Here is a 137,547-nt window from a genome sequence, read left to right as displayed (position 1 = left end):
GATTAAGTTTAGAGCAGGACACAGTGAATCCAAACACAGGACAGCAGTGGGGAATGTTGTTGGTATACAACATCCCATAATCTCATACCTAGGGAGGCCTGGATGTAAACTTAGTTTTCTATTACTGTTACTGTTACTTTAGCTGACTTTGATACTGTTTCTGTTGGCTAAGTTAATTTGCATATTCTGCCTATGTGGCTGAATATCATTGGTTAGTTACATCAACCTACTAAATAAAAGGGGATTGAACAGGCTGCTCTCCTGCAGGCCATAACACAAAAACCTCCGGAGACAGTCATGTGATCCTCCCCCCAAATGTATGTTTCTTCTGTGAGTGAAATGCCTTGGACTGTCAAGTAAAACTGCAACATTGTTGCAACAGCTAACAGGATCAGAAGCATGGCCCAGGGGATGAGGATATTAAAGGACCTGAGCGTATGGGACCAGCGGGCCTCAAATTCCACCTCTAGGAGAAGATCGAAAGAATCCAAAGATTAAGTTTAGAACAGGACACAGTGAATCAAACACAGGAAAACAGTGGGGAATGTTAAGAAAACCCAAATCATGTTCTTGCAAAGGAATGAAACAGATATCCCTTAAATCAGGATTTCTGGAAAATTTCCGTGACCCCCCCAAAAAAAATCAAAGGTTTATTTTTTTTTTTTAGAGCAAAACATGAAAAAAGCCTTGATGACTGAATAAGACTTTGGTTATTATTATACAAGTCCAAAGACACAATTCCCTTGGATTTAATTAAAGTTGAAAACTTCTGCTCTTCACTTTTAAGATCACAAGGTCTGCAATGGAGTAAGACACTTGCCCGCCTTAGAGTGCCACCCCAAGGCAAAGAAAAGGTCATTGCCTTTTCAATGATAGCAGTACTTTGCAAATAGTTTTTCTTAAGTAGAGAACAAAGAAATGGTGCGGGTCTGCTGCACCAGTGATGGCCTCTGGGGAAGCTCAGCTTGTACCGAAATTTCTTAGCTTGTACTGCCACCCTCATTCCCTCCCTCCGGTCTAATTTGTCACCACTCTTCCACTGCAGGTACAGAAGCTCCCTATTCGCCAACCCCAACCCCCAGTTCACTCTCCCAGCGCCATCCTGGCGTACTATTCCATGTGCTTACAACCGATTCTCAGATATTCCTATAAGTAGCTGCCTAGTTTACGAAAATACCAGCGACTTCTGGATTGTACTTTTTTTTTTTTTTGCTTTTTGGGTCACACCCGGCGATGTATAGGGGTTAGTCCTGGCTCTGCACTCAGGAATTACTCCTGGCGGTGCTGGGGGGACCAAATGGGATGCTGGGAATCGAACCCAGGTGAGCCGCGTGCAAGGCAAATGCCCTCCCCGCTGCGTTATCACTCCAGCCCTTGGATTGTACCTTTTGTCAGTGTAATAAAGTGTCCTGAGTCAGGGGCCAGGCATCGCGTTTTAACAAAAATTATTGTAATATTTTCTTATTTTTAGGGACCACAGCCACAGCCCACTGAGCTCATGGGCTGCTCTCAGCTGTGCTGAGGTGCGGTGGAGGTGGTGTTCCTGGTGACGCTTGGGGGTTAAGTGACTCTGGGGATCAATCTTGGATTCTTGCATTCAAAACGTGTGCTCAGCTCTTTGTTAAGAGCTGTTAACTGTTAAGCATCAATATTTTTTAATTGGGATTTTTTTTTTTTGTACCACATCAGAGCTACTCCTGGCCCTGGGCTCAGGGAGCACTCTAGGCAGTGCTTGGGGCACTGTAAGTGGTGCAGGAGATCTTAGGGGGTGTGGGGGAGGGGAGGGCACTGCTGCAAGGCAAACGTCTTCACCTCTGTATTCTCTGGCTCCTCAGAATTTTAAAAAAAGAATCCAAGGTGCACAATATTTGGGAGCCACTGACTTAATAGACGCCTTTTCTTCCTGTGTTTAGGGTGCCGAATAAATGCCAACCTTTATCCTGGACACGGGTCCTTTTTCTACGGGGTGTTTTCCAAAGGTAAAACTAACAGGGTTGGCCTATTATAATCGGAATCAAGGGCGCGCCAGAGAAGAGTTGGCCAATGGCGCCCCCTGGTGGTGTTATGAGAATGCAAAAACAATCCGATTGGAGGGAGAAAGCTAGCAAGAGGGGGCAAGGTGTCACCGCCCCTTTCCCACCCTCTGTCCCTCTCACGCACACACGGTCTGTCCCGAGATCACAGCAGAATCACTGTTCATTGCAACTGAAACTTAGCTGCTCCTCCAACTTCCCCTTTCTCCCAGGCGCATTCTCCTCCCCCAGACCAGCCTCTGGTCACAGCTTCCCTTACGGCGACCCCGAGTCTACACCAAGGGTGTCCAGCCTGTGTCCAGCATGACCCTCAATTCCCCAAAACAGCCAAGCAACTAACTCCAATCGGAAGCAGCTTGTATACGATTTCTCCTCGGAGTAGAAGGCACAGAATTAGCAAAATCTGAACATGAGTTTGGGTTCATTTTTCTGGCTAAAGAAAATCAGACCCATTTCACAGATGGGGAGAATCAGGCCCAATGACAGGTATTGCCTAGACCAGCGTTTCTCAAGCAGGTAGGGACACTCAGGATATTCCGAGGGGATCAGGAGCCCAAGCTTAGGACTGGGGGATACGGGAAGAGAAGAGGTCTGAGGGGCTGCGGAAGGGTGAGGAAGGGCCCTAGACAAACCGTCTCCTCAAGCCCTTTCTCCTTGTCCTGAATCTCAGGAGCCTCGTGTGGGTGGAAACAGGCCCCAGCGCACAATTGCCCTCTCGGTGCAGCTTCGCAAAAGCCCGTGGTTACCCCGCACCCCCGAGCTCAGGAAGCACTAGCGCCGAGCCACTCCGTCGAACTCAGGGAACACTAGCCCTGAGACTCCCCGGGACTCAGGCAGCACTGGCCCTGAGACACTCCCCCAGACTCAGGGAGCACTGCCACTGAAACACTCCCCAGACTCAGGGAGCACTGACACTGAGACACTCCCCCAAACTCAGGGATCACTACCACTGAGACACTCCCCAGACTCAGGGAGCACTGTCCCTGATAAGCTCCCCAGTCTCAGGGAGCACTAACGTTGAGACACTCCCCAGACTCAGGGATGACTGGCGCTGAGATGCTCCCCAGACTCATGGAGCACTGGTGCTGAGAAACTCCCCGGACTCGGGGAGCACTAACGTTGAGACGCTCCCCGGACTCAGGGAGCACTGGCGCTGAGACACTCCCCGGACTCAGGGAGCACTGGCGCTGAGACGCTCCCCGGACTCAGGGAGCACTGGCGCTGAGACGCTCCCCGGACTCAGGGAGCACTGGCGCTGAGACGCTCCCCGGACTCAGGGAGCACTGGCGCTGAGACGCTCCCCGGACTCAGGGAGCACTGGCGCTGAGACACTCCCCTGTGCCGCTTTTCCCGCATGGAGGGGCGGGGCAGGGCACGGGACATCGGGCTGGAAGAAACAGCTCAGACATCGGCGCCCTTCCCCGCCGATGACCCGGGCCAGGCGCCTCCCCGGGTCCCTGTCACGTGCCTCCGCCAGGCACGAGGCGGGATGGGACCGAGCCCCTGCGCCCCGCCACCGTCGCCGCCACCGTCGCTACCACCGTCCGGGCTTTCGCGGACAGCGAAGCGGCCCCGAGGCCACATGCCCGTTAACCTCTGTCTCCACGCTCCGGGAGAAGAAACGCATCCCGGGCGCTGCAAGGCCTTCTGGGAAATGTAGTCCCGAGCGGAGAGGCGGGGGGGGTCTCGGAAATTGGGTGGGGGCGGGGATTTGAGCGACACAAGCCCAGCCCGCTTGACGCTGATCTCGCGAGAAGGTGGCACGTGCGGAAGGGCAGGCGGGGAGGTTTGACGCCCAGCGGGTGTCCCTCCTTTCCAGGGCTGCTTCCGGAGCTCCCCGTCCAGAAACCGCAGCCAGCGACCCAGCGCCACTGGGCAGGAAGACGTGTGTTTCCGTGGCTGCCCTGGGAGCGGGGCGAGGGTGGGAAGGCTGGGAGAGTGACTGAGTAGGAGGGGGATGGCCGGGTGGGCAGGCAGGGCCGGGGCCCAGCAGAGGGACGGACAGTCATTGGTCCAGAGAAGAGAGTGGAAATAGGTTCAATCACGATCACGAAATCCAGTTGTTCATGGAATTTCTCGAGCGGGCTCAGTAACGTCTCCATTTGTTCTATCCCTGAGATCTTAGAAGCCTCTCTCTACTCGGCCTTCCCAATGATGCCACATTGGAGGCTCTTTCAGGGTCAGGGGAATGAGACCCAGCTGGTTACTGGCTTTGGCATATGGATACACCAGGGGAAGCTTGGGAGGCTGTCCCATGTGAGCAGGAAACTCTCAGTAGCTTGCAAGTTTCTCCCAGAGGGAAAAGTAGGTTCTAAGATATCACGCGGCCCCAAAGTGCTACACGCTTCTGGGAGCTTGCTTTTAAGTCTCTGGATGTTGGCCGTTGACAGGATTACACACACCTGGGTTCCTCTGCCAGTACCTTCAGGCATGAGGCCTGTCCGAACGTGTGGAGAGAGGCCTCGAGCATGGCTGTGGCTAGGTTCTGGTGGTCTTTGGCCACCAGGAGCACTGCTCAGAGAAGGAAGGGTAGCTGGAGCCCATCCCCTCCAAGGGGCCCTGGGGAAGATAGCCAGGCGTGTGGGCAAGAAATAATCAATAGAACAGAGAAAAAGGTAAGAGGACAGCCACAGGGGTGCGGGGCGGGGGGTGCGGTGGGAAGGCGACCACTGCTGCAAGACTGAGCAGTGTGGATGGGACCCCCAGGACAGGTGGAGGTGTTTGCACCCCCCGCCGGAGGCCTTACCTGATTCCAATTGGATTCTAGAGACACGGACTCATTGTGGAGTCATGGTAGGGTCAGGCGAAGCCAGGAATTCCTGGAAAGGAACAGTAGTGGCCTAGGCTGGAGGGGGAACCGTGAGGACAGGGCATGCAAAAATGACGCTGAGAGATGCCGGTGATAGATTGAAGGGGGCTGCAGGCTTGATGGTACGCTTCTCTGGTGAGGGAAATACTCACCTGTGTAGCATTCTGTGCAAGCTGCTGTTATTGCATTTATACTAAACCTCTGTCCCGAACTGAAGGAAATTCCCAGCCATACGTACAACCTATACAGGTAGACTCATGCTCTGCAGTTCACAGCTACACACAAGCATTGATGCAGGGTTAGACTGGAAGGAATCCAAGTTGGCCCCTGCCCTGGGATCTGGACTCCTCACCCTTCCCATTCGACTCACAAGGGCCGTTCCCTAATAACTTCTCTAGGTTTTGGATTCCAGAAACCACCAGCTTAGAGGAACTTTGCGATGAGGATGTGAAATGGTAAGCCTGGAAGTGGTAGGCGATTTCTAGTTTCTGACTTCTAAAACTAGCTACAGCTCACATGCCTTTTCAGAAGAGAGCAGCCCACATGAAGGAGAGGGCCAGGGAGGGAGTTCAAGCAGCCGGGGCACAGGCTTTGCGTGTAGGAATCCTGGGTTCCATCCCCAGCACTGCTTGGAGTGATACCCAAGCACCGAGCCTGGAGTAGCCTTGAAGCACTGTAGGGTTTAGCCCCGAAACAAAAATAAAACAGGGAGCTGGAGAGAGAACTCAATAAGCTCAGTAAGCTGAGTACTTTTATTTTTTTTGCTTTTTGGGTCACACCTGGTGATGCACAGGGGTTACTCCTGGCTCTGCACTCAGGAATTACCCCTGGTGGTGCTCAGGGGACCATATGGGATGCTGGGAATTGAATCCGGGTTGGCTGTGTGCAAGGCAAACGCCCTCCCCGCTGTGCTATCGCTCCAGCCCCAGCTGAGCACATATTCTGCATACAGGAGACTGAGTTTGATCTGGCCAGCAGGGGGTCCTTGGGCTCTGCCTGGAGCATCACTGCCTGAGCATCACTACTATGGCCCCCCAAACAAAAACAAATCGAACTGAAGAAAGAGAAAAGTAGAGGGAGGTTCTGAAGTCACACATCTTCCAGGCTTTGAAATATGGAAGTGTGTGTGTGTGTGTGTGTGTGTGTGTGTGTGTGTGTGTGTGTTGACTTAGCTCAATGGAGATTGTGGTGGACAAATCAAACAAAGAAACGAATAGCCTTTTCTAAATAGGAAATTGTAGCATCCACATTTTAGCTGGGGGGCAGTTTCGGGTGTGGCGGGGAGATCAAGATGCCATTTTGTCCTGGAGCTCTCCCAAGGAAACTGGGGCCTCTGGCCAGGCCGGGGTTCCCTTGCGGGCAGATACCCCTTGTCCAGGCTGAGAAGCTGCTGCAGGCTGCGTGGCACATGCTCTTGGCAGGTGGAAGGTAGGAGGAACCACGAGTGCCACAGGGAGAGAGAGAGAAGTGTAAAGCCGGCGTATGGTTTTGTTTCACTGGAAAGCAGAGGAAACTGCAGAGGAGAGCTGTCCCTTGGTGGCAGTGACGAGAGAGGAATGGATTTTTCTGGGGAGGTTTTGTAGCTATAAATTCCTGAAGAAAACGCTTTCACAAATAGCCGGGGCTGTATAGAACAACCGGCAAGGTTCTTATCTTACATGCAGCCAATCCTACTTTGATCCCAGTACCACCAGGAATGATCTGTGAGCACAGAGCCAGAGTCAGCCCTGAGCACAGCAGGGTGTGCTTCCCCCCGCCCGCCCCACAACAATAATGGAAATTCACATTGGCCATCCATTATACCTCATATCAGGTATCTTTAGAATGGGATGTCAGCATCATATTTTTCATTTTCTTTTTTATAAATTTATTTATTGGATCACCATGACAGCACTTACAAAGCTTTCGGGTTTAAGTCTCGGTCATACAATGATGAAACGCCCGTCCCTTCACCAGTGCACATTCTCCACCTCCAAAAACGCCAGTATCCCCCCCATCACATACCCTCCCCCTACCCGTGTGGCAGGTGATTTCCACATTACTCTCTCTCTACTTTGATTACATTCAATATTTCGACATCAGACCCACTACTATTACTTGGTATTTTACCCAAACACTAAGATCTGCTGAAAAGGCAACACTAGACAATTTGTTTTCTATTGCTGATTATGAATAGCATTTCATGTCACACGGCCACAGTAGTGGCCATGCGATTTTGGAATTTTGAAATTTTAATTATTAAATCTGGAGGGATTTCTGCTGAAAGTCACTGGGTTCCAAGATTTGTTTCTGAATCTCTGGGATCATGGCTGTAAAGCAGCTTGATCAGTAGCCAGGGGGGTCAGCATCGTTTCTTATCATTTCTTCCTTTCATCTGCTCAGATTTTTCAGACATCCATGTTAGAAGATAAAAATAGAGTAGTATTGAGTGCCCATTTTAAGAATGGGATCAGTTTTTAATGGGAAGAAAGCAAAATGAACTTTGGATCTAAATTCTCAAAATGTCGTCTCAATTTTCTTTACACAAGAAGATCCTGTGACGCTTTCAAGTCTAAGGACTTATTGTTGCGAGGTGAGCTTATATGCGAAATTTCCATGTTACATAAAGAGTTTCATTTCATGGGCTAGAGTGATAGCACAGCAGGTAGGGCATTTGCCTTGCCCGCAGCCGACCCGGGTTTGATTTTCAGCATCCCATATGGTCCCCCAGCACTGCCTGGAATTATTCCTGAGTGCAGAGCCAGGAGTAACCCCTGTGCATTGCCAGGTGTGACCCGAAAAGAAAAAAATAATTAAAAAAAAAAGTTTCATTTCAGGACAACTAAAAAAGCCCGTGGGAACTTAGAAGTATTCATAGCACCCACCGTTAAATCTAAAAATGGCTGGAAAGTGATTATAGTTGGACGTAAGAGAAATGTGTAAATTCTAAGTGCGAAGGCTAAGAACTGGCAGAAAGTGGACACAGGAAGGATGTTCATTGGGACACTAACTGGCTTTGGGGTGGGAAAGGGGGTGTGATTTATTGCAGATGTTCCTGGTGATTGTTCTTCTCTATGCTTAGAGTTTTTTTCACTGTCATCAGATGTTATGGCTGTTTTCTTTAAAATTTAAAAATACTGGGGCTGGAGCCATAGCACAGCGGGTAGGGCTGTTTGCCTTGCACGCGGCCGACCCGGGTTGATTCCCAGCATCCCACATGGTTCCCTGAGCACCTCCAGGAGTTAATATCTGAGTGCAGAGCCAGGAGTAATGCTTGTGCATCATTGGGTGTGACCCAAACAGCAAAAAAAAAAAAAAAAGAAAAATACTTTGTAAAAAATTATAACGAAATACCCATTTGGAAGCAGGAATGATTTGGGTAGGTTGAGATAGTTGCGAAACATTTTTCAGTAAGTTTTTGAGTTTTGTGTGGAATGATTGGCTTTTAGCTCTAATGTTGTCAGAAATTACAAGAGAGCACCTTTTATGGAAGACTATAAATAGAATAACTTTTTTTTTAGTCAGCCAGAGGCTTTGCCACTAAACCACAGCCTAACTCTTTTTGTTTTTAATGTTTTGTTTTTGTTTTTTCAGTTTCAAAGCTAAACCTTGTTATGCTCATATGACTCCTGGCTCTGTGCTCAGGGATCACTCCTGATGGTACTCAGGGTACCTGTGGAATAAGGACCTTAAACCCGGGTCTTTGGCTTGTGAAGTATGCACTTGGCCAAATTGTAAAATTGGAGTTTTAAATGATCCTTCCCAGGGCTGGAGCAGTAGCACAGCGAGTAGGGCATTTGCCTTGCACGCGGCCGACCCGGGTTCAAATCCCAGCATCCCATATGGTCCCCTAAGCACCGCCAGGAGTAATTCCTGAGTGCAGAGCCAGGATTAACCCCTGTGCATCGCAGGGTGTGACCCAAAAAAGAAAAAAAAAAGATCCTTCCTCCAGCCCTTTGGTTTGGGCACTGTGTCCCACAGTGCTTGGGAGCCACTTCCAGCTCTGTGCTCTGGGATCCTTCCAGGCGGAGTGCGGGACCAGGTGGTGCTGGGGATCGAACTGGCATTGGCCGCATGCAAGGCAGGGTCCTTAACCCCTATACCATCTCCTGGCCCAAAGTGATTATTTTTATGAAGTATAGTAGATGCAAGGAAAGGCAGTGTACTTCTCATATTCACAACAAGCATTGACAGTCTAGATTCTTCTGGAGCACTGCGGGATCAGCTGTGAGCAGTAAGTAGTCTTGTGATGCTATGGTCAGTAATTAAGAGAAGAGAGATGGTTGTGCCGTGAGCTCTAAGCCCTAAGACGCTGTCGCAGGATAAAGTGATGGAGAAGGGATGCTCAAAGTGGGGCCCGAGTCTTAGTTTGTGGGAGCACAGCCACCTCCATTCATTTACGCGTTGCCTGTGGTTGCTTTCCTGTGACTGTGCAGAGTTGTGTAGCCAAAGTGAAACAGAATGAAGCAAAGCCAAATATCCTTTACTTTCTGGCACTTTAAAGAACAGGTTTGCAGGCAGACTGGAATCCAGGCTTTGCAGCCAAGATTCTGGGTGTGACACCCTCCAGCAGTACCAGGAGTGACCCCTGAGCACTGCTGGGTGTGACATACCCTCTTCCCTAATGACAGCTTGATGGCCTCTGGGTTTATAGGATAACATAAGGATGAATAACTTAATATTTTTTTAAAATTCCTTTCCTTAAATTATGTATTGTACCTTAATATATAATTTTGAGTTTTTCAGAATTATATATAATGTTGCAGTAATATGCATATAGCAGTTTTCTCTCTCAAAGTATTTTTTAGGCTAGCTTCCCCAAATTAGACTTGCTGAGTCCAAAGTGTGACAGTATTAAAGCTTTATGTGTTTATTTTCTTAAAGTACTGGTTTTTTTTCTTTCTTTCTTTTTTTTTTTTTTTCTGGGCAGCCTCCATGCTTCTGCCACTCCTTTCTTGCCTATTCTCCCTAGCTAGACTAGACTTTTTAAAGACCTTTGACGACCCCACACAGTGTCTTGAAAGGTGAATAAAAATCAGTTTTGTAGGTCTCTTTTGCATCTCTGATGAGTCAGGACTAGCCGATCAAGAAGAAATTCAGAACCGGTGTGGATCATTGTATTGGCAGTCCTAGGTGTTTCTAGACAGAGCTGTGCTTTTTCCCCAGAATAAAGATTACCACTGGAGAAAGGCAGGCAGGCTGTCAGAGAGAATGTCTCAGGATGGAAGAATCATAGTGGAGGAGCTGGAGCAATAGCACAGTGGGTAGGGCATTTGCCTTGCTTGCAGCCAACCCGGGTTCGATTCCCAGCATCCCATATGGTCCCTTGAGCACCGCCAGGAGTAATTCCTGAGTGCAAAGCCAGGAGTAACCCCTGTGCATTGCCAGGTGTGACCCAAAAAGCAAAAAAAAAAAAAAAAAAAGAATTATAGTGGAATAGTGGGCCAAATGGAGGCCTCGGCCGACATATAGGCACAGCATGAAAAGCTGCAGAAGTTGAGGGATCTGCATTGCCACAGGACTCCACAATCCCGCGCCGGTGAAGCATGTGTGAGCCACACAGCCAAGGGAATTGGCTCGAAATGTACAGATTCAGCACGAGGCAGTGTCATACGCATCATTCTTTTGGGGACTGGGCTTGGGCCACACCCCACAGCAGTGCTCTGGAAACCACACCTGATGCCTGGGTTGGAACCAGGGTCAACTGCATGCAAAACAGATGCCCTACTCACTGGACCGTCTCTCTGGCCGTGCAGTCATTAAACGACTGCGGAAACCCTCGGTTCTCTCTGTCGCCTGTATTCGGTGGTCTTGAGCCACTTCCCCACTAGGGACGGCAGATGCCATGGGTGGAAGGAGGAGGAAACGAGGGCTAACTGGTCGGTGATCAGTTGCTGTTTATTCCATTCTCCCACGCGCCTGTTACAGTCTCACGAAGCCCCTCATTCTAGTCTCACACTGCCCCTCATTCCTGTTTCCTCCAGTCTCTCTTCTCATCTCTACACGCTCCTGCTCCTGGTCGCAGCTTTGGTCTCTCTCTAGTCTCTCTCAACTCTCAGCATTGGGGGAAGCGGCCACACCCAATAGCTCAATCAACATATGAAAGCCCTTCTTCTGCTCAAGGGTAAAAGACCACTTAGGGGTATTTCTTCTCTCCTTAGTCCAATAACTTAATTAACATCTTAATTAACATCTTAATTGTACTTCTTAATATGTTATTTTGTATGGACACAGTAAGAGATACATTAAGCTTGTAGGGTGGTTCTCCTGGGGACATCTCGCTATAGATCTCAGACTACAGTGCTCAGGACAGCTTAATCTTTCCTAACCCAAGCAGGCTCCTAATCGAGCTGTTACTTTTTGGAGCATGACAGAATTTGTCCATGGCCATGCTCCTAACTTATAGTTAAGTATCATGGCACATTGGCCTGGCCCATTTCAATGTCAGGGCAATTCATAGCTTGCCCTGGGTCTATCCAGTCCTTTGTCGGGACCCTGCTTTTGGGGTGCTAGGAAGTGAGGGCAACTGGGGTTTAAGTCGAGAAAACAGATGCCCAGGAATGAATATTATTCAGAGTCAGTTAACTCCCAAGTTACAAAAGCACAGCATTAACTGTGTCTTCTTGTGTCTATACAAAAAGGACATTGCTCTGAATTAACTATGCAAAGGACTTAAGGAGAAAAGAAAAGCGATATTTACAAGTTAACAGAGTCTGATTAGGAGATAAAGGTGATTCACCAGTTGGCGAAGCAGAACACAAAGAAAGAGGTTACAAATAAACACAGAGGAATGGGAGCACTGAGATGGGAGTAACCCAATAAACCTAAGCTCCCTCTGGCAAGGCAGAAAGAACAAACCAGTGTTATCCTACACTGAGGATATGATGTTTCATCCGAAGACTTAGCCTAAGTGTGACATGATTTCAATTCTAGGTTCCAACCTAAAATTTATACTTTTTTCTTTATTTTTTTTTTGCATGGTGGGAGGCAGATTGCACATTTGCCAGTGCTTGCTCAAGGCTTAGTCTTGGTTCTGCTCAGGGATCATTCCAGAAAGGCTTGGGAGACCATCTGAGCTGCCAGAGATTGGACCCAGTTTGGCCACCCTGCCCCCTTGGGCCTCTTGCCCTGTTCGCATAAAAAGAGTTTCTCTCAAGTACTCTCAAAAACACCTAGTTTTGAGAAAAGCAAGCACAGTCACGTCTTAAACTAAATTTAGTCAGTTAGTGCAGTGCCACTTCTGGGTTCCTTTGGATTTTTTTACCTTAGGATATTTATTCGACTTAGTCTCTGTGTATTTTCATCTGTGAGATTAAGCTGCATGCCCTAAGGGAGAACATCATGCTAATCTGAATTAGAAATGGGGATTGAGATTACTGACCTTCTGGAAAAATTAATCTTCAGTTATTTTTATTTATTTATTTTTTTGAACAGGGGACTTCTACCTCACAGAAAATAGCAATAGCAGTAATGCATCCCAATGCTCCACAGGACTGTTTTGGACATAGAAAGAGGACAGCAGCACCCTAGCCGCGCCATAGTATTGTCATAGGTTCTTTGGGTTTTAAGGACATTTGTTCTTCGTCTGCTGTGTAGCGGTAGGAGAAATTCTAGCTTGGGACACAGATCAGTTTGAGGGGGTTCAGATTTGGGGTGTCGCCTTTAGAGTTTTGTGGGGGATGATTCTGTTTGCTTTGTGTTTTGTTTTAGTTTCTATTTCTTGGGGACAGTAAATAGCAGTTAAGGAAGATTTTTTTTCTTTAGGTTAGTGTGACCTTAACTCCAAGGGATGGTGGGTGGGTATAGGACAGCCAACAGGAGGGCCCCTTGGTTAATTAACTTGCCAAGCCCGAGTGATTAGAAGACTGACCCTCTGCGATTTTTGTAGGCCACTTAGATTCTACATTGAACTGATTTGGGTAAATGCTGGGTTGTATTTCTTCCTGGCTTTAGTTGGATGAGATTTTCATGTCCCTGTTTTGTCTTATTTCCTCAGACTCTACTTGGCCACGAAGCCTCTGCACAATATTTCCCAGTTCCCAGAGACCCCCGATGTCATCTGTGTTGGCCTTAGGCTGATCTCTTGCACCTTCCTGATTATTGTCTCTTGCTGCTTTGTTAGTTCGTCCAAGACTTGAACTATTTTCCTCTGTCTATTTAGAAACCTGTTTCTTATCTTTTATACTTGGTTAATGCCTGCCCACCTGCTTTCTTTCTTTCTTTCTTTCTTTCTTTCTTTCTTTCTTTCTTTCTTTCTTTCTTTCTTTCTTTCTTTCTTTCTTTCTTTCTTTCTTTCTTTCTTTCTTTCTTTCTTTCTTTCTTTCTTTCTTTCTTTCTTTCTTTCTTTCTTTCTTTCTTTCTTCCTCTACTCCTCTCTCCATATCCTGGCTCTGTGCTCAGGGGTCACTCCTAGTTGTGCTTGTGGAACCATGTCGTGTGGGGTGAGATAGGGCTGCAGCGTGTTGGACAAGCACCTTAACTCCTGTACTGTCTCTCTGGCCCTCTTTTTTTAAAAAAATTTTTTTACGAATAGATACAGCATCTGGAACATCAACTATTTTCCAGGCTGAAGCCAGGAAATTGATACTGCATGTGGAACATCAACTATTGTAATTTCCAGGCTGAAGCCAGGAATCATGGGTTAACCTATTTTGTGTGTGAAGAAAAAAAAACAACCTTAAAATATTCTCTGTTAATTCAAAAGTATAGGTCTAGTGTATTAAGAAGTAAAGCAAAGGGATAGACAGTGTAGGAAGATGACAAATCCCTGGACCTTGACTATGAAACTGAGGGTACCAGCCAAGCCCCACCAGGAGTAGTCGTGAGTGTAGACCCAGGTCTAAGCTTTGAGCACTGCTTGGTGTGGCCCCTCCCCCAACATCACCCCCAAACAAAACAGGATACTGTGTGGTGGGGAAAGGAGGTTAGAGGGGTGAAGGGAGAGGTGAACTAGAGGTGCCTGAAACAAGGGTAGCAGTGCTGGGTATTGGACAGTTGATGTTGGTGAAGCTGCAATAACGGTTCATCATAAGCATAAATATTGACACAATTGTCACCATTACTCAAAGTGTAATTAAAAAGAAACATTTTAAAGTATATGTTTGGCAAAGCTTCTAAAAATTACTTTTACTCTATAATGTATCATCTTGAGTTTGTTCAGACTAATTAGAAACTCTTAAAACTTTAATGTTGGGCCAGAGTGATAGTACGAGGGTTAGGAAGTTGCATATGGTAGACCCTGGTTCAATCTCTGACAGTGCTTATGAATCCCAGAGCACTGCCAGGTGTGGCCTGTGAGCATCACTGAATGTGGCTCCAACTCTCTCCCCCAATTAAACTAATTAAAACTTGAATTATTTGGTGTTTTTTTGGAAAATACTGAGAGTTAGTCTCTTTGGTACTTAGTAAAATAAAAGGCTTAAAAATATCCTTGTACCAATTAATACTATTTCTTCCCCATTTTCAATTTTTGAATAAAGTACAAGTACATGGTGATTTATCTTTCACTAGAAGTACTTGAAAGAGCCCCTCAGCATCAGATTATGTTTCTCATGTTTTTAAAAGATCTACAGAGTCTCTTGCCCCACACCTGGCTGTCTTCACCGGGTCCCTCGAAGAGGGTGGGTTGAGTTTCCCTCCCCGCCCCAAGCAGAGCCCTGGCAGCCAAAGACCTCTGGAACCCAGCCACAGCCATGCTCAAGGCCCCTCTCCACACCTTCGGACAAGCCTCACACATGAAGGAACCAGCAGAAGAACCCAGGTGTGTGAGACCTGGGGCTGGTATCTCCAAGCCTGCATGGATCGGAACTGGGCCTCTTCCACCCAGATCCCCCATTTTCCAGAAGCTAGGCAGTCACAACCCAGAAACTGCCCCCGGGGACCATGTAATCCCATCAGTGGCCAACATTGAGAGACTATAAAATCAAGCTCCTGGAAATGCGCAGCTGCATCGCACCTGATAGCCTAGTTCTCCCTCTTGGAGAACCTGGCAAGCTACTGAGAGTTTACTCCCTGCACAGCAGAGCCTGGCAAGCTACCTGTGGCGTATTCGATATGCCCCAAACAGTAACAAGTCTCACAATGGAGACGTTACTAGTGCCTGCTCGAGCAAATCGATGAGCAACAGGATGACAGTGACAGTGACAGGCCTAATGGAGACGTTACTGGGCCTGCTCGAGGAAATTGAGGATCAACGGGATGATAGTGATAGTGAGAGTAAATAGTTTTATGGGTAAAAGTCTTGTTCATTTCATTGTTTTTCTTTTTCATACATCCATAATGTGGCCAGCTATTCCTATTTCTTGATAAGCTGAATCTTCTGAATATAAATAGGCAGCTGTGTTAACTGTTAGTCTGCTAACTTAAATCATCAATGCTTTCATGATCATCTTGGGGTACATCTTGCCTGATTTCTCTTTGACTCAGCATTGTACCTGAAAGTACTTGGGAGTTGAAATTTATTTGTAAAATTACAAAATTATCATTTCAACACAAATAAGAATATATCCTGGCTCTAAAATTTTGTTTAGCAACTTCATCATTTCTAACTCTATTAGATCTAAAGATAAATTCACTAAAAATCTTTCCGAGTTTTTTTCCCTTGGAGAAACACGTGTGTGGCTTTTTTTTTTTTTCAGTTTTCAAGAAGAAATATCTGAAGGGTTATTTGAAATGACAATTTAAACTTTGATTTTAGGATCGTCACATATGAAAAATACTGTTTTTGATTCTATCAAAAGTAAAGTTTTGGTTTTTTATTAATATTTCAGCCAAAAGGAGGCACAAATATATCTCCAGTCGTTGCAATACTCATTAAAATAAAAACGACTGAAAAGGACTCAGGGTGAGGGAGACAGAACCCTGGCTTTCATCCCCAGTGCTGCCTGGCATCCTGCTATGGCATTGGAGGTGCCCAGCCTACAGAACTCAAGGAGCACCATACTGCTCCTACCTTGAACTGCCAGCTCAGTTGGCTGAGTATGTGTAGGAGTGGCCCCTGACCACAGCTTGGGAGTCTATGCCCCCCTACTTTCCTTTTTTAACAAAAAGGAATTTGATCACAACTACTATACCGACCCTAAATAAAATCCTGACCCAGAAGCCGAGGAAACGTTCCTGGGGCAAGAACTGGAGGGAGGGGCAGGCGGAGGTGAGGGAGGGCCCACAGGGAACTCTCCTCTTCTACCACTTGGCACTCTTGGTGAGCCTTTAGATCTTGGTCCTCTAAAGGGGAGGCAACAGTATCTTCTGCAAAAGGCCTCCTGGCTGGGACACCACACATTCTGTGAGTGGTAGTTCCGATCAGTGCCTCTGAGTTCTTGAAACAAATGGGTGTTTCCAGGGCAAGGGTTTGGGAGTTCTGAAAACAATCACCTGGGTATTTAGGAGAAACCTCAGCTTCAATGAGGTTTCTCGTTAAGAGCTCTTAGGCTCATTAATAAATTCAGTGAGTTATTCTGTCACTGTATCACTGTCATCCCATCGTTCATCCATTTGCTCGAATGGGCACCAGTAATGTCTCCATTCGTCCCAGCCTTGAGATTTTAGCAGCCTCTCCTTACTCATCATTCCCAATGATTGGAGGCTCTTTCAGGGTCAGGGGAATGAGACCTGTTATTGTTACTGTATTTGACATATCGAATACACCACAGGGAGCTTGCCAGGCTCTTCCGTGACTGCAAATAAATAAATGAAATCACAGAATACTATATAACTGATTTACAAAGTTCACATGGGGGTATGGTGCTGCCAGCAGGTCAACCAGTATTTGCGGGGCGAGTACACCAGCAGCCTGATGGTGGCTCCAGGCTTCCTGATATCCCCAAACTGCCACTGTACCTCTGGCCAGACCCCAACAACTCGTGACCAAGTTTCCCATGAAATAAGATGGCCAAAAGTTAGGTATATGGGAGCCATACCCACAAACTACCTCCAGCTCAGCTACGTAAGCTTATTTATCGACCTTGCTTCAGAAACTCATAAATGTCAAAAGAGATCAAAAGCCACAGTTGACCATGTAAGACTGAAGAGACCAGGGTAAATCGAAGGGGGGCAGGTCAGCAACAATAATAGCAATAATAGAACACTACTTGAGTGCAAGCATTTGTGTATTGTTTATTTTTATTTTTTTTGGCCATTCCTGCTGTACTCAGGGCTAATATTTTGGAGGCCTCAGGGGATCACAGAGGCCGCAGGAGATCACATCCGTGTTGGGCGAGTGCAAAGACAGCACTTTCCAGTTGTACTGTCTCTCCTCCCAATTAGTGTATTATTTAATAAAGTTTTCTTGGCGTTCATTTACATTACTTCCACTGCCTTATTAGTTATACCCAGGAATCTTCACCAGGACCTGAAAGAATGCTAATTAAGTGTAAGAAAATCCAGCTGTTATTAACAAAGACACAATTTTTTTATTTTTTTGCTTTTTGGGTCACACCCGGCAATGCACAGGGGTTACTCCTGGCTCTGCACTCAGGAATTGCTCCTGGCGGTGCTCAGGGGATCATATAGGATGCTGGGAATCTAACCCGGGTTGGCGCGTGCAAGGCAAACGCCCTACCTGCTGTGCTATCACTCCAGCCCCCACAATTTTTATTATTTTGACCACTTCCTGTTTTGTTCTTTTTGATTGTTAAAAACAGCTCAAAAAGAGTACTACACCAGTGCTTATTTTCTCATACCAAAAAATGTCACATAGTTTCAAAATAGAGAACACTGTATATACTCTTAAGTGTGTACTGATTTCAGTCACTGCAAATATAATGTTTTTTATTTATTGAAATTTGTCTTAAGCCTTAGGTTTGCTTAAAGAAGGTCACTTCATAAATAGCTACTAGATAGTTAGATCATTTAAATAAACTTTTGGGGGGATTTTAATCATCCCTTGGAGATGGAGATAACTCAGTGGACTATGGGACTATGTTTAGTGCAGGAGGCCCAGGTTTGATCCTCATCTTGAGCGGCAACCCCCATCAAACAAAGCTGGGAATAGCCCCCTGAGCACAATTCAGGGGTGGAGAGATAGCTTAACAGACTAGCTATGCATTTTGCATGCAGGAGACTCAGGTTTGATCCCTGGTTCTGCATGATCCCTTAGCATGGCTGGTGTGACCCCCAATTACCCCCGAAATAGTTGATTCAGATTTCAAATTCAGCCCTCCTTATTTACCTGTTAGGAGCATCTCTTTTGCACTTCATCTTCTTTTTTCTTTTCTTTTTGGGTCACACCCGGCGATGCACAGGGGTTACTCCTGGCTCTGCACTCAGGAATTACCGCTGGCGGTGCTCAGGGGACCATATGGGGTGCTGGGAATCGAACTCCGGTCGGCCACTTGCAAGGCGAACGCCCTACCCGCTGTGCTATTGCTCCAGCCCCCTGCACTTCATCTTCTGCAGGCACCACTGCTGATGTAGCTTGTCCCAACTCATTTTAGGGTGCCCACTTTCTGCTTCTCTGCCAGAACTTTTTTTTTGCTTTTTGGGTCACACCTGGCGATGCACAGGGGTTACTCCTGGCTCTGCACTCAGGAATGACTCCTGGCGGTGCTCAGGGGACCACATGGGATGCTGGGAATTGAACCTGGGTCGGCCGCGTGCAAGGCAAACGCCCTACCTGCTGTGCTATCGCTCCAGCCCCATCTGCCAGAACCTTTATGTAGGAAAGTCTCCAGGCTTCACAGTGCTGGAGGTTCATGGGGGACTTCAGGACTTCTTGGTCCACTCACAGTTGTTAAGTTTTCTTGTTTTGAAACAGCTCTGGTTTCAGGGTTTTCTCAAAGTTGCTTGCAGAAAGGCTTCTCTTCGAAAACCAGGGTTGTAAAAACAGGCAGAGTGTCTCTTTCTTACGGATTCTCCAGAACCTCTGCCTCTCATCCCTCCTTCCTGGTAGTGGAGCAGACTGATGGCGTTCCAGGCCCTTTCCCTAACCTCCACCCCCAGATTTACTCGAACTTGGATCATGTCATTGCTGAAAAAGTTCTCTTCTGTTGAACTTCGTCTCAACTCCTTTTAGGTAAATGATGTAAACACATACACACTTTGTATGTATTTGGTTTTTGGGACCCACCTGACAGTGCTCCCCTGCAAGGCAAATACCATGCAGATGGTACTCTCTCGCTTGTCCCTTTACCATTTTTATTGAGGTGCACTAATCGTCGTGTCTTGTCGATTAGTAATACTTTTCATACATACATTGACCTAACACCACACTCACAGCGAAAACGTTAGTATTCTTCCACCACCAGGCCTCCTGAGAATTAAAATTGTGGAAATAGTGAAACAAAATTATAATTTAAAATAGAATATCAGAGAAATTTTATTTATGCAATCTGCTTCACAGGCTTTATATCTTTTGTGGGGGGGTGGGGGAGAAGTGAGTCACTTTCAGCAACACTTATGCAGGATCCTCAGCCCAGCCTTGCAGGATGAGGGTCAGACCTGACCCTGACCGTGTTCTCCTTAGTCTCCACCTGAGTGCTGGGATCAGCCAATTGAACTATGCCCCGCCCCCATCCTAGGACCCGAGCATTGGGTTTACCAGTATTTCCCCATTTGCAATCTTATTTTCCGGGCAGTCTCCTAAGTGTGGCTGATTACTGCCCGCCCCCTGCCCCCCGATTTCCTGACCCGTTTCCCCAGCATCCACTTAGAACCGACCCCCCAAACCATGCACACACACCCCTCTCCATCGGGACTCCAAATTTCTCACCCCCCCACCTTCCTCCCTTTTCCACCCGAGCGTCTCCTGGCCCGTTTCCCCAGCACCCGCTTGGCGTCCAGACACCCCAAACCATCTTCCATCTGGGGCCCGACTCTCTCCCCGCCCCCCCCCGCCTTTCCCACGCAGGCGGTTCCTGGCCCGTGTCCCGAGCGCGCTCTCAGCACCCGGACAGCCGGGCTGGGAGAAAGGACCGGGGGGGGGGGGGGCGGGGCGGAGAGGGGACGCGGGACCCTCCCCCCCCGCTGGGCTCGCGACTGCCGAGCACGGCCCCGTGGGGCGACCGTGGCGCCGCCGCGTCGTGTCTTGTCGTGTCGTGGGGGCCCCGGGGGGGGCAGGCCGCTCCGGAGGGGAGCTGTCAAGCGCGCCCCGCGTCCCCGAGCGTCCCGGGGATTCTGGAAGCGTCTCCCGCGGCTCGGCGCGAAAGCGGCTCCCGCGGCCGCGGGGTTCCTCAGGCCGCCGCCAAGTGGGGGCTGCCGGGGCCGGGCCGGGGCCGCCTCGGGCCGCCTCGGCTGGGGGGCGCGGGGGAACGCAGCCCGACCGAGGGGCGCCCCGCCGGGGGTCCCCGGGCTGGGACGCTGCGGGCCGGCCCCGCGCGAAGCGGTGTTTGTCGGGGCCGCGGGCGGGGAGACTGGGGGCGCGGCGAGGGGTCGCGGGCGGCGGCGGCGGCGGCGGGGCTTTCCCGCGCGGCCGCCCGGGGGGGCGGGGAAGAACCCGGATGGAACCGCCCCCGCCGCCGGGACCCCCCGCAGGCTTTGAATCGCGGCGCGGGGCGGAGTCGCCCTCCCCGCCGCGCGCCCATTGGCTCGCCCCTGCCCGCCTCCTCCCGCGATTGGGCGGCGGCGGTGCCCGTCGCCTGGCGTCACTGCCCCCTCCCCCCGCAGCTGGTTGCTAGAAGGCGACGGCGTCGACGTCGGCTCAGACTCGCGGCGTCTCCCCCTCAGCCGGCCGCTCTCCGCCCGCCGCTCGGACCCGGCTCCGGGCTCCTCGGCTCCACGGCCCCCCCGGAGACGCCCGCCGCCGGCCCGCCCACGCGCCCGGGCGCCGCCGCGTCGCCCTCGGCCCCGCGCCCAGCGCCATGTCCTGGATGTTCAAGAGGTGAAGGGGGCGGAGGGGGTGGGGCGCGGGGTAACGGCCCGGCCGTGTCCCCGCCGAGCCCGACCTTCCCCGCGGGCGGGGGGCTGCCGCCCGCCGCCCCCCGCCGCCCCCCGCCGCCCCCCGCCGGCCGCCGCCGCCTCGCCCATTGTTGGCCCGGGCCCGGGGGCGGGGCGGCGGGGCGGACGGGGCCCGCGACCCCGCGGCGCCCGGGCTTCCCGTGCGCGCACTCGGGCGGGCGCGGGCCTGGCGGCGGCCGCGGGACCCGGGGTACGCGGGCTCCGTCCCCGGCTGCTCGGGCCGTGGGCGCGGGGCGCCCTCCGCCACGGGCATCACCTGCTCGGCGCCGCCGCCCCTGCCTTTGTGGGTCCCCGGGAGCGCCCGCGGGGCGGTGGGGGTCGCGCGGGGGATGCGGGGCGGCTGTCTGTCCCCTGGCTCTCCCGGGGGCGCGGACCCGGACACCGTGCAGGGACGGGGGTGTGGGGACCCTCGGGGGGGCTTTCGGGTCTCCTCTGTGTGTGTGCGCGTGTGTGTGCAGGAAGAGATCTGTGCATCTTCAGTGGGGGTGAGTGTGTGTGTGTGTGTGTGTGTGTGTGCATCGTGTGTGTGTGTTGACCTGGAATGGAAACCTTCACACTCGCAGTGGGGGCTTTTGTTTGGAGTGTGTGTGTATATTTGTGTTTGTGTTTGTGTGTGTATTGACCTGGAGTGGAAACCTTCCACACTTGCAGTGCGTGCTTTTGTTTGGGGAGAGAATGTGTGCGCGTGTGCCTGTGCGCCTGCGTGCGTGCGTGCGTGTGTGCGTGTGTGTGTGTGTGTGTGTGTGTGTGTGTTGACCTGGAATGGAAACCTTCCACACTTGCAGTGCGTGCTTTTGTTTGGAGAGAGTGTGTGTGCGTGTGTGCGCGTGCATGTGTGTATGTGCGCGCGCGTGCATGTGTGTGTGTGCGCGTTGTGTGTGTTGACCTGGAATGGAAACCTTCCACACTGGCTCCAGTGCCCGCCTTGGCTAGCGCAGCCCCTGAGGTCCGTTCTCGCCCAGCGTTTATTGAAGCCCGGCAAGAGCAAACAATGGGTCTGTAAATATGTTTGGAGAAATACTCGGTTAAATATTATGTTTGTGTTTTGTCTTTTTTTCCCCCTTTTAAACAGAGATCCTGTTTGGAAGTACCTGCAGACGGTCCAGTATGGAGTCCCTGGGAGTTTCCCACGCCTCTCCTACCCAACTTTCTTCCCTCGTTTTGAATTTCAAGATATTATCCCTCCGGATGACTTCCTAACGAGCGATGAAGAGCTTGACTCAGTTTTGTTTGGGACTTTGAGAGGGCATGTAGTTGGACTACGCTATTACACGGGAGTTGTGAGTGTGACTTTAGATCATAAGTTCAAGTTGGTGTGTGTATAGTGCTTACCTGGAAAGTCGTGCAATGTAGAAGTCATTGTTTTACTGTAATAGCAGTACATGTAGGGCAGAGAGAACAAATACTTCAACTGTTTTGACTTTCTAAAAATTAGTTTTTCTTATTTATTTTTTGGGTTATTTTGTTTGTTTTGTTTTGGTAGGGAGGGAGGGCCACATTCCATGATGCTCAGGGCTAACTCCTTTCTCTGCACTCAGGGATCACCCCTGTCAGTGCTCAGAGGACCATACCGGTTACTGGTCTCTAACCTGGGGCTACCCGCAAGGAAAGCTTCCTGGAGTGTCTCCAGCCCCTGTTTTGACTTTTTTTTTTTTTTTAAGCGGTCACATAATTCTTGTGTTGGAGACACTTTCATTGCTACAATGACTCAACTGTGGGTAGACATCTGTTATCCCCTCAGAGTGCAAAACTCAAGGTTGCATGGTTCAGTGATTTGCCCAAAACAGTGATTGGATTTCAGCCACCATCTATGTCCAGTGGATTGCTCTTTGTGACTTTCAGCACATTTTGTACATCTTACTAGTTTTAACTGTAGGTTAACTTCTATGGAATAAGGGAGTTTTTTATTTTTAGATGTTGTTGTCACCCAACTTTTCCTGTGTCTGGCTCTGTTCTCTGTGGAAGAGACACAGGTAGAGACGATATGATACTCTGTGATGTGTAATTGTATTTGTTATGGTTATGTTGTTTGCCCCTATGTTATCTCTGCATGATATACCTGCAGTTTTTTTTTTTAATTTTATTTTTTTTGTTGTTGTTGTTTTTTGGGTCACACCCAGCGATGCTCAGGGGTTACTCCTGGCTTTGCACTCAGGAATTACTCCTGGCAGTGCTTGGGGGACCATATGGGATGCCAGGGATCGAACCTGGGTGGGCCGCGTGCAAGGCAAACGCCCTACCCGCTGTGCTATCACTCTGGCCCCTATACCTGCAGTTTTTATTTTTTAATTTACAGAAAATTTCAACAGTGCCTAAGTAATAAATTTCCATAGATTGGACAGTTAAACCAATTTTTTTCATTTTGCTTCATTGTTTTATTTTTTGTGTTCTCATGCTAAAAATTCTAAATAACAGCAACATTTCCCTCTTATATAATTCAGTGTGTGTGTGTGTATATATAGAAAGTTTAGATATTTTCTTTCCATTTTAATTAACAAAATAGCAATTTCTTCCCTCACCAATTATTTAGGAACTGTAACTGGCAATTCTAAGAGTTTCAGACATTATAATATTCAGCGTTAGTCTCCTGGCCAGTATCAGCTTGCTTCCACCAATGGCTGCATGCTTCCCCTTCTCAAAGTAGTGACTTATATTACATTTCTTCAATAATCCAAACTCAGCTTTCTTGATTGTTCAAAAGTGTCTTCTTATAGTTGTTCCCCCCTCCTGCCCCATCCAAAAGGAAAAAAAAAAATTCAGTGACAGGAGAGTTAGTACTGGGAGTGTGGCGCCCCACATGCTTGACATCCCAGTTCAGTCCCTGGCCGCTCAGTAGGTTGCTCTTGAACACTAGCCAGGAGCAGGCCCTGAACACTGCCAGATGGGGCCCAGCACCCCCTCTTTCCGGGAGAGAAATGTATTGGTTTTGTTCTGCAGGGGAGGGCGGACTGTGGTGGTGTGAGGACTGCCTGCTGGCTTTGCTGGGGGATCATTCCTGGGGGTCCTCAGTGCTTGGGGCGACTCCTGGCTCTGTGTGTGGGGCCCCGTGCAGGGCCAGGAGTGAGGCGGGGGCCTCCGCACGAACTGGACTCTCAGCCCATTGAGCTAGTCGCTAGTCCCCGTGATTTTATGTTGAAGCTTTGCAGGTTGCTTGTCGGACACGTGTTCCACTGGAGATTCCCTGGGTTTGAATTTCCTGCTCTAGATTTATAGTCTCTAACTTCCTTCATTTTTTTTTTCATACTGTCGCTTCTTGAATCATTTTGTGAGAGTTTGAAATGTATTGTCTAGAATTCGGCTTCTTAAACACTGGGTCATGACTTAAAATTGAATGTGGCAGGGAAGGATCACAAAAAATTGGACATTACGTTAAGAGTTTTGGAACACATAACATCCAGAAATTATTTCAGAATCAACTGATTCATGAATTTGAGGTGTTTTTAGTGGTACTTACCTGTGTTCCATTTTCTGGATTGAAAAGGCGCTGGGAGTGGAAAAAATGTTTACAATGTCCTGGTGTTAAGACGGCAGTGTGCAACTGCCAGTTTCATGGGCTAATGCCTGTCACCAGTGTCGAAAGCCACTTGTTTACTGCAGCGACTCGAGCTGGGTGGTGGTGTTGTGGAGGGAACATACCTGGTGGTGCTCAGGAATCACCGGGCGGGATTTGGGGGCCCTTATGGGGTACCAGGCCATGTTTAAGACAAGTATCTTACTTGTACTCTTGAGCTCTCACGGTGGTACACGGGTACCAGTCCTCAGGAGTAAGAAAGTTGAACACCACCGGTCTTGGGGAGACTCCTCAGGAAGGAACAGTGTGTGCACCAGGGGAGTATTTACACTTGGGGGCAGTTTTACCGAGTGTAAAGTCCACCCATACTTTCCATGGTAGCTTGATTGCTGTTGGATGAAACGTTGCTGGTGACAATTCTTATGTCAGTATGTCTCTTCCATATAAGTGAAATGCAGGTTTTTTGTTTTGCCTGGATAACCAAAGGAAGTTTTTTTCCCCTTATCTTGAAACAGGTTCTGTAGTGTCACTAGGCTGTCTCTTAATGTTAATTTTTCTGTAAGCTTATTTTCTTAGTTTTTGGGGTGTTTGTTTTAGGGCCACACCTGGTGATACTCAGGCTGCTCCTGGCTCTGCACTCAGGGATCACTCCTGCGGGGCTCAGGAGGCCATCTGGGTGCTGGGCATTGAACCTGGCTTGGCCAAGTGCAAGGCAAGCACTACTACCTCTTGGCCCTCTTATTTTTATTTTTATTTTTATATAAACTCCATTACAAAACTTGTTTTTCCTTTTTTAAGACTCCCATTCTGCTCTCTGTTAGGTTTTATGGTCTTCGCCCCCCCCTTTAAAAGGCATATGATTATTCCCTCTGAATTTTTTTAATACAACATTTATTGTTGTGACTGGAGAGAAAAACTATAGTGGAAAAGCCATTTGCCTTGCATGCGGCCGACCCTGGTTTGATGCCCGGCATCCCATGCGGTCCCTAAGCCTGTGCCAGAAATGGTCCCTGAGTGCCCAGCCAGGAGTAAGCCCCGAGCACAGCTGACTATGGCTCCCCCTCGCCGCAGTTCTTCTTTTAATAGTAGTTAATGTGTTTACAATTGTTGGTAAATCAAATTAAAAAAAAACACTGGTTGACATTTATGGTCTGGGTGTGCAGTTCCCTCATCTCAGCACTGCCAGGGTACCAGGACCCTCCACCCCTGCTCTCTTAAATTCCCTTAAATCGGTGTTTTTCACTTGAGAATTTTTCATGGTCTGTTTCCTTGCCATGCTTTTAATAATGTCAGGTTTTATCGTTGTCCTTGTAGGGTTCGTATCTGGTGATTTGGGGTTGGGATGAAGCCCAGGGACGGACCCCCGGCCCCACACAGGCATAGTAGGTCCCTTCTACCGCAGTGCCACATCCTCAGCCCCAAAAGGTCTTTGTACTTTGTGTTCTTTGTACTTACTTGTCTTTTAATTATGTTCTTTTTTTTTTCTCACTGAAAAATTGAGTTTTTATGTTCCATCTGTTCTCTTGCTTTCGTGTTTTGGGTCTTTGAACATAATTTAAAATTTAAATTAAAATTTTCTTGTAGGTGAAATTTCTTAATTACAATTATAGTACTTTTTTCCCTACCCACGAACCATAGTTTCTTGGTTTTTGGCATGTTTTATATTTTTGTTGCTAAAACAATCGTGTTCTTCTCTCTTCTTTCCCATTGTTTGTTGTTGCTGATTTGGAGATTGTTTTCTTAAGTGTTTTGAATTAATGCTGTGAAATGTCTTCTTTCTTATGTGTGGCCACTCAGGTTCCTATACTTGGTTTTTCAGTATTCACCTAATAGTGGCAATAAGATCAGTAAATTTCTTGTTTTTTTACTGAAACTGGATGTGTTTGGGGGCACTTGTTGAATCCATAGGCAGACATTTGAGAACTCTGCCTTAAGCCTTCACTTTCTACTAATTCTGTGCCTTTTGTTCACCTAGAGCTGATAAAGGATTTCACAGGGTATAGCAGTGCCTTGGGCGCAGGGTCTTTTGGAGTAAATGTACTTTGAGCCGACTTGTAGCTTGCATGTAACCTGGATTCCTGCAGCGTATTGTAGCTTTTCAAATCCTCTGTAGACATCTTTTGTATATTCCTCCCTACCTTTAACCTTGTGTGTGAAATTATTTCAATTAACATCTTATTGAATGCTTATCAGAAGAAGACTTTTTGAACTGGGTGAACTCAAGTCATACAGAAAGAGTTTTGCAAGTAGAAGAGCCCCTTAGAAAGTGCTTATGTCCTAGGGAACATTGGCCACATATAGGCCAAGTTATGACAATTGGGGGAGATGAATCATTGCAAGCTAGGCTACACCAAGATCCCAGCGAGTTCACTCTAAAGGGCGTTAGATAGCTAAAAGATGGGACTCGGGCGTTGTCATACTTCAGCATCGCCCGCCATCTGCAAATCAACGTTAGTTTCCAGAGTACTGGAAAAGTGAATTCAGATTGTTTAGTTTTTCTTTTTTGGGCCGTACCTGGAGTGATGCTGGGGACTGTGCTGTGCCAGGGATTAAACCTGGTCCTCCCACATGCAACAGATTATGATTATTTTTGTTTGTTTGTTTGTATTGCTGTTTTTGGTCAGACCCAGCGATGCACAGGGATTACTCCTGGCTCTGCACTCAGGAATTACCCCTGGTGGTGCTTAGGGGACCATATGGGATGCTGGGAATCGAACCCAGGTTGGCCACATTCAAGGCAAACGCCCTTCCCGCTGTGCTATTTCTCCAGCCCCAGATTATGATTATTTTTGTCATTACTTTACTGGAGGAGTGAATCAAGTGGAATCTGAATGGTACAAATAAAATACAGAAATTTTGTTATTCGTTCAGTTTCTGCTTTATAATCTGCCTGTTTTTACTTTTTAAGCTAAACGCTTCAGGTTTAGGAATCATCCTGCTGTGGTTCATATTCTGGCTTTGTAAATACCTTTTGGCATTTTTGTTTGGTTGGTTTGGGGCCACACCCAGCTATGCTGAAGGCTCACTCCTGGCCCTGCATCACTCCTTACGTAAGGAAGACCTTACGGAGGGCTGGGGACCAAGCCTTGGGTGCAAGGCAAGTGCCTTATTCACTCTTCTATCTCTTGGACCCCTCTGAAAACTTCTTTGTGTTTGGGCAGGTTAACTCCTCTGTGGCTTAGTGTCTTTGTCTAAAAATGGGAATAATGATAGTGTATGCCAATAGCAATGTGAGGCTTTGAAAAGTTGACCTGGCGCCAGAGATAGTACAGGGGTTTCGATGCTCACCTTTGATGAGGCTGATTCCAGCTCCATCCCTGCCCTGCACATGACCCCCTGAGCACAGAGCCAGGGGTATGCCCTGAGCTCTGTCAGTTGTGCCCTAAAAGTGAAAAAGTAAAATGTCAGTCTGTGTAATGTATGGTAAGTCTTCACTTAAGGTGGATGAGCAACATAGGCCCTACTGAGTCTAAGAAAATACTGGTTTCTTATATATAATTTCATTCAGAAATCATTAAAACAGTGAATGAAAATTCCAGATAAGTTATGAAGAAGTTACTAAGGCATTTGTATGTTGATTACATCTTTATTATTTTTATTAGGTTAATAATAATGAAATGGTTGCATTACAACGAGAACCCAGTAACCCTTATGATAAAAATGCAATTAAAGTGAACAATGTGAATGGAAATCAGGTTGGCCATTTAAAGAAAGAACTTGCAGCTGCTTTGGCCCATATCATGGACAACAAGCTGGCACAAGTAGAAGGGTAAGGTACTTTCTGCATTTAGTTTTAAAAATTGTGAGTTGTGGTGATACTTGTTTGTTAAAGAATTTATCTAGGTACCTGACAACCACTTTTCTGTAAATGTTTTCATTCTCTTCTCACATGCCCTCACTATTCTAGCCAGCAAATAGCTGCCCCTCACTTTCCTTTTGAATTTGGAGATGAACAGACTTTGGTTCAAGAGTTAAGAAGGGTGCATCGTCTTTCCAAATCTGAGAGTGAAAAAGTGTCATTTAAATAAAAGTTGTCAACAGGTGGCCTGTGACTGGGTGTGTGAGGAAGCTTTATTAAGTCTGCAGCACTTTGAATTTTATTTTCCACATTTGAGTATCGGAATATTCTATATGTCAAACCTAATGTGTTTTCTTTAAATTATAAAAGTTCCTTTCAAGGGGCTGGAGCGATAGCACAGCAGGTAGGGTGTTTGCCTTGCACTCGGCCAACCCGGGTTCGAATCCCAGCATCCCATATGGTCCCCTGAGCACTGCCAGGAGTAATTCCTCAGTGCAAAGCCAGGAGTAACCCCTGTGCATCGTCGGGTGTGACCAAAAAAGCAACAAAAATAAAAGTTCCTTTCAAGTATTTCTTTTGACAAGTGGAAGATCTGGAAATGCAGAATCTCATTTCCACGTGACACTGGTCAGTTGACTGGAGCAAGCTAGCAGCCCTTACTTTAGCTCATGAAGAGAATCCTAGGTCCTGGGATTTCTAAATTTGCCTTTTTTTTTCCCCCTTCTTTTTTAAAAACTCAGTTTCCTCGGTTACCTTTTGTCTTTTAGGGTTTCGTATTTTAAGTATGGGCTGTTTAGGATTTAAATGGGTGAGTTGGGAAGAGAAATGATCAGCGCAACATCTTCTCACTTGTTTTCTTTCTCAGTTCATCAAGTGTTTCAGGTATTGAGAACAAACTTTTAGTGAATTTTGGATAAGAAATCATTTTTGCAAATCATTCATTTTCTCAGAATGGATTGCTCCCCTTCCCCCTGTAAAAGCTCTGCTATCGCAATTAAATGTACTCTTTTACCTGTCTGACAGCCTTGGTTATAGGCTATCCTTGTATTTCAGTCCTGAGTATTTTACCTTTTCAGTTTCTGTGGTATTCTCTTCCCTCAAACCACCTTTTACCTTTGATTATTGATGATCACATACCTTCTCCTTTTCTTTCTTTTTCAGATTCCTTCAGGTTTCTTTCTATATTACTTCATGCAAATTAAATGCTATTTTCAGAACAATTTATTCTTAATGATAGTGAAAACCAAGAAGCATAACATTCCCTCTCTTCCTTCTTAAATAGGGTAGTTCCTTTTGGTGCGAACAATGCTTTTACTATGCCTCTGCATATGACTTTCTGGGGCAAAGAAGAAAATAGAAAAGCGGTTTTAGATCAGTTGAAGAAACATGGATTTAAATTGGGTCCTGCGCCAAAAGGTAAATTCAGCGTTTAACTATTTTGCTCATGTATAGTGTTGCAATTGTGAAATACATGTTCTATCTCTTTTTAAGCATTTATTCTTTTAAGTTTGGGTGATTAAAGTAATTCATGCTGAAGGCGTCAATTTAAAACAGGAGTGTTTTAAAGGAAATCCCTGAATTTCGATTTTACCTCTTTGTTTTGAATTAACTGTAGATGCATAGGAGGTTTGCATGTGCGCAGACACAAACGTGACATGTGATCCTGAATTCCCTCCCCCGCTTTCCGCCAGTGATAGCATCTGAAAATACCTGATTTTAAACATTCTCTTGCTGATAAAGTATAAACAAAAATATCTCCCAATAGGGAATGAAAATTGTGGAATTATTTTAATATATATTTTTAAATTTTATTGAAAAAAATTTTTTAATGAATCACCGTGAGATACATTTATAGATTTACAAACTTCCGTGATTACGTTTTAGTCATACAGTGATGGAGTACCCATCCCTCCACCATGCCCATTCTCCACCACCAGTGTTCCCAGAATCCCCCCGCCGCTGCCTCTGTGGCAGGCACATTGCCTTTTACTCTCTCTTTTTTTGGGTGTTATGGCCATCATGTTCGGTCCATAGCTAGTAATATATTTTGAATGACACAGGAAGAAGCTTTTTAAAATCTTGAATACTAGATATATTCAGAGAATTTAAATGTAGCTTATACAAAAATATTTTGTTAAAATAGTACATATATATATAAACTAAAAATTTGATGGTTTTATTTTAATTTTGTAAATTTAAAGCTTTAGGATTCAGTTTGGAAAGCAGCTGGGGCTCTGGACGAGCTGGACCGAGTTACAGTGTGCCAGTTCATGCTGCAGTGCAGATGACGACGGAGCAGGTGGGCTTCATTTTGCTTTGAAAAGCTAATTCAGGGACCATGGAGAGAGTAGAGTGTGAAGGTGCTGCCTGAACTGAACCTGGCCCACGTGTGACCCCTGAGCGCAGTGCTGGTGTAATCACTTAAGCACGGTCAGGTTGATGCCTGAGCGTATCACTGGTAACACAGATTGCAGCAATAGAACCAATTTGTTAAAAGTGAGATAAATACATATATGCTTAAAAATGTGCGGCTTCATGGCTGAAACAATCGTATTACAGGTAGACTCTTACTTGCCTTGCACGTGCCCGATACGGGTTTGAACCTGGTACCTCATTTAGTCCCCTGAGCACTGCCAGGAGTAATTTCTGATCAGGCATCAGCAAGTGTGGCCCCAAAACAAAAATGTGCAGTTTCTCCTGTGTGCTGGTGGTAGTAATCTTCATTACTAGATGAAGATTACCTCATTACTTCATTATTAGATTTGTTGTTATAGGCACATCAACATTATAGTCTTAGATTGTTTTTTTAAAAAACAATAAAGAACATTGATGGAGAATGTATTTATGTACAAAATCATAAACAGTAAACCAGTAAGTTACATAGTTTTCTATGCAATATTTCTATTGTATATTTATTTTAAAAATATATATGTAACTTATATCTGTTATAATAAAAAATGATTGGAGTTTAAAACCTTTCAGTAAAGTTGCAAATACAGTGTCAAAAATTAATTCCAGATTTTTGACACTAGTGTTAACTTTGTTCAATTTATAATTTGGGATACTGAAATATTGAAATTACGTCAGAATTTTCTCATCCACCCCATAAATGTTAGCGCTCCCTCTCTCTCTCTCTCTCTTTTTTTTTTTTGTTAGGATGTAGCTGAGGGTAAAAGGAGATGGGAAAACCAGATGTGGAAGATGGATTTCCACAGCTTGGGGACTAGCATTCTCACTCCATAGGTGCATCACTAGGGTAACTTGTAAAATACCAAAGTGCCTGAATCTCAGTGATGGGTTTTGATTTTGTTTGATTGGTTTGGGCTGGAGCGATAGCACAGCAGGTAGGATATTTGCCTTGTATGCGGCCAACCCGATTTCGATTCCTCTGTCCCTCTCAGAGAGCCTGGCAAGCTATCAAGAGTATCTCTCCTGCATGACAGAGCCTGGCAAGCTCCCCGTGGCGTATTCGATATGCCAAAAGCAGTAACAACAAGTCTCACAATGGAGACGTTACTGGTGCCCGCTCAAGCAAATCGATGAGCAACCGGATGACAGAGTGACAGTTAGCTCTCTTATATTCTAATTTTTCCATGCTCATTGTTGGAAGAACTTGAGTCTGGTGGCAAATTCCGGATAATATATCAAAAACTTGTAATTTTAAACTGATTTCTTCCTGACTACTGCTGTAATTTGTGTTAATTTACAGACATAATTATAATACATGTACTTTGCTCTAATTCAGAGGCCCCTGAGTTTATCCTACATACCTCCCTCTTCTAAGAAACCACCACTATCACTCAGAGCCTCCTTGGAAACCTACTTTCTTTTAACTGTTCCTTATATACATCTGAAACAGTTACCACCGCCTCCTATCACCCACTTTGGGCAACTGGTCTAATTAGACATATAATTTTGTATATGTTGCTTTGTTTTGAGATTGTGCAGTCAGCCTAGAAGTTTTTGTAGAGCTTGGTTGGGGAGAGGGATTTGCACATCACCCAGTAAGTTCTGGGGGAATTTGGATGCTGGAGAATCAACCTCAGTTGGCCACATGCAAGGCAAGTGTCTGTACTCTCTCTTCACCCCATATAGCGTTTTTTTATTTGTATGTTATTTTTAAACATGGGGGTGAGGGGAGTGCCAGGTGGTGCTTCGGTCATACCCTGTAGTGCTCAAGGACTACTCCTGGCTTTGCCCAGTACTTGGAGTATGCAGTGCTAGAGGACTCCAGCAGGGTTCGCTGCATGCAAAGAAAGCACCTTAACCCCTGTATTGTATCTCTGGTACCCTCTTCCCCGTATCGTAGTAACATGTAGTTGTTTCTTTTGTTTTGCTTTTTGGGTCACACCTGGCAATGCACAGGGGTTACTCCTGGCTCTGCACTCAGGAATTACCCCTGGCCGTGCTCAGGGGACCATATAGGATGCTGGGATTTGAACCCGGGTCGGCCGCCTGCAAGGCAAACGCCCTACCCACTGTGCTATCTCTCCAGCCCCTGTAGTTGTTTCTTTCTTTCTTTCTTTTTTTTTTTTGCCTTTTGGGTCACACCTGGCGATGCACAGGGGTTACTCCTGGCTCTGCACTCAGGAATGACTCCTGGCGGTGCTCAGGGGACCATATGGGATGCTGGGAATCGAACCTGGGTCGGCCGCGTGCAAGGCAAACGCCCTACCCGCTGTGCTATTGCTCCAGCCCCTGTAGTTGTTTCTTGATTGCAACAATAATAAATCCTTTTATTAATGTGAAAAAATCATGTGACTGTGATTCTGTGACTGTGGGTGGATTTGTCTTGGTCATGCTGCACTTGTGAGCCTTTGAGCATCTAGTGTCCTAAGTTCAAGGAATTGTCACACATTCCCAAGGTCTCTGTGACCACTGGATGGCCACAGATGTACTTGGTTGCTTCTCCTAAAATGGTGTAAACACAAGTAAGAGGATCACTGAATTTTTGTCATAATGAACCTTGGGGACATTTTAAATCTAGTTTACTTCTTTTTATTTTTTGTTTATTTACTTTTTTTTGCTTTTTGGGTCACACCCGGAGATGCACAGGGGTTATTTCTGGCTCTACACTCAGGAATTACTCCTGGCGGTGATGGGAATCAAATCCCGGTCATGGAGTGCAAGGCACACGCCCTACCTTCTGGCTATCACTCCGGCCCTTCTAGTTTACTTCTTTTAAAGAATAAGATAAAAGGGCCATAAAGCTTAAGTTTCTTATTCAAAATTATGGACTTCTTTTTTTTTTCTTTATTTTCATAGTGAAGCAATTTTTTTTTTTTTTTTGCTTTTTGGGTCACGCCTGGCAATGCATAGGGGTTACTCCTGGCTCTGCACTCAGGAATTACCCCTGGCCGTGCTCAGGGGACCATATGGGATGCTGGGAATCGAACCCGGGTCGACCGCGTGCAAGGCAAACGCCCTACCCGCTGTGCTATCTCTCCAGCCCCAGCAATTTTGTTTTAAACCAAAGCACATCTATATAATCTTCCATAAATGAATAGTGTGGTATCTCAAGAGTTAATTTATCGGCATTCCACTCTTCTAATTATTATTTGAAGTCTATGAATTAAATTTATTTTAATGGATTTTTATAGTGTTTCTCATTTGTTTTAGCTTAAAACAGAATTTGACAAATTGTTTGAAGATTTAAAAGAAGATGATAAAACTCATGAAATGGAACCAGCAGAGGTACTATTATTCTCTTTTTAAAACATTTTTGGGATTAGGGTCGTAGCTCATTGGTAAAGCACATGTTTCACATGTAGGGGGTTCTGGTTGCTTCCCCAGTCTCCTCCAGAAGTGAACAACTTTACTGTATGTGCTGCTGAAGCAAGTGAACAACTGAATTAAAAAAACTAGGAAGACAAAACAAGTTATTTTGTATACATTTTTATCACAAAAAATGCATGTGGAAAAGGACTTACTGTGTTTCTATTAATAGCTTTCTTTTGTTTTTAGGCTATTGAAACACCATTGCTTCCACATCAGAAACAAGCTCTAGCCTGGATGGTTTCACGAGAAAATAGTAAAGAACTTCCACCATTCTGGGAACAGCGGAATGATTTATACTATAATACAATAACCAACTTTTCTGAGAAGGAGCGACCGGAAAATGTTCATGGAGGAATTTTAGCTGATGACATGGGTTTGGTAATTAGGTTTTTTCCTTCTTGCTAAAATTTTATTTGGTAGTTACATTTTTAGAGCAGTTTTGAGGTAGGTAGAAATATATATTATGCCAGCTTGGGACTAGATTCCGTCAGGGTCCTGGCCAGTAGACCCCGGCAAACTGGAGTATGATCCCCCAGCCACCAGACTTGCTCCTTATGGGAGAGGGGGAGGGAGTGGGAAGGGAAGAAGCCTCTGCCCTGCCCCCCTGCGCACCACGGCCACCCCACCACCGCCACCGAGAAAGAACCACGCAGATCGGGGAAGAGTAGGAGGTCAAGCAATTCTCATTTTATTAGCGCTTACATACTGATATTTAAAGGCAAATTTTCAGTGAGGGAGGAGTGGACACTATGGACACCTGGTTATCAGCTCTGGAGTAAACATTTTGCCGGGCCCTTTACAGATGTTAGCTAGTGATTTATGCCCCCCTCCTCTCAAGGTCAGGTATGCTAGCTCAGACAAGTGGTGACTTTCAAGTTTCATCCCATTATCCCCTCCACCAGGAAGCCTTTCTGGGTAGAGTGCTGGCACGGGGCCTCAGGGCCCTGTTGAAGAGAGCCTGCTTCTAAGGGCAGGGGACTTGGCCAGGGTCTCAGGCTGGCTGCTGAGACACCAACAGATTCTATCTCTATCTAGTGTGGAACAGTTTTTTCCTGTATTTTTTGGCTTAAAATAATTTCTTTAAAAAAATTTTTTTAATTAATTTTTTTTATATAATAGCTTTACTTTTTTTTTTACAGACTTACAAACTTTCGTGCTTACAATTCAGTCATACAGTGATAATAATAAGAAAAATAACTTTGTTAGGTTTAAGGGTTAATGAATTAATAGTTGTTTTCTTTTGAACTTAAAGATAGCTAATTTTTCATTGGTTTTCTTTTCCCCTTTGTTCTGGGTCGGGTGGTGGTGCTGCGCTCTTCGGAGTTAGGGATTTGGGCCCCAGCTGCTGCAGCTCAGGCGCTCTTGGCGTGGTCCTGTGGATCAGACCCGGGCTCGCGCATGCAGCCTAGTCCTTTGAGCTCTCTCTCATTACCTCGCTATATGATCTGGGGAGCTTCCTGATTTCAGTGTAAAAAGTTTTAATCCTTTTTGAGTTGATTTTTTTAAAATTTGGAGTAAGACAGTAGTATACTTTCTTTTGCATGTGACTATCCAAAATATAATTAATTTTTTATTGAGGGGAAAGTGCTTAGGAGATATTTCTGGCTTTGTGCTCTGGAGTAACCCCAGGTGGTGCTTGGAGGACCATTGGCAGTGCAGGTTGGCCACAGTTAAGGCAAGTCATTAACTCCTGTACGATTTCTCTGGCCAAATAGTTTTGGTTTGAGGGTCACACCTGGCTCAGTGCTTGGGGATCACTCCTAGCAATGCTAGGAGAACGTTTGTGGTGCCAGGGAACCAGCCTGGGTCAGCCTCATGTAAGACAGGCACCCTACTCACTTTACTGTCTCTCCAGCCCTTGGAAGAGAGAAAAAGAGGGGGGGGAACGGGGGGGAAGGGAGAGTTAAACTTTAAAATTATTAAACTTGCATTTTTTAAAAATAAAGTGTAGCTTAACTGTTAGTGATATTTTGCTTATGTATGACTTAATAATATTAGACATTGCTCACTTGAATAATATTGGTTTATTGAGTTATGCATATTTGTCAAATTTGATAATTTCATTATGCCATATCAAAATTTTACATTCATTATCACAGTGCTAATTAGAAAGATTTTTACAGTTTAGGAAGCTATAGATTCAGTGTTGGTTACAGATAGTCTTTATCTTGAAAGCTCAAATTTCATCAATAATTGTTTCCTTAAAGATGATAACTTGTTAAATTTTTTTTCTTTTTGTTTTCTTGGGGCCACATTTGTTACTGCTCAGGGGCTCTTTCTGGCTCTCCTCAGGAGTGACTCTTGGGTCTCTAAGTAGAGTTGGCCTATGCAAGGCAAGCCGTGAGCCTCCTGTAGGTATCTTTCAGTCCCTTTTCTGTGTTCACTTTTCAAGAAAATGCCATTCATGACCAGCTGTCAGTCATAATTCCAGTTAAAAAAATGGTTATGAAACGGGGCTGGAGCGATAGCACAGGGGGTAGGGCGTTCGCCTTGCATGCGGCCGGCCCACGTTCGATTCCCAGCATCCCATATGGTCCCCCGAGCACCGCCAGGAGTGATTCCTGAGTGCAGAGCCAGGAGTAATCCCTGTGCATCACCGGGTGTGACCCAAAAAAGAAAGAAAAAAAATGGTTATGAGTGGAAAGTTTATGCTCATATGTGGTGACTACTTAAGCTTGCAATTCATTTTTGCAAGTGATATTTCTATACATAACTTTACTTTTTGTAATCAGCAGATGTATTTTATGTGAAGTACTTATTTTGTTATTTGGAATATTAAAAAGTGTGAACTTGGATGGGCTGGAGCGATAGCACAGCGGGTAGGGCGTTTGCCTTGCACGCGGCCGACCCGGGTTCGATTCCTCCGCCCCTCTCAGAGAGCCCTGCAAGCTACCGAGAGTATCTTGTTCACACGGCAGAGCCTGGCAAGCTATCCATGGCTTAAACGATGTGCCAAATAAAACCAATAACAAGTCTCACAATAGAGACGTTACTGGTGCCCACTCGAGCAAGTTGATGAGCAACGGGATTACAGTGATACAGTGATGAACTTGGATGGTATGTGTAATGTGTATAGAATTATTAAAGTGTGACTGGCGTTTTGTTTTTTCACTTAGAATAGTTATGTGGTAGTAAGAATACGGTGATCCCTGCTGTAATATATTACCAACTTAATTGTTTAATGGTAAGGTACCAGTAGTTTTATTCTCTTTGCTTTTGTGGCATCACTATATAATACCACAAAACTTGAATCAGCCCAAATAAGATTTTATGAAAGTAGTCTTAACTGCATATATCATTACTAAACTGCATATATCATTACTACAGATATCAACACAAATAGGATTTAATAAAAATAGTTTCAATTCCGTATACTGTTGAGAGTCATAAGGACTATTTGCTACAATTTGGTAGTATGTTTTCAAGAACATGAAATGCGGAAATATACAGTCTAAATGCTTTACACTGTTTTTAAATGGCCATATTTAAGTTTCTAATTAGTTAGCTATGGAAAATAATGAAAAACTACATTTAAGAAATACAAAATGATGTCCTTTATTTTTTTATTGCTAAATTATAGCTTTTAAATTTTAGTACTATTTTTAATCAAATTTTAAAAGATAATTATATCGTGTATATATTTGAACTACATATCATTTTACATTTGCTGTGAATTTCATGGCAAACAAATATTGTAGTTTCATGTTAATTACTGACTCAAGTGTAAAAATATTGAATAGTAGATATTTCAAATTACTGGTATGCTTTCACTTTTACTTTTAGAGTAAATAAAGTAGAAATATTAAAAAATTCTAAATAATGCAGTGTTGGAAGGTATTTTCTAACTAAATCAATTCTCTCATATGTCCTTGGAGTGGTATTTGATAATGTGATTTTAAAATTGGTTTGGAGTGTTTTCTGGCCAACTATATTCAGAATCTGACTTATGTTTTTGTTTTAAACTTTTAAAGGGCAAAACTCTTACAGCCATTGCAGTAATTCTTACAAATTTCCATAATGGTAAACCTCTTCCTGTTGAAAGAACTAAAAAAAATCAACTAAAGAAGGTACGGTATTGCATTTTCTCTATAAAGTTTCTGATTTATTATTAAAACCTTTTCATTTTGCACCCAAATTAATACCTGATGTTTTCAGGGATGTGATTAATGACCTCTTTGATGTGTTAATCAGAGTGACCTTGGTAACACACACTTGAAAGTATGATAATATTTTTAAGGCTATTAAGTTTGTTTAATTTTTGATTTAGTAATGCGACTTTAAACAAATGAATGCATTTTTTCCCAAAATAGAAGAACTTTATTTTGAAGACAGGACTTTGAGACATCACATAGGAAAGGTGCTGGTTAAATTATAATATAGCTGTAAAGTTTGATATGTAATTACAAATTCTGTTTTTGAAGTCCACTGATTTTCCTGTTTCTTAGTTAAAAAAAGTCGGCTATGCATTTGCATATAGTATGTCCCATCATTACGTACTTGTGTATTTTAAAGTGTAGTCATACATGCTATATACCATGATGTTAATAGTAATGCTCATATCCTAATGATGAGAATATGGGTAATTCTTGATACTTAATATATGTGTATTGTTGTATATTATAGTATAACATTTATACTGTTCCTAATAAATGAATCTGCTTAGAAGGAAAAATTAGCTATTAAGTAGAACAGTTCTTTTCTGCCAGTAATATAGAGATAACAAAGTAGGAAAGAACTAAGCAGAAAATAATATTCAAGTAGTTTTTGGATTCTGGGGTCTCCGCTCAGCTCCCTGCTTGGAGTTCCGAATGCTGCTCCCGGTGCCGGGAAGAGAGCCCAGGGGTCCAGCATGCAGGACGTGTCCCAGTCAGCCGGTTGCGATCTCTCTGTCCCAAGTAGCATTTTTGAACTCTTAGTATTCCGCTTTCTGAGTTTTTAGAGGCTGCTCACTCCTTAGTGAGTTTTTAAATATTTGTTTCTCTGCTTAATTACATTTCCTACTTTACTGGGAATTTAAACCATTAGCTTCTAAGGTATAGTTACCTACCTTGAATTTGAATAGTTCAAATATTTTGCATCCTATATTTGATTATTAAAATTGGAAAATAGTACTTAAAACTCTTGCAGTTTCATTGTCAGTCATTAGTATAAAAATTGCCAAGTATCACTAATCTTTTCCCTTTTTTCCCTTCAAAGGTAGCCATGAATTTAAGATGTCACTGAGTAGGGAGATTTTCATACAGTGTTAACTTACTTGAAATTGAGGCTGAATGTGTGATTTCCACTTAGGAATTATTGCAAAAATCTCCACTGTTTTTTTTTTTTTTGCTTTTTTTTGGGTCACACCTGGCGATGCACAGGGGTTACTCCTGGCTTTGCACTCAGGAATTACTCCTGGCGGTGCTCAGGGGACCATATGGGATGCTGGGAATCGAACCCAGGTCAGCGGCGTGCAAGGCAAACGCCCTACCCGCTGTGCTATCACTCCAGCCCTCTCCACTGTTTTTAGTAGATTAGATATTCCAAAGTCAGAGTTCACCGGCAAATTTCCATTCGATGCAGAGTAGTCTGATTCGACATGTTGCATGTAGGAGGAAACTTATCACTGAACTCTATAAAGGAAGAGCTTGCTGAACCAAACCAGTTAATTAGAGGAATGTAAAGGGCATCCTTCAGGGATAACCTTTTAGATTTCTTTTGTACACAATTTAATATAAATGGTTGTATTAATAGCTAAAGAAAACTTGGGACTGGAACAATGTTACAGCTGGTAGGGTGCTTGCTGGCATCCCATATGGTCCCCTGAGCACCACAAAGAGTGATTCCTAATTGCAGAGCTGGGGGTATACCCCTGAACGTCTCTGGGTCTGGCCCCAAAACAAAGCAGGAAACTTAGTAGAATGTATTTTTAACATTTTCCCTGGATCTGTAGGTTTTAGAAAGTTAAATATCTAAAGTTGTTAAACATCTTTAAAAATGTTGTATTTTGAACTTCAGAAATTTACTTAGACTTACTCTTAGAAAGGGATGGATCTTTGCAACCATATGTTTAGTAAGACTTAAGTTTAACACTGTCGCTGTATCACTGTCATCCCATTATCAATTTGCTTGAGCGGGTGCCAGTAATGTGTCCATTCGTCCTAGCCCTGAGATTTTAGCAGCCTCTCCTATACTTGAAATTTTATTAGTCCTGGTTTACAGTAAAAACTTAACTTTGTATCCTATCTACCAATCTCAGTCTCTACTATTTTAAATCAGAATATGCTATCACCTAGTCTTTTAAAATTGAACTAGTTAATGTGTTTATATCCAATTTCATTTGTTACTCCTATCTAAAGAATCAGAAGTGAAAAATAAGATTAGAAGAGCCCTGTTACACTTAAAAATAATATCATGAAAAACTATAAAATTTACTTTTATAGAACTTTCTATATTTGTCTACATAGATGCATTTTGAATCAAAACACTACACAAGAAAGAAGAACGCTAGGATTAGCCAGTTAATCCCTGATCAAATAAGAAAGGAAATAGGCAATTAATAGTACCTGTAATATTTGCATGTACCTACGTTGGGAATTCCAGAGAAACAATGGCAGTAGCAACTTTCTAATAATTTGTTAGTTTCCTAAGATAGTTTTGAAAACTTTCAGTCGAAAAATTCTTAAGGGGCCGGAGCAATAGCACAGCGGGTACGGCATTTGCCTTGCACGCGGCCGACCTGGGTTCGATCCCCGGCATCCCATATGGTCCCCCAAGCACTGCCAGGAGTAATTCCTGAGTGCAAAGCCAAGAGTAACCCCTGAGCATCGCTGGGTGTGACCCAAAAAGCAAAAAAAAAAAAGAAAAATTCTTCTTAATTGTAAATTTTATTTTACAAATATTACAGTCGGAGTGGTATTTATAGTTAAGGTTTTCATTTTGTGTTCCTATTGAAAAAGACTAGATTCCAACTTTTTTTGTATCTGGAAAAAAAATTTCTTAGTTGTCCCATAATTCATCTCCACCTGTAGTCCAGAATGGGGCATCAAGTTAGGTTGTTTTATGTTAAGTAGGACATAAATAGTATGCATTTTAAATTGATCTAAAACTAACATTAGTGCTTTGTAAATAATACTCCTTATCTAGGAAAGTAATATTAAGGATGAGTCTGTGAAACTCGGAAGAAACAATTCCAATGAAAAGGCTGATGGATTAGTCAAAGGTAAACTTTAATTTTTGTTTGATATTTTGTTTGTTTCTTATTTGGCCATATCTGCCAGCATCCAGGGCTTACTGCTGGCTCAGTACTCAGGAGTCATTCCTGGTATTGCTTAGGGGACCATATGCGGAGCCAGGATTGAACCAGGGTCAACTTTGTTCAAGTCACACACCTTAACTCCTGTTCTGTTTGGCTCCTGAACTTGAATTTTGAATATGACCCCACATTTGATTTAGATTTTTTAGTTTAGTGATTGAAATCCAGCTATAGTTTTTGTTCTGTAGGAAATGTTTTTGTTTTGATTTCTGAACCACACCCAGCTGTGCCCAGGGTTTATTCTTGGCTCTGTGGTCAGTTATCTCTCCTGACAGTCTCGGGCTCACTTGGGGTGCTGGCGATGGAACCTGGCTCAGACATGTGCAAGGCAAGCACCTTATCCTCTGTGCCCTCAGACCCCCCAAATTTGAATTTCTAAGGAATTGACTTAGAACTGCTGGAAAAATTTCATTATGGAAATAAGCTGAGCTTGACTGGTCGTGCTAGTTCACCACTTAGAGAAGTTGAGGAAGATAATTTTTGATTGAGATGAAAATGTTCCAGTTAAAAAGATGTATTTTTTTGTTTCTGCTTTTCTGTGCCACGCTTAGTGGTGCTCAGGGTATTACTCCTGGCTCTGCACTCGGGAATTACTCCTGGCAGCGTTCAGGGGTACAGACGGGGTGTCGGGGGTCAAACCTGGGTTGGCTGTGTAAATGCAAACACTTCGCCAGCGTACTGTCACTACAACCCTGGAGATGTGTTTTTGAAGGCTTGGTAGCTTTTTGATTTGGTAGGAATTTATATTTAATGAATGTGAAATAATAGCCATAGATAAGGAGAGGGAGATAGATTCAAGCCAAATTTTAAACTTAGGAGAAATAGGGTATCTCTAGTTTAACACTTGTATGACTTGATCTAGCAGTTAGTGACTTAAAAAGTAATTTCTTGATTATTTTCTGCTGATGGAGATAAATTTCAAGTTATGAATGATAGGCGAAATCTTAAAACCATGTGCTACTAGGAATTTGCTAACTTAAGATGAGAAAGATGAGATAGTACGTAGGTTCAGATTCTTGCCTTGCATGCAGCCCTGTTCTATCCCCAGTTACCCTTGTGTTGTCCCCTGAGCAACATCAAGCAGCCCTGAATACTGCGAGCTGTATTACACTGCCCTCCTCACCGCCCCCAGCAAGAGAATGAAGAAGGCTGCAGAATTGAGTACTCTTTTTGGTGGGTTGGGGGCATTTAAGAGAAATCTATGGTAGTAAGAATATGGTGACAATGGGAGAATGCTTTGTAGGCCTGATCAAGAGAATGGATAGTAAGTTGACATTAGAAAGAAAGGAAAAGAAGATGAAAGGAATAGGAAGGCAGGCTAGCTCTAGGAGTTCATAAAAGATGACATCTGATTTTCTTTGTGAAATGCTATAGGTCGTCTGCTTAGAATATAGGTAGTTAACTTAGACTTGGTTGAGTATAAGATGGATTATTCTGGTGAATTGATAAGGAGATTGCATGATGATGTGTAAGAGTTTTCAGGAAGTTAAAAGCCTAAACTTAGGGTCCTGTATGATACGGATTATTCTACTGAGTAGATAAGGGGATTGTATGATGATTTGTAAGTTTGCTAGGCGATAAAGGCAACAACTGAGATTGAAAATGTAAATTTACAGTGTCACCTGCTTCTTGTTCATTTTTATCCAGCAGCTCTCAGCTGCATTAGTTAAGTTTGAAATTCAGCTAGTATTATTACGGAGTATTGAGTACATGACTATATGTAAAAACTGGGCACAAAAATTGAAGGTACTACCAGTGAGAAAATAATCACTTATGAAACAGTAAACTGACTTCACTGAGATAACAGAAATGAAGATGTATTGAGTTGGAAAACCAAGATCTTAATATGCATACTTGAAATCCAGTACTATTTACTAATACTGTTTATTTGTCCTTTTTTTGAAATAGAAGGATCTAGATGTAGTGGAGAATCCAGTATTTCAGATGTGAAAGAAAAAAATAAATATTCTAAATCAGAGTTATCTAGCTCTCGGCCTAAAAGGTAAGCTCCAATTTTATCATATATGTTGTTCAGACTGTATGTTTTCTAGCTATAGGAAATAAATATGACCATTATATCTCAGTTTTGCAGTATTTTCAAATACATTCTTTCACTGAAACAGCTCAAGTCACTGTGACTTCAGGTAAACTGTTTTTACTTCGTAGGTTAATAAAACTGATTATTACTCTTTAACAAGTGAATTTGTAATCAGGGTTTTTCCACTGTCCCATTTTCCTTGTCACCTGGAACTTAGATCTAGCTTCTGAGTTCTTGGTTCTAGTTGAGACTAGAAGAGTTTTATGACTTTAAGGAGATAAAACTGGCAGATACATATTGAATGTTTGACAGAGTGACTAATACACAACTTGATCCTTAATGGAAGCAAGAGAAGATAAGTGATTTATAGAAGTTTTAACAGTATCACTGATCAGAGATCACTGTCATCCCGTTGCTCAACGATTTGTTTAAGCGGGCACCGGTAACGTCTCTCATTGAGAGACTTATTGTTACTGTTTTTGGCATATCCAATACGCCACGTGTAGCTTGTCAGGCTCTGACATCTGGGCGAGATACTCTCAGTAGCTTGCCGGGCTCTCCGAGAGGGGTGGAGGAATCGAACACGGGTCAGCTGTGTGAAAGGCGAACGCCCTACCGCTGTGCTATTGCTCCAGCCCGATATAAATACAAATACTAGATTTTAGTATTTAGATTTTAGTAGATAATAAATACTAGATTTTGTATTTTCTGCCATCAAATTTTGTAGTCTTAAACTGATCTTAATATGCATACTTGAAATCCAATCTTAATATTGGATTATTAGCCAATGAAAAAAGATTTCAAAACTGGGTCTTGTTTTCTATCATAAAATCTTTTACCTCACACCAAAATCTTAAATTTTACATCTTTGAATGAACTAGCCGTAAATTACCTAATTGCCTATATAACAGCATACTATTGTGTAGTTCGTATCAGATTAAAGGACATTGATAATGAATAGGACATAGGAAAAATTAATAATAATCAACAAATACGGCAGCAGCTTATATGCCTACTATACGATAGCCACAAATTTAGGGCCTACTTTAATCTAGTATTATACTTTGTCCGTAAACAGGCTTACATTTTTATCCCAATTTTTCAAATGAGAAAACTGAGGCACATAAAATATTTGGTGACTTGTCTAAAGTCAGATAGCAAATAAATGGCAGAATGGGCATTTGAATCCCACGTCTGTTGCTTTTATGCATTTAGCTGTGCTGCTAATATACATTTTACAAAATTCATGAAATTTTTTTATTGTGAAGAATCAGATTCTTGTTGAAGAATTAGAAGTCATTTTGAAAAAAATTAAATATTAGCTTATTGGAATTTTTGTTTGAGAAATTCTTTTATTGGCTTAACATTTTTATTGAATCATTAAATATTGAACTCATTGAAAGGAAACCTGTTTTAGAATGATTTACTTTTTCATCCTTTCTAATGTAGTGGTACTATTTTTATCATCATCATCATCATCCTGTTGATCATCGATTTTCTCAAGTGGTCTCAGTAATGTCTCCATTAGTCCTAGCCCTGATGAGACCCATCATTGTTACTAGTTTTAACATATGAATATGCCACAGGGAGCTTGCGAGGCTCTCCCATGTGGGCAGGAAACTTGGTAGCTTGCCAGGTTCTCACGAGGGAGAACTAGGCTATAAGATTTTTATTTATTTACTATTTTTATGTAGTAAATAAAAGTCGTGAAAATAAGTCATCTGGAAAAGTTGATGTTAATTTGTTTAAAAGTTTCTCTTGAATATTTCTAAAAATTCACAAGACCAATATTTATATATCGCATTATTGACATATGTGTACATGTACCATAATAAAATGGGTTGATTAAAAAAATTGTGTATATTAAATTTCAGAAGAAAAACTACTGTCCAGTACACTGAAAGCAGCGATTCAGAGGAAATTGAAGCAAGTGAATTGCCACAGAAAATGAAAGGTAAAAATGAAGAAAAGTGAAATTATTTGATTTGGAAATGTGTTCTATCATCTAACTTCTTAGTGTGACTGTTATATTGATTTTGTTTTTAGGCAAACTGAAAAATGTCCAATTGGAGGGTAAAAGCAGAGTAAAAGGTAGGTATATATATATATATACACACATGTACATCTCAATACCAGTAATACACCTTTAAAGATAATTAAAGTAGCAACTTCATCAACTGGTATCTCTATAGCTTGGAATTCTTTTTATTTTCTTCTTTTTGGTTTCTGGTCATACCTGACCCCACGGTGTTGGGAACTATTCCTGGCTTTGTACTTTGGATCATTTCTTACAGTGCTCAGGGGAATCATGTGGTGCCAGGGATCAAACCTGGGTCTCTAGCATGTAGAACATGTGCTCAGCCCGTTGAACTGTCTCTCCAACTCTAGCTTGGAATTCATTAGTAAGAACCTTTTTTTTTTTTTGCTTTTTGGGTCACACCCGACGATGCTCAGGGGTTACTCCTGGGTCTGCACTCAGAAATTACCCCTGGCGGTGCTCGGGACCATATGGGATGCTGGGAATCAAACCTGGGTCGGCCGAGTGCAAGGCAAACACTGTGCTATCACTCCAGCCCAAAAGGAAAAGTTTTTGAAGAAAATTATACTCTTTCAGCGAACACAAGAATGATAAGGAAGCTAAGAAGTTTTATTATTGATGTGAAAAAAGTTTGCATGGTCTGGATAGAAGATCCAACCACCATTGATCTTCTAGTGAAACCCTAGCTAGAACCTGCTATAACTTTTCAGTTCCCCAAAGACTTTCTCTAGGTGAGAAAGCTGCTGAAGCAATATTTAGTTATTAGAGCTTGGTATATGGGTTTGAAGGAAAGAACCAATCTCTTTGTGCAAGGCGAAGCAGCAAGTGATCGTGTACAAGTTAAAAAAAGAAAAAGATGTAGCCGAGGTGGTTGATGAGAGTGGTTATGTGAAAAGGTTAACTTTCATAAATAAGAAACAGCCCTATCTTGGGAAATCAAATCTTGGACTTAGACTCCTGGAGAGAATTCAGTGCCTAGTTTTGAACTTCAAAAGGCTGTTTGATTTTGTTGTTAGGAGCTAATGTAATTAGCTTTGTAATTGTGCAAAATCTGTTTGCATGAACTCTTAAGAGTGAGGCATAAAGCCTGCAGGGTCGCACATCTGTGACATCTTAAGGCTTATGTCTTAAGCCTTCTGCCGAGACCTAATGCCGGGAAAGATTCCTTTCAAAATGGTACTGCTTGACCATGTGCCAGCTACCCAGAGTTCTGAGGATGTCCAAGAGGGTCAGCCTAGTTTTCATGTTTACTAATAGCCGTGATCTCAGGGAGTAGTAGTTTTGTTTTTGATGTTTAATTTTAGAAATTCAGTTACTAAATTTGCTGCCATAGATAGTGATTCTTTGGATGCATCTCAGAAAATTAAGCTGAAGATGGAGTCACCATTCTTTATGCCATTGGCAACATTTGTGACTCATAGGAAGAGATCAGAATCGCAACAGGACTTCAGAAGAAGTTAATCTCAATTCTTATGGCCGATATTTAGGAGTAGAACCTTTAGAGAGGTTATAACTGCAAATGTGGAGTGAAGTAAGAACTAGGTTAGGGCATGAAGCTCTAATGGGATTAATGCGATCTGTATCTCTTCTTAAAATTTTTCATTTTTAATTGTCATATTGAATTACAAAGTTAATCACGATTGCATTTCAGGTATGCAATGTTCCAGCGCCAATTCCTTCACTAGTGCTCATTTTCTTCTGCCTGTGTACCCAGATGCCCTCCTACTCCCCTGTTGCAATCCAATGAGAAATTTAACCAATGAGAAATTCTTTTCTTTTGTTAAGGAGTGGAGAGTGCCACACCTGGATGTGGTCATGTGGCACTGTGCTCAAAGGTCACTCCTAGTCGTGTTTGGGGGGCCATCTGAGTTGCCAGGGATCGAACTCGGTCATACATGTGCAAAGCACACACCCAACCTGCTGTTCTATCTCCCCTGCCCCAAGAGAAATGATTTCTTACGGATAAACAAGGTGTTTTTTTTTTTTTGAGGTGACGTCATCTGGTGACTATGCTGTGATAATAATCACAGTAAGATTTAGATTTTTTTTTTTTTTGGTGGGGGCACACCCAGTGGCCACGCTGAGAGCGTATTCCTGACTGCTCATATACGCTTTGTGAGCTTGGGGAACCGTGTAAGCTGCTGGGGATCGAACCTGGGTTGGCTACATACAAGGCAAATACCCTGCTCTGCTCTCGCTTTGGCTCACAACAGGATTTAGAATATTATGTAAATAATAACTCAGCTGGACTGGGGCGCATTGGCTCCAATTGGAAAGAAGTGGATAAAAGCCTGTCAGGGAACATAGTATGTTACTCGAAATCTTTCACGAATGCAAGCATCAATTGCTGTGTCAAACTTGAGAAATTGCTGCAGTCACCCCAATCTTCGGCAACCACCCCTCCCCCATCAGTATTAAGGCAGGGTTCTTCATGAGCGAAGATTATAGTTTATTAAATCATTATGATTATGTTTTTATGAATAAAGTGCCTTCTAATCAAGGTGGTCAGCCTATAGTTGGCGTGAATTGCCCAAAGCCAATGTCAGATCTCCCAAGCCCTGGCAGGAGTGACCTGAGCAGTCAGGAGTAAGCCCTGAGGAATGCAGAGTGGGACCATAAAGACCAAAATAAGGCACAGGATTTTTTTTTTTTTTTTAATGCAGAAGATGTTGTACACTTAAGACCCTAGTGTGAATCTGATGTGTCCCGGGAAACTGAAAAATTCTCAATTTGCTTTATTGACATTCTTGCTTTGTTGTAGTCTGGAACCCCAAATTTCTATAAAAATAGATGGTGTGTACCTTTTTGGCAGTCCCATTAGTATTCACATTTTCATGCAGATGAAATAATCAGCATCTTTCTTTCCTCAGAGTGCTCACTTTAAAAAATAGATACTATATTTCCAGTTAGTTGAGAAATTGTATTGCATGGGAAAATGGCTCATCACTACTGTCTGATGTGGAAATTGACTCGCCTTATTAGAAGTCAGAGTATCTGCTTTTGTCTTTTTTTTTTTTTTTTAATAAGCGCTTTTGAGAGGTGCTGTGTGGCCGGGGTCACTCACCGTGATGCTTGTTCCATCGGAGCTCCCTGGTGGTTCAGTTCTCAGGCCTGGCTCGTGCTGCTGGAGCCTGCAGTGTTGTGGCTGCCCAAGCCAGACCTGGTAGTTTCAGGAGCCTCCAGGGCTGTCTCAGGTGGAGGGGTTGGGGTAGTGACATGTCACCCCAACAATTGTACTCAGGATGTTGAATGTGCAAGGCATGTGCTCCTCCGAGCCATGAAAGGCTTTCTCTCTTTCCCCATGCCCAAACGTCTGTTTATTTGGAAACTACACTTGGGAGGCAGGCATCACTTGATACAGTTCTACAGTCACGTATATTCCTCAAAAGCGGTAGTTTATTATGAACGAGTATTTCTTTCTTGGAATGGAAATCCTTGGCTAGTGTTGTGAGGCCATTATGTTTGCCATATATTATTTTTCACTTAATAGAATCTCTTAAGTGGTGTGTGAGTGGCACTTTCTGACATTTTTGGGCCACACCTAGCCATGCTCAGGACTTAATCCTGGCTCTATTCTAGGGACCATTCCTGAGGTGCTTCAGGGCTTCTGTTTGGGGATCCAGCCCCTGCTGGCCGCGTGCAAGGCACCGTCTGACCTGCTCCCTTCTCTCTCTGCCCCATGGCACTGTGTTCTCGGTCATGAGCAAGGATCTGTACTTGGGCCCGGGCACTTCAGATACCTGAATGATTCTCTGTCCCTTTAGCAGGGTCATCCAAGGTGAGAGCGGAGACAGAGTTTGCACGTGCGCTCACTTCTTCCTCCTCTGCAACAAAGAAGAAAATGCTGAAAAAGGGTCAGTAAACTTTTTTTTTTTAAGCCTTTGTTTCTTTTTTTCCTCTTTTTTAGTGAGAAGAACTTTTTACTTTATTTTTTTAGTGAAGCCAGATAGTCTTTATTAAATGAAATTTCCTTAGAATAAGTAACAACAAATACCCGGACCTGTACCAAAATCTCTGTGCCCCTTCCCAAGTCACAATTTTCTACCTGCTCCCGTAAAAACAATCACTCTCTGGGTTCTTTGATGCTCAGAACAGAGTGGCAAATTAAAACGCTAACAGGAAAAAATGTTTTTAATTGTGGTTAAGTAATTTATTTTTATGGAGGCACATTATTGTCATCACTTTAGGGACTCCGTATTTGACTGGAAAAGCAGCTGAAGTCTGTGTTACCATCTTTTTTCAGGAGCATCCGCAGTGGAGGGTTCAAAGAAAACTGATGTTGAAGAGAGACCAAGAACAACACTCATCATCTGTCCGCTTTCTGTCTTAAGCAACTGGATTGTAAGTCCAGCAAGTCCTTTAGAAAGTCTGGTACAACTTAGATTTGTCAAATAACTACTGGGGGCCAGAGTAAATGTCAAGTAAAGTAAAAAGTCCAGTGGGTAGAGTATTTGCCTTGCGTATGTTCGACCCAGACTTGATCTTTGGCACCCCGTGCAATCTCCTTAGCCTGCCAGCAGTGATCTCCCGAGTGCGGAGCCACGAGTAAGCCTGAGCAACGCCGAGTGCTCCCCCCAAAGTTTTTTAAAAATGTTAAAAACTTGGAAGTATTGTTAAGGTGGGAGGAAGATGCTTTGTCAGTGCCTGATACCTGTATTCAAATTATTATTATTGTTATTATTTTTCTTTTTGGGTCACATCCAGAGATGCGTAGGGCTTACTCCTGGCTCATGCAATCGGGAATTACTCCTGGCTGTGCTTTGGGCACTATATGGATGCTGGGAATCCAACCCAGGTCGGCCATGTGCAAGGCAAATGTGCTACCCGCTGTGCTATCGCTCCAGTTCCTCAAATAATTATGAATTGGGAATATTTACTGAGCTGATTAGTGAGCTCCTATGTTCTTGGTTTCTTCCTAAGTCATATGTTTTTACATGGAATCCTACTAGTAATATTTTCAGGTGTTTCATATTGAAGCAACAGAGGAGTAATTTGTATAATCAACAAGCTAGTGATAAATGATGAACTGAGATGTACTTTACAGTGTTCTGTAGTCACGTCCAACATTCATGACTTTAGAAGCCTGTGCTACTGACCAGCTCATTTTTTCAACTTTCTCTAGCTTGCTTTCCTGTTCTAAAACGTCACCCTGTAATTTCATAATTCGCAACTTGGTTACATTGCCAGCTTGACTGTCAAGCTGCAGCCATAATGAAATAGTAATTAATGTGAACATAAAGACTACTAAATGTGAATTTCCATTCTTGCCTCCACCCAGGTTACTATATCTTTATGTTCTTTCTCTTTCTTTAGAAGTGGAAAGGGCCTACTCTTTGGAAGCCTGGATCTTAGTTTGTGCGTTAGAGTCATCTCTTCCTGCCTTGTGTTCTGTTAGTTTCTCCTTGCTTTAGTCTCTTCCTCACTCACTTGTTTCTGAAACAGTCCTCAGATATTTTTTATATTTTAGGTATTTCTCTCTTTTATATCTCACACTTAAGTTGCTGCTTTTTCTTCTTTCCTATACTCTTACCTCTCTTAGATTTAACTTGTGTTTTTTTTTTTTTAATTCACGCTCACGAGTTCTGTAGAATAGTGCTGAAAAACTTCCCATTCATGACTCTTTTCCATCTGCAATACTTTTTCTTTTGCTTTGCTTTTTCCAGGGGAGAAAGAGGTGGGGGTTATACCAAGCTGTGCTCAGAGCTTGCTCCGGGATCACTCCTGGGGGCTCAGGAGACCGCCTGTGGTGTTGGGAATAGAGTCCAGGCTGGTCGCCTGCTGTACTGTCTTCCGGCCCAGGACCTGTATAACTTCTGGCATATCAATTAGGCATTAAAGCTTTTACTAATCATAAATCACAAGTTATTTTAAAAGAAATTTTTGCAACCTCCACTTTGATTTTTATGGCACCTCCCTCCTACCCCCGCCCCCTGCACTTCATCCACAGTTTAAGGAGTAAGGCTGTTAGATTGTTAGTTACTGTCCAGGTGTCAGATTCTGTGGCTTCTTTATTTTATTTATTTTACTTTTTTGTAGCCAGGATTCAATACCCAGCATCCCATATTTTCCCCCAAGCACCGCCAGGAGTAATTCTTGAGTGCATGAACCAGGAATAACCCCTGAGCATTGCTAGGTGTGACCCAAAAAAAGAAAAAAAAAGAAAGAAAATATACTCACTGCAGAGATTAAAATGTGTCCAGGGAGGCTTAAGGGGTTGTGCTGAGGGGGGTCTTACCAGCAGACCCGGATTTGATCCCCGTATTTCCGAGACTCCGAGAAATGTTGGGGTTACCGTCGCCCCAGGCTCAGTCTCTGGCACCACACCCTGAAAATTTGACTGGAGTGATAACACAGCAGTTAGGGCATTTGCCTTGCACTCGGCCGACCTGGGTTGATTCCTCCGTCCCTCTTGGAGAGCCCGGCAAGCTACAGAGGGTATCCCGCCCGCACGGCAGAGCCTGGCAAGCTCCCCGTGGCGTATTCGATATGCCAAAAACAGTGACAAGTCTCACCATGGAGACGTGCCCGCTTGAGCAAATCAATGAGCAACGGGAGGACAGTGCTACAGTGCTTGGTAGCCTTAACTCCCTTGACCTTTTTATTAGAAGACTTTGGTTTATATTTTTAAAAATCATATTAATTTCCTTTAATAAAAATTATTAAGGGAAGAATTAAGAGTTTAGGACCAAAGACTGAAGATTTTAGGAACTAAAAGTTAAAGGAACCTCAATCGAAGAATTATAGTTTTCTCACTAATAAGTTTAAATTTCAACAAAATTGCTTTTTAAATTTGTAGTCTGCTATGGCCGATGTTTGTGGTTATATGTCAGAATCAAGATGAGATTTGTCGATTGTTGGAGTATGAACAGCAGAATCAATGGTGTGGATATGTGCTTTTTAAAAGTGTAAGCAGTGTTTAATTATTGTAAGTTTGAAAGACAGCATACGTTTTGGCATTATTAATTTCAGAATGGAAATCTTGGCAAAGCCTTGCCTCCTGAGATGATGGCAACCTGGTTTTGGAAGGAATCCTCATTGCGCATAGAGAGCTGTGCACTGGTTGCAGAGTCCCGGATAAGAATTGGGTTTTTCACTCTGTTACCAACTCTGTTCTTACTGACCTTGGGACTGGAGCTACAATACAATGGGCAGGGTGTTTGCTCTGCGCACGGCTGGCCAGTGTTTAATCCCTGGTACCCCGAATGGTAGTTCCCTGGCCCCACCAGAAGCAACCCCTGAGCACTGCCTAGTGTGGCCCAAACACCAATGGAAACCCCCCCTTTTTTTGGCTTTTTGGGTCATACCTGGTGATGCTCAGGGGTTACTCCTGTTTCTGCACTCAGGAATTACTCCTGGCGGTGCTGGGGGACCAGTGTGGGATGCTGGGAATTAAATAAACCCGGGTCAGCCGCATGCAAGGCAAATGCCCTACCACTGCGCCATGGCTCCAGCCCCAAACCTTTTTTTTTTTTTTTTAAATGTAGCTCTTTCACTGTTATGTTTGATAGTGAATCTGCTTACCAAGAACATTAAAGATCATTTTTATTAAAATACTGACTCTTTCAAGGACTCGTTGCTGTTTTATTTTGGGTTGTGTGGAGAGCTTGGTGTGCAGGACTCAGGACTTACTCCCGGTTCTGTGGTCAGGGATCACTGTGACTGCCGGGTCCCGGGGCTAACTCTGGTGGCTTTAAAATTTAACTGGCTTAAAGTAGCTTGTTTTTGTCCTGTCTGAAAACAAAGTGATTGTTCACTGGACGGGTCTAACAAAATCATATTTTGTGTAAGTTAAGCTTTTGAACATTAAAATATTTGTATATTGTTGATGTTTAGATTGCAGGAAACATGATTTGTAAAATTTTAAGAATTTGATTGTGACACCAACCAGGACTATACTTTTTTTTAATGCATTATAAAATTTATCACTAATCTGCTTGTTACTAAAAATACTCATTTTTTTGTAGGACCAGTTTGGACAACATATTAAATCAGATGTGCACTTGAACTTTTATGTTTATTATGGTTCTGATCGTATTAGAGACCCAGCCTTGCTTTCAAAACAGGATATTGTTTTGACTACATACAATATTTTAACTCATGACTATGGAGTAAGTATGCTGATATGTTGACCCTTTTCAAAAGTCGAATTCAGGAAACGTGCTCTAGGTTTCTAAAGTGTTGTTACAAAATTCAGCATTTCTACTCTTTTTTTTTTTTTTGCTTTTTGGGTCACACCCGGCGATGCACAGGGGTTACTCCTGGCTCTACACTCAGGAATTACTCCTGGCGGTGCTCAGGGGACCATATGGGATGCTGGGATTCGAACCCGGGTCGGCCGCGTGCAAGGCAAACGCCCTACCCGCTGTGCTATCACTCCAGCCCCAACATTTCTACTCTTTTTAAATTATTTTATTCTGTAAGTTGTGTACCTCAAATTCACAAATTGCGCCCAACCTATTTAGAAGTTTAATTTTTGTTTACCTATAATTCTCGTTGTGAAATAGTAATACTTTATGGTTTCCAAAATAACTTACACCAAAACTTTTCTGGTAGGAATATTAACTTTCAGTGTTAAAACAAAAGGAATCGTTAACTTTCAAATTATTCTTACAGCAATGATTTTTATAGTTATAATGAGGCAGAACAATAGCTTAGTGTATGAACCCAGTCTGGAAGGAACACCGGGCTGTCCAGGTTTGAATGCTAGCTCTGCCGCTTGCTGACTGTAATGCTGTGAGCATGGTACTGCCATTTTCTTAACCTGTATAACACAAATGAAGCCGTTTCAGGGCTCATGATGTAGCTCATTGGTACAGTGCACATACTTTAAATATAGGCAAAAGGCCTTAGGCCCCTTCCTAGCTTACAGTCACACAAAATTCCGTAACCTTGTGAGCATTGAATAATTTGAAGTTTCATGTAAAAAAATACTTAAAGTAGTACTGACAGTGCAGTTAATGTAGAAGAATAAAAGCAACTCATTCTGTATCTAATTCATAATGTCTGTTTTACTTTCCTTTATTTTACATGTGTACTGAACATTGTAGACGAAAGGTGATAGTCCACTGCATAGTCTGAGGTGGCTCCGAGTGATCCTGGATGAAGGGCATGCTATTCGAAACCCCAACGCTCAGCAGACCAAAGCTGTGCTGGATTTAGAAGCAGACAGAAGATGGGTATTGACAGGTAATGTGCCAGTAGACTAAGAGATTTCACATTTCTGGATAATGTATTGCTGCAAGCAGTATACCCCAAAATTGATCATAAAAATAGCTCAGTATTTTGATGTGATGATAGTTGCTAGCAACATGTGAATTGTAATTTATGGAAGAATTGCTAGATAGAGTATTCTTGAACCTTAGAGGTTAATTGGATCTTTTTTTTTTTTTTTTTTTTTTTGCTTTTTGGGTCACACCCGGCACACTCCTGGCTCTGCACTCAGGAATTACCCCTGGCCGTGCTCAGGGGACCATATGGGATGCTGGGATTCGAACCCGGGTTGGTCGCGTGCAAGGCAAACGCCCTACCTGCTGTGCTATCGCTCCAGCCCCCTTTTTTCTTTTTTTTAAAACGAATTAATTCTCCAATCAGAATTGTAATTTTTCTGTCCCTGTTTTGAAGTCTATTATTTGTGACAAAGTTACTGGAAGACTAGGGAAGAGAATACAGGATTAAGATAGTATTTTTCCTTTTTGCTGATTTTTTTTCTCCTGCTACTATTTAAAATACAAAAGCAAATATTCTGTTTTTTTTTTTTGCTTTTTGGGTCACACCTGGCGATGCACTCAGGAATTACTCCTGGCGGTGCTCAGGGGACCATATTGGATGCTGGGATTCGAACCCGGGTCGGCTGTGTGCAAGGCAAACACCCTACCCGCTGTGCTATTGCTCCAGCCCCAGCAAATATCCTTGCTAGGGAGAAAATTGAATTTACTTGAAAAAAAATTTTTTTTTAATATGGCAAGTGAGATAAAAATTAGAGCAAAACCATGTTTTCAAGATTGTATATATATTAAAGAGGGAATTGTTGTCACAACTGATGGTGTGTAGAGTGCCCAATTTCTTTTTGGGCCATACCTGGTTGTGCTCAGGGCGTACTCCTGTCTGTACTCGGGTCACCTGGACTCTTGTGCTCTGGAGCATACAGGGTGCTCGGGTTTGAACCTGGGCTGAGGCAAGCATCTTGCCCCTACAGTGCCCATCTGTGTGTAACTGCTGTTTCCTCTGGTTGGCTCAGATGGGTAGTTTAACCTGGGACTTTGGTTATAGGATCGTAACAGTTTTCTGTTATTTTAGGGACTCCCATCCAGAATTCTTTGAAGGATTTGTGGTCTCTTCTTTCCTTTTTAAAACTGAAACCATTTATTGATAGAGAATGGTGGCACAGAACGATACAGCGTCCTGTGACAATGGGAGATGAAGGAGGACTTAGGTAAGTAGTAGCCAGTGAATAACTAGTTGCCGTCTAAACCAGTTTGGATTTTCATTACTATTTGACTTTGGTTTTCCCTTCATGAAGTGTTCACAGCTTGAGGTTGGAAAATTTTTCTGTGATTATGATGAACATGGTTCAGAAGCCATTAATATAGGTTGCAACACTGTCTACTTGATTGTTTAGAATGAATTATTTGAATTTTAATTTAAGAAACTATTTACATTTTAGTGTTAGGAGAAAGAAGTTTTTTAATGTTTAAAATATATTTTTGTTTTTTAAAAATAATTATTGGTATGGGGCTACACTCAGAGCTCAGAGCTTACTCCTGGCTTTCTGCTTAGGGATCACCCCAAGGGTATTCAGAGGACTGTATATAGTGTTGGAATCAAACTGGGGTTGTCTCCATGCAAGGCAGACACTTTCCCCCTCTATCTCTCTAGCTCCAGGAAAAAGATTTTTTAAAAAAATACTTGATATGCTTCCTTTTTTTTCTGATATTGAAAAGAGAATGTAAAGATTGTAGAGCCTTGAAGACATTTCTCCTTGTTAGAATTATATCAATGTTATAATACGACCTTTTACTTTATAAGTATTAATCATGTACTGGTTTTCACAGTACTAAAGAATTTTAGAGACAAGGTAATAATTTTTTCGTGCATATGTGATATTTGGCATGATATTAGCCTTGCACTTAATGGGTATTTAATAATTTGTTGTATTTGGTGATCAGTAAATCAATTTGTTAAGTGAGAGAATTAAGTAAAAAGGTTCATTTAGTGATTAGAATAAAGTGGGGAGAAGTGCTTTAAAAATAAGAACAGGAAAACTGGCAAGTATAAGGGAAAATTTCAGTGCATTTATTGCCCTAATTTTCTGATTATATTTTGTCTGATTATCAGGCAGGTTGAATGATACCCCATGCAAAGGATTTTTATTTAGCTTTGCTAAGTTTATAAAACTATCAGTAAAATACTCATTCCGTTCTTCAAAAATAATGACATAATTTTGTTTTATTTTGACTAGGCGTTTACAGTCTCTAATTAAAAATATTACACTTAGAAGAACAAAGACAAGCAAAATTAAGGGAAAACCTGTTTTGGAGTTACCAGAACGCAAAGTATTTATTCAGCACATTACACTTTCAGATGAAGAGAGAAAGATTTATCAGTCGGTGAAAAATGAAGGCAGGGCCACTATTGGAAGGTATGGGAAAAGCTGACTTTTATTTATTTATTTAATTTTTTTTTTTTGCAGCAACTATTTTTTTTTATTAGTGAATCACCATGAGGGACAGTTTCAGATTTACAAATTTTCGTGCTTACATTTCAGTTATACAGTGGTCGAGTGCCCATCCCTCCACCAGTGCCCATTTTCCACCACCAATGGTCCCAGCATCCCTCCCACCACTCCCACCCCACCCTCCCCCCACCCCACCTCACCTCTGTGACAGGGCATTCCATGAAAAGCTAACTTTTAAAACAAATTTTATGTTGTTTTAATTTCTTTCATTTCATAGAATGATATTTTTAAGAAATATTAGTGATGAAGTGTATAGTGTATGAAAAGATACTTGCTTCTTTAACAGTTTTAACAAATTGATAGTAAAAGTGAATGATATAGCGTAATTCACTAATTCCTTAAGTTGGGGGTGAAATGAAATGGTAAAGGTTCCCCTTGACCCTCCCCCCCATTGGTTGAATCACTGTGAGGTAGCAAAGTTGTTCATGATTGGGTGTCAGTCATCCAGTGTTTGAACACCCATACTTCCGCCAGCATACATTTCTCAGCACCGTGTCCCCGGTTTGCCTGTGTTTCTTGGCTTCATTTTCCAATGTGAATGCTGGATCCATAAGTTTGTCTGCAGACACAGCAGGTCTATGTGTTTCCTTATTCACTTGACTTTCTCTTCTGTGTAAAACTTGTTCAGCGAACATCATGCACCCTGTTTTCTATGTCATGTGTGGATGAGGCTGGTTTTCCCCCAGGGGCATGCTATTTTGAAATAGTGTTGCTCTATGTAGTCTAAGATTTGTAGATCTTCTTCAGAATGTCCTTGAACTATAGTTAGCAGCCTCTCTAAAAAGTAGAGAGACTCTCATTAGTTTGCTTTCATTGTTTCAGTGGTTCACATACTCAGTGGTTTGCTTTTCTGTTCTTTTTTGTTTTCAAAGTGATCTCCAAAGAAGTAAACAATGCTATTTTTATTCCCACTGTTTTCGAATAAGAAGTACTGTTAGAGATGTTTATAGTTAATCTTTTTCCCTATAGGTATTTTAATGAAGGGACTGTCCTTGCACACTATGCAGATGTCCTGGGTCTTTTGCTTAGACTTCGGCAGATATGTTGTCATACTCACCTTCTGACAAACGCAGTATCTTCCAGTGGTTCCTCGGGTAAGTGATTGCTTTACACCTGTACATTTGTTGCATATTTAAATCAGATTGAGAACACTTTCAGAACTCCTGAATTTGGTACATTTTCTTTGTTCAAAAAGACCATTATTCTCAGCATAGGAATCAATTGGGATTCATTGTACTTCAAAATCTGACCAATGGAATGGAGTAGTAACAAGGTATTTCCAGGATTTCTGGTCGTATTCTTGGATGAAAGGTTCAGATCGAGTCTACTCAATATTTTAATGACACTATGATAATATTTCTATATAAGTATATCATCTGGGTTGGCTAATGTTTTAGTTTCTGGATTTTTCTTTTCAGTTTAAGCCATACTTTTACCTATGATAGAAAAGCATAAGGGATTCCCCAAACAAAACTTTTCCGTATATCAGGAAGATTAATTTGTCTTGCCACATTACAAATCTTGCTTTGAAATTAATTTTTCAGCCTTTTCTCTAGGAAATGATACACCTGAAGAATTACAAAAGAAGTTAATAAGGAAAATGAAGTTAATTCTGAGCTCAGGTTCTGATGAGGAATGTGCAATTTGCTTGGATTCTTTAACAGTTCCTGTGATAACGCGCTGCGCACATGTCTTTTGTAAACCCTGTATTTGCCAAGTCATTCAGAATGAGCAGGTTAGTTTCATGCTTCCATGTTCAATGAAATGTCGCTGCTATCTTGAGTGTTAAGAAAACCCAAGTCCAATCTTTTTAAAGGATTTTCCGCTTGGATTTATTATGTCTGATTATCTTAGTTGATGTGTTCATGCTTCTTTTTTTTTTTTTTTGCTTTTTGGGTCACACCTGGCAATGCACAGGGGTTACTCCTGGCTCTGCACTCAGGAACCACCCCTGACGGTGCTCAGGGTACCTTATGGGATGCTGGAAATCGAACCCGGTTCGATTGCGTGCAAACCCGGTTTTTTTGTGGGGAGCCACACCCAGTGGTGCTCAGGGCTGGCTCTGCACTCAGGGGTCACTGTGGCAGGACTTGGGGACCACATGGGATGCCGGGGCTTGAATGTGTTGATCATGTGCAAGGCCAGCCCCTTCCCTGCACTACCACTCCATTCAGGAATGTCTTTATGTACCACTGAAGGAATTTTTTACCCCCAAAGAGTAATTCCAGCTAATGTGCTTCGTTGTAGTTAGGTTTCAAAACCCAGTATTTTTATTTTTAATTACTTGTCAGTAAATGTATTCTTTCAAACTTGCTGTTACTCAAGATCAAATACTTTACCTTTCTTGTTAACTTATCCTACTTGACACATCAGAATACTGTCAGGGATTAAGTATGTACAGATTTAATTTAAATGGATGAGTCACTAAAAGGTTAAAAGAATTCTAGCCAGTTGTGAAACACAGATTTTACAGTACTTTAAAAAAAATTGATAAATTTGTATTTCTATTCCTCTGATAATTTTTTCTTGTACTCTTTCTTTTTTATTACATTAGCCACATGCTAAATGCCCTTTATGCAGAAATGATATACATGCAGATAATTTACTAGAATGTCCTCCTGAAGAATTGTCATGTGATACTGAGAAAAAATCTAACACAGAATGGACTTCCAGTTCAAAGGTAAACTATACATTCAGAAATAGTTGAGAAATTATTTTTTATTTATATAAGAAAATGCTGTGTGCAAAAGCGATTATTCTGTTTTTGTGTTTGGACCCACACCTAGCGGTGCTCAGGGGTTGCTTCTCACTTAGAACAGTGCTAGGGAGCAAACCGAGGTCTCTGCCTACAGTACATGCTCCCTTTGAGCTGCTCTCATCCAGCCATCAGTAATTCTGTTTTTGAATCCTGTCGTTTGAAGATGTATTGGTCGAACTGGCTTTGATGTCAACGGTAGTGGAGTTTGAGGGAAAGGAGAAAGCTTCAGTTTATTGTGGTACTCTTCATAAAATAGTGTTTTTTTTATTATTATTATTAAAGCTCCATGGTTTATAATGTTTATAATAGGCTTCAGGCAAGCAGTGTTCCCGTACCAGTCCCACCTCAGTGTCTCTTTCCCTCTGTCAGGGCCCTCAGGTTCTTTCCCAACCCTTAGCCTGTCTCTGTTATAGGCATGTCACAAATTTATGCATATTACTTACACCCGCAAAACTAAACGGCAAATGGAATTATCGGTAAAAATCAATGTGATGATAGATTGCTCTTTTAAACCTCTCTTAATCTAGTAGAAGGCCACCATTTGCAGCGTGAGTGCGACACATGCTCAGTTGCTCATGTTGGGAAGTCTCTGCTGTCCTTTGCTTTCCATGAATAGCTCCCCAGGACCTGTAGGAGAAAATTAACTTATGACATGCAACATGAATATGATTATAATCTAATTTAGTTTACCACTTTATTCCTGCTATCACTTTTTTTCCTCATTTGAAACCTTATGACTTAAAAAGTTTTCATAATGCCGTTTCAGGTATTCAGTATTGCAATTCCGTCCCACCACCCACTGTAACCTTTCCTCCACTAAAGCCCCGTTACCCACCCACTCCCCCAGCCTGCCCCATTAGCAGGCACAAAATAATCTACTTTATATTGCTTGCTACAGCATATATGTCATAATGGTGTTACTGAAGTGATTGAGGATTTGCTGAGCTGTGAGGCGCTAATGAGCCTTCTGTGCTGTTGTTTTCACTCATTGAGCTCAGTGGGCTTCTCCACAACTTCCCCAGCTAATTTTCTGTGTTCTCCTGGGCACACAGTACTCTGAACTTTGAAGGTGCCGCATGGCTGTTATGTGGCCACCTGCTCTAGTAACTGAGTCACTAGGGTGATCAGCACCATGGCGCCTCATGCCCGTCAGCTGCAGCTTTTCCCTTTGCTCTAAAGGAGTCATTTTCACCTTTCTTGCTGGTTTCAAGGCTCTTCTTCCCTTAAGCTGTTGCCTGTCCATGAAACTATCGTTCCTTCAAACACGAATGAAAATCTCGCTGGAGAGCATATTCTTGGTGAGGGGTTCATTTCATTACTGTGTCACTGAAGACATAGTCTGAGGATTTGCTGAGCTGGTTGGCTGTGTTTGTCTTTGGTGATGCTGTTTTTGCTTGTTGAACACGGTGTACTTTCTATGTGTTCTCCTGGTCATTTCTTGGTGTTTGTGCTGTGCTGGAGGCTGAGTCTTTGTAGTTGCACCCAGCAGATGCTGCTGCGGGACGAGGCTGGAGGTTGCTGTCTCTCTTCTCACTTTCACCAAATGTCAGTCAACAGTGTGTGATTTGGTGTTCAGGAGCTTCGGTAGGCGCCCTTAGTATGGCCTCTGTCAGGTGTGGGGGCTGCGGGGACCTACCCAGAAGGGAGGGTCTCTGCTTTCTGTTCCAGAAAGGCCCAGTGATGGCAGCCGGAGGAAGGCCTCACCCGGAGGGCCGTTGGTCTAAGTGATAAATACATGACAGAAACTTTCAATATAAACACTGTTGAAATATCCTATTTTGCTTATTCAATATGGATTCTAATGGTTTTCCCAATTTTTTTCAGATTAATGCCTTAATGCATGCATTGGTTGAATTAAGAAAGAACAACCCCAACATAAAAAGTTTAGTTGTTTCCCAGTTTACAACATTTCTGTCTTTAATAGAAACACCACTTCGGTAAGTTCAACAGTATTTCTTACTAACTATAAAAGAATTTTCTCTGTTTGTTTTGGATAGCAAAATTAATTGTACCTTGCCGTATCCACTTATTTCATATATCTAAAATAACATTGAATTACAATAAACATTTTCTAGCAAAATAACATTTTTTTAACTAAATTCTTAAATTATGTGGGATTGCAGAGCCTGACCTAGTTAATCATTGGTTAGTAAGTATTTGTCAAAACAAATGAGTGGAAGAACAGGTTGAAGGAAGAGGCTTGTCGTTTAGCATGTCTATATAGTATTGTTGTCTCTTTCCCCCTTCAGAGCCTCTGGGTTTGTGTTTACTCGTTTGGATGGTTCCATGGCCCAGAAGAAAAGAGTTGAGTCAATCCAGTGTTTCCAAAACACTGAAGCAGGATCTCCAACTATAATGCTTCTGTCCTTAAAAGCTGGTGGTGTTGGCCTGAATCTTTCTGCAGCTTCTCGAGTGTTTTTGATGGACCCGGTAAGTGATTTTGTAAATTCTTGATACGTTATTCCTTTTTTTTTGTTTTTTTTTGCTTTTTTTGGGGGGTCACACCCTGCAATGTTCAGGGGTTACTCCTGGCTCATGCACTCAGGAATTACTCCTGGTGGTGCTCAGGGGACCATATGGGATGCTGGGAATCAAACCCGGGTCGGCCACGTGCAAGGCAAACGTCCTACCCCCTGTGCTATCGCTCCAGCCCCATGTTATTATCTTTAAAAGTTATAAAATAGGACTGGAGAGATAGAGTCCATGGGTAAGGTGCTTACCTTGCATGCAGCCAACCCCAGTTTGAGACCCTGGCACCACTTTCCATCCCCTGAAAACAGTCAGGGCTCATTACTGAGCATAGGGGCAGGAGTAGCTCCTGAGCACTGTTGGGTATGAACCCAACCTGCTCCCTGCCTCAGAATATGAAACGAAGACTGTTAGTTAAATACTCTTCATAGGTAAAATTGATGGTGAAAAAATTTCAGGGAAACTCCAGAAATAATCGGTAAGTGTTCTTTCTATCCTTGGCCTGGAGAAATAGTACAGGGGCTAGGTGCTTGTTTTGTGTATGGCTGACCCTGGTTTGATTCCTGACACCACATTTGATCTTCAAAGCATCATTGGGAATGACTCCTGAGCACAGAGCCAGGAGGAGGAGCCGTGGGATCTGGCAGTGGCAGATGACGAGGTGGTTTATGGGCATGACCCCTGTGTCTCCAGAGACGGGGGGAAGTGGGCAGAGGAATTCTGCTTCCAGGACCCCTTGAGCCCAGAGTCCAAGGTCACAAAGTTCTGCATTATCTGGGTTCTGTAGGACTTCACTCATGCATGGGAAGTGGTCTTAAACGTGGTGGCGGATGCGTTCTGGGGTTTTTTGATTGCCAGAGCTGGGTCCCTTGGAGCGGGGAGGGCTCTCACACACCCCTCTGGGGCGCCCCGTGTTTTCATCCATTTTAAAAGGCAGTGGGAGGGGGTGCAGAAAGATGGTATTTGATTAGTCAGCTGTCATTTTCTTTGTGTGCTTTCTGTATTAGATAGTAGAAGTAGTAGAGCACAGTGATGGTGGGAAGAATTCCCCTCAGAGGAGTGACTGGGGCAGGTGCGGGAGTGGGTTTGTCTGATTTTTTTTTTCAGTGCATTTATATTATCTGAATTTACCAGGATAAGTTTAAGTAAAACATGATTCAGTAATGCTGCAGTGAATTGTCTTTCTGCCAAACACGCCCCGATCAGGATTAAAGCAGTTCTTTTCTTGCTAGGCCTGGAATCCCGCTGCTGAAGATCAGTGCTTTGATAGATGCCACAGACTTGGCCAGAAACAAGAGGTTATCATCACTAAAGTGAGTTTTTAAACCATCTGTTTTTAAATAGAGTTGATAGCAATTTTTAAATGATTCAGATCTTGTGTCGATATGTTACTAAAACTATTGCAATAGAATTTTAGGGCCAGAATAGGAAGGCCACCCTCAATCTCACTAGACGTAGCCACTATTGGTATTTTAACATTAACTAATCAAATTGTCTTATGTTTGCACTCATTCATGTATATATCTCCAGTAAACACCCCCCCATAGGTTAGTCTAGAATGATTTATTGTGAAGAATTTACAAAATTACATTTTTGCAAATCAATTATGTGAGAGCATAAAAAGTTTATTTTTAATTTTTTTCTGCAACATGCTTCTGTTGTTTGCTCATTGTAGACTCAGTAAAACTCATATTTTTGGAAGTAAAATATACTTATATAGTTAGCATTTCAACTATCCCAAGTATATATACAGTTCAGTAACAAGTATACATTGGGTAGTCAGTACCACCATCTTTTTCTAGAATTTTTTTCATCTTCTCAAATTAAAACTCTGTACCCATTATCTGGACCATTTCTTCCTCCTCCCAGGCCCTGACACTTCATTATGTCTCTGTAGATGTGATTCCTCTATAAATATGTTCTTTTTTTTAAATAATTTATTGATTTTTTTTAATTAGTGAGTCACAGTGAGGGTACAGTTACAGATTCACAGATTTTCGTGCTTGTTTTACCCCCATGCAATGTTCAAGAGTCCATCCCGGGCTGGAGCGATAGCACAGCGGGTAGGGCGTTTGCCTTGCACGCGGCCGACCCGGGTTCGATTCCCAGCATCCCATATGGTCCCCTGAGCACCGCCAGGGGTTATTCCTGAGTGCAGAACCAGGAGTAAACCCTGTGCATCGCCAGGTGTGACCCAAAAAGCAAAAAAAAAAAAAAAAAAGAGTCCATCCCTCCACCAGTGTCCATTCTCCACCACCTATGGACCCAGTATCCCTCCCACCACCCCCATCCCATCCCCCCCACCCCATTCCGCCTCTGTGGCAGAGCATTCCAATTTGTTCTTTCTCTCTCCTTTTGGGTGTCGTGGTTCACAATAGGAGTATTGAGTGGCCATCATGTTTAGTCTCTAGTCTACTTTCAGCGTGCATCTCCCTCCCCGCTCGGGGTTTCCAATCACATATTACTTGGTGTTCCCTTCTCTATCTGGGATGATTTTCCCCCAGCGTGTGAGGCCAGCTTCCAAGCCATGGAGACAACCCCCTGGTATTATAAACTACTATTCTTGGGTATTAGTCTCCTACTCTGCCATTTTATATTCCACAGATGAGTACAATCTTTCTATGTCTGTCTCTCTCTTTCTGGCTCATTTCACTTAGCATGATACTTTCCATGTTGATCCACTTATATGCAAAGTTCATGACTTCATTTTTTCTAACAGCTGCATAGTATTCCATTGTATAGATGTACCAAAGTTTCTTTAACCAGTCATCTGTTCTTGGGTAAATATGTTCTTTTTGACATCATTTATAACCATTTTTTTTTTTCTGATAAGCTAATGTCTTAGCATTACGTTGCATTTGTGTTAGGGAAGCCAGAATAGTGGATTTAGAATTTTCTTTTTTGAATCCTGAGGGGTTCGGTGCTTGGGGAGGGGATACTCCTAGCAGTTTTCAGGGGACTGAACCCTTCTGCATGTAAAGCTTATGATCTAGCCCTTGGAGCTGTCTCCCCCTGCCCTGGATTTATCATTCTTATAATTGTCAAGTTGTTTTGAAACTAGACTTTATGCTGTAAATTTTTGCTTGCTAATGTGCAAGAGAGTGCTCTTCTAATTTGCATTTAACTCAGACGTTGTGCATCTTTCACCCTGTGGTCTGTTGATAACCTGTTCTCTTCATTTGGGGGTGGGTGGGTGTTGGTCACATATGGGCCCTGTGGCCCTACATATTGTGAAGCATTGTTCTACCATTGCACTCCATCCCTGGCGTTATTTTTTTCTGTGAATCACTTGTTTATATATTTTGCCCACTTTCCATAAAGTAAGAATTATGCTTCTATAGTATAAGCAATTTTTGATATATTGTTTTAAAATATTTTGTTAGGTTTGTGTTGAAACAGTTTCTTCCAGGCTTTTGTCTTTAAACTGTAATTTTTGTCCTGAAAGTCTTATAAACAAGTTTTATTGGTGGAAGTTTGCCAAATAGTGCATGGGTACCTGGGATCTCCGTTGCCCACCAGGCCTGCAGAGCAGTGGTCTGGTCCTGGCTCTGCACTGAGGGATCACTCCTCATGGGTCATGGGGACCGTTTGGGTGCCTCACCCACTCTCACCCACTCTGCTACATCTCCTACCTCTGCATTTTAGAGTCTTAGAGCAGAGAGCTTTTCCTTCAGATCTAAGAAACTTTATTTATGCTGTGACTGTTTGATGCTTCATGATCTGGGTCTAATTTTATTCTTTTTTCCAAATAAACTTGTGCTTTGTAAAGACTTTTTTTAAAGTTTATTTTTTTAACTCACCAGTTTTAAATGGCACTTTTTTTTTTTTAAATAAATGAATTTATGTGTGTTGCATAGCTCTCTTTCTGGATTCTGTGTTTCATTTATTCCTCTCTTCCTAGTTCCAGGACATTATCAGTTGTTTTCTGTTTTTGGAGGGGGTGTGGGGTGCCTACCCAGGAGTGCTCGGGGTTCCTCCTGCTCTGTACTCAGGGATCACTCTTGCCAGCTTGGGACCAGACAGGCGGTTGGGGATTGGACCCAGGTCGCTGTGTGCAAGGCAGACACCCTGCTTGCTGTAATATCAGTCTGGCCCCTGAAAATTTTATTCTTTATCAAGAAAACTAGTGAATGATAGGGAAAAACAGTGCTTATTATATCATGCTGTAGATAACTCTATGTTGTTGGGGAAGAGGGAGCTAAACAGCTCTATTAGGTTGTTATTTACAGTTCTTAAAAGCATATAATACTACAAGGACACTTCTTTTTTTATATAATTTTTATATAATTATAAACATTTTTAAAATTTATTTTTTTTGTTTTTAATTTTTTAAAGTTCACTTATCTTTTTCACAGTGTCAAAGTTGATCATGATTGGGTTTCAGTCATACAGTACCCGTCCCTCCACCAGGGTCCTCGGTGTCCGTCCCACCACCCCCCTTCCCCACCCGTCCTGCCTCTGTGGCAGGCACATTGCTTCTCTCTTTCCTTTTGGGCATATAGTTTGCAATGCAGGGACTGAAACATTATCTTATATATCCCTTTACCTTTTTTCAGCATTCCGTTTTTATCTAGAGTGATCATTTCCTACTGTTACTGTCACAGCCGTCCCTTCTCTATCCTCGCTGCCCCTCCCTCCGACACATGGCAAGCTTCCAGCCGTCTATTTTTGAATTTTTGAATTTTATTTTTAAACACTAGGGGTTTTAAATATTGTGACTTTAAAGGTACAGAACCAATTTAACTTTGTGTTTTCTCTTTAAAGTTCATTGTGAAGGACTCTGTTGAAGAAAATATGCTGAAAATACAAAATACAAAGAGAGAACTTGCAGCTGGCGCCTTTGGAAGTAAAAAGTCAAATGCTAATGAAATGAAGCAAGCTAAAATAAATGAGATCAGAACTTTAATTGATTTATAATTTGTGAGATTTGGTAAGGTCAGTTTGGTCAGATACATAACTGAAGTTTTGGAAATGAGAAAAATAAGTTTTAGATGTGACATCTAGGAAGTATGTGTTCCAGAAGGAATATATATCACTTTGTATTGGGAAGAGATTTCTGATATATAATCTCTTCTATATATTGACCTGTTCTTAATATTTCAAATAGCAATAAGTTCTGTTATATGCTGTGGCCTATGATAATTTTTTGACAAAAAAGTTACTTTGTTACCAACTTTTCATAATATCTATGCTGAGTATTTTCATATATCTTCCAAGTACTCGGTTTTTTTCATATTTCAAATAAGGTCAGACTTTTTATATTTTTGACCAAACAAATAGTTATTTTCTATTTGAACACATTTGGTTATTTACCAAAGCCTTCCATTTGTGAAGTAGTGGATTCATAGTCCTCATAAAACACCTAATATAGGGGCTGGAGCAATAGCACAGCGGGTAGGACATTTGTCTTGCACGAAGCCGACCTGGGTTCGATTCCCAGCATCCCATATGGTCCCCTGAGCACCGCCAGGAGTAATTCCTGAGTGCACGGCCAGGAGTAATCCCTGTGCATCGCCGGGTGTGACCCATAAAGCAAAAAAAAAAAAAACAACTAATATATAGTAGTCTGTATAAGAGATTGATTTTATTTGGCCTTCATAAACCGTTTTTTGCATTCCAGAGTTAACTTTAAATAAGAGACCAAAGTTCTGATTACCAGGTTGCTCTGTTTTGTTTGTTTCTTTAGATATAAAGTCTCATTGTGATATAATTCACATAAGTGATTGCGATTTCATGTTCAAGAAAGAATTAGTGACTGTGATAGAGAACTATTTTTTTCTCTTTTAGTTGGGTGATTCTGTTCACTGTTTAAATGTACCTCAATGTGTCTAGTGTGTAAATATAGTCTAAGGATGAGGGAACTAAATCTACCCAATTTGATTTGAATATTTAAATTATGGAACTGCTAAATATTTCTATATAGAGAATTTTTATTTATGTAGCTTTAAAAAATAACTATAAATTTTTATAATTAAGAAGATATGTGAGGTGTAATATTTGGAAGTTGGGTGGGATGACCTCCAAAACATTTCGACTCTTAACCGACATCTTAATTCTGAACAGAAGTTTTTTGTTACTGTGTTTGGAATGAAAACTCCAGCTGTTTCTAGACTTAGTCATCTTTTTCTTAGTTTTTGCTGTTATCAAACTCAATATAGTTGCTCCAGAGGTCTAAATGACTGAGTCACTTTTTAAACAAGTTATAAATGTAGTAATCAGGTTAAGTAGTCAGTGGTGTTATTTCCGTAAGGGGAAGTTTTTTTTTTAATCCAAAGACGAGATTAATTACTGTAACAGGAAGTTTCTTATTAATGATACAGATTTAATAACACCTCACATTTCACCTATGGTGTTAGAAGTGTTTTAACTAAAAGATTAAAGAGATTGGAGGAGGCATTAGGCTCTAAGGCACACCTTTGGTGTGTGCTGAATAAATCCTTTGACCACTAAGTCAGGCTCCCCTTTCCCTGGGTGCTGCCTCTTATTTAGGGGGACAGTAAATTCAATAGCAGGAATTTTCCCAGACTCTACCCCTGGGAGCAGGTAAGGCCAAGGACCGAAGCAACAGAACAGTCCTTTTTTCAGGGATAAGAGTGGAATATCGGTTTGGTTCATTCGTTTTCAGACCAAGTTCTTTACCATATAAGACTCACATTACACACACACAAGAAAACTAGGCAGATCAGAATCTCAGGAAAATTAGATGTGGTTCTCTATATACCAATACTGTAGTGCAATTAAATATAAAATGAGTTCAAAACAAGAAAAATACCCAGTCTACTCTGCTTGCTTACAGAGACACAGAGCTTTGCAAATTCATTGTAAAGATAAAAATTTCTTGCTTCTTTACCTAAACATTTACAGTCTTGTGTTTTTAAACACACTTATGATGATGGTTTGCAAGTCATTTTTTAAAAATGTCTTACTGGTTTGGGACATTTTCATTAAATGGTGTTAAAGAGCAATGGATTCATACTAATAAATACATAAACCACTAGAGTAAAACTTTATATACTGCACTGCTGTTAATTCTGTTTCATTATTATGTAGATAATAGCTTTAGAAGTATCTTCAAGACATTGTATTCCCATTTGTGGTTCAAACTGGATTTTGTTTTACGTTTCGGATCAATAAAAGTTTCAAAAATTAGCTTCTTCAGTGCCATAATTTTAACGACTACTTTTTCTTTAAAACATTTTAATCACTTATAAATTTCATACTTCTCTGAAGATGTTCTGTAGTGTCTTCTGTTGGGGGATCTATTGGTTTATCATTTTGTTTTCTATACATTAGGAATTATAAAATTAGTTTAAAACACAAGGACAGACTTCATGTGTCACTTAACATGAACATAAAATAATCTTGCTTTTAAGTATTTTTAAAATATTTACAAGAGACTGCCTTCAGTTAGTAACAAGCTGTCTTTCAATTAATAAGTCTGTAGTCATCGGGGCTGAAGAGATAGTACAGGGGTGAGGCACTTGCTTTTGGCCACCCTGGTTCGTTCCCCGGCACCACATATGGTTACCCCAACACCTCCAGAAGCAACCCAGAACACTGCCGGGTGTGACCCAAACCCACCCCACCACTACCAAAAAATAAGTATGTTTTAACCTGTCAAGTTCTACATTTTAAAATTAGGTAACTCTATAGTATTCTAAAATCAAATACTGTAACACACTGGTGCTTCCCTGCAGTAGTGCAGACTTCAAAGAGGAAACATTAGAAACATAATCGAATATTTTCTTCCATGTTAATATATTTATACTTAGTATTGAACTAAGGGCTGGAGCAATAGGACAGCGGGTAGGGCGTGTACCTTGCAAGTGGCTGACCCGGGTTCGATTTCTCCGTCCCTCTCGGAGAGCCCAGCAAGCTTCCAAGAGTATCCCGCCTGCACGGCAGAGCCTGGCAAGAATCCCCGTGGCGTATTCGATATGCCAAAAACAGTAACAAGTCTCACAATGGAGACATTACTGGTGCCTGCTTGAGCAAATTGATGAGCAATGGGATGACAGTGATAAAATGACAGTGATTGAACTAAGGGATTCATTAATTCTGGTCAGAATTCTGCAGTAAACCATGATTTACTTCTTTTGAAAGATAATTTCTTACTCAGATTTGTTTAATTCCTAAAGTGGCATTTCAAAAAAAATTCTTTTTACTCAGCCTTTCTGATGAGGACTTAGCTGACAAATTTGAATCCAATTCTACTTTTAAATGTTAATACTGAGAGCTATGTGAAGGTAGCATTTTAATAATGCGTGTGATGTACCTACCTGGGCACAGACCACTTCCATTAATCTGACCTAAGTGTCCAAAACTTGAAAATAACTAGGTTCTACAGGAACTTCATTTAGGACAACAAATGTCAAGGTGATATCTTAAGTTGGTGGCTAAAATTTAATGAAAATTTTAGGACATGTCTATGAACATTTGGAAATCTCTCAAATTTAAACTATTTCAAGAAGAATATTTAATACTAACTCCCGGTCACAAGTATATAATGTGAATGGGAAGGATGCTAAGCGACAGTGTATATTATTAAACATCTGCTTTGTTTACTAAAGCTGAGATATCGAATAATGTTTCAGTAAGTTTGCTGTCGTAACTGTACTAAAAATAAACTTAGGTCAGATTATCTGTGATAAAAGAGTTTCTTGAATGTTTAAATGACCCTTTTTGTTGGGGATGGGTGGGTGGCTATTGTTGGTATCAATATGCAAATAAAAGGTAAATAGGATACAAGATATGGTCCTGTGAAGAAGACAATATGCTTCTTGAAGATACAGCTTTAAGGAAGGAAAATTAAATGTTAGCTTTATGTATGAACCATAAACCTAAATAAAGTACAGAACTAGCCTCCAAAGGCGCTGACCTTTGTGTGGGCAAATTTGTCTCATTGCTATGGGATAGCATATAATTGTTCAAAGTGGGTTTTTAAAATAGATTGATCAACTCCACAGATACAATGTTACATGAATCATTGCCTTTTTTTTTACATGCCTAAGTGATCCCTGATATTTCAGATTACCTGAAAAAGATTTTGCAGTATGGTTCTGCATCTTTGCATAGAAAAGTTAAATTAACATGTTTGCACCACTGCAATTTGTTTTTATTAAACTATATTCCAAGTGAGAGCCACTGTAGGTATGTATGATCCAGTATCACTATGGTAATTGACTTTTTTTTTTTTTTTTGAGGGGAATGGTGGCCACACCTGAAAGTGCTCAGGGCTTGCTCCTGAATCTGTGTTCAGGAATCACTCCTGGCAGGGCTCAGGAGACCATCTGGGGTGCCGGGGACTAAATTTGGGTCCGCTAGGTGCAAGGCAAGAGCCCCACCAGCTGTATTACGGTTCAGTTTCCTGACGTATTCTTGGATAATAAGAACAAAATCTATTTCAAGTTCAGTGACATTCTAGCTCTTAATTTAATGACTTTATACACATAACATGCTATTTTATGGGATAAACTTGTCACCCTTTCTGATTCCAAAAGCTCATAACCATCTCAATTCTTTTTTTTTTTTTTTGCTTTTTGGGTCACACCCAGCGATGCTCAGGGGTTACTCCTGGCTTTGCACTCAGGAATTACTCCTGGCGGTGCTTGGGGGACCATATGGGATGCCGGGGATCGAACCCGGGTCGGCCAAGTGCAAGGCAAACGCCCTACCCGCTGTGCTATCGCTCCGGCTCCCATCTCTAAATTCTTAAAGTAAAAACTTACTACGCTCTTCTGCTCTTAGGCTGCTAATAGCGAAAGGTAATAAACCAAAAATTAACACAGTGACGTGTTTGATTCCCCAACTCCCAAATGGGATACTTTTGATAGCTTTTCTCTGTTGTTAAACGTTTTAAATGCTTTGGAATTTGTACTGTCTTTGGTAATAGAGAAGTTCTAAAATACTCAGTTATTTGGATCACACACTGATTACAACAATGAAAGGCAGAAGTTATTTGAAGTGTCGGGTCCGCTCAGCCCAGCTCAAACAACAGCCTTCAGTAAATTCATATATTTGACTCAATAGAAAAGGTCTAGCATTTCAGGCTTCATTACTGAACATTGGACTGTTAATTTTTGTTCTAAGCCAACAGTAGTGAGAAGTGAGGCTGATAGACTATCAAAAAACCCTTAACCGAATAAGTAGATCTCAAGAGTTGCGTGGCTGAGTATAGAATAAGGAACTCCCACGCCTGTAGGAGTGTGTTGACTTTGAGTTTGTCAGTATCAAAATATCACCTTACAAAAGCTTTGCTGCTTCTGAGCAGAAACTACTGGGAAAGCCAATCTCTTAATTTCTGCTCTTGAATTCTCCTACCCATTTCTTTTCTATTTTTTAACATTACAATTTCAGACATGCTAGTTAGGAAACCCTTTGTAAAGAAGTATTTCCCAACACCCTCTTCTGGGCCACTGTCCTCTTTATAGGAAACAAAATGAGAGTTTTTCCATTGTTATATTTTGTCACAAATTTTAATTTTTTGGTGTTTGTTTTTCTCATTAGATTGAGATGTTTGATCCTTTTGCCCATTTCTCTGATCTCATTTTCTGTTTCAATCATATGTTTGTTTAACGCCTGAGTATACATAGCATTGGAGTTAGAGTAGACCAAAAACTTGGATTAAATTCTTTTGCAGATTATTTACTTTTTTTGTTCTCGGATTATCTGCAAAACAGTAATACTATGTAGACATCATCAAATTACTATGGTCCTTGGAATGCAATTACCTAATAAATATTTTCTCTTCTCTTTTTGCTTTCTTACAGATTGTTTTTACATAAAGGAGACTGAATTTCAGCATCTGAAACTCAGAGAAATAAGTTATCAGATAACTTATTCAAGTATAAAAATGGATCTTAATCCATTTTTGTATTTGTATAGTAAGCAGAGAAAAAAAGCAAACCATGGCACACTATTTTATTTCACTCCTGAGTCAAGTTTTAGCATGCCCCCAAGTCTCTGAATTAAAAAGGTAAACACGACACAACTTTATTTGTAGATGTTCTTTTATGGTAATGTTTCGTGTATCATTGCAGGAGTTCAGATTGTTGTTTGGAACGCCTTGACTGTCAGAAGTTGAATCCCCGCTATGCAGCAACCATCTTTTATGTACCTTCTGCTAAAAGCCCGATTCCCTCTTGCATTCAGTGTAAAGAATGTAGCAAGGGGCCTCATACGCCACTTGGGTCAGAGTCAACTGGGGTTCTGGATGGTAGATAGGGCGGGGCTGCCGGGGCTTTCAACCAAGACCCACTGTATCGGAATACGTAGTAATGCGCTTCAAGAAACTGTATACTGTCGTGGTCTCCCGAGTTTTCAGGAATGACCAGCTTGAAGACTCGCTTGCTCACATTCTCAATCTTTCCTCACTTTTTACTTTTAACCCGTTAGCAGTGTCTCTGCTTTCACTCTGGTGAAAGCATGCTGGATTCTTCTCAGTTCCCCAGTTCTACAGTAACAGCCTGTGGGTCTGTATGCCTTCCTATCAGTTCTTTGGTCCTCATTCAAGTTCGTTTCCACCAGCTGCAAAAGCAGTGTTCTTGAGTTGCAAGTTGCAGAGACAAAACATTTTGACCATCTTTTCAGAACTGTAATGGGTAGAAACTTAGAATTCATTCATTCATTATATAATGGAACCAAACCGCCTCAAAACCACTGGTCGCCTTTGGAAGATGCTAGGAAGTCAGTTTCTTATTTTGTGTACTGGTGAGTGAGAGAGAATCAAACATTTATCATGCCTTTTCTATAGAAGCTTAACCTCAGGATGATCAAATTAGTGGAAGTATGTGAAATATTTCAGCTAGTAGACGAGTCTCCATTTTGAAATCCCTAATGAAGTAATAAATCTAGGCAGTCATCAATGGCAGAAATACAAGGAGATAACACCTCTAAAAAATACAGCACAAAAGCTTGACCCCTTAGGGCCAGAGAGATGAGATAGCTCAGCAGGGTGAAAGCATGCTTCACATGTAGGTGGCCAAGTTCAGTCCGTGGCACTACATGGTTCCTCAAGCATCACCGGAAATGACCCCTGAGCACTAAGCTAGGAGTAGCCGTGAGCATCGCCAAAGTGAATGACCCAAAAAATAACCCCCCCACCACTCAAAAAAAAAATCACACCTTAACCTGATAGGTTCAAACAGTTCATTGGAAATATAGAACATATAAGAATATACGATTGTCAATTTCAACCAGTGAACTATAATCTGAATAGAAATCTATATAGAAAACAAAAGTCTGGTTTCTTCAGTCAACAACAGTAACAAAAATGGAGGGTGAGAAAACAAGATTTTATCAGAGAATATCAAACAGTTGTGCTGTATGAGCCCTACGTGGACCTTGAGAAGAACAAAATGGAAATAAAATAATGGAGAACATTTCATTTGGGATTAACAGGTTTTTTTTTTTTTGATACCATTTCCTGAAGTCCTTATGTTTTAAAATTAAGTGCAGAAATACTCTAAAAACTTATTTATGGGATTTATTTTCAAATAATCTGGTGGGGGAAGACTTGTAGACATAACTTAAAAGTGGATGATGGGAGTTCTTTATACTAGTCTGCTTTGTGTGTTTGTGTGTCTGTACTTTCCCACTAATAAAAGTTAAATACGAATTCTTCATAAACCCCAATTTCTGTTGAATTTTTTTGTAATGTCACATGTAATAAAATTGACTTTGGTTAAGCGCTTAGAGGTCTTACCAGACCACACTAAGGGAGGACTTTGCCTGTTAATTTGTCAGTGTAGTCTATTTAACATAATTTGTAACTATTTCTTAGTTAGGACTGTTTCCTACCAAAAACTAAGGATCTATGTCTACCTTGCACATGCCTGTATTTCTAATGCCCATCTTCCCACATGTGATCGGGTAGGGATTAAATGACTCATTGAATGAGTCGTGTTGTCTGTCTTCAGTGTATATCTTGGCTTATCTTGGCTCAAATGAAATAAGATGTGAAAAGAAGATGATTAAATAAATGCTTTGCTGCATGCTGTTTCTGGACTGAGCTCAGGTTTCTTTGAAATCAGACAGAGCTCAGTGGCCACTGGGGTGACAAAATGAACATGCGCTGCAGTGAACTTTGAAACTGTCCGTGAACGGTCCAAAAAAAAACTCATTCATCTGATGTTAAAATGGTGGAATGAGTTTAATTTCAGCTTAGCCAGATTTTACCTGCCTACTGGATTTTCACTGGAAGAGATTAACTCCTATCACTCATCACAGGGATTTGGGACAAGGGCTGTCTGCAGAGTTCCTGTGTCACATCATCTGACATGTGGAGGCGCTAAAGTCTTGGTGTGGGGCCAGGAAGGCTGCTCCGAGGGCAGGCGTGCATGCTTTGTGTGAGAGCGGTCCAGGTCCCATCTCTGGCACTGCACGGTCCCTCTGAGTAGCACTGGGAGTAGCCCAGGTGCTGCTGGGTGTTGACCCCAAAATCAGAATCTTCATTTGGTGGCACTTCATGTACTTGAAAGTCAGAAAGCCTAATCTAGGGGCTGGAGTGATAGCACAGCGGTAGGGCGTTTGCCTTGCACGCAGCCGACCCGGGTTCGAATCCCAGCATCCCATATGGTCCCCTGAGCACTGCCAGGGGTGATTCCTGAGTGCATGAGCCAGGAGTGACCCTGTGCATCGCCAGGTGTGACCCAAAAAGAAAAAAAAAAAAAGCCTAATCTATACCACTCCGAGAGACTGTAGTGGTTTTATTGTCAAATCATTAATCGTTTCTTGTGTAATTTTAGGTCAGTTCTCTTTTAGAGCGCCTGTGACAGCTGGCCTCTCAGGTGTCCCCCAAACTGATCCTTGCCTCCAGGTTTTCCACACCCTGGTGTAGTCACTGCACCCACACCCAGCGGGCAGTCGGATATTTCAGGGCGAGGGGAGGGTCTGAGGATGATGTCTTAGGGGCCCTCAGAGCTTCTGCCCAGTTGAAGTTTCTGAACATCCTGGTTCTCTCTCCTGCCTTCTTCAATACAATGGTTTCAGGAACTTTAATTTTAAAATAGCATTAACTTGGGGCTGGAGTAATAGCACGGCGGGTAGGGCGTTTGCCTTGCACGCGGCCGACCCGGGTTCGATTCCCAGCATCCCATATGGTTCCCCTGAGCACTGCCAGGGGTAATTCCTGAGTGCAGAGCCAAGAGTGACCCCTGTGCATCGCCAGGTGTGACCCCCCCCCAAAAAAAATAGCATTAACTTGCCATCCTTCCTAGAATCATCTGCACTATTTCGTAAAGGTGCTTTATGCGTCTATTATTCCGTCATGGTTAAAAATGCTAAAAGACAGTGAGTGGGTCCGGTTCTGATTTTAATTCTTGAAAGACCGAATTTGTTCAGACTGCCAGTGAGCCTACAGTTTTACAGTTACAGTTACCCTAAAGTCCGAATGCCCACCTAATCTGGGGACACAGCAGAGGTGACACTGAACTTGGTCTCATTTCCCTCCATTTATTAAGTTGAGAGCTCTAGATTTAAGGACCTCTAGACTTGTAGAAATCAATTTTTTAAAGCGTCAACTATATTTCAGCGTCAACTTTTATGTTTATTTTTTAACATGAATTTTACAAATTATGAAAAATTCACTAGGTACATATTTTATTTTCAAATGGGGATGATTGCATTTAAGTAGACAACCGAGAAATGGCAATACGTCTTTATTTTTCATAAAGGTGTCATTGCAAGTACCGCTCAGAGAACACACCGCTATTTTCAGATGCACAGGACCGAACATGCCACCTTGTTCACAGGAAACTGGAGAACATTCCCCAGCGGTGGGCCCGGGAGATCAAGTGGGTTAATGCCGGCTGTGGTGAAGTGTGCGGCTGCCTCAGCCTAACCGACCGTCCTGGCCTGAGGGTGTTAAGTGCAATCCCCCCGGCAGCCTTGGGCTATTCTACAAGGCACGTCTAGTGACGGGTGCGAGCAAGCGAGAGCCAGGCGGCCTGTCGCATTCTGCAGGGAGACCTCGGGGCGCCTGGCACAGCACGGGACGGAAGATGCAGCCTGCTCACTGGTGTGAGACTGTCCCGACCGAGTCGGGGGGCCGTCAGCATCTGAGGGTCCCCCGAAGCTCCCGCCCAGGAAGCCGTGGGCGTAAAAAGCACAGTGCTGTCCGAGTCACAGAGCTGTCCCCTTCTCCCGTGCTGTCCTGCGGAAACACCCTCATTTTAGTGAAAGCCTCTACCAGCTGAAACAGACCTCTCCCAGCCCAGCTCCAGACCCCCGGGGCGGGGGGACACTCGGCGGCGCCGTGGGCCGTGTCCACAGGAACGTGGCCGTGCGGCTACTGGAGGTAAGTGTCCAGCTTCCTCTTGATGTTGTCGAAGGAGTCGGCGCCCAGGTAGTCGGCCTGGCCCTGCTCCCAGCGCTCCTTCCGTTCTTCCGAGGACACAAAAGGCGGGGCTGCGGCGGGAAACTCCCCCAGGGACAGATGGGACATGGCTCCCGAGGCCTCATCCTAGAAGGAGAGCAGAGCCAGAGACCCCCGTGAGCGTGAGCACGCGGCCCGGCAGGAGGCCAGACGAGTCAGGGTGGACGGTCATGCAAAGGGCCCGCACAGGAAGGTGTAGCACGGGAGACGGATGAAGAAAGAAAAGAAGACACGGAAAGACGGGGGTGTCGGATGATGGCTTTCCTAACGAAATGAAGACTAGTCGACTCAGGGCAGACGCTGGGCGGGCGGGAAGGAGGGTGGGTGTGTAAGCTCTGCGTACCTTTCCACAGAAGCCACAAGAGAAAGCCAGTGTACCGACCCAGGCTGAGAGCTGCAAACAGTTCAGTAGAAAGCGTAAGACGGCTGCACCGGGGCACACGCGGCTCACGCTACCTTCCCGGTCGGTGTGGACTCGGAAAGGTGGAGAACTTAAACAAAGGGACTCCGGAGAGGCTGAGCCTCGGCAGGGGAGCGCCCAGAGTCGCACCTCAGACTGCGGCCCACCTGCACCAGCCCCGGTGCTTCTGCTCTCGAAGCCTCTGGGCGTCTGCTTACAATCTCAGTTCCCGTCTCCACCTTTCCTTGGGGTGTGGGAGGAACCCGGTGCACGGTTAGGCAGTAGAGCACACCTACCCTACATTACATTAAGTTTGGTGCACATTATGGGTAGGCAGTCCCCTTAGAAAAAAAATAAGTCAATGCTATTCTTCCAAAGAGGCTCAGGTGAGAATGTACTGGAGATTTTAGTAGGGAAAAGGGCAGGCAAATGACTGTAGATGCAGGAGATGCAGTGTTTTTAACCAAGAAAAAGGTAGCACTGAAGTGTTGATTACCTGTTGCTATAGGTCTGTGAGAGCATAAGATACATGCGTGCATGGAAATGGACTAGAAATATAATGTACTGGGTCTGTGGAAACTCTGCTTTCCACAGAGCTGTAATTGCAATGGTTGGTGTTGATTAGACCCGCCTCTGCAGAAGGCCAAGATCTGTCTCAACCAGATAACAGTCTCAGACCCAGATTTGAGTCTTGTTGCTGTCTGGTTTGTTACCTAACCAAGAGACGTTATCGAAGGACTCGCAGCCTCAGTTTATCTGTGAAATGGGAACAGAAAACTAACACTGGCTAGAGTCGGCCAGGCTTAATGAAGAACAGCTTTCTCGGGCTGGAAAGACAGGACAGCGGGGAGGACACTTGTCTTACAGGAGCTGACCCAGATCGGATCCCTGGCACCCCAGATGGTCCCCTGAGCACTGCCAGGAGTGATCCTTGAGCACAGACCCTGGAGTAAGCCCTGAGCATGACCAGGTGTGGCCCAAAAACCAAGGCGGGAGGGGAAGCTGTACCTAGCAAAGGACAGTCTTTTATATAATTGGACAATCTCACAATTAAACTATATTCATCAGTTTAGACGTCACCCATTCATTTCTGGTCTTTATAAAGGAATGTAACAGAAGTTTAACTTCTCCTCTTCCAATTCTTCTAAATGAACAGGCCTCAGAGGGACCCCTCTGAAGCCCACGAAGACGCCGCCAGAGGGTTCTGGGGCTGGTGAGGGCATGTCACCTGCCTCTTGCGAGATGACCTTTCAAGCTTCTTTACAAACACACAAGTATAAACGGGAGTCATCAATAACCTAGGGAATATCTGCTCTCATTCCTGTCACTGGGATTTCTTTGCTGCAAATGTATTCCAAGCAGACTTTTTTTTAATATATATATATATAAGTGCATTTAGTTTCAGAAAGGGAAAAATTCGTCTAGACTAGTGGAATAACCCCAGTCTTTTCACAGGGGCTAATTACAAGTTTGAAGATTTTTTTTTTTTTTTTGCTTTTTGGGTCACACCCAGCGATGCTCAGGGGTTCCTCCTGGCTTTACACTTAGGAATTACTCCTGGCGGTGCTTGGGGGACCATATGGGATGCCGGGGATCGAACCCGGGTCGGCCGCGTGCAAGGCAAATGCCCTACCCGCTGTGCTATCGCTATGGCCCCACAAGTTTGAAGATTTGTACGAAACTTCCTAAGCCCTTTCTTCTGCTCTCAGATCTAGTGCAAACGGTAGTCTTGGCTGGTAGGTTTTTGCCCACAAAATCATCTTTATCAAAATACCGCTAAGCACTCCCCTCTCCCGCCCCCGGTGTTGGGGTCCCGGGTTTCCAGAGATCTCAAGGGGAGCACGTACCACGGTGAGGGCCGCGCAGGTGTCCGTGGCGAGGCCGCACTGCTGGAGCACGGGGAGGGCGCTGCTGGTGAACACGTCCCACCACAGCTGCAGGAACTCGGGGTGTGCCATGCTGGGGTCGTGGCCCTCGCTTCTGACGCTTTTTGTTTTCGGGTCGTAAGCGTAGTTCCATGGCTTGACTCGCCCCAGGAAGTGCACTACTTTGGCGTTTCCACCAAACCTGCCGAGCGAGCACAGGTCGAGCCCGTTGGTGGGTTCTGATTGCCCACGAAACGGTAGCGGTGGGCGGGAGAGAGAGCGCGCAGTGGGTCAGGCATGCAGTTCCCGTGGATTTGGGAGCCGGCGCTGCAAACCGTTTCCCCTACCCCACCAGAAGTGATCCATGAACATGGAGCCAGGAAAACGGCGCGAGCACTGTCGGGTGTGACCCCCCAAATCTTCTCCCTGTACTTCCCAAAGCCTTAGCAGTCACGTCCACACCCCAAAGCTGCCACCCAGTTAAAAAACTGCTCCAATTTTCCCGATAAAATTACTGAACGCCGGGGGCCGGAGCGACAGCACAGCGGGTAGGGCATTTGCCTTGCACGCAGCCGACCTGGGTTCGATCCACGGCATCCCATATTTTCCCCCAAGCACCACCAGGAGTAATTCCTGAGTGCAAAGCCAGGAGTAACCCTTGAGCATCGCTGGGTGTGACCCAAAAAGCAAAAAAAAAAAAAAAAAAAAATACTGAACGCCCTGAGCAAACACAAAGACCTCTTAGTACCTGTGCTGCAAACCATCATGCACAGAAGGAGAGAGGGAAGGAAGGAAAGTGCCCGCCAGAGAGGCAGACGGGGGGGGGGGTGGAGAAGTGTTCAGGGAAGGTGGGCGGGAGATGGGGACACTGGTGGTGGGAAATGCACTGGGGGAGGGTCGGGTGTTGGATCACTGTGTGACTGAAACCCAATCATGAACAGCTTTGTCATGCCCTATCTCATGGACATTTAATCAATTTTAAAAAAGATTTAAAAAAAATCAAAATCAGGCTGGAGAGAGAGCACAGGCTGAGGGCACACATCGCACGCAGGGAGTCCAGGTTCCATTCCTGGCACCTCTTGGTCCCCCCAAGAACTACCCGGGGTGACTCCTGAATACCATGGGGTGTAGCCGCAGAATACCACCGGGTGTGCCGCTAGCAAAAACGAAGCCACGACATCAAGCCCTCGAGGAGGGGTCCTGGCTGCCCCCGCCTCCCTAGAGCAGCGCTGGGACAATCAGTGAAACCCAGCGGAGAAATTTTGGTGTATTAAGAAAAGAAAAAGTGTCAGACACAGAAATGCCAGAAAAGAGCCATGGGGGCAGTGGTCCAACACGCCCACCGCGACCACAGCCGTGGCCTGAGAAGGCACTGCTGGGACGGCCAGTGGCCCTGAAAGCCTGCGTCCCGCCCGCTGTGCCCGCTTGCCTCCCCGACCTTCCCCTGCCCTGGAAACATCCCCATGACCACAGGTTAGTCGCCCGAGCTGAGCCTTCAGGTGTCCACGCCTCCAGCATGCCCCCGGGGGAGAGCACTGCCTCCGGCGTCCTCCTCGCCTCGCCTGTGAGACCCGAGCAGAGGGACTGTGGGTCCTACAGAAGCAGGCTGGCGGGGAGCACAGGTCCGAGCCCCCGTGGCCCCGAGGTTCACCAGCGCCCCCAAGGAGAGCCGGGAGAGACCCCTGAGCGCCGGCCCCTGCGCTGCTTTCTCTGTCCCCCACTCTGAGATGCCGCCGCTCCAACGGCGGAGCAAGCCCGGGTGGGAGACTGCTTCCAGGCGGGGACACGGCGACACGGCTCACACGTGGCAGAGACACAGACGTGCAGGCAAGGGCAGAACGCCCCCACCTGTCCGCCCCTGTGGGAGCAGAGTCCCTGCTGGTGGCCGAACGGTGTCACAGGTCACTCGCCCGCTCTACCGAGTGGACAATTTCTGGTGGGTTTACATCCCGCGGTACAATACAGTAGTGAAACATTTACTATGCAACTTACAAACACACAGGTAAATTTCTGTTAGTTTTGGAACACACCTGGCAGTGCTCATGGCTGACTCCTGGCTCTGTGCTCAGGGGTAATTCCTTCACTCCTGGCAGCGCTCAGGGATTTGAACCAGGGGCAGCTGCATGCATGGCAAGACTGAACCTCTTTTTTTTTTTTTTTAAATATGCCTAATACATACATGGGCTGGAGCGATAGCACAGCGGTAGGGCGTTCGCCTTTCACGCAGCCGACCCGAGTTCGATTCCTCCGCCCCTCTCGGAGAGCCTGGCAAGCTACCGAGAGTATCGCGCCTGCATGGCAGAGCCTGGCAAGCTACCCATGCGTATTGGATATGCCAAAAACAGTAACAATAAGTCTCTCAATGAGAGACGTTACTGGTACCCACTCGAACAAATTGATGAGCAACGGGATGACAGTGACAATACATACATACGCAAGTGAAAATCCATATAAGTCTACTTGCATAAGGGCAGAGCAAACATGACAGTGATGTGTAAATCAGGGAAGTCTGGTCTCTGGAGGAGGACGCTGGGCTTGCGGCCATGCTGGCTGTGTTTCATTTCTCGGGAGCCATTTCTGAACCGACGCAGTTGTAAATACTCGGGTGTACATTCTGTCTTGCAGCAGCGTCTTACAAAAGCATAGGCTTCGAGGTCCAGTTCTGAGGCCAGAGAGATGCCGTGCGTGTTTTGTATGCAGGAGCCCTGGGTTTGCTCCTCAGCACCCCAGGGTCCCCCAGCACCCGTGGGTGTGTCCCTCTCCCCCCCAGAAAGGGAGCTTGCTTCGGGAGGAAATACCTGCATGTTCAAATGAACGTGCAGGGGCCAGAGACAGGAAGCAGGGCAGGCGCTTGCCTCACACGCAGCCAACCTGGGCCCAAACCCAGCACCCGGGTGGTCCCCTGAGCCCCACCAGGAGTGACCCCTGAGCATAGGGCCAGGAACAGGCCCTGAACACCTCCAGTATGGCCCAGCAACCACAGGAGAAACCGAGAAACAGCCCAGGAAGTGGGAAGCCGGGTGCCCGCTCGCCTTGCATGCAGCCACCCGCCGTTCTAAGAGGGACGCCTGGGCCCCACCAGGGGTCATTCCTGAAGCGTCTGGAACCATCCCCGGGCACCATCGGGCATGGCCCAACACCCCCCTCCTCTCAAATCAAATCAAAATAAATAAAAATGAAAGCAGACACGGGCCAGAGGAGGTGAGCGTGTGTGCTCAGGGACCCAGAGGCACAGATTGGTGACCGGAAGCGAGGGCTGGGCTGGGGGAGGGGAGGGTGGTGCCGGGGAGGGGGGGAGACTTGGTGCTATGGTCAGGCCGGCAGGCAGCCACCATCGGGGGAGCACGTGTGGGTGCGAGCGATGGCCTCCACCTGCAGCCGAGGAGGGACAGGCCAAATGGGGCGGGTGGGGGTCGAGGGGGCTTATCGGGAGGGACCCACGGTCCGAAGCGGGACCTGACGGCACACGCTCCGGCGTCCCAGCTCCTGCGGCCGCACAGGGTGTCATCAGAGTCTCTGCGGGGGCAGCTTGTCCTGCCTGGAGGCGGAGCTGCCCAGGGACGTGTGTGTGTGTGTGCGCGCGCGCGTGTGTGTGTGTGTGTGTGTATGTGTGTACGTGTGTGTGTGCATGTGTGTGCGTGTGCGTGTATGTGTGTACGTGTGTGTGTATGTGTGTACGTGTGTGTGTGTGTGTCTGTGTGCGTGCGTGTGTGTGACCGCCGGGGTCTCTCCTGAGAGCTGCAGCTCTGAGCCCTCAGGGTGGAGGCCCCCGGGGTGGACCCCGGCCACCCCAGCTTCCCACTCTTCCCTGCACTCTCCAGGTGAGCAGCCACACCCGGACAGTGGGAGGCCAGCACTTAGGGCCACGTGGTCCCCTCCCACCAGGGGCGGGGCGGTAACCGCAGGCGAGGCAGGGAGGCAGGGCTCCCCGGCCAGGTGTGGCGTCCCGGGCTACCTGAGGATCTGCTGCTGCTGTTTCGGGGGGCAGGGGGCACCCCCAGCTGGGCTTCTGCTCTGCACTCAGGGATCATCACTGCTGGTGGGCTTGGGGGACCGTGGGAGGTACCTCACGTGGCCAGCACCCTCCCCACTGTCCCAGGGCTCGGCCTGTGGGCGGCTGGTGAATTCGGTGGGTGGGTGGCGAGAGGAAGGGCTGGTGCCAGCGGGACTCACGCGTGGACAGAGCAGGGGTGGGGGGGAGATGGTGCGCCAGGGAAGGCCTCACATCCCAGGTTTGAGCACCCGGCACCATATATGGTCCCCTGAGCAGAGCCAGGAATAGCCCTTGAGTGCCACCAGGTGTGGCCCCCAGACCCCGCCCCCCCCAACTAAGACATCTGCAGGGTCTGCTTAGTTTATCTCTGGTACAAGTATGGGAGGAAGCCAAGGCTGGGGTGGGGGGGAGAGAGGGTGGCAGGGGTGGGGGCTCATGTCGGCTCACAGTTGTACCAGGCCCTTCCTTGAATAACCATGGCCAGCCCCACCCCCCCTCAACCCCGTGATAAGGGCTGTCCACAGACGGAGTCCCCGTGTCCAGCTGGGAAGAGGCTTCCCAGTGAGAACTGAAACACCCAAGCGCAGAGTTTGGGAATAACGGAGGCGAGAAGGTGCAGAGGTGGTGGGGTTGGTGCTGGACTATTGGACGGACCAAATCATCGCGAGCAACTCTGAAAATAAATAAATAAAACATGCAGATAAAGTGAAAACAATAAGATGCCCAAATGCAGCCACGGCAAAGCCACAGGAAGCAAGTGAGGGGCCGGGAGCGAGAGCCGTGTTCTGGGTGACGCGGGGACAGATGACAGGGGCGAGCACCCGCCTGGCGTGTGGCTGGACCTGGCTCGATCCCTGGCACCCCCCGGGGTGCCCTGAGTACTGCCAGGAGTCGCGTCCGAGCACAGAGTCAGGAGTAAGCCTTGTGCACCTCCAGGGGTGGCCCAAACACAAGAACAGAAGTGCCCAATCTTCTATTCTGACCAATGTCACAAAATCACCGTAGCCACACGAAGCCAGAGCACAGGTGACAAGAAAGAGAACGTCCCCCTTGCTTTATTTCTTTTGTTGTGTTTTGGCAGGTGGAGTCACACCCAGCAGTGCTCAGGGCTTACTCCTGAGCACTCACGGATTACTCCTGGCAGTGCTCGGGGACCATATGTGATGCCGGGGATCAAACCCAGTCGGCTATACACAAGGCAAGCACTGTAGCCCCTGTACTGTCTTTCCTGCACAATTTGCTTTTAAAGACTTTACATTCGCCTTGTGGTGATCTGGGGCGACCGGATGGGGAGGGAAGCCTGGGGAATATTTCTAGAATGACCTCTCTCACCAAAGAGTAGCCATCAACACCGGTCACAACGTACATCTCCCTCCCGGCTGGTGGCAAAATAGCCGATGAATAAGCAAGGAAAATATTGATGCCAAGTTCAACTGACCTTGCCCCAGAATAAAGCTGCCCAAAAGCCTCCCTGACTCATCGCTAGATTTATCCCCCAAACCTCCAGCCAGGGATCATAAAACCAACCAACCAACCAACCAACAAAAAAAAAAAATCCGGGTCCCCATCGCAATTGCCTCTAAACTCTTCAGTCATTCATTCTGACCCAGCAATGCAGTTGTGTGCCCGCCTGCCTCCGTCTCTTAAAATAAGTGTTCTAATTTTAACCTGAGTGACTCCAAGAGACGCCCAGGTCACAAGACGGGGTCTGAGCCCCAGGCCGAGAGAACATTGCTGCAGGGAGCCACGAAAGCGATCCCGTGACCCGCTGGCACCGACAGGCGGGCAGGATTCTCAGGACTCATTTAGCGGTTGGGAAACGTGGCCGGGGACACGCGAGGCCGAGCATGGCAACTCTTGGGACCGAAACGGGCTGGAGTCGGGGGCACCCCCAGACCTCCTTTGTCTGGAAGGGGCGCCCCGTGGGATCCACACTAAGAGGTGCCAGGACAGGCTGGCAGCAGCGCCCACCACCCCGTCGCCCCTTCTCAAAACACGCTCACACCCCACCCAACACACACCCCTGCCTCCGCGCCCCAGGGGACACCCCAGAGGGCGGAGAGGGGCGGGAACCACAGGCACAGCCCCAGACAGCTGCTTCCTGGGGCCCTCGAGTGCTCCCCCCCTCACACCTGCAAGTGAGCCTGCCCCACGCTCAGACCCCGATCTGCCCCCGCAGCCCCGGCAGGCCCAGCTCCCTCACACAGCAGCCTGGGAAGCCCCAGAAGAGGGGGTTGTTCGCGGAGAGCCGCTCCGGGCTTGCCTCACTCATTCCATTTGTACCCTCATTCCTTCATTATTTTTTTTCTTTTTTTTGAGTCACACCCAGCGATGCACAGGGGTTCTTCCTGGCTCTGCACTCAGGAATCACCCCTGGCGGTGCTCGGGGGACCATATGGGATGCTGGGAATCGAACCCGGGGTTGGCTACGTGCAAGGCAAATGCCCTCCCCACTGTGCTATGGCTCCAGCCCCACATTCCTTCATCCAGACACTGTTCAGGGGCGCTTCTGGGCAGCCAGCCCCTCCCGCCCCATGACCAGACCAGGCCCCCACCCAAGGCTGCCTCCATCTCTCTCATGAGCACCCCAGCATGCAGGAACGGGTCACCCCACTTTAGAGACACCACCCACCCCGGGTAACGCGTGAGAAGGGGAGTCTCATTCGGGGCCTCCACTCTCCTGCGCCCACCCTACGACCCCCTTTTCCCCGTGACATATGTCCCACCGCCATAGGCCACCCACATTCTCGGTGGAACATCCCGTCCTCTTCTGCCCCCCAGTCCCCGCCTCGTTCTCTGCCCGGCCTCCTCCTGCACTGCCTCTGGCTCGGGGGGTGGTGCTGGGTCTCTCGGCCAGAAGCCTCACTCAGAGGGACAAACACCAGAGCTAAGGCCCGTGCGACCGTCTCGCCCACCCCTGCCTCCAGTCCACAGTGCTCTCAAACTCACAGTCACTGCATCTGCTCTCAGTCTCGCCCAGTCTCTCCTGCCTCAGCACTGGGCAGCCCCCTAACCCCCGCTGCCCAGACCCCTAGCCGGGCAGCCCCCGGGGACACCTTCCCCATCAAGCCACCAGAAACCGATCTTCCCCAGAGAAACTGGAATCTGGGTTACACGTGGAAGTCCTTAATCTTTAACGCTGAAAACTAAGCTTGCTTTTTTTTTTTTCTAAAGGGGGGGTGGGGACACTGGACGTGTTCAAGGGCCACACCGGGCAGTGTGCGGGCCACTCCGGGGACCACAAGCAGGGTCAGGATTCGAACCATCGCTGTGGCCACAGCTCCGTGCAAGGCAAGTGCCTTAACCACTGTGCTGCCTGCTCAGTTCGACAACTGAATTGTCAAAAGAAGAGGAAAGAAGTTGCACAAGGGAGACAAATCTGTCCTCGGCACAAAGGCGGGCTGCTGGCCCTCGGGATGGAGACCCCATATCTGAGCACCCCCACCCCACTGGCAGGAGATTCTCCTCTCCCGCCAAGCCGACGTTCTCCCTTGAGCGATCTTCACCTGGGCAGGGGCGCAGGGGGCGAGGGACGGTGCGGGGGGGAGAGGGGGAGGTGGCTCATCTCAGACAGACATGGAGAGCTGGGGAACCAGTGACCAGCCTCCCAGGCAGACAAAGGGGGTGTCTGGGGCCCATCAGACTCACGAAACCCCAGAAGGAAGCCCCTGGCAACCACCTCCCGGTCCATGTCCCTCATCTTGACCATGGCTGACCGTCCACTGCCTGGACCGGGGGTCTCTGGCCGATGCGGAGCAGACGAGATGAGAGGACCACAGGGCCCGCTGCAGCCCCACGGAGCACTCTGCACCCCCTCAGCCCCCGAGCGCCCAGCCCTGCCCTGGGGGACCTGGGCTCTGGGGGTCTCAGGCTTAGGTGAGAGGCTTTGCTGGCCATGCCCTGCAGACATGGGGACCCTGGGGGACGTTCTGCAAGCGCCCTGGGAGCGGAAAGGCACTGCCACAGGACTTTCGGGACACTGAAGGCTCAAATGCATTTTTGAAAAACACCGATTCGGGTGTTTTTTTTTTTTTTTTGCGGGGGCGGGGGGAGAGGCTCAAACCTGGTGATGCTCAGGGCTGACTCCTGGCTCTGTGCTCAGGGATCACTCCTGGTGGTGCCTGGGGGACCCCTATGTGATGCCAGGGATCAAGTGGGGGTCCAGCTGCACGCAGGGCAAGCGCCGTCACCCCTGCGCTGACTCTTCAGCCTGAAAATACGGAATCTGGAGGAGATCGGGCGAGGTCTTAGTGGACGGGCCACGCTCCCGAGAGAGCGGCCACCCACCAGCACCAATGGCTGTGGCCCAGCTCCCAGCGCCCCAGCGGGCGGGAGTCTTGGCCCTCGCTGGACCGCGAGTCTGCGAGGGGATAGGCGGGTCAGTCGCCTGCAGATCTCCAGGTGAGAAACCCAAGGGTCAGTGGAGCCACTGCAGCCTGCCCAGCTCTCTGGCCTGGCAGACCAGAGGAGCGCCCGAGTCCCCCACTGCCCGTTCCTGAGGGGGCCTCGGGGGCCCAGCTCTCCGCCAGCGAAGTCAAAAGCCGAAAGCTGAAATGAAACGAAACGCCGGCGTTTCCAGAGACCGCGAGATCTCCGCTGGTCCAGGCACCGGCCAGGGCCCCCTGCCTGGATAACCTCGGTCCCCTCAGCGACTCTGAGACTGGCCCTGCCGTCTCGGGTCACTGGACAGAATCCATCCAGGGAGACACAGTCACACCCGTGTCCCCCGTGCACAGATGACGGGCGAAGCCGGGCACCTCCCGGGGGGCTGCGGTGGAAGCGTCGGCTCGCCCGGAGCCCCGAGTCCTCGGCGGGTCAGCTCGGGCGCCCTTCCTCGGTGTTGTCCCGCCCGCCCCGGGCAGATGCCACACGCACGGCTCCAACGCCCGCGGGGCCTGGCCCTTGGTTACATGGTCCTTCATGGAACCGTCACGTCATCACGAGATCGGGCGATGCTGATTCTCATGCAAACATGCCATCTTAGTGGGCAGAGTCCCAGGGTCTCCCAGGCCCCGGGGTTTGAGGGACTCTCAGGCTGGCGTCTTGGGCCGGCCGGTTCCGGCTCCAGCAGCTGGTCCGTGGGGTCGCCCCAGGAGAGACCCGTGAGCACAGAGCCGGGAGTGAGCACTGCTGGGCATGGCCCCCAACACGCAAACGGACAGAGACTCACTCTCAACCCCTTCTCCCAGCACACGAGGCGAGAGGCGGCTCCCCGGGTGCCCTCCTAGGTCCCAGCAGCACCGTGTGGCCACAACGCCGCATGGCCCAGGGAAGGCCGGGGCCGGGCACTGCAGGTCCCAGGGAAGGCCGGGGCTGGGCACTGCAGGTCCCAGGGAAGGCTGGGGCTGGGCACTGTATGGTCCCAGGGAAGGCCGGGGCTGGGCACTGCAGGTCCCAGGGAAAGCCGAGGCTGGGCACTGCAGGTCCCAGGGAAGGCCGGGGCTGGGCACTGCAGGTCCCAGGGAAAGCCGAGGCTGGGCACTGCAGGTCCCAGGGAAGGCCGGGGCTGGGCACTGCAGGTCCCAGGGAAGGCCGGGGCTGGGCACTGCAGGTCCCAGGGAAGGCTGGGACTGGGCACTGTATGGTCCCAGGGAAGGCCGAGGCTGGGCACTGTAGGTCCCAGGGAAGGCCGGGGTTGGGCACTGCAGGTCCCGGGGAAGGCCGGGGCTGGGCACTGTATGGTCCCAGGGAAGGCCGAGGCTGGGCACTGCAGGTCCCAGGGAAGGCCGAGGCTGGGCACTGCAGGTCCCGGGGAAGGCCGAGGCTGGGCACTGCAGGTCCCGGGGAAGGCCGGGGCTGGGCACTGCAGGTCCCGGGGAAGGCCGGGGCTGGGCACTGTATGGTCCCAGGGAAGGCCGAGGCTGGGCACTGCAGGTCCCGGGGAAGGCTGGGGCTGGGCACTGTATGGTCCCAGGGAAGGCTGGGACTAGGCACTGTAGGTCCCAGGGAAGGCCGGGACTGGGCACTGCTGGGCACTGCAGGTCCCAGGGAAGGCCGGGGCTGGGCACTGTATGGTCCCAGGGAAGGCCGGGGCTGGGCACTGCAGGTCCCAGGGAAGGCTGGGGCTGGGCACTGTATGGTCCCAGGGAAGGCCGGGGCTGGGCACTGCAGGTCCCAGGGAAGGCCGGGGCTGGGCACTGCAGGTCTCAGGGAAGGCCGGGGCTGGGCACTGCAGGTCCCAGGGAAGGCCGGGGCTGGGCACTGCAGGTCTCAGGGAAGGCCGGGGCTGGGCACTGCAGGTCCCGGGGAAGGCCGGGGCTGGGCACTGCAGGTCCCGGGGAAGGCTGGGGCTGACAGCAGGACCCCCAGTGCCTGAGGCCCTGGCAGACCCCACACTTCAAGGACAGGGTTTTACACCCATTCCCAGCGGCCCGGCCACACTCTGTCCTGCCCACCCTCCCCGGTCAGAAGGGAAATCTCCCGTGGCGGAGCCGGAGCTCCGGGAGCACGAGTGGCCTTGGTCCCGCACCCACACGGCCGCGGAGTCAGGAGGGTCACAGCGCGGCCTGGTTTGCTCAGGGTCTTATCACAGCAAAGCAATGGGGGGGGGCGTGCACACGCCCAGCAAACATACTTAGACTCTGAGTCCCCCCCGCACCAGGCCCAGGGCAGTGACCCAAAGATTTCCAAAATTAGCCTCCTCCCTGGGGTGTGTGTGGGGGGGTGGGGGGAGGCAGCATCCGGACTATTTTGGTCATGGTGCTCTCCCGGGCTGTTTGGCGGGGAGAAATTCAGTCCGGGGAGAAGGAAGCGGTGGGTTCCTGCAGAGGGGCGGGTTTCTAGCAGATATACCTACACCCCTCCTCCCCCCAGGTTTCACTCTTTGATCCCCCAGAACAAGAAGGCCGGCCACCGCGGCGAGCTGTGAGAGTTCAGTGTGGAGAGTGTGTGTGTGTGTGTGTGTGTGTGTGTGTGTGTGTGTGTGTGTGTGTGTGTGTTGGGGGTGGGTGGGAAGTGGGGAGGGGGAGGGGTGATGACCCAGGGAACGTCCAAAGAGGAGCCCACTACCCGGCACAACCTTAGGGGGTCACAAGACGCGGACAGAGGCCCCCCGAGAGGCGGGTGTCAGCGGAGTCTCCCCATCATGGTGAACCCTATCGCCTGCCCCCATGCAGAACCGGGGTCCGGGCGTAGGGAACAGGCCCCACCTAGAACGCTCCCTTCTTGGTGCGTGTTCATTGGTATGTTTGCTCAGTGACCCCTGACCATGACGGTCCCGTGCACCCGAGGAGGCCAGGCTGCCCTGGGGCTGGGAGCCCCATAGACAGGGCGGTTCGAGAGAGGAGGGGATGACGCAGAGGAGGGCAGGCCGTCCTTCAGGGTCACACGAGCCTGACCTCCCAGAGGCAGGAAAAACTGCCTCGGACTCCACCTGGATGGTGAACCTCCTTCCCTCGCCTTCCCGCCATGCAAACACACACACACACACACGAGCACACACGCACACACACGCGCACACACACGCGTGCACACACACATGCACCCACATACACACACAAACATGCACACACACAAGCACACACACACATGCACCCACATGCACACACAAACATGCACACACACAAACATCACACACAGGCACACATGCACACACAAACACGCTCACACATGCACACAGGCACACATGCACACACATACATGAATACACACTGCAAGTGTGTGTGCACGCACACACACACACACACACACGCACGCACACGCAGTGTGGGCCTGTCTGGGTCTGAAAGGGCAGCGGCTGCGGCTGTCCCCGTGCCGGGAGGACAGAGCAGGCAGAGCAGGCGGTGCCTTCTCGGGCCCTGTCCAGGGAACAGGAAACCCTCGGGCGGGCGGGAGCCAGCGGGGAGGGCGGCCAGGCCCCGGCTTTGCTGCTCCCGCTGGGCCCCGAGCAGCCGACAGCTCTGGCTCCGGCCCACACACGAAACCTTCGCCCACGATGAGTCAGAGGCCGGCGGGGGAAGGGGTGTCGGAGGGACGAGCCTTCCCTGCACCCCGCTGCAGGGCACCCTGCGGCGGCACCCCCGGACCTCTCCAGCCCACCCCCTGCGCCCCAGCCCGAGGGACTCGCCCCCTCCGCTGGCCCAGGAGGAAGCGGGGGACCCGCAGAGGCGGCGGGGGGGGTGGACTGGCCCCGTGTTTACAGAGCCAGAGGAGCCACCACTGGTACCCGGCCAGGAGGGTGCAGTGCCAGCGCAGGGCCCAAGAGGCTCGTTCCGAATCTCCCACCCTCATCCCCCCTCACCTGCTGGACAGGGGTGCAGGGGGTGGTGGCTGGCCCGGGGCAGAGCGGGCATCCCTCCCCGGGGTTGACAGATCAGGGCCCTCAAAGTGCCCCCGTTCCCCACCCCTACCCCCATAACCACCACCTTCCCAGGGGCGTTCGTCCGTCTGTCCACACTCACGCTTTGAAGGCCGGGAGGTAGGAGTATATCGAAACGCTGCTGAGGTTGTAGAGAAACGGCAGGTGTTTCCGGATATCTGTGGTCGCCCAGTTGCTAAAGTACATGTTGAGTAAACCCTGGTCCCCGCCTGGAAAGGAAAAGAGCATGAAATTGTCACCGAGGAATAAACGTCACTGGGCCTTTCGACACGCGATCACACTAGGCTGAGGGGAAATCCCACATTCGGGTGGACTGGAAGGGACACAGGGCTGGGGGGGCCGTGGGCACGTCGTGGGTAAGGGGAGCAGAAACTGTACCTCAATACCAGGCACCCGGACACTCGTCACTCTGTCACCTAAACTGTGATTGACAAAAACATAGGCCAGAGCGATAGTGCAGTGGGCAGGGCGCTTGCCTTGCACGTGACCAACCCGGGTTCGATCCCCGGCATCCTGTACGTGTCCTAAGCACAGCCAGGAGTGACTCCTGAGCACAGAGCCAGGAGTAAGCTTTGAGCGTTGCCTGGTGTGGCCCCCAAACAGAACAATACCAACACAAGTGCACCTTAAGCACACAGAATGCTACAGACGTTTTCCGGGACACTAACCAGTGTGGGCCACAAGCCCATCGGGTCACGTCACTGAACGTGGGGGTCACAAAACCAAAGCAACTGGCGACAGCTGAGCTCTCTGAGCAGGAGGCTCCCGGGGTGTCTGAGATGTCGTGAATCTAACACACTCACGACCCCCAGAGAGACCCAGGCCCTGGGCAGAGCCAACGTCTTCACATCCCTCAGGCGCAGACACACTGACGCCAAGAGCAAAGGGTTTCTTCTACCCTGGCACACCCCAGCTTTGGGGGTTCACTTTAAGAAGAGATTTTTTTTTTTTTTGCTTTTTGGGTCACACCTTGCAATGCACAGGGGTTCCTCCTGGCTCTGCATGAAGGAATTACTCCTGGCGGTGCTCAGGAGACCATGTGGGATGCTGGGAATCGAACCCAAGTCACCTGCGTGCAAGGCAAACGCCCTACCCGCTGTGCTATTGCTTCAGCCCCAAAACTCGGGAACTTTGATGCTTGGCTTTGAATCCACTTGCTCAGCCGGAGGCCGGCCGTCCTGCTCTACATTTTCCTCATCACTCTGAGCCTGTGAGACTCATCATCACATCATGAAATGCAAGATTAGTCTAAATGTCTGCAAGGTCTCATCGGAACAAGCTTTTATGAAGGCATGGAGGGGAAAAAAAATTGTATTATTTATCAGTCTGTTCCTGGCCCTTACCTTGAGCATTCTGCCCCCAGCGAGGAACTAAGATGAATTTTTAAAGTTCATTTCCGTGAACCAAACAAACTGTAGAAACGTCGGCAAGAGTGATATTCCCACGAATACTTCCAGCTCTGCCAAACTATGCAATGCTCTCAACTGCGCCGATTGGAAAAAAAAAACCAACGACAACAAAAAAACTGACAACCTCTGGCTACCAATCCTCCAGGGAGAAAGGAGACTTGTTCTCCGTCTGTTTTACAAAGGAGGATGTTGTGGTTGCCCCAGGGGAAGGTATTTTGCATAATTCATCAGCATGGTGATCAGGTCAAAGAGCTTTCTCAATCTTGGAAATGTTTTCCAAGGACAACGTAGCATACAACCACTGGGACAAGGAAACTACCTCGACATCACACACACACACACACACACACACACACACACACACGCACACACACATGAGGCTGGTTTGCGTGCCACCCAGGTGAGCTGCTGTACCTACAGCAGGTGCACAACAAGGAAGTCCTGAACGGGCACAGAGGGAGGAACGAACGCTGACCTCACTGCACTGCCCACCTTACTGCACTGGCAGGGCAAGATGCCCCCTGAAGAGGGCACTCATCGGTGCCAGGGGAGAGAACGGCACTTCAGAGAAACGTGGGCACGCTCCTTTCCTTGCCTACCGATGAAGGCTCCCGTTTGATTTCTCGGGGGTGGGGGGTTTATGGGGACACACACGTGGTACTCAAGGGCTCTTCCCAGCTCTGCGCTGCTCCGGTCACGAGTGCTGGGCCTTCCAGCCGGGCCGGCCGCATGCCAGGTAAGCACCTTTACCTGTGTCCCACCTCCAGGGCCCGATCCCTGTCTCATTCCCTCTGCTCTTGTTCAGGACCCTTTTCTACCCATATTCCGGATGAACTGATATCGATGCAAGAGAAGGGAGTAATTTTTTAAATGGCTTTTGGTTTTATTTTGCTGGCTGTGTTCAGGGATCATTCGGGGAATCAGATGGGGTGCTGGGGACTGAACCCCGGTCAGCCGCATGCACGGCAAGTGCCTGACCCTTTGCACTATCCCTCTGGCCTCTAGGACTTGAGAACATACATGAAGGGCCACAACCGGCTTGGCTTCGGGGCGGCTGGCGAGCTGGTGTCCCGGAACAGGGAACCAGGAAGAGCAGGGCACTCTCCCAAGCCCTGTGGTCAGCCAGCGCGAGCTGGGAACACCTCTCTCCTTCCTTCCCTTCGAGGGCGGGTCCCGTTTGAAGTTAACTTGCCACAAAGATCACGGCAGCCCTGTGACCAATGTCACACTTAATTTAATTAATTTATTAATTTACTGGGCCAGGAGTAAGCCCCAGCAGTACTCGAGGCTTATTCCTGGCTCTGGGCTCAGGGATCACTCCTGGTGATCGAGGGACCATATGGATGCCGGGGATTGAACCCAGGTCAGTCACGTGCAAGGCAAGTGCCTTACCAGCTGTACTATTGCTTCAGCCTCCCTATGTCACATCTTAACAAAATCTAACACCAACTTTTTTTTTTCCCAGTTAAATATAATTTTACAAGCATACAGCTTAGCAGTAAAGTACCTGGCATGCAAATGTGAGACCCTGGGTTTGATTCCTAGTCTGTCTCTGTCTCTGTTTCTGTCTCTGTCTCTGTCTCTGTCTCTCTCTCTCTCACACATACACACACACACACACACACACACACACACACACACACCACCTTCAAAACCTTCTTGTACTCTTTTTTTTTTTCTTTTATGGGTCACACCCAGCGATGCTCAGGGGTTACTCCTGGCTCTGCACTCAGGAATCACTTCTGGCAGTGCTTGGGGAACCATATGGGATGCTGGGAATCGAACTCGGGTCAGCCGCATGCAAGGCAAATGCCCTACCCGCTGTGCTATCACTCCAGCCCCCTTCTTGTACTCTTTTGGTTTACTCTTTCCGAGCACAGAAGATGTGGTCCCTGTGACCACTTCAAATTAGACTTCAGAACCCAGCAATGCAGTTCCCTCCCTAGAGGTCACTGGATTCTGCTTTCCGTGAAAGCACCCCAGCCACTCAGGAATCGATCCTGTCCTATTCTAATGACAGACCACAATTTCACTCCTTTAAGATGGTTTCGAGCACCGGGGTTACAGGAACTCAATCCCAGGACTATAATAAAAAGGACACACCAAGTCAGTAAAGATGGATTCATGATTTTGACTCGGGTCTTTAAACCAACCCACGGGGATGCGAGGTGATGGCAATTCTCCAGCACAAACCTGCCTGACCCAGGCCAGCAGCACCCTTCGAGGGCAGTGCCAGAGGAAAAACCAACCTGGATTTGCATGCAGAGTGAGTTCACCCCAGCCAAGGGCACCACCAGGAGTGAGTGCACACAAAGGAGCAAATTAGTATCTATGATATCACTCCCTGGCTCGGGCTGCCCGGGTTAGCAGCCCCGAAGCTAACCTTATCTAGACACATTCAACAGTGTCAGTGCCTTTTGCTTTCACAAGGGCGATTGTTCAACTTTCAGGAAACATGTAACTTCAGCGATGATGAAGTAAGTGCCAAGTCAGTTTGCAAAGACAGACCCCGGAACAGGAACTCAGTCAGAGAGACGTGTAGACACACCGGGCCCTCCTTCCTGGTGGCTGCTAGCTCGGAATTCTAATACTTTGGGGGAGAAAGGGGGAGTCGAGGTTCCCAGCACCCTTTGCCATATTAGGATTCCTCTCCTGGCCCGAGGCAGGGAGGGGGGGGGGCGTGCCGGGAGAGCTGGTGATTAGCCACATTCTTTCCCATTCGGGTGCTCTGAACGCAGCTGCAAAGGCCATCAGCACCCTGCTAGCTTGTCACCGGACAGCAGTGCCCACTACATTCTGCCCCACACACGCAGGAGATTAAGCAGGACTTGGGAGATATTCAGAAGGAGATAAAGCCTTGGCTGCTTGGTTTAATCACGGAGGAATTCAAACCCCGGAGCAGCAAAGCAGAGAGAGCTGGGGGTAGCCCGGACTTGTTGTGTCTGTTAGAAACGTTCGGGCCGAGCAGGCAGGGGCAAAGGAACACCTGAACAGGCCTGTCTCGGCCCAGAAGGCAGAGTGTTGAAGAGTGCTGAAGAGGGGACCCCGGGGCCGGAGCGACAGTCCAGCGGGGAGGGGGCTTGCCTTGCACGCGGCTGACCTGGGTTCAATCCCCGGTCCACCGGGAGTGATCCCTGAATGCAGAGCCGGGAGTCAGCCCTGAGCACAGCTGGGTGTGGCCCCAAAACCAAACACAGAAAAGGAAAAGGAAAAGGAAAAGGAAAAGGAAAAGGAAAAGGAAAAGGGGAGGGGAGGGGAGGGGAGGGGAGGGGAGGGGAGGGGAGGAAAAAGAAAAGTGGGTGCAGCGAGCAGGGCGCTATGAAGAGACGCAGACACAGGGCCTGAGTCTGTGTCCCATGAACATAACGCGCGAGTGTGCGCTGTCCCCGACACGGATCCCACACATGGGTGGGGGTGGGGGGACCAGGCCCCCTCGCCCCTGACCCAAGCGTGGCCTGAATCTCCCACCCGCTGAATAATCCCAACACCTTCTCAGTCAGAAAGCCACGCCGTCAGAGCCGAGCCCCCAGAGCCCTGCAGCCAAGCGCCCGGGGTAACGGAGACGATTCCGCCCTCGCCACCCAGGCGTGGAGCAGGGCCCGGCATGGCCCCGTCCGAGCAGGCCTGATGCTGAAAGCCTCACTCAGCGCTGGGGCAGGGGCCGGCGCTTTCTAGTCCCACCCTTCCCCGCACTCTTGTCTCTCGAGGCAAAACCCAACCCCAGGGCTCCCTCCGGACTCAGAGCAGGGCCCAGGGCCCGCCCGTGGCTCTCCGGCACTTCAATTGTTTCCTGCGGGTCAGGCCACCCGGCCCTGCACACGGCCCACCCGGGTTCGATCCCCGGCGTCCCCCACGGGGGCCTGAGCACGGCCGGGAGTCATTCCTGAGCAGGGCGCAGAGTGAACCCCCGGAGTTTCACCCCCCAAACCATGCCCGTGGTGGGGCCAGAGAGCTAGGACAGTGGGCAAGGCCACGTGCCAGCGGCTGAGGGAGTCTCAACCTGAGCACTGGGTACCCGGCTCCCATACCCGGAGCGTTCTGTGAGCACACAGCCCGGAGTCAGCCCCGAACAGCGCCAAGTGTGGCCTGGAAAACCAACACGTTTTCATTTTTTTTAATTTACTTTTTGCTTTTTGGGTCACACCCAGTGATGCTCAGCGGTTACTCCTGGCTCTGCACTCAGGAATTATTCCTGGTGGTGCTCGGGGGACCATCTGGAATGCCAGGGATCGAACCCGGGTCAGCCTGGTGCAAGGCAAATGCCCTCCCTGCTATACTATTGATCCGGCCCACCAACAAGTCTTTTTTTATTTTGCTTTTTGGGTCACACCCAGCGATGCTCAGGGGTTCCTTCTGGCTCTGCACTCAGGACTTACTCCTGGCGGTGCTCAGGGGACCATATGAAATGCTGGGAATCAAACCCGGGTAGGCCGTGCTATTGCTCCAGCCCCCACCACCAAGTTTTTAAAAAATAAAATAAAATAAAAGCCCAGATCCTTTCCCAAGGCCTGGGCCCTTGCCAAGTGGGATCTGAGCTCTTCTCTCTCAACAACCAACTCGACACTCTTCTCCCTGAGAGATCAGGGCGGGCTCCAGGTCCCCGGTCTCCCCCGAGGGGTGCACTCCCTTCCTGGCGTCGAGAACTGATGCCGAGTTTCTGGCATCACTCCCCTCGAATCTGACACCAGGTGCTGAACAAAGTTCCGTGGCCAGGAAGGTTAAGAGGAGCCGGGAGTGGGGGAGGGGGCCGGGGCCGTGGAGCCTTTCACGAAAGCTCCGGGCTGGAGCCGCCGGCCTGGCAGGATGCCGCCTTCATTCCTCCCGGGAGCCAAGCCAGTGACCACCACAGTGCCGCCTCCGGAGGGCCGTGGCCGGGGGCAGAATTCCCAGGCCCCGGCCTCACTGTTAGGACCCTGCTGTTACAGCGTGCACAGTGCCAGGGGGAAGGGTGGCCTCGTCGGCTCTGCTGGGGCTGTCCCCTGTGCCTGAGGAGACTGGGCAGGCCTGTGGCCTCTACCCTTTCGAGGACAACCAACCGTATCTCCAGCTGCTGCCAAATTCCCAGGGGCCCCCAGTATCAACCCTCCGCCCCTCCTCCCTCCACCCCTGCAAGAGAGCTGCTGCAGATAAACTAGTCCAACAGTGAAGCAAGGGGACTTCAGCCCTGCAGGCTTGCGGGACATTGTAGGGTACGGCCCCAGGGCTCTCAGCCTCCAGACTTCCCTCTCCATCCCACTGAAAATGCTCCCATTTCCCAGCTCCTTGCAAAAACAAACACACAAAAGACAAACTGTTAGATGTAGCTTCTAACCCCACACGTTTAAACTTGCGATTTCCATTTTGGGGCCACACCTGGAGCTGCTCCGGACTTACTCCAGGCTCTGGCCTCAGGGGTCATTCCTGGGGGGCTCCTTGGGGGATCATAGGCGGGGCCTCCCGGGATCAAACCAGGGCAGGCTGCACTCGAGACAATTTTGCTTTTTCACTGTACAATGGGTTAAAGGAAAAGGTTCCTCCCATAGCACCTGGGGCCAGCCGACTCCTCACTGCAGTGCTCAGGACTCTGCTGGGGGGTGGAGACCCCAGGGTCGGGGTGGAGAGTCTGGGACGGGGGGTGGTGGGACTGGCTCTCTCCAAGCCCCCTAAGCAGGGCTTCCAGTCTCTGACCTGGAGCAAACAGAGCAGGAGGATTCCTTCCCAGCTCAACCGCCTATTCTTCTCTCTTCAAGAATCATTGATTTTGCAGTTACCTCCGTAGGCTGAATATTGTTTTCTGTGTGTGGGGAGGGAACTGTGGTGGCGGCTTACTGTTTCAGAGGCCTGAGCGACGCCGGCTGGCTCCTGCCGTCAGGGGCACGGAGAGGACGAGAGGCTGGGGCCCGGGGCCCCCACTGCCCGGCCGCACACCTGCCCCTTCCAGGCCTGTGCACACGCTCCGCAGGCAAACATGCCTGCGAGGGCCCCACGCTGAGGCCTGGACACCGCACGCGCCAGGCACGGCCTTCTGGCAGAACGGGCCTGAGGATCAGGGTCCCCGTCTCCCACTGTGGAACTGCCACGGGGACACGTTCACCCTTGGTTCAATGAGAACTGCGAAAGCCGGGAGGCGGCTGCTTCTCTCCCGCATCCCGGACAAGCGGGGGTTGGGTTCTTTCCCACCGCCCCGACCTCACTGGGGCAGGCGGATGACAGGCAGCGCCCATCTGAGTTTCAATTTTTTATTTTATTTTATTTTATTTTTATTTTTGGGTCACACCCGGCGATGCACAGGGGTTACTCCTGGCTCGTGCACTCAGGAATTACTCCTGGTGGTGCTCAGGGGACCAGATGGGATGCTGGGAATCGAACCTGGGTCAGCCACATGCAAGGCAAACGCCCTCCCTGCTATGCTATGGATCCAGCCTGTGTTTGAATTCTTCTTCTGTCAAACACAGATGTAGGTGCACACACACACACACACACACACACACACACACACACACACACACACACGCGTATTTCCCCAAAGAACAACCTCACTTCCAAGGCTTGTATCAGCTTGCGCATCACCCACTGCCAGGTCAGAGCAAAAGGATCTGCCCATCTCCCGTGTTCCCGGGAATAGCAGCCCCGAGAAATCGCCCGCAGCTGCCCGGAGAGGCCGGAGGGGCTGCTACATACCATCAAAACTGCCCCGCTCGGAAGCCAGATGCAGCAGCTGCTTGTACGTCTGTGCGGAAGGCTGATAGACGAACACGCCCGAGTTGAAGCAGTCAGGCCAGCCGGGGTCGGGCGCCGCCGACAGCTCTTCCCTCTCGAAAAGGTCATCGATGTTCGTCAGGACCTGGTGGTGCAGAAGAAACGGTGAGGGGGGGGTGTGGTGTGGTAAGAAGGGGATAGCGTCGCTGCAATGCCAGGCTGCCGCGGGGACGTCTTAAGCTGCCCCTGAGTTGTAGGGCTCACGGGGACTCTTCGGATTCCGGCTGTCAGGCAGCCTGCCCGGCCTCACCCGACACTCTTCGGGCACTGCTTTATCTCGCGGGCTTTATCTCGACCATCCCGCGGAGACCGAACACGGCACAGAGGCCTCGCTGGTGCAGACAGATGATGCCACACTCACCAGCGTGTCTGCGTCCATGAACACGCACTTGGAGTACTTCGTCAGCGACCAGCAGTGCAGCTTGGTCAGCGTCACCCCCAGCTCCGGCCTCTTCATTAAGGTCAGGTGGGCGGAATCCCCGCTGTCCAGGACGTCCACCAGGATGACCTCATCGAAGACCGTCTCCAAGGCTTTCCTGCCAAGAGTCAGAGCCGGGATGCGGAGCCTGAGCATCCGTCCTGAACACTCCGCCCCCCTCTCGGGAGGTCAGATTTGCCCCTGAAGACCCGGACGGCCACCTGCAGTCCCGGTACAAAGACAGGCCTTTCCAGGGCCCTGATTGGCTTCGGACAAATGGCGTCAATTTGCACTGAGTGCAGGCGCAGTCACCAAAATAAAAAGTGCTCATGGTCCAGATGGAATAGTGCTTTCTCCAGACATGTATTTCACTGACTCCTGGGGATGCCGGGCACTGCACCACTGGACATAGCTTGTGAAAAATAAAAAACAAAACCCCAAACGGGCTGATGCTGAGTATGTGTCGCACTGTGCCTGCGGCAGCCCAGGCCTTTGACCACGACATGTGACTGGAACTGATTCCTGCTGACCGTGGAGGGCTTTGATGACAAGTGGCGCAAACTAAACAGTGGATCAGATCTGCCACCGAGTCCCTCAGCAGTGACTGGGGCTCACACAGCCAAAGGAGAGCGGGGAGAACGGGCCACGGCTGGGACTCACCCCCACGTCCAGCTTGGGCTCAGCCCTTGGGACCCAGCGAGGCCCCCGATGCCCTTTTCCGTGGCCACTGCTGTACTGATTGCTCTTTACATAGGATGGCGGTGACACATTTTGCCTTGAGCCCAGTTTACCGTCTTCCCTACAGCTTAAGGACAGTCTGGAGTCTTTCTGATTCCAACCTTTGGCCCAGTTAGGAGAAAACTGATGTTGTACTATCTGCCCCCAAACTGCACCAAAATCCATGCCAGTTCCCCCAAACTGACACCACTCAGGAGACCGAGGGATGGGATCTTTCTGGCATTTTCTTAGGATTTGGGATGGTCCTCTCTCCCCTCCTCCTTCTCTAACTCCCCCTGTCACCCCCCCCTACACACACACACACACACACACACACACACACACACACACACAGCCGCCTTTTCAGAGGCTTCTGGTTGTTTTTTCTGGAAGAGAGTCAAGACCTCCCGCTTGTAGGTGGCTGGGAGGAGATAAAACTGCAGCAGGCACAGAGCGCCCAGTGTGCCCAGACCCATGTCAGGCTGCCATCGGAAAGCGCCGAGTGCACTCGGACACTTCCAAGTTCCAGCCCAATGACCAGCCAAGCAGAAGCAAGAAAGTCACCCGTGACCAGGAGCACGCCCTCCGCCCCGAGGGGCTCAAGCCTGTCCCCTGGGAATAAAAACCCTCAGGTTTGGGGTGGCTGGAAAGAGAAAACGGAGCATCCCCGCTGCGAGAGGGGCGAGGAGGGTAGTAGGACACTCTCCAGGCCCCTCCCTCCCGCACTCGCGTTTCCCAAGAGACACGGAGGGTCCCGAGAAGGACCCGAGACCTCGGTGGCACAGGGCAGACCCTCCCCTCCCTCGAGACATCTCCCACGCTGGGAGGCGCTTCCTGCCCAGCCACGCTGCCCACTGCCCCTTCCTTCACCCAGTCCCGGCCTCCTGACAAGCGTCCCGGGGCGTGCAGGCCTCACCTCATGGGCTCGGAGAGCTGCGGGGTCACCAGCACCACCAGCCTGCGGGTGGTCCTGTGCCTCTTCAGGGAGGACCCCAGAACCAGTGCTCCTCGGGCGTAGGCATCGTTGGTGGTCAGCGTCACGAAGGCCTGATCTGAGAGAACGGGCGCGTGAGAGAGGGCGTCACCACAGCCCGCCTGCAACCCGGTGGACAGACGCGGCCTCGGGCCCCTGGGAGCAGCTCTTGAGCAGCACCCGCTCCCCGGAGAAGACGGCTCTGCTCACGGGGGGGCACATGTGTCCTTGCTTGTTTTTTTTTTTTTGTTTGTTTTTTTAGTCTTGAGGCCACACCTGACTGTGCTCAGGGGTTCCTTCTCGTTCTGAGCTCAGGAATCACTCCTGGCAGGCCTGGGGGAGACCACGTGGGATGCCGGGGATCAAACCCAGGTCGGCCGCATGCAAGGCAGCCTTCCCCGCTTCCCCGCTGTACTATCGCTCAGCCGAGGGGCAGGCGGCTTCCAAAATCAGTTTCATGGGGCCGGAGCGATAGCACAGCGGGTAGGGCGTTTGCCTTGCACGCGGCCGACCTGGGTTCGATCCCCGGCATCCCATATGGTCCCCCAAGCACTGCCAGGAGTAATTCCTGAGTGCAAAGCCAGGAGTAACCCCTGAGCATTGCTGGGTGTGACGCAAAAAAAAAAAAATCAGTTTCATAATTTTGCTTTGGGGGGGCCATCCTGGCATTGCTCAGGGCTTACTCCTGGCTCTGCGCTCAGAGATCACGCCTTGGGGGTGCCGGGGATAGAACCGGGGTCTGCTGTGTGCAAGGCATCGCCCTCCCAGCTGTTCCATCTCTCCAGCTCCAGGGGTGCCTTTTGGCTGGACAGGGGCAGCCCCGAGCCCACCCGAGGATGGCTGAAGGTACGGCCGGCCCTTAGTTGGAACCCCTTTAGCAAGCTCCCAACGGCCGGGGGAGCGGTGAGGGCGAAACCCCACTGGGTCCAGAGGCGTGAGCTCCATTCTCAGGACAAGTCAGGGGCTGACACTGCCCCAGAGGGTGACCCCCGTCCAGGCAAAGACTCAGACTGGGAGAAGAAGAGAAGCTGGAGTTTCTCTGGCCAGGAGCTGCTCTGGCACGGTCTGTAATACCTCCTGCTTCTCCACCACGGTCTCCCATGACCCCCAGCGAGGGCCTCCCTCTGGGCCGCTCTGCCCCGGGTTAGTGGATTTAGGGACCCCTCTCCCTCCGCAAGCTCTGACCATCCTGACCCTGTCACTGGCAGAGGCCACCGGGATTCTCTGTCTTGCAACACCCCCCCCCCCCTTTCCCGTACCCACCCGGCACATGCACACAAACACTCCCTCAATACACACAATTTCAGAAATCAGCCTACACCCCGCACGAACTCGGGCGCCCGAGCGGAATGCAGACAGATGCATGATTCCACCGATCCCCGCTGCCACCACCCCACCCCTCGAGCCCTCCCCCTGGAACGGTCCTGGGTGGGGTGGGGTTGGGGGTCACATCAGCCAAACGCCGGCTGGCTGGTGGGCATCCAAACGCCGCCGCGATACTTAAGGACCGGCACGGCAGGGTCACTTGGGGCATTGTTGCCCAACCCGGGGAGTTGGGACACTGTGTCACCAAGTCATTCTCGTTGTGTCTTAGGTTTCCTCCCTCTCCCTTTGCCCCCTTTCCAAGGCGGGGGCTGCAGGCGCTGGAAATTCCTCTCCGGAGCGCGAGCAAGTTTGGGCCGGGAGAGGCTGCACCCCGCACACCCCGGGGGCCGCACACCCTCTTCCAGCCCACCGGGAGGCTGGACACGGCGCGGGGGCCGCGGCCCCGGGGAGTCACCCGCCGGGACAGTTGTCCCCGGAGGCGTCCAGCAGGCGCTGCAAAAGGGTCACAGGGCGGCGCGGGGCTGAGGCCAGCGGGGGCGGGTGCAAGGGGGGTTCGGGGCGCGGAGTCCCGGGCACGGGGGCAGCCGGGACGGCGGCTCGGGAGGGCCGGGCCGGGGCGCGCGCGCCGGGGGGCGGCGCCGGAAGCCCCCAGCACCGGCCGGCGCCCCCCGCCGCCCCGCGACACGCGCGCGACACCGCCCCGGGCCTGCACTGGGCGCCGCCGCCGGAACCGGGTCACACCCGCGGCTCCGGGCCGGTCCGACCCGCGCTCCGCCCCCGGGCCCGTGAAGGACGCGCGCCCCGCGACACCCCGCAACAAGTGGGGTTCGCGCCGCCCCGCCCGCAACCCGGGCCCGAAACTAGGCGCCGGGCGGCCGAGGGACCCGGACCCGCGACCCCCGTCCCGCCGCGCCGACCCAAGCGGGGCCGGGAAGCTCGGGGAGCTCGGGGGGGGTCGGGGAGCTCGGCGCGGGGGGCTCGGGGCGGGGGCCGGGCCGGGGGGCTCGGGGCCGGGGCCGGGCGGGCGCGCCTACCTGTCATGGTGCAGCCGGGCGCGGGCGCCGCCGCAGCCGCAGGTCGGGGCCGGGAGCGCGGGGCCGAGCGGGCGCCCGCCGCGCTCTTATAGCGGCCGTCACGTGGGCGCGCGCCCGCGCTCGCGCCCGCGCCCGCGCCTCCTCGCGCCCGCGCCCGCGTCCCCGCCGCGCCGCCCACGCTGACCGGCGCCCCGCACGGCCTGGGCAGAGGCGCCCACCGACACGCACCCCGGAGGCCAGGTCAGAGGAGCTGCACCGCCCACGGCACACACTGGCTTACACACTCAGACACTCACACACACACACACACACACACACTCACTGACACACGCACACTCACACTGACACCCACACTCACATACTCTCACACTGACACACACACTCAGACACTCACACACACTCACTGACACGCACACTCCCACTGACACACACACTGACACCCACACTCACACACTCTTACACTGATACACACACTCTCGCACTGACACACACTCATAAACTCTCACACTGACTTATACACTCAGACACTCACACACGCACACTCACACTGACACACACACTGACACCCACACTCACACTCACACTGACACACACTCTTGCACTTACACTCATAAACTCTCACACTGACACACTCAGACACTCTCACACAGACTACACTCACACTCACGCTCTCACACTGACTTACACACAAACATCCTCATAACGACTCACGCAAAGACCTTCACGCTGACATACACACACTCACTCGCGCACCTACTTATACAGACATTCACTCTCACAATGGCTTACGCACACATTCATTCACACCAACTTATGCACACGTTCCTACACTCATACTGATTTACACACATTCATTTTCACACCAATTTACACGCATCCATATACTCACACTGACTTACATATTCATACACTCTCAAACCAACTTATGTAATTTGTATAGTTTCACACCAAGTTACACACATTCATACACTCTCACACATACATACATACACACACTGACTTCGACCACATACTCACATATACACTGTTGTAAACATGCAAACACACTATATCACACAAACACACATACAATCTCACATACACACAGGCTTACAGAAAAAATACACACACAAACTCACATATTTCCGTACACATACTGACTTATACACAATCTGACAATCCCAAACTCAGGCACACTCACATACACAGACACTGGCTTATCAATTCACAAACACACGGGGCTGGAGCGATAGCACAGCGGGTAGGGCGTTTGCCTTGCACGCGACCGACCCAGAGTTCGATTCCCAGCATCCCATATGGCCCCCTGAGCACTGCCAGGGATAATTCCTGAGTGCAGAGCCAGGAGTAACCCCTGTGCAGAGCCAGGTGTGACCCAAAAAGCAAAAAAAAAAAAAAAACAATTCACAAACACACAATAACCTACACACACAAGCACACTCACAGATAAACACACTAACATATATACAAGTGCACTCACACATACACACACATACCCTAACAGATACACAACCCCTCTGCCCCGCACACACATTTTCTTCTCTCTTTTCCCATCACCGGACTCATCTGAAGTGCTTAAACTAAATATAAAACTCAGTTCCAGTCCCTTTCCCCCTTAGAAGGCCAAGTCTGGAAGCAGTAGTTTCATTGCATGTTTTTCTGGTGTTTACCCCCAATAACTGAGACTCTCCGTCTGTTACGGAGATGCTTTGGAGCCCATCCCCCGCACCCCTCCCTCAGTGAGGTATGTAAGGGTTTCCTTTCCTTCTCTCACTTGCTTGCTTCTGTGAGGTCTAAGTTATGGCTGCGTTTTACAGATGAGGAACCTGAAGAACAGGAAGGTGACTCCCTGATTACTCAGACTTGCTCCTCCCAGGAGAGGGGGCATTGGAGCTGGGCATCCTGCCCACCTTCTGATGGGTAAGGCCGGGAGGCCTGGTGCAGGGCCCCTGGATGAGTGAGGATGGGTCACTGCGGGCATGGTGCGGGGGAGTATTGTTTAGGCCAGTGAATTTCACACATTCTGCAAAGGTGAATTGGAGAAATAGCTCTGGAGAGCGGTCACACCGTCTCTTCCCCCCGAGTCTCCGTGTCTAACAGCAGGACAGCAAGGCCCTGGCTCCTACAGTCTTCTGCAAACAGGAGTTGCTCGGGAACAGCTGCCTGGGTGGGGGTCAAACAGGAAGTCGGCTACATCAATTCAGCAAGTGACAGAGATGCTGGAGAATATAAAGGGGAAGCAGAAAAGTGGGAGCCAAGAGGTACTGGGTGGGTTTCCTTTAGGAAGGGCCTCAAGCCATACCTGGCTGTGCTCAGGGCTTGCTCCTGGCTCTGTGCTCGGGGGTCATCTGGCAGTGTTCAGGGACCATAAAAAGTGCCCTGGGGATCTGACTGGGGTTGGCTGCGTGCAAGGCAAGTGCCTCACCCCCTTAGCTACTATCTCTCCCCCTCCCCCCCCGCCCAATGGGTGTCCATGTATTCTAAAACACCAGGCTTAGAAGACACGGAGGTCTTGTAAAACCTTTCCCACCTGCGACCCATTTTGGCAGAGAAATGTTTGCGTGACGCTGGTATCTGGGTATGTAAAACACGTCTAGGAATCAAGTGTTTACTGATAACAAGTGATAGGAAAATTAGTTGGAGACCATCTTTTAAGAAGCCACACTCATGACCATAGTGTAAGAAGTTCAGCTTTAACGTGGGCACGCCTCTTTCCCTCGTGCTCCGCCTAAGACGGCTCATTCCTAGCAAAGGATCACCAGTCGCCTCTCGGTGTTTGGTGCTTACTTCCTGTCTCTGGGCTGTGGATAAGCGCATCGTGATAATGGCCTCCTCCCCAGTTGTGGATGAGAGTTGAGCAGAGATAAAGCTTTGATAGGCACTGTGCAGATATGTTCAGAGTTCTTAAAGCCTAAAACTTTGTGAGCTAGGATTGGAGCGATAGCACAGCGGGTAGGGCGTTTGCCTTGCAGGCGGCCGACCAGAGTTCGATTCCCAGCATCCCATATGGACCCCAAGCACCCCCAGGAGTAATTCCTGAGTGCAGAGCCAGGAGTAACTCCTGAGCATCGCCGGGTGTGACCCTCTCCTCCAAAACAAAACAAGACTTTGTGGGTTTGCTGTCTGGCAGAGAGGAGTTTGATGGGAGCAGGCTGGAACTGAATCCACGAACTCACGGAGATTTGCCTGCTTTTGAATTTTGCCTCCCAGGCACCAGGGAAAGCAGACAGGGTGCTCTCCAGGTCTGAGTTGTGCCTTTCCGTGTGGACGGAGGGGTCTGGAAAAATGAGGTTTCTGCCTTGCACCCGGAAAATCTGCCTACCCCCAACCTTTGCCTAGAGCATTGAACTGAAATGGGCTTTGTTGGGGTTTAAGAACTGGGGACAAGTAGCCGGACTGAGTCCTGCGTGCGTGAAAGCTGTCCCCGGTCATCTTTGGGCTTCTGCCTGTTCACAGAAACAGGAAGTTTCTGCTCTGATCACTTGCAATCAATTAAGGACACTGGGCGCTTGTGACCGTCTCCTCTTACATGTTATCGCGATGAACCGTTGAACTTACTGTCCACTTTCCTCGAGTTTCATTTGCGAATCTCCAGCTTTCATGGACACACAGATTGCCAGGGGGCTCCTGTGCAAGGGCAGAAGCTGACTCAGTGGTTCGGCTGGTCTCTGGATGACGCTCTAGCTGTGGGGAGCTGAGGAACCAGCTGTTCGAACATTCTTCCATGTCAGGCTCTGGAGGCTGAGTCGCCATGGTGTTGTAACGACACAAATGTTTGAAACTTTACTTTGTTAAATTTTTTTCCCCCTCAGGGTTTGAATGGGCCAGAGTTTCTGAATTCTAAAAGAAAGGTATATGTTAAAGCTGAAAAAGAGCCCGGCAAGCTACCGAGAGTATCCTGCCCGCACAGCAGGGCGTGGCAGGCTCCCCGTGGCGTATTCGATATGCCAAAAACAGTCACAAGTCTCACCATGGAGACGTTACTGGTGCCCGCTCGAGCAAATCGATAAGCAATGGGATGACAGTGATACAGTGATGCATAATTATTAAACATGCAAGCCTATGTGAAGTGTCTCAAGAAGGCATGGTTGATCCAAATTTCATCTGAGTTGGTGTTGGAATGCATGGTGTGATTGGTTTTGGCGGGCTACTTGCTTCCTAATTGTGTTTTGTTCAAGGTGATGCTGGAAGCGGTTTGCATTCCACTTAACAGGCTAACTGATGCCAAGAGCGGGTTGACCTGGAAGTACATTCCTGGCAGTTCCCACGGAGAGGCTATGAGAAAGGTCCCTGGCATATGGCCAGACACAGAAGCTGACTTGCGAATTATGTGCTTCAAGTTTTGCCCTTAATGTATAACACACAAGGAATAGTTTCCATGCTCACAGCCCTCTGTTTTGAACTGAAGACTTGAATGCAAGAAATATCCTGGGGGAGAGAGGCGGGGGGAGGGGAGAGGGAGAGGAAGAGGGAGAGCAGGAGATAATGCACTTGCACTGCAGGTCATAAACCATGGTTCTGTCTCCAGCACTGTATACGGTCCCCTGAGCACTACCAGAGGTCACTCTTCAGCATAAAGCTGGGAATAGCCCCTGAGTAATGCCAGGTGTTGCCCATACCCACCCTCACCGTCCTCCTCACCGTTCTCCCCACCCCCCCAACAAAGAAATATTGTCTTTGGAATACCAAGAAGGTTTATTCTTTTTTTTTCTTTTCTTTTTTGGTCACACCCAGCGATGCTCAAGGATTACTCCTGGCTCTGCACTCAGGAATTTCTCCTGCCGGTGCTCAGGGGACCATATGGGATGCTGGGAGTTGAACCCAGGTTGGTCGCATGCAAGACAAATGCCCTACCCGATGTACTATCACGTCTGTTCCCAAGAAGGTTTGTTTATTCTTCACTCAAGAGCTGAAATAACTTCCCAAAATTGTAGGGGCCTGGTACCTTAAAAAAATCTTTATTGAGATGTAGTTACAAGTGATGAAAGTCAGCCATGTTATGTGTACAATTCAATGGCAGAGTTGTGCAAATATCACCAGAACCTGAGCTTAGAAGCAAGAGAATCCTGTATGCACCCACCTTCCCCCACTTCCCTTAGCCCATGGCAACTACTAACCTACTCTGCTTCTCTCGAGATTATGTTTAGAGACATAGTAAGCATGGTTCTTTGTGCCTGGTGTCTTTACTAGGCAATTGGTTTTTATAGTTCTTTCTTGTCCTGGCACAATTCAGTACTTTGTTGCTAAGTGATATTTTATTATATGGATATACCACATTTTATTTTATTTTATTTATTTATTTTTTTTTTGCTTTTTTTGGGTCACACCCGGCAATGCACAGGGGTCACTCCTGGCTCATGCACTCAGGAATCACCCCTGGCGGTGCTCAGGGGACCATATGGGATGCTGGGATTCGAACCCGGGTCGGCCGCGTGCAAGGCAAACGCCCTACCCGCTGTGCTATCGCTCCAGCCCCAATATACCACATTTTAGATACCCATCTCACGATAGAGTGTTGATGGACATTTGGGTTCTTCAAACTAGTGTTTTTTAAAATTTATTTTATTATTTTTTTAAATTTTTGGGTCACACCTGGCCATGCACAGGGGTTACTCCTGGCTCTGCACTCAGGAATTACCCCTGGCGGTGCTCAGGGGCCCATATGGGATGCTGGGATTCGAACCCGGGTCGGCCGTGTGCAAAGTAAACGTCCTACCCGCTGTGCTATCACTCCAGCCCCCAAACTAGTGTTTTTATGAGCATTAGTGTTCAAGTTTTTACATCAGTGTACCTGTTTTTCCCCCTCTTGGATGGATACCAAGAATGGGCTTTCTAAGTGACTTGGCGATTCTATATTTAACAGTTCAAGAACTTCCTGACTTTCCCCCAATATTCACAACCGTAGAGTATGAGGGTTTTGATTTCTTCATTTATCCAATACGCTTTACTTCCTTTCTTTATTAGAACCATCCTAAAGGGATTGGGTGGTATCTCATTATGATTTTGATTTACATTCCCTAATGACTTGTGATCTTGAGCACCTTTACTTTTGCTTAGTGGCTCTTTATACAATTTTTTTTTGGAGAAATGTATGCTCAAACCCTTTATTATTTTTTTTTATTTTTTTTTTATTTTTTTTTGGAGAAATGTATGCTCAAACCCTTTATTTTTTTTAATTCAAGGGTTTTGATTGTTTATGTTTGTAAGTTGTAAGAGTTTTTTTTAAAATATATTTTGGACACAAATCCTTATCAAATTTACGTGACAGAAATCATTTTTTATATGTTGGCTTTTTAAGATTTAATTATTATTATTATTATTTGCAGCACAAACATTGTAGCTATCTGGAGAGTGCAATTTAGTTTTCTTCTGTTGTTTGGGGTCTTGTGTAGGAAGCCATTGTTTGACCAAGGCCATGAATACTCTTGTGCTTTCTTCTAAGAGTTTTACAGTGTTAGCTCGTCAATGTAAGCCTGTAATCTAGAGGCCAGCTTTCAGATTGTGTAGTAGCTGCTCCCCCTACCCCGTACTGACATCATCTGATTCACCCCTGCTTCATTTTTTTTAAAATTTAATTTAATTTTATTATTATTATTTTTTTTGCTTTTTGGGTCACACCTGGCGATGCACAGGGGTGACTCCTGGCTCTGCATTCAGGAATTACTCCTGGCAGTGCTCAGGGGACCATATGGGATGCTGGGAATCGAACCCGGGCCAGCCACGTGCAAGGCAAACGCCCTACCCGCTGTGCTATTGCTCCAGTCCCACCCCTGCTTCATTTGTTCTGTGTTGTTTTCACCTTCTCTCCTAAGGAAGAATGTCTCTGGGTGTGGCAGATCCTGTTGCCTGCTCCTTCCCCATCTCTGGCTCCATTGGACCCTGTAGACTCTCGCATAGTTCTTGAATGAATGAAACTCAATGTAGTGGCTTGAAAAAAATTCATTTTGGGTTTATTTTTATGTGTGATACAAAGTAGAGGTCTAGACTGTTGAGCTGTTTTGGTCTCGTTTGTTGCAAAGACTATTGTTTCCCCATTTCAGCCCCTTCATAAAAATACAGGCTATGAGGGCTGGAGCGATAGCACAGCTCGGAGGGCATTTGCTTTGCACGCAGGCAACCCGGGTTCGATTCCAGCATCCCATAGGGTCCCCTGAGCAACGCCAGGGGTAATTCCTGAGTGCAGAGCCAGGAGTAACCCCTGTGCATCACCAGGTGTGACCAAAAAAAAAAAAAAGCAAAAAAAGAAATACAGGCGATGAATCTATTTCTGGACTTAATGCATTTCATTGATTGATATAATGACCCACCTGCTAATTCCAGCCTGTCTTGATTTTTCCAGCATCATGGGAAGTTTGGAATCATCAGTTATTGCTTTTTCTGTGTTTGTTTGCTTTGGAATTTTGGATAGCTTGCATTTCCGTTTGAACTTTAGCATCAATTATTAGTGTAAGCTGGGATCTTGGCAGAGTTTGTACTGTAGCACTGTAGCACTGTAGTCCCGTTGTTCATCGATTTGCTCCAGTGGGCACCAGTAATGTCTCCATTGTGAGACTTGTTGTTGCTGTTTTTAGCATATCAAATACGCCATGGGTAGTTCACCAGGCTCTGCCGTATTAAAACTAATGATTAATTTTGATTGTAGGGGAACTTAGCCCCTAAGTCTTCTGTTCCTTAAATGTGGGAATTTTTTAATGTATTTAGACCTTCTTTGACTTAAATTCCTGGTTGCGTATAGCCTTTAAAAACACACAACAAAATTGCCACAAACAACGTGGGGTCTGTTAGTTGCAAAAACTCCACAGGTATGAAAACTGATTTTCCTATCTCTGAGCTGCACTCAATTTGAATCTAAAATCTAGTTCTAAGTTCTAAGTGTGGATCAACCTTATCTTCGCTCTGACTCAGGACAATATTTGTAAAATAGCACATTGGCGTTATTGTTAGTAATTGCTAGCACACGTCCGGTGGAAGCTCCTAATACGTAATCAATCAGTGAACATGTCCCCATCAGCTAATGAGCTAGGTCATCTGAGAGCTGAGACCTGCACTTACCCGGCACTTTGCAGCTACTATATTTGCTGTTGGGGTGTAACCAAGCTGCCCCCTCTCTAGTCCGCGGTTAACCGCTGTTTGCTACTATGTGTCGGCTGGGCACTTTATAAAGGCTTCAGGGGGATCTGTGCAGTGAGAAGTGCTCCTCCGAGGCCACTTCCCCCCCACTCCCAGCACAGTCTTCTCAGAGACCGCTGTGTCCTCTCTGGAGGGGCGCTGTGTCCTTGACTTGTCCTGGGGTTGTAACATGCCTCAGAAAACTCGATGAGCACTATTGAAGACGGTTGCTGGATTCCCCAAATTCGTCTGTGCAGAATCTCTTGGAAAATGTTCACAGCTCTTGGTATCAGAGAAGCATGTTATCGCCTTACTATTTGCTTTTTTTGTTCTTCCCTTATCTTATGGATATTTTGAGAACCGTATCAGTACATTTTCCCACCCTTGGAATCTTTAGCAGCTTAGAGGAGATAACTGAGGTTAGTTTTAGTAATTGTCCACTCATCATTGATATGTGTTGTTGCCCCCCCCCCTGCCACCCCATCATTGTTGCCTGACTTATTTATTAAGTTGTTGGGGTCCTTTCAAACATGATAACCTCTCAGTATCTGTATTGCAGACCATAATGGCCAAAAGTAGAGAGGGGGTACGGGGGAAATTGTCTGCCATGGAGGCAGGGGGAGGGTGGGAAAGAAGGGTGACACTGGGGACATTGGTGGTGGAGAATGTGCACTGGTGGAGGGAATGCGTGTTTGATCATTGTATGATTGAAACTCAAACATGAAAGCTTTGTAACTGCATCTCATGGTGATTCAATAAAAAAGAAAGAGAAAGAAATATACAACAAAATAAAAAAAAAAGACATTGTTAGGGTTCTTTACGTGGGGAAGGACTGTGGAATTAGTTATTAAATAATTAAATGATAAGCAATTTCAAGTGAGAGGAGAATACAGAAGATGAAATTTCAGCTCAAGCTGGGGCAACTTGGAGTCATTTATGGTAGTTTTGTCCCCCTAAAAGGAAGATCCCGTCAGGAGGCACAGCTACTGCTACAAACTTGGAAAGAATCTGCTGTCATTGCTTTAAAAATCCTCCTAAAAAGACAGCACCGTTGCTCAATATTTTAGCCACACTTCATTATTGAGTGTACTGTCAACATCATGACATGATGGTGACCGGAGAAAGAATAAAGCTGTTCCAGATCTTTAACTCAGAACACTGCAAATAGATGTCATCTGCTTCTTTCTTTGTCATCGTTCTGACCTTCTCGTTACTGGGTAACTAAACGTAGAGTCTTGCTCGAGCCCGAGGACTCAGCGCTCACCCTTCTGACTTGGTGGTCGGGGTATCAGTAAGTGCCATCCTGTTGCACTTTCTTTAGACAGAGAGTGGGACTGGAGGATCGAAGGGGCCCTTGGGGTTTTGAAGAAGGATCTCAAAGGGAAACAAAGGGGACAGGAAGTAGAACATGGTAGAATGAGAGTGGGAGCCTGGGGAAGGCAGGAAGGAGGGCGAGTGGAAACCAACAAAAGCCAAGAGAGCACTGTGCTTCTGGTAACCGTGGAGTCCCCCGGAGGACGGAAATCTCTGTGCTCCTGGCAGCGAGGAGAGATTCTCAATGAACTCTTTAGAGGATCCAGCAACGCAGCGGTTTCATGAGTTTTGGGCCCGTCTGAAAGTCCTGAAGACCCTCCTCCTGTCAGAAATGTCCTTAACTGCACAGAGCGGTTGAGCCACAGTTACTGAGAAAGGAAGTTGGGGGGAGCAGAGCCATCCCCTGAAGAGCCCCTCAGCGGCCGGCCCAGTCAGAAAGAGGAAGCCTCGGGGTGAGCTCGCCTCACCTTCTCACCTCCCCTGCAGACATGCAGTTTTGTCGCAGCCACGGAAACTGTGACACAAGCCGGAGTCCTGCTGGCATGAACGTGCCGTTTAGGAGCCCATAAACAGACGCTTTGTCACACATGACGGGAACAAACAGGTCTTTCTGCCACCTGCGAGTGTGCCGGTGCTGCTGGAGCTGATTTCTGCACACTTGGGAAACGCGCTTCTCAGCAAAGCCGCACATTCTCCAAAGCCGCGTTGAGGTCCGGCCCCTGCACTGCCCTGAGCGTCGCGAAGAATCCTGGGAGTCAGCAACGCCCAAAGCATGTCTGGCCTTCGATACACTCAAGAGGTTATTTGTGGAGAGGTAGAAATGTCTCCAGCCTGTGACTAACACTTTTATTTATGTTCCCATTTGTTTTAGGATGATTTTGGTGACATCGTTAGTGCTAATGTGTAACATGGTGTCGGTGTGCAGTTACTCTGTCTCTTCCATCCGAGTGCCTGAGACCCTCCACCAAGGTCTCTGGGTCACTTCTAGTCCCCGCCCCCTGCCCCCCACATCTTCTTCTCCTCCCCCCACTCCTTGGTAATCTGAATTTGCTACTTACACTTTTAAGTATATGTGGGTGTAGGGGTGTGTGTGTGTGTGTGTGTGTGTGTGTGTGTGTGTGTGTGTGTAGCAGCGTGAGGGCCAACCTCACACATGTGGAGTAACTGCTCTACCACTGAGATGCAGTCCAGCTTAGAGATATATGTAAAGACTGTCCCCCTCAAATATAATATTAAGCATTTTTTTTTTCAAGTGAGGTGAAAATGAGAGACTTTGTGCTATTCCAGCCAAGTCTAGTTTGGTCCCTGAGCTAGCCGACACCTTCCGGTTGTGTCCCTTGGGTGTTAAATCTGTTTCTGGTTGCTGTAGCTTTGGATTTTGAGGAACTTTCCAGTTCCTTTCTTCCTTCCCTTCCTTCCCTTCTTCCCTCTCTCCCTCCTTTCCTTCCTCACCTTCTCTCTAACTCTCCTGTCTCTGTCTGTCTCTCCTGACCTGATAAATGTTTGGCTTCGGAAACGTGGCAGGTCAGATTCTGTTGGGTGATCAGGAAAACATTTTATCCGGAATCCAAACAGCGTTCAGACTGTACAGGTATATCTGCTGTGTTTAACCTCCACTGACAAGTAATCAGAAATCCGTGGGCTGCCACCAATTTTCTGGAGGCAGATTTGCAATCACCAGTTTAAAGGCTGGCGGGGAGACGGCCTTCCCCAGCAGGGACTGACCTGAGCCAGAGACGTTCACAGCCCGTTTGCATCAGGAAACCCTCCTGCATGCAGCCCGGCAACTCCCTGGAATATTGCCGAGTCCAAAGCCGTCACCAGAATTTGATACAGGCCTGTTCCCCTGCCAGCACGGGGCGGCCGTCAGAACAGCTGGGTCACGGTTCCATATTAGGAGGTCCCCAGTTCCTCACAGCTCGGGCGGGGTGGCGGTATCTAACCTGGGGGCCTCTCGACACGTCAGCATGCTTGGCCAGTCCCGCTGCCCTTTCTGGAAGCAACGTTTCCGTCCGAGAGGAAGAGACCTGGCTGCTGGGTCACCCGCCCTCGCTTCAGAGAGGCGTATGACAGTGGCTGCGAAACGCTCCAGAGCACATCTGTCTGGAAGGGACCTGCCTACCCCTGGACGTGCCAGATGCTTTTATTGAAGACTTCTGCAGAGAGAGGGGGAGGGGGAGGGAGAGGGAGAGAGAGGGAGGAGGGGGGTAAGGGTGTCGGGAGGGAAACTGAGGACATTGGTTGTGGGAAGTGTGCACTGGTGGAGGGATGGGTGATAGAGCATTGTATGGCTGAAACCCGATCATGAACAACACTTTCACTGTGTATCTCATGGTGATTCAGTTAAAAAAAAAACAAAAGACTTCCTGGCACCTGTCTAAGAGATCTGGCGGAACACTGGGAAGAGGGGAGGGAGGAGAGGGGAGAGAAGGGGAGAGTCTCAGGGATGGTTCTTCTTCTGACTGTTCAGCCGTCGCTCCGGCAGTACTCAGGAGATCAGAATCAGCCATATTCATGCACCTTAATGCCTTAACTCCTTATGGTGCCATATTCAAGTCACCTTAACTCCCGGGGATGCTTTGCGAAGTTCCCTAGCCCCGGCCACCTCTCCTCTCTTACCGTTCGCTCATTTCCCGAACGCTGTCTAGTTGGACTCACCCAGGACCTTCCCTTTTCCAGATCACCTGCTCCTCTCAGAAGGTGTTTGCTTCTCTCCCTTCCCAGGTCCGCTTTCCGTGTTCCTCTCACTGCAAGTTCCCCTTGCCGTCTCGTTGGGGCTTGAGAGCTCTGGGGCGCTGAGTGCTGTGCTGTCGCCCAGAGGGACCAACGGTTTTATCCAGTCACTGACGGAAGGAAATCTTGGTTGACTCCGTGGGCAATTGTGAATGAAACTGCTCTGAGCATCCTTGGAGTTGATTTTGTGCAGACATCAGTTTTCCGTTCCTTTGGATAAATCCCAAGGAGTCAGTTGGTGACGCATATGGCAAGAGTATGTTTAGTTTCCGAGTCCCTGTGCACCGCCTACCAGAGTGGCCCCACTGCTATCTCCCAGCCAGCAGGGATGAGCGTTCCTCTGGTTCCAAATGCTCACAAGCGTTTATTCTGATCAACGGGTCCGGAATCTGGCCACTCGGATAGTTGTGTGTGGGGATAGTTGCATTTCCCTGCGGGTTAATAACATGAACATCTTTTTATGTGTGTGGTTTATTTAATCTGTTTTTTTCCCCTTCAGTGATGTATATGTGAAGGTTTGGGGCATATTTGTTAGTTTTTTAAAATTCAGTTTTAAGTGTTTGCTATTTAGTTTTGGATAATACTTCTTTTTTTCTTTTCTTTTCTTTTTGCTTTTTGGGTCATAGCCAGCAATGCTCGGGGTTGCTCCTGACTCTGTAACCAGGAATCATGCCTGGTGGTGCTTGGGGGACCATATGGGATGCTGGGGATAGAACCTGAGTCAGCCACGTGCAAGGAAATGCCTTCGATGCTGTGCTATTGCTCCGGCCCCCCAGATAAGAGTTCTTTGGTAAGAAATTAAAAAGGGCGCATGTACTGCCTGAGCCCATGAGCTGCTTGCGCCCACATGGCCGAGCACACGTGGCACCTGAGCACATGTGTCACCCGCATCTCCCCTTCTGCGAGGTGTACTTTCACGCTTTCACGTCTAATGCTGGGATGTGTGTAGGGCTCTCTCCAGCCTTGGAGAAGCCCGGGTTCTCTCTTGAGCATATTACTCTCTCTCTCTCTCCCTCTCTCTCTCTCTTTCTCTCTCTCACTTAGTTGCAGCATCACACCCCCAGCGTATTCACCTCCCTTCCCTAAGGACCCCAACGCCCCTCCCTTTCAACTTCCCACCCTCTTGAACCTACTCAGCTGTGTGTCTCCTTCTCCCATTGTGTTGCCTTTGCCCCTTGGTTGCTGCCCTGCTGTGTATCTTTAAGTCCCACATAGGAGAGAGATCATTCTGTGTCTTGGATACCAGTCCTTTACCAGATTTTTCTTTTACAAATATTTTCTCCCCAAATGTAGCTTGTTTTCTATTTTTCTTGACAACGGGTTTCACAAAGTAGAAAAAAAATCAACTCCAGTCTGTCAGTTTTTTTTCATAGACTCTTCCTTTGCTGTAATATTGAAAAAGACATCATCAAACCCAGATTATCCCAAATTTCTTTTATGCTATTGTCTGGAGCTTCAGTTTATGTTTTCTATTTAGGTCCTTAATCAATTTATAGTTCATTTTTTTTGTAAAGGAGGAAGATCTGTGTCTAGATTGATTTTTTTTTTGCATGTGAATTCCAGTCACTCGAACTTTTTTTGGGAAAACACATTTTTCTCCTTTGCATTTTGTTGAAGATGAATTAGCTATATTTACATAGGCCAGCATCTGGTCTACTTGTGAGTACTTATCTAAATGGTAAGATGTTTTACATTTCAAATTATGTTTGTTCATTGATAGTATATAGGGAAGAGATCAACTGTTGTATATCAATTTTGTGCCCCGTTATAATTGTTTATTAGTTCTAAGAATTAATTAATCAGTTCTTTTAGATTTTCTCTATAGATAATCATGTCATTCACAAAAGAAAAAGTTTTATTTTCCCCTTTAAAATCTATGTACCTTTTGTTTCCTTTCCTTTTATTTATTTATTTATTTGCTTTTCGGGTCACACCCGGCAATGTACAGGGTTACTCCTGGCTCATGCACTCAGGAATTACTCCTGGCGGTGCTCAGGGGACCATATGGGATACTGGGAATTGAACCCGCGTCAGCCACGTGCAAGGCAAATGCCTTACCCACTGTACTATCGCTCCAGCCCCCTCCTTTCCTTTTTCTTTTGAAAAGTTTAAAATTCCTTAACTTTTTATTTTTGGTATTGCTGCCACAATTTACAGGACAATAACCAGATGTAATAAAAAAGACGAATCTCTGGGCTGGAGCGATAGCACAGTGGAGAGGGCATTTGCCTTGCATGCAGCCGACCTGGGTTCAATCCCCAGCATCCTATATGGTCCTCCAGCACCGCCAGGAATAATTCCTGAGTGCATTGCCAGGTGCGACCCAAAAAGAAAAAAAAATAGACAAATCTCCAACAGAACAAAGGCCTCAGGAACATACATTATTTTTTCTTTTTCTTTTTGGGTCACACCTAGCGATGCTCAGGGGTTACTCCTGGATCTGCACTCAGAAATTACTCCTGGTGGTTCTTGAGGGACCATATGGGATGCCGGGGATTGAACCCAGATCGGCCGTGTGCAAGGCAAACACCCTACCCGCTGTACTATTACTCTGGCCCGCAGGAACGTACATTTGATTGACATCATGTTGCATTAATCAATAGCTGCGTCTTTGCAAACCATGGCGATGGCAGTTCTGAGCGAGAAGGGTTTCCTGTTTCTGCTGCAGTAACTTTTCTGACCAGGGATCACTGCTCCTTCTGTGGTAGAACTTTATAGCTCCTCGAATGGGTGTGAGCGACTGACTCAAAATCACCTGCAGCTTTCCCGACGACTCCTCTTTCTCTCCTGTTGAGAACTATTGCCCTTTGATGCTGAATTTTTAGAATTTTCTGCCACCATAGCCACCACTTCTACCCCTAGTTCTATAACCAACACCATGGGGACTGACTGAGCTTCTTCTACCAAAACTATCCTCCACCCTGCACTCCACCCCGCACCTGTCAGTGGGCTCATCATTTGACTGCTATTTCCACTATCACTCCCCAAATTAGCATAATCACCACCAGCACCACCACAGTTACCACCAACAAAACTTCCTGCTTTGTTGAAACCATCTTGTCCCCCACCGCCCCCACTGTATCCCTTTGGTTTCTATGTCCTGGTCCTCCACCCTCGTAACTTCCTTTACTGCTATAACCAGGACCCCCTCCGTGGCTGCCACCATCACCCCCAAGCCCGTTATACCCCCATCACCTCCTCCTCACTCCCTCTGCGGCCGCCTCACCACCACGGATCCTCTTCCACCCGAAGTGTCCTCCGGGACCAAGGTTGCCTCCACCATCCGTGCAGTTTCCAGGTCCACCCCCACGAGCTCTTTGCAATCCCGCAGACTGCAGGTCTTGTTTGGAAAGGGCCGTCTTCACAGTGCTCATAAATGCCCATTCATGGGGGCGCATTTCTGAACAACGATTTTATCAACTGGATCACGATTGGGGCTGGAGCGATAGCACAGCAGGTAGGGTGTTTGTCTTGCACGTGGCCGACCTGGTTTTGATTCCTCTGTCCCTCTTGGAGAGCCCGGCAAGCTACCGAGAGTATCCCGCCCACATGGCAGAGCCCGGCAAGCTACCCGTGGCGTATTCAGTATGTCAAAACAGTAACAACAAGTCTCACAATAGAGACGATACTGGTGCCCGCTCGAGCAAGTCGATGAGCAACGGGATGACAGTGCTACAGTGCTAGAGTATCACGATCATCAGAAGTTAGAGAGCCAAATCTCTTTTTTCCCCACCCTACCCATCTTCCATAACTTCTCTGGCTTCAATTTTCCCATACTCTCTCCACTTACGTTCGTCAGTGTTTCCTTTAGTGCCACCAACAAAGATGTTCTTGGCTGCCCCATGGGCACCAGGCTCCAGGGTGCGCCCTGGACATGGCTCTCTTTGGTTCCACTACACGCCCGTCCACCTCACGTGTTTGAGCACTCGTTGTGGCAGACATCTCCTTAGCAGGGGGGTAGGTCACCAGGCAAAGTTGGAACGTTTTGCTCGGGGGTCTCTCATCATCACATGGTGTGTAAGTGTGCCTGTTTCTCAGACGTTTACTCAGACTGTCTGCAGTTTCAAAGCTCACACCTTCTCGGTTGCGCTGGTTCCTTTGGATCATGGGCCTCACTCCATCTCCCCAGCCCTCATGGCAGAGGCAAAGGCCACAATCCTGATTTCCTTTCCTTTTTTTCTTCTCCTCCCTCCCCTCCCCTCCCTTCCCCTCCCGTCCCTCCTTCCCTCCCCTCCCCTCCCCATCCCTTCCTTCCCCTCCCCTCCCCTCTTCTCCCCTTCCCTCCCCTCTCCTTCCCTGCCCTGTCCTTCTTTTCCATTCTCCTCCCCTCCCTTCCCTTCCTCTCCTCTTCTCTTCCCCCACCCCCTTTTTTGGACACTCAGGGATCACTCCTGGCTGGATTTGGGGAAAACCATAGAGGGTTCAAGGGATTGAACCTGGGTAAGCCATGTACAAGACCTGTGTCCTTCTGCTGTGCTGTCTCTCTGGGCCCACCCTTTTCTTGTCTTATTGCATTAGTGAGGACTTCCATTATAAAATGTTGGAAGCACTTGTTAGAGTCGACATTCTTATACTGCCCCTGATCTTAGAAAGAAAAATTAAGTTTCTCATTAATAAGTATGTAAGCTATACATTTTTGTCTTGTAGTAGTTCTTTACCAAGTTGATGGTAATTTCTCCATTAAAAAATACTTTGAGATCTTCTTAGTATGCACATCAAGAGCAACAAATTTTTTGTTACTTAGACCTCAGAGTATTATATCTGATGGCTACACTATAGTTCGTTTAACCTGCTTCTTTTTTTTTATTGAATCACCATGAGATACAGTTACAAGCTTTCATGTTTGAGTTACAATCACACAATGATCAAACACCCATTCCTTCTACTCAACCTGATTTTTATTGATGGATATGTAGATTTTCCATATTGTTTATTAATGCCAGTAGGGCTGCAGTAACTACCACATACATCGTCTATATTGAAAGTGCAAAAATTCCTAAAAGTGGTAATGGGGAGTAAGTTTGTAAGTGTATATTTATATATTTTTATTATTTTTTATTTTTTATTGAATCACTATAGTGAGATACGTTACAAAGCTTTCATGATTGAGTTTCAGTCATACAATGATTGAACACCCATCCTTCCACTAGTGCACGTTTTCTACCACTAATGTCCCCAGTAGCCCTCCCGCCACTCCCACTCCACCCCACCCCTGCCTCTGTGGCAGACAATTTCCTTTTTATTCTCTCTCTACTTTTGAACATTATGGTTTGCAACACAGATACTGAGAGGCCATCATGTTTGGTCCTTTGTCTACTTTCAGCACACATCTCCTATCCCAAGCGATCCCTCCAACCATCATTGGCTTAGTGATCCTCTCTCCATCCCAGCTGCCTTGTCCCCCAGCTCATGAGGCAGGCTTCTAACCATGGAGCAATCTTCCTGGCCCTTGTCTTTACTGTCCTTGGGTGTTAGTCTCCCATTATGTTATTTTATATTCCACAAATGAGTGAAGTCATTCTATGTCTGTCCTTTTCTGACTCATTTATCTTAGTATGATCCTCTCCATGTCCATCGACTTAGAAGCAAATTTCATGACTTCATCTTTCCTAACAGCTGCATAGTATTCCATTGTGTAGATGTACCATGGTTTCTTTAACCAGTTGTCTGTTCTTGGGCACTTGGGTTCTTTCCACATTTTGGCTACTGTGAACAGTGCTTTGATGAACATACAGGTGCAGATGTCATTACTCTATCCTGAGTAAGCTTTTTGCACCCCCGGGATATATTCCCAGAAGTGGTATTGTGGGGTCATATGGAAGCTGAGTTTCTAGTTTTTTGATGAATGTCCATATTGTTTTCCAGAAGGGCTGAACCAGTCAGCATTCCCACCAACAATGAAAGAGAGTCCCATTCTCCCCACATCCGTGCCAGCACTGCTTGTTTTTGCTCTTTTTGATGTATGCCAGTCTCTGTGGGGTATTTATTATTTGACTAGAAAGTCATTATATAGGGAATTTATATTTACATAAAAAACAAGATTTGAAACATATCTTGGTGAAGTTTTGATTTTCCTTTCTCGTACTATGAATTGTTAAATCTTCTCTGTCTTTTTCTATTTGGATCATTCAGATTTCTACTTCCATATCCGCTGTCATTTTTGTATTAGACTATTGATCTTTTTGCCCGGTAAGGTATAGTTCTTTGTATATTGTGTAGACTCTCTCTTTTGTCTGTTCTGAATTACGAGCAGACATAGATGTGAATAGACCATTTAATAGTAGATTCTCTGCCTCAGGAGCATTCAGTACAAGGCCACTTGCTTGGGGAGCTTACCAGATATTCTTTCGTTTGCTCTCTGGGTCATCTGGTTCTTTAAGTACATTTTTGTTCTCTATTTTTATGATCCATTGATTAACCTCTGCCAGATTTAGACCAGAAAACAACATAACTATGTCTAGTTATGTTGCAGTCTCTATGCCAAGTGGCTTCTTTAACCTAGTTTATTTGACATTTTCTTAAAGGACAGAGCTAAATGCAAGTGATCACATAGCCACGGGACACTCAAGGACCTGCCCCTTTGCTCCCTCTTCTAGCAGAAGGAAGCAGCCAAGGTTGACCGCCCTGGAGCATTTTGGCCAGAAGCCTGGCCTGTCGGGAGCGTGTCCGGCCCGCTGGACAGAGGTATGCAGACGCCTCTAGAAGAAAGCGACGTTCAAGAGAACCAAGGGCGTGAAGGATGGTTGGATGACTCTTGTGCAACTTAGCGGAGGAAACCCAGCCGGTTTCTGCATGGCACGTAATGTAAGACGAGCTGAAAACGCAGAGAAGCATGTGGAGATGGAAGAACACATTCGAATCGTGTTTTAGTCAAACCTCTCACATCACACTAGTCCAGGCAGCTTGGAAACATTTCCTGCACTAGAAAACATCTGATATTTGTCTCTCAGGGTGGACCGACCTCCCAAGTTGTCTTGTCCTCAGAGGCTGATTCTCTGTCCACTGCACGTGGTCACCAAGGGTTGGGAGCAGCAAGGTCCTGCCTAGAGACATCGTGTGGCTGACAGCGGGGTTGGCCAGGACCCACTGTTCCTGCGGAGCAGTTCTCACCAGTGTTGCTGTATGTTTTACTTCCCAACCTAAGAGCAAGATGTCAGTAACTCAGAAGACTCCAGTCGGAATCTTTGCTCAAGAGGTGAAGTTAGTTAGGTCACTTTGCAATTTAGTACTCTTTTTAAAATTCCCTTCCTTCCTTCCTTCCTTCCTTCCTTCCTTCCTTCCTTCCTTCCTTCCTTCCTTCCTTCCTTCCTTCCTTCCTTCCTTCCTTCCTTCCTTCCTTCCTTCCTTCCTTCCTTCCTTCCTTCCTTCCTTTCTCTCTCTCTCTCTTTCTCTCTCTCCCTTTCTTTCTTTCTTTCTTTCTTTCTTTCTTTCTTTCTTTCTTTCTTTCTTTCTTTCTTTCTTTCTTTCTTTCTTTCTTTCTTTCTTTCTTTCTTTCTCTCTCTCTCTTCTCTCTCTCCCTTTCTTTCTTTCTTTCTTTCTTTCTTTCTTTCTTTCTTTCTTTCTTTCTTTCTTTCTTTCTTTCTTTCTTTCTTTCTTTCTTTCTTTCTTTCTTTCTTTCTTTCTTTCTTTCTTTTTCTCCCTCCCTCCCTCCCTCTCCTTCTTTTCTCCCTTCCTCCTTTCCTCCCTCCCTTCCTTCCTAGGATCACACTTGGGATCCCTGGCTGTGTTTAAATCTATAGAATTGTCCAGATAGTAGCATCACTTTAAGGAACATGACTAAGAAATTTCTAAAAAGCTGAGTAAAGGGGTTGATTTTAACTCTCTTTACATGGGAAGTTTCAAAAATAGGCCTTGGGTAAAATTCTTAGAAAACATTCTAACTTCTGACTCAAAACAAATGGAGGGTTTGTTTGCTTTTTTTTTTTTTTTTTTGTCATTGATATTTTTGTCTGGGGGCCATCCCCAGTGCCACTCCAGGGGCTGTATCCTGTGGGGGCTGGACCCAGCCTCCCCCATGCAAGCATGTGGCCCAGCTCTTTGAACCATCTCCTTGTCACGACCAGCAGAACTTTAAAATAGCACATGGGAGGCAGAGATAGCACAGGGGCGAAAGGCGCTTTCCTTGCTTGTGGCTGAAACCAGTTTGATCCTCGGGTACTGCAAACGGTCTCCCAAGCTCTACCAAGAGCACTAGACCAGGAGTAAACCCTGAGTGCCAGTGGTGTACCTGTCCCCTATAAAAAGAGTTAAGTAATATATGTGTGTGTGTGTGTGTGTGTGTGTGTGTGTGTGTGTTGAAGATAAAGGGAATAAAGCACCCCTGAACAATTGGAATGACTTGTACTTCTTTTTTTTCTCCAATGTTTGAAATGTTTATTTCTGTGAAATGTCTAGGGCTGTACAGAGAACATAATAGGCATTTTAGAATGGCACCACCATCACCATCATCCTCATCCCAACCATCCCCACGTGCGGAAAGGTGATGGGGAGTTCCAGAAGAGTAAGGTTGATGGACTATGCCAGCTACTAACTATACTGGAGTTTTCCATCAAAATAAAAAACTCCAAGATGATAGCATAGTTCAAATTTCCCATATCTTCCCAATTTCCTGACAATAACATCTATTAATCATTCAAAGAAGGGGCTTGGATTCCCTGATTTCAATGTTGTATTTGACTATTTTTCCTTTTGGTTCTATTAGATTTTCCCAAATTCATCAAATTAAATTTTTTTTCCTTCTGTACTAATATATACATTTTTAATTGAGATGGCTGCCCTATACCTTACATCCTACCCAATGCGTGCTACTCCAGGTACATCAGTGGTGTAGAGTATGTGATGTCGCATGGCTCCAGGAATTCCAACATTTTAAGTAGGTGATACAGCTGGAGTTAAATTATTTTTTTCTTTTTGGGTCACACCTGGCGATGCGCAGGGGTTACTCCTGGCTCATGCACTCAGGAATTACTCCTGGCGGTGCTCGAGGAGCCATATGGGATGCTGGGAATCGAACCCGGGTCGGCTGCATGCAAGGCAAATGCCCTACCCACTGTGCTATCACTTTAGCCCCATGGAGTTAAATTTTTAACTGGGTGATGACTTTGGGGTCTGGACACATCTCTGCAGCTTGTTAATGTCTTCCGAGCTTTGTTTGTGAGTCTCTGGATCATGGCTGGTTAGTGAACTTGACAGAGGCAGGTCATGGGCGTGCCTGCCAGGCTCCCAGGGGAAAGGAGGACGGGACTCCACGAGAGTCTGTAGAGTTTGGTCACAAAACCCACATGCCTGAGTGTTTCTTTTTCATCCTTTCTTTGCTTTTTGGGTCACACCCATCGATGCTCAGGGGTTCCTCCTGGCTCTGCACTCAGGAATTACTCCTGGTGGTGCTGGGGGACCGTATGGGATGCCAGGGATGGAACCCAGGTTGGCTGTGTGCAAGTCAAATGCCCTCCCTATAGGCAGAAGGACACCATACCTGAGTGTTTCAACAGATTCATTCATGGATGAGGCTCGTCTGAGGCTGTGGAGATCTGCTGTGAGCATGACAATGATTGGGTTCTGGAGGTTTTCAGCTGCCGGGACTCTGTTTGGGTGGGTGGTGGAACTCCCCCCGCCTCCTCCCTCACCCTAACCCTCCCCCCCAACACCTCCTCTGCCTTACCTCTGCTCCAGCCCATACCTGAGTGTTTCAACAGATTCATTCATGGATGAGGCTCGTCTGAGGCTGTGGAGATCTGCTGTGAGCATGACAATGATTGGGTTCTGGAGGTTTTCAGCTGCCGGGACTCTGTTTGGGTGGGTGGTGGAACTCCCCCTGCCTCCTCCCTCACCCTAACCCTCCCCCCCAACGCCTCCTCTGCCTTACCCCTCCCCCACATCCCCACCCCTCCCCTGGGGGTGCCCCAGTTAGGTGACTCGAGCTTCTTATTTCTCTCTATGGGGCAGTGTCATCGTTTGATATCTGTAATGACTTTGGTTTCTAGATCTTAATCATTGATGTGAAAAGGAAAGAATGAACATGATATATTTACATACAATGTTTCAGAGCACAGCTTTGCAATGGGTTGACTAGACTGGAACAGCCTCAGCCAGCTGTATGTCAGGAACCCTATAGGCAGAAGGACACCAATGTTTTCCTGCTGTGATGATCTGATAGGGTTAGCAAAGGGTAATTACCACTTTGGGTTTATTTTTGCAGCAAATTTCAAAGGTGGGCTGTATCGAGACAGAAATTCAGAACTTAACCTGTATTATGGAACCATCAGTGAAACTTTGTAGTTATTTTTCTTTAAAATTAATGTTGTTTTGCCTCAAGGGTGTTGATGGAGGACATTGTGAGTATTTTTTTTTTTTGTGGGTAGACTTAAAATTGTTTCATTAAATGTTAATGGGCCTAATAGTCCAGTTAAGAAGATCCAATATATTAGTCTGCATTCAGCACTTAATGCTGACGTGGCTTCCATTCCGGAATTGCATTTGGCTCCATAGCGGTGAATGTCATATGTGAACATAGGTTAGGAATAAGGTTGGTTCTTTTGCTGCAAGGAAGTAACCGTTCTCTTCTTAAATGGCTCCAATATTTAGCAAAGTGGTCATTTTAGATGCAATCCATCAGTTTATTTTGGGCCAAAAGAAAGTTTTGGACATAGTTGAATATTTGGAATTCAGAGAGACCCACTGGCCTCCACAAGAGACTACAACTCAGTCAGGGATATGAAGTCCCATGTATACTTCCAGCTTTCTTCAGCACCTTCACTATCAAACTATCTAATGATGCTAATGGGAAGAATGACTGATTTTATGTATGTGTTTGTTTATGTATGGTTTGGGGGCCACACCTGGCAGTGCTCAGGGGCTACTCCTGGTTTTATACCTGGAGACTTGCTTCTGGTGAGGCTCAGGGGGTCCTACTGTGTTTGGGATTGAACCCAGGCTTCCTGCATGCGATGCATACACTCAGCTTACTGAGCGTTCACTGTATCCCTGTGTCACTGTCATCCTGTTGTTCATTGATTTGCTCGAGCGAGCACCAGTAACATCTTCATTTGTCCCTGTCGAGTGCTAGTGTAGCCCAATTTTTGTCTGCTCACTCCAGGGACATGAAGAGCACGTTGTTACTGTTTTTGGCATACCAAAACAACACAGGTAGCTTGCCAGGCTCTGCCGTGAGCTTTAAGGATGAATATTTTTGAAGTTTTAAAAATTTTGTTGCTTTATCGCACATTTTACAAGAGAATTAAAATAATCATTTTCTACTTGCAGTGCTGCTACCGCAAGTGTGAGAGGATGTTGCTGATTTGGGGGTGTGGGAGAGGATACTTCCCAAACGGTCTTCACCATGTGTTTGGAAAGAGATGCACTTGTAGCTAAGGGAAAAGACTGAGAGTGAAGCCAGGTTTTAGACTAGATCAGATTAATTTTTAAAATTTTTTTTGAGCAATGCAAGGTCCATCATGTAGAGAGAACCAGAAAGACAGGACCACGTTGCACTTTTGAAATCAGACAACACTCATTTATATAATCTCTGGACATGTGAAAATAGAAATAGAAATGCTCCGTCATTTCACAGCACACGAACCCTACATAGCTCTGCACCATCTGGGCTGTATGAAGGCTGAGAATGGGAGACACCAAAAAGATCTCCATTTCTCCCTTCTTTACACGAAAGGTGAGACATTCCACCACAAGATTATGAGAGAGCCTGAAACAAAAGCTTAAAAATATGCCCCATATCTTCTTCAACAAGTATTATTTATTTATTTATTTAATTTATTAACATTTTGTTTAAATTTATAAGTTACTTCACAATATTTTATTACACTTAATATTCAAACACCAATCCCACCACCATGACACCTTCCCACCACCAAATTTCGGATGTTTCCATCCCAAGCCCCAATCCCTGTCTTAAAACACAACCAAAAGAATATATTTTGCATTGCCTGTTATGAAGAACTGCTGAACATGCTTACAAAAAGTGTTCACATAGGAAACAGTGTGAAGATTGTTCCATTTTGGCAGGAGCCATTAAGACATTCTATAGGATATCACTAACATGTTGTTAAAGTTTGGGTGATGTGAGCTTTGGTATATATATATATGTATATATATACATATATCTGAAAAAATAGATATATTTCCCTCTATGATCTGTTGCCTACTGTCTGTACCCCATCAAATATGGCGTGGTAATTATGGAGAATGGGTAGGGAGTGTCTTATGATGTGTTCAGCAATATGTTCACTCATATGTGAGGCTCGGCTCGAGCATGTGGGGGGCGGCCTGGAGCTTGGCGGCAGTTGGGTTGTGGAGGTCGGCTGCCGGGGCTGGGTCCCTTGGGGCAGGGAGGGCTCTCACCCGCCCCTCTCTGGGGCACCCCGAGTGAAAACAGCCTGGCTCGGAGTCCGGTGGCATGGCTGTGGGGGGCCTCATGTTATGCTCCCTCCCGGGAGAAGCAGCCGTGGGATCTGGAGGGTGGCCGATGACGAGGTTATTTTTTTTGAGTCACTTGTGTCCAATCGTCTGCACTCAAATAGTCTTATTTTCCTTCCCCACCCAAATAGATGTAAAATCTGCAGAAAAGTCTTTGTCTTTGGCTCCAAGGATTCCAGCATAAGTTCATTCTCAAGAGCTCGAAACAAACAGCCTAAGAAACAAGGACAGAGGGGAGGGTGGAGCCCATGATGAACTGGGACCCAGAGAGGTGACTTCTGGCTCTGTCTGGACATAACAACCCCCCTGCGGGCGGTTACCCCAGGGTAGAGGAGAGACTGACGCTTCCCTCGTGCCGTCAGCCATTCTGTGTGGATCCCGTCCTTGCATGACATTTGAGTGCTGTGATTGTTGTAAGGCGCCTGATGGGAACAAGGCCCCCTGATATCGAAAGGCCACATCTCTTCAGCCCAGAAAACACCACCCACCGCCAATTTCTTCTTAAGCTCAACTCTCCACTTGGATTTATTTCATAGACTATAGGGATTGACCACAGACCTAATTGAAGGAGCACAAGGTAGAATAAAAAACTTGCCAGGGGAAGCTTCTGTAGAGGATGATCTAGTTTTGGAGCTGGAGTGATTGCACAGTAGGTGAGGTGCTCACTTTGCATGCTCCTTGCCTGGCACAATCCTGCCACTGCCTGGGGTCCCTCCTGCACCCCCAGGAGCGATCCCTGAGCACAGAGCCAGGAGTAAGCCTAGAACACTGCTGGGTGTGGTTCCAAAAAAGCCAATTTTTAAAAATATATAACTCTAGTGTGTTTTGAATTTTTTGTTAAGTTTTCTGGTAACCAGGGTTTAAATTAATTGAAGTACTTTAGATTTCTATATATGTAAAATTTAAATTTCTGCTTATTTTCAGTATTTTTAATTTATAATCATTTTGGTTAATGCCAGGTCTGCCAAATATTTCTGCCTAAAGTTAACTAATTTAACTCAAATGAAACGTGATTTTATTTTTAAAAGCCTTTTTTTTTCTAGTTGTAACAAAAGTCATTTTACTTGTGAGCCAGAAAAAAGCAAAGCAGTAGTTATAATTTTTGTTTCTGGTTTATAAGTAAAACTTAAATATTTCTCTATATTACTTTATTTATATTATATATTATATATATTTAATCTATTCATGGGAGAGTTTGGCAAGCTCCCCGTGGCATATTCATATGCCAAAACCAGTAACAGTGATGGGTCTCATTCTCCTGACCCTGAAAGAGCCTCCAATGCAGCACCGTTGGGAAGGATGAGTAAAGAGAGGCTGCTAAAATCTCAGGGCTAGGACGAATGGAGATGTTACTGAGACCGCTCGAGAACTTCGACGATCAACAGGATGATGATGATGATGATATAACTCTTTAATTTTGGTAAAGTCATCGCCTTTTCGACCTCCCTGCCTTGGCCACCAGCTGGGTGCCCGCCGGCCCACATTTCTCAGGGTCTGACCCGAGACCGACTCATTAGCTCGTCCGCTGCTGCTTGCAGATGCCTTTGCTCTGGCCTGAATGCTGTGGCCACATGCCAGAGTTAGGTGCCAGCATCAGACCCAGATTGGGAGGCTTGGCTTCCGCCAAACCCTGACACCAGGAATGCCGGGCCCTGTAGTCTGTTCCAGTCCGCAGGGGCTGAGGGGAGCTGTTGACTTGAGTCTTCACTGGACCCTGCCCGGGGCTGGAATCTTGAGACGCAAATCCACCTTGAGCTTGAGATACAAATGCCAGTCTTCTCGGGGAAAACAGGCGCCAGGAGGACTGGTCAGTGGCTGGAGTCAACCACAAGTGTGTGTGGGGCAGAGGGTATTGAGAGAGAGAGAGAGAGAGAGAGAGAGAGAGAGAGAGAGAGAGAGAGAGAGAGAGAGAGAGAGAGAGAGAGAGAGAGAGAGAGAGAGAAGGAAAGCTCCTGCTCTAGAGACAGGCAGGGGGTGGGTGGTGGGAGGGACCCTGGGGACACTGGTGCTGGGAAACGTGCACTGGCAGAGGGATGGGTGTCGGGACACCGTATGACTGACACCTAATCATGAACAACTTCATAAGGCTCTATCTCACAGTGATTCAATACAAAAAAAACAAATCTTTTTTTTTTTCTTTTGGGTCACACCCAGCAATGCACAGGGGTTACTCCTGGCTCTGCACTCAGGAATCACCCTGATGACCTGATGATGCTTGGGGGACCATACGGGATGCTGGGAATAGAACCCGGGTCAGCCGCGTGCAAGGCAAACGCCCTACCCGCTGTGCTATCGCTCCAGCCCAATACAAAAAAAATCTTAAAGAAAGAAAGAAAGAAACCCAAACAAAGGCTGGTCCCCTCTCTCCTCAGGACCCTTACAGCTTTGCAGAGAAGCAAGGGGTCTGTACCGGCTTCCTAGGAGCACTGGAATCCCATTCTCCTCCCTCCTGCTCTTCCCTGAGCTGATGTTCCTTCATAGTGTAGCTCCTCAACTTCTCACTGGACATAAGTGCGGGTGGACAGAGCCTCCCCTTGCCCCCTCCGCATCTACGGCACTGCCTGGCATCTAGCACATCCCTAACACACCCAAGTCAAGGAAATGAATGAAACAGGGGATCCCAAAAGGAGGAGGAGAGGAGGAAGGCGATGCATTCTCTTGACAGATGTCTGCTTTGGGAAGCGTCTTCTCCTCTCCTCTCCCCGTTTTCTGAGAGGTTATTGGTCTCCATTCATTTTTTCTTTTAGATAGGGAGTAGGACTTTTTTTTTGAGAAGTGGGGAGCAGGACACAGGAAGGGTAGCTGTGAGGTTCTCGGGGCTACAGTGCTCCCATTTGTCCAGAGGCCCACATTGTGGGATTTGCCCTACAATCATCTGGGATAAGCCACTCCAGTCTACATTTCTTCAGACTCCTCCAACATTAAATGTGGTTAAAAAACCCCCAAAACGTCTGCTTAGGGGGTATGGGTCTTCCAGTATCCCGAAAACTTGAACTTGGCCAGGGAACCTGAAGCCAACCCAACGCAGAACCTTCTTCACATGCTCCTTGTTCTGCCCTGGGTGCTGATGGCCGTGGTGTGGCCCAGGAGGACAACTGTGCTTGCGCAGGAAGTGAGAGGGTGCTGGTGTAGACAGTGTCGGCCTGGACAGGGTGGGGGGGGGCACAGGATTGCTGGACATCACCCTGAAAGATGAGAGGGTGACTCTTGTTGTTGAGACACTATCATTCAAAGAGTGACAGCATGCACCAAGGTCCTGTGGCAGGAACCAAGCTGTGTTGCGGGCGCAGAAGCGAGGAGTACGGGGCACAGCGAGAAGGCGGCATCATTCCCCACACAGGGAGCACCAGGGCCGGATCCGGACCAGAGCAAGAGCCAGGATAGAAGCAGCAACATTGATGGAGCACTGGACAAGGGGCTTGGCACCATGTCCAGTTCAAGAGCAGGAAGAAGGATGCATATTCATTTCATTTGTGTGTGTGTGTGTGTGTGTGTGTGTGTGTGTGTTGGGGATCAAGTCCCGGGCCTCCCCCATACCAGCCCCGTGCCTTACCACTCGAGTCCCATCCCCCGCCCAAGCAGGGTGCATCTTGGACCACCGTCCGAATGACATCCCCTAACAGCCCACGTTGGGGACCACGGATTCCGAAGGGTGAGCGGGACCCGCCGCCCTGTCTCTGGCGAGCAGCCTCAGCCCCCTGAGAGGGGAGAGAAGCTAAGCTCTGCCCCTCCCGACTCCAGACCCTCAGTCTACCTGGCTGCAGGCAGGGGGAAGGCGGGCAGGAGGCCTCTGCTCCAGGAGGAGCCGCCAGCCACCCCCGGCCCCACTGGGCACCTTCTCGGAGGGACAGGACGGGAGAGGAGTGGGTGAGGGCTCGCGTGCGAGGCACCTGCAGTTTTCCTTCTCTCCTGAAGCTCCAGGGCAGAGGAAGCTGGGTCCTTGGAGGGGCTTACGAGGCTCTGCCTGCAGCCCCGTGGCCTTTGGCGTCTCTCTCCCGGAGTCTCACCCTCCTTTCCCCATCGTGCTGGGCTGGGAGGAGTGCGAGCTGCTTGGGAAGGAGGCGGCTGCATCCCCTGGACCCCACTGGAACCACCAGGGAAGCAACGGGATAGTGACGGCAAACCCGAGAGCGCCCCCTCCTGGCACACCCGCTCGCAGCTGTGCTGCTCGCAGCCGGAGTTCGCTGTCCCGTGACACAAACTGGCCTCGAGACACCAACTAAAGCTCTAACTCCGGTTCTTGCAATGTTTCTAGAAGCTTCCTTGGTATCTCGAGTCCTGACTGCTCGGGGCCTGCGTCCTCAGATCTGGCCCGTCCTTGATGTTAGCACTGGACTTTCCACCAGTCCAGAGCGAAGGTGAACTCGGCAGCAACTCGAAGCGTGGCAGGGTGTGTGTGTGTGTGTGTGTGTGTGTGTGTGTGTGTGTGTGTGTGTATTCCATTCACCTGATCAGTTTTTTGTGTGTGTGTATTCCATTCACCTGATCAGTTGTGTGTGTGTATTCCATTCACCTGATCAGTTTTTGTGTGTGTGTGTATTCCATTCATCTGATCAGTTTTTTTTTGTGTGTATTCCATTCACCTGATCAGTTTTTTTTTTGTGTGTGTGTGTGTATTCCATTCACTTGATCAGTTGTGTGTGTGTGTATTCCATTCACCTGATCAGTTGTGTGTGTGTGTGTGTATTCCATTCACCTGATCAGTAGTGTGTGTGTGTGTGTGTGTGTATTCCATTCACCTGATCAGTTTTCTGCCTCTACCTGTGGGTTCATTGTTGCGTTATGGCTCAGTCGACTGAGTTCTGGAGCGTGAACCGTCCTCCTCAGCCCCCCAGGATCCTGCCTGTGGACGACAGTCTCCAACTCTGCTGGGCCTGGAGTGTGCCGGGCACGGTGGGTGAGTGGGCGGAAAATGGGCACAGCAGGAGAGAAATCCCCGAGGCAAAGACAGTGAAGGGGAAGTTGGGTGTGGGCCGGGGGAAGGGCGTTTCTCTGGTTATCCGGACCCGGCGGTGGAGAAGGTGAGTCTCCCCTGACTGGCATCATTTCTCCCCGTGGCCCCGTCGCTCCGTGTGCTGGCCTCGGGCTCCCACGAACAAGTCACGCCAGGCTTAACGGATTTCGGTGCTGATCTCACAGAGCGCTCACAGACCCAAACGGGAGCCGTAGATACATATTTCTGTTCTTTCCTTTCTTTGGGGCCCCAGAAATAAAAAATAAAAATAAAAAAACTGTTATTTTTAATTAAAAATTAAAAAGAAATCGAAGTCACAATGCAGCGTGGTGTTATGTCGGTTCCAGGTGGACATCCTTGACCATCAACTTGTGTCTGTGCTGCATAGAGGTCACCCGGGAAGGCCCAGCTCTTGCCTCTGTCAGCCACCTGTTCCCTTTGTCCCCGTGTCCCCAACTTCGTTTCTCCTTCCTTATGGTAATCACGAGTCGGTCTTTCCGTATAGAAGCTTTTCTTTTTTTTTTCTTGGATAACTTGAACATTTGGTGAGACTCTATACATTTAGTTCCAGAGAAGTAAATATCCTGAATTATGGATTCCCAATGTATATCCTGATGTGCAATAAAAAGAGTTCGAGTATTTTTTACCTAGAAGTCTTTTTTTTTCTTTTTGGGTCACACCCGGCGATGCACAGGGGTTACTCCTGGCTCTGCACTCAGGAATCACCCCTGGCGGTGCTCAGGGGACCGTATGGGATGCTGGGAATTGAACTTGGGTCGGCCGCGTGCAAGGCAAACACCCTCCCCGCTGTGCTATCACTCCAGCCCCAGAAGTCTTTCTTTTGAGCAATTTTTAAAAAATGTTTATAGGGAGAGTCTTTCCAATGTGGAATTCTCCAAAAATTGCTGTTTTCCCGCAAGAAGCTCCCTGCCCTGAGCCCAGGGCTGCTGGCCCAGGAGTTTGCACAGAAATACTCAAGGGTTATCCCAGGCTTCAAGCAACCCCCAAACCTTTGATTTTGTGTCACTGGGTTAATTTATTAGTGCCTGGGACTGAAAATTCTCTTAGGCCCTGGATATTTTTTCCTAAGAGGAGCTTTCCTGGAGACCGGGAGGCTGTTCATGAAGGCGTCGACTGCCACTGAAGGAGAGAGCCGCGCCCCCCCAGCCAGGCCCCCGCCCGGAAGCTCAGGTCTAGACAAGCTCAAGACCAGCACTGCAGAGTGAAAGCTGCAAAAACTGGGGGGATCCCCACACCTCATGCCCCTGGGACAGCCCCGCACCCTGCAGCTACAAGGCACCCTAGTGTCTCTGGAGAGCACCCCAGGGAGAAAGGTGCTGGGCCACCCACCCACAGGAGACACGGACAGTGACATGTGACAAGGCCGACAGGCCGGGGAGAGGCTCTATGGCCTGGACAAGGCCAAGGGCAGGTGTCCAGTCAGACCTGCAGAGAGGAGGCGGCTTCTCCCAATGGCATCTTCTCCAGGATGCCTTGAATGGTGCCCAGGATGTTGGGATCATCCACGGGTCCTGCCGGCTAATTGCAAATCCACATTTTGCTCCCGCCATGATGAAAACAACCGGGATAAATGGGGTGCAGAGGAGAGAGATGATGTGGATGGGCTAAATCAACCCCCTGATTTCATCGTTGCTTATCATATTGCTGATATTATATGGATATTTGGGAGTGGTTGTTGTTTGGACATACCCAGTTGTGCTCAGGGCTTGCTTACTCCTGACTCTGCTCAGGAATCACCCTGGTGGTGCTCAGGGGACCTTATGGGATGCCAGGAATCAAACCTGGGTCAGCTGTGTGCAGCCAAGCGCCCTCCCGATGTGCTATCCCTCAGGTGACTGGGTTTTGTTCTTGGTTTTTTTCTCTTTTTTTGTAGAACCCAGAGTCTCACACAGCCAGGCCCGAGCTCTAGCAACTGGGTCACATTCCTGTCCACATTGGTGATATTTTTGCATATCTTCCTCCTGACAAAGAGGTGCTGGAGACTGAACTGGGGTAAGCTGCAGACACCCGCATTCTACCTCCTTGCCCCCCATGCAACAGTTCATGATTCTCACCCACTCTCTTTTTCTTTTTTGGCTTTTTGGGTCACACCTGGTGATGCACAGGGGTTACTACTGGCTCTGCACTCAGGAATCACCCCTGGCAGTGCTCAGGGGACCATATGGGATGCTGGGATTCGAACCCGGGTCGGCCGCATACAAGGCAAAGGCCCCACCTGCTGTGCTATCACTCCAGCTCTGCTTCTCACCCACTTTCATTATTTCCAAGCAAGACTTTGGATTTTGTCGTTTTGAGGACAGTGTGTCTTGGAGTTTACTGAGTTGAGTCCATTTTTTTCCAGGACCTTTCAAGGCTTCTTGGATCTCTGTCTAGATCCCTCAATGCCCGGACATTCTTACCTAAGATTTCTTTAAATGTTATATCCCTCCGTCAGATTTGCCTTCCTGCTCTTCAGGGACTCTGATGATTCTTATATTGCTCCTCTTCCCACAGTTCTCTGCCTTGCTGTTCATTTATTTTCAGACCATTGCCCACCTTCTCTGGTTTTCCAGAACTTTCTTCCATCTCACCCTGGAGCAACACAGCCTCACTCAGCTGCTGTTACTCGTGCTCAGAGCTGCTGTTGAGTTTTATTTATTTATATATTTATTTGGTTTCACCTACTACACTCATCATTTCTGCTTGCAGTTTCCTCATTGATTCTCTCACGCGTGCACTTTGCTGCCTACGTGTGCCATTGTTCCTGTGAGCTCATTAAACATCTTCCTGACAGTGAGTCGCTGACGTCTCTGCCTGAGGATTCCCTGAGCCATTTGTCTGTGTTACTGTTTACGTTCACTGAGCTTGGTGGCCTTCGTGGCTTCTATGCAGCGTCTTCCCCGCCTGGTTCCCAGTGCTCCTCCCATGCTGTGAGTTCTGTGGAATTCAAAGATGCTGTGATCTGTTAGAAAAGATGAAGTCATAAAATTTGCATATAAGTGGATCGACATGGAGTGTATCATGCTAAGTGAAATGAGTCAGAGAGAGAGAGGGACAGACATAGAAGGACTGTGCTCATTTGTGGAACATAGAGTAACATAATAGGAGACTGACACCCAAGGATAATAGAGACAAGGGCCAGGAGGATCACTCCACAGTTTGAAAGCCAGCCTCACATGCTGGGGGAAAAGGCAGCTGAGATGAAGAAGGGAACACCAAGTAAAGGATGCTTGGAGGGCTTGCTCAGGATGGGAGATGTGCGCTGAAAGTAGACTATGGATCGAACATGAAGGCCACTTAGTACCTGTATTGC

The 137,547-nt window shown here is 47.2% G+C and overlaps 2 protein-coding genes across 9 annotated transcripts; one reads left to right on the top strand and one right to left on the bottom strand.

The window, feature by feature from the left end:
* Nucleotides 1-20,435: 20,435 nt before the first annotated feature.
* HLTF (helicase like transcription factor) lies at nucleotides 20,436-75,136 on the top strand. 7 transcript variants are annotated; one of them, XM_055125911.1, is made up of 26 exons: nucleotides 20,436-20,635; nucleotides 21,785-21,992; nucleotides 27,826-27,992; nucleotides 29,305-29,438; nucleotides 30,224-30,321; nucleotides 33,642-33,716; nucleotides 33,987-34,178; nucleotides 37,772-37,867; nucleotides 40,926-41,001; nucleotides 43,006-43,096; nucleotides 45,007-45,086; nucleotides 45,179-45,223; nucleotides 48,935-49,024; nucleotides 49,414-49,511; nucleotides 53,135-53,278; nucleotides 54,218-54,356; nucleotides 55,467-55,602; nucleotides 56,629-56,808; nucleotides 57,874-57,998; nucleotides 58,449-58,639; nucleotides 59,459-59,584; nucleotides 61,487-61,599; nucleotides 61,912-62,092; nucleotides 63,364-63,444; nucleotides 66,896-67,061; nucleotides 72,901-75,136. In XM_055125911.1, exons 1-25 carry the CDS (start codon nucleotides 20,616-20,618, stop codon nucleotides 67,046-67,048), a joined length of 3,039 nt encoding a protein of 1,012 aa, XP_054981886.1. In that variant the 5' UTR covers nucleotides 20,436-20,615; the 3' UTR covers nucleotides 67,049-67,061; nucleotides 72,901-75,136. The 7 variants fall into 7 exon arrangements, with proteins under 7 accessions (XP_054981886.1, XP_054981888.1, XP_054981885.1 ...); XM_055125913.1 differs by having other exon boundaries at nucleotides 43,003-43,096; nucleotides 48,938-49,024; nucleotides 58,461-58,639; XM_055125910.1 differs by having other exon boundaries at nucleotides 43,003-43,096; nucleotides 48,938-49,024.
* Nucleotides 75,137-76,639: 1,503 nt separating this feature from the next.
* GYG1 (glycogenin 1) lies at nucleotides 76,640-104,816 on the bottom strand. 2 transcript variants are annotated; one of them, XM_055129502.1, is made up of 8 exons: nucleotides 104,696-104,816; nucleotides 102,279-102,414; nucleotides 100,589-100,763; nucleotides 100,150-100,312; nucleotides 92,163-92,289; nucleotides 79,752-79,971; nucleotides 77,848-77,898; nucleotides 76,640-77,591 (listed from the first exon to the last, which is right to left on the bottom strand). In XM_055129502.1, the coding sequence occupies exons 1-8, from the start codon at nucleotides 104,700-104,702 to the stop codon at nucleotides 77,418-77,420; spliced, it is 1,053 nt and encodes a 350-aa protein (XP_054985477.1). In that variant the 5' UTR covers nucleotides 104,703-104,816; the 3' UTR covers nucleotides 76,640-77,417. The 2 variants fall into 2 exon arrangements, with proteins under 2 accessions (XP_054985477.1, XP_054985478.1); XM_055129503.1 differs by lacking the exon at nucleotides 77,848-77,898 and having other exon boundaries at nucleotides 76,641-77,591.
* Nucleotides 104,817-137,547: the final 32,731 nt, after the last annotated feature.

This window comes from Sorex araneus, chromosome 2 (genome assembly GCF_027595985.1).
Source record: "Sorex araneus isolate mSorAra2 chromosome 2, mSorAra2.pri, whole genome shotgun sequence".
Taxonomy (NCBI): domain Eukaryota; kingdom Metazoa; phylum Chordata; class Mammalia; order Eulipotyphla; family Soricidae; genus Sorex; species Sorex araneus.
Note: the sequence above shows the minus strand (reverse complement) of the source record. Positions and strands in the feature narration are given on the sequence as shown.

Excerpts from the sequence above, each read along its gene's own strand:
- HLTF (XM_055125909.1), top strand. The coding sequence starts at position 20,616 with ATGTCCTGGATGTTCAAGAG. Across the intron at positions 55,603-56,628 it reads GGAGATGAAGGAGGACTTAG|GCGTTTACAGTCTCTAATTA; the intron begins GTAAGTAGTAGC and ends TATTTTGACTAG. Across the intron at positions 61,600-61,911 it reads TTAATAGAAACACCACTTCG|AGCCTCTGGGTTTGTGTTTA; the intron begins GTAAGTTCAACA and ends TTCCCCCTTCAG.
- GYG1 (XM_055129502.1), bottom strand. Across the intron at positions 100,764-102,278 it reads CAGCTCTCCGAGCCCATGAG|GAAAGCCTTGGAGACGGTCT; the intron begins GTGAGGCCTGCA and ends GACTCTTGGCAG. Across the intron at positions 92,290-100,149 it reads CGAGCGGGGCAGTTTTGATG|GCGGGGACCAGGGTTTACTC; the intron begins GTATGTAGCAGC and ends TTTCCTTTCCAG.